General features: G+C 26.3%; 5 protein-coding genes and 1 long non-coding RNA gene across 15 annotated transcripts; 3 read left to right on the top strand and 3 right to left on the bottom strand.

Annotated features, from left to right (window-relative positions):
• Positions 1 to 12,170: 12,170 nt before the first annotated feature.
• LOC132928924 (extracellular serine/threonine protein CG31145) lies at positions 12,171 to 80,603 on the bottom strand. 2 transcript variants are annotated; one of them, XM_060993873.1, is made up of 9 exons: positions 79,915 to 80,603; positions 41,564 to 42,736; positions 40,172 to 40,264; positions 27,249 to 27,373; positions 27,093 to 27,171; positions 24,694 to 24,786; positions 22,925 to 23,232; positions 20,387 to 20,660; positions 12,171 to 14,892 (listed from the first exon to the last, which is right to left on the bottom strand). In XM_060993873.1, exons 2-9 carry the CDS (start codon positions 42,076 to 42,078, stop codon positions 14,607 to 14,609), a joined length of 1,773 nt encoding a protein of 590 aa, XP_060849856.1. In that variant the 5' UTR covers positions 42,079 to 42,736; positions 79,915 to 80,603; the 3' UTR covers positions 12,171 to 14,606. The 2 variants fall into 2 exon arrangements, with proteins under 2 accessions (XP_060849856.1, XP_060849857.1); XM_060993874.1 differs by lacking the exon at positions 40,172 to 40,264 and having other exon boundaries at positions 79,915 to 80,601.
• Positions 80,604 to 92,105: 11,502 nt separating this feature from the next.
• LOC132928195 (peptidyl-tRNA hydrolase 2, mitochondrial-like) lies at positions 92,106 to 94,214 on the top strand. Its single transcript, XM_060992680.1, has 2 exons — positions 92,106 to 92,327; positions 93,467 to 94,214. The coding sequence occupies exon 2, from the start codon at positions 93,690 to 93,692 to the stop codon at positions 94,170 to 94,172; it is 483 nt and encodes a 160-aa protein (XP_060848663.1). The 5' UTR covers positions 92,106 to 92,327; positions 93,467 to 93,689; the 3' UTR covers positions 94,173 to 94,214.
• Positions 94,215 to 95,265: 1,051 nt separating this feature from the next.
• LOC132928192 (hydroxyacylglutathione hydrolase, mitochondrial) lies at positions 95,266 to 98,680 on the top strand. 7 transcript variants are annotated; one of them, XM_060992672.1, is made up of 8 exons: positions 96,364 to 96,379; positions 96,509 to 96,564; positions 96,635 to 96,721; positions 96,778 to 97,015; positions 97,490 to 97,716; positions 98,044 to 98,147; positions 98,205 to 98,349; positions 98,410 to 98,680. In XM_060992672.1, exons 3-8 carry the CDS (start codon positions 96,661 to 96,663, stop codon positions 98,532 to 98,534), a joined length of 900 nt encoding a protein of 299 aa, XP_060848655.1. In that variant the 5' UTR covers positions 96,364 to 96,379; positions 96,509 to 96,564; positions 96,635 to 96,660; the 3' UTR covers positions 98,535 to 98,680. The 7 variants fall into 7 exon arrangements, with proteins under 7 accessions (XP_060848657.1, XP_060848660.1, XP_060848659.1 ...); XM_060992676.1 differs by lacking the exon at positions 96,635 to 96,721 and having other exon boundaries at positions 96,361 to 96,379; XM_060992673.1 differs by lacking the exon at positions 96,364 to 96,379 and having other exon boundaries at positions 96,390 to 96,564; positions 96,790 to 97,015.
• On the bottom strand, positions 98,528 to 101,371 carry LOC132928194 (uncharacterized). Of its 2 annotated transcripts, XM_060992679.1 has the most exons (6): positions 101,239 to 101,371; positions 100,890 to 101,095; positions 100,648 to 100,718; positions 100,464 to 100,569; positions 100,159 to 100,395; positions 98,528 to 98,778 (listed from the first exon to the last, which is right to left on the bottom strand). In XM_060992679.1, exons 2-6 carry the CDS (start codon positions 101,049 to 101,051, stop codon positions 98,662 to 98,664), a joined length of 693 nt encoding a protein of 230 aa, XP_060848662.1. In that variant the 5' UTR covers positions 101,052 to 101,095; positions 101,239 to 101,371; the 3' UTR covers positions 98,528 to 98,661. The 2 variants fall into 2 exon arrangements, with proteins under 2 accessions (XP_060848662.1, XP_060848661.1); XM_060992678.1 differs by having other exon boundaries at positions 100,890 to 101,263.
• A 167-nt stretch (positions 101,372 to 101,538) lies between these two features.
• On the top strand, positions 101,539 to 121,401 carry LOC132928191 (uncharacterized). Of its 2 annotated transcripts, none has more exons than XM_060992669.1 (8): positions 101,539 to 102,057; positions 117,142 to 118,884; positions 119,027 to 119,271; positions 119,345 to 119,462; positions 119,527 to 119,754; positions 119,839 to 120,121; positions 120,208 to 120,394; positions 121,176 to 121,401. In XM_060992669.1, exons 2-8 carry the CDS (start codon positions 117,361 to 117,363, stop codon positions 121,243 to 121,245), a joined length of 2,655 nt encoding a protein of 884 aa, XP_060848652.1. In that variant the 5' UTR covers positions 101,539 to 102,057; positions 117,142 to 117,360; the 3' UTR covers positions 121,246 to 121,401. The 2 variants fall into 2 exon arrangements, with proteins under 2 accessions (XP_060848652.1, XP_060848653.1); XM_060992670.1 differs by lacking the exon at positions 101,539 to 102,057 and adding an exon at positions 113,598 to 113,770.
• A 6,487-nt stretch (positions 121,402 to 127,888) lies between these two features.
• On the bottom strand, positions 127,889 to 131,317 carry LOC132929652 (uncharacterized). The gene is made up of 4 exons (XR_009662130.1): positions 131,063 to 131,317; positions 130,501 to 130,672; positions 129,402 to 130,425; positions 127,889 to 129,325 (listed from the first exon to the last, which is right to left on the bottom strand). It is a non-coding gene; the product is annotated as an uncharacterized LOC132929652 (long non-coding RNA).
• Between the last annotated feature and the right edge of the window lie 511 nt (positions 131,318 to 131,828).

Genomic DNA, 131,828 nt, shown 5'->3' with positions numbered 1-131,828 from the left:
TTTAGTGTATGCTGATAATGTTGCATCTATAAGGTCTTTGACTTTTTTAGTTTTTTGAAAACATAAGAAAAATATATTATTTTAACATAAAACATAAATACATTTAATAAGCAGGAATTTAAGCTACTTATGAAAGAATCGGTTTTTAAATCTGGTTTTAAATTACAATTGTATTATATATTTCATCTGTTTTAAATTAGTATAATAATATTATATAATATCGATTGTAAAAATATTTTCTAGTAAATATTTTAATAATAGTATTATCACTGAAAAAGCATTTAGTACATTGACTTTTGGAATGAGCTTCAATAACGGTCAAGAAGAAGTGAGATATTTTATGAATTGTACGTTAATTAAAACACTGACTTTAAAACAATTTTGTTGACAATCAGCTAACTAAAACAATTAAACTCAGGCCAACTAAAATCTATTCAATATTCAATTTTACAGGCTAACAAAATGTAAATGTTAACAAAACTGATTTAATTTACTAAAACTAAATTGCAGCATACGTGCTTTTAATTACCTTGAGTAAAGGAAACCCTGCCAATTATTAATCCATTATACTGTGAAATAATGATTAAATACAATACCAAATAAAATCATAAACAATTATACGCAAATTCCCAATTACTTATATAGAGTAGTTTGTTGTTTAGTACCCAAATATAATATAGCAATCGTATAATACTAATTGCTCATAATTAGTGCTAAATGTATATTTAATTACACATTCTAGTGACATATTAATCGTATTGATTTACTAGGTAGGCTACGTAGTCTAGAATAACAATTACTATATGTATACTTCATAAATTAGTTAATATTCAAATTAATGTGCTAACAACTAAAGTAAATACTTACATAAAATAAGTTTAAAGTAAGGAAATAATCGCGAATACTCGATTTTTCATTATATTTAGGTAGTTATTATTATTTTTTGGCAAAACATGTGTAAGGTATAAACTATTAACAACAAAGATATTATTTCGATATGTGTAATAAAGACCTCTACATTAGTTTCAACTCAAAAAGCCCATTTAAAATGTAACTTATGCCAAATAATATTTTATATCAGTTGAATTTCTGTATAGAATCATATTCGAACTTTCCATGCTATTACTTCAATTATAATATATACTTATGACATCTCGAGGGTGGCGAATAACGAATAATTAAAATGAGTTAGACACTTGTAAAAACATTTCTGTACGCTTGTTTATAATTTTTCAGAAACTTCATCTTTAATTTTTATTTTAACATTATTTAAAGGCTTATTTTTTGTCTATTAAAAATATTTAAATATAGATTTTCATAATTCTAACTGCAAAAAACTATTTTGGACGCCAACATTTTATAAAACTAGAAAATGTAGTTGACGTACAACAATACCAATCAATATCATTTCAAAATTTTTATTTTTATAGAATTAAAATTTAAAACCGTTCACTTTCTATGCAATTTTAACTTCTACCTACAAATTGCAACTACTTCAACAACTGATATGCTTAATAAAAAATAAGATGACATAGTTATAATCGTATGAAAGAGCAAGCTAATCATTATAAACTATAATAATTGAATTTTGGTTACGTTTTTCATTAGGTTGATGAGATAACATTACGTTATATAATAAAGAATTATATATCACAAAAACTGGTAACTAAATGACAAAAATCTTTAAGTCTATTCTCATCATTACACTAATTGATTTAATTACAATTATTAATCAATCCATATATATGGTATGTAAAAATATTTAAATATAAAATATGTCTTGGAATACATTTTTATACTCAATAGTCAATTTATCTGTAAGACTAGAGACCAAATTGTACTCGGTTTGACTAAACAGTAATAAGGTTGTTCATGTATAAACTTATTTAAAATAAAAAAATCTGCTTGGAAACATTAAAAAGTATATATATTTGTATTATATAAAATATGAACATAAACGATCGCTAACAAGCTCTAAATTTATTCCAAAACCATGTATTTTTATAATTTAATATATGATCATCGACTTGAAAACTTCAGACAAATGGTATTATTATAATTGCATAATAATTATTAATTACCTATATTTATGGCTGAATTTATGTAATAAACAAGTGCAGGTATGCATTTCAATAATTGTGTATAGTTTTAATTTTAATTTTAAATAAGTTAATACTATAGGAATAATAAACTCAGTAACTAATAAAATTGTATTTATAATTTAGATGATAGATGTGTAATTTAAATAATGAATCATAAACTAATCATATCTTATTATTATACGATGAATGTACATAGTAAATTATTGTTAGTTATTAATTTACCCGAATAAGTTCATAAATGTTCTTATAAAGTATACGTGTTCAGTGTTTATAATATAAATTTAATAATAACACATAATTTTAATTAGTGTACCTAGTATTGTCTCTAGGACACAAAAATTAAAACAGCTTGGGTTTAAAAATATGATGTTTATGAAATGACATTGCAATAAATAAAATATGATTACACGTTGCAGTAATAATAAGTTTTTAGTTAAGACATAATTAAAGAATACATGTTTTACATTTATTTGTAAACTTTTTGAAAACTATGATCTTAATTTTATTAAATAGGATACCTACTTAAGAGTATAATATTTTAATTTTTTAGCCCAAATAAATTATTATTATTTCTACGAGGCCTATATAAATATAATTAATAGGAATTAAAGTTTTCATTAACACGCTAACAATTTTAACATATAAATATAAATCTATATTTACGAATATATATATTATGACTCTGATAAGTGTAAAAAAAAATTAAGATAGTTACAATGAATAAAGTTTACTTACAGTTACATAACTATATTATTTGATATTAATTTTATAAATTTAAACTTTTTAACATCAAATTAAATATTTTTAATAATAAAAACTTCCCAACAAAATAAACGTTACATTTTCTATTATATTAATGTTTATCTATATTATATACAGTCTTTATTTCTTAACTTTTGTACATTTATATTTTCCAAAATAATATAATAACCTCTTAATTGTTAAAACTAATTGTTATATAAATATAATGAGTATTTAATTATAAAATAAATTATTTTGTTCCAATTAATTTCTTACGTAAACTAATGGTTGAAATGACGGTAAAATTATTTATTACATTCTTTTTTTAATCAATATTTTAATAAGGTAAAATTGTTGTTATGCTTTAAACTAGAATAAATTTATAAATATATCTTACAAATTATTATGTATAATAAATATGTAGCTTTTAAATAAATTTAAAATATTAATCTCAATGTTCCAAGTTATCCAAGTTTATTAGGTTATAAGTCGTTTATTAAATTGTGTAGGTATATCGTATATGTAGTGTCAAAGATATATGTGATAGCTCTAATAAAATTAAAATCAATCAATATATTTTGTTTAGTTAACTATTATTTTAATATAAAACTTATACTTAGCTTTTTGTAACGGCTTGTTAGAGGTCAAAAAATAAAATATTGTGAAGAAAAGTTAATGCGGTACATAGTACTATATATAGAGATGCAAACTTTTTTCATTTTAGTATATTCTACTATTATAGTGCTACGTGTTTTCAATCTCAATAAAGAATTTAGGTTTTAATAAAGTACAAACTTTTTATTAGTATTAAACATTAATAGTTATAATTAAATCAAATAACCGATTACTTACAACACAGTTTAACACTTTTATTATGCGTTTAATAATTTTATTAATGAAAATACCTAATTGATACAAAAAAAAATATTTATATATAGTATAATTTATTGTGTTCTTTATTTTTATATATTTAATTTTATATAAAACTATTTTTTTAAATTTATTAAGTTATTTAAAATTACGTACTATCAACTGTTTTCACAATAATTATGTATATGGTTTAACGAACTGAAATAAGTAGTAGTCTGTGGTAATAACTCATTCACTAGAATATTTATAAGTTATATAGCTATAACTATGATATAAATTCTGGGAAAACCTTTCAGTTTCATCACGCTTGATCCTTTACTGTGCAATTTCAAAAACATGACTTCGGTGACGGTTCATTAGGAATTGATCTACTGTATGGTTTTGTTGAGTTGTTTTTCAATTAAACACTAAATTTAATTAACTATATTGATTTAAATTGCTAATCAGTAATAACTCTGATTACTAGTTATTATCAGTGTTGGGTAGTAACGTAACGAAAGTAACGCGTTACTGTAACGCCGTTACTTTGTTTGTAACGCGTTACGTAATTTAATTACAATTATTTTCAAATAACGAAAATGTAATGAAATTTACTTTTGATGAGTAATTTACATAGTATAACGCGTTACAGTTTTAAATTATTTAGTACCTATTGCGAATTTCAAAAAAAAAAAAAAACTTAAAAATAATGCGGGTATTATTTATACAAGTGGCTAATGATTATACGTTCCTAATGTAATATGTACATCTTCTTCAAATTATACCATATTTTCTGTAGGAAGTGTATTTCTAGTTCCTTTGCTTTTTAAATGATAATTGCTATGCAATTAAAAAAAAAAAAATTGTAACGAGAAAGTAACGTAGTTACTTTTATATTTGAAAATTAAAGTAATTTCATTACAATTTTATTTAAGTAACGAGTAATGTAACTTCATTACTTGTATCTCTATGTAACGAGTAAAGGAACTTCATTACTTTTTAAAAGTAACTTACCCAACACTGGTTATTATAATATTATTAATATTCTGATTGTCTGTCAGAGATTATATAAACTTGTCATGATTACATGAATGTTTTAGACAGATAAATTGATACAACGAATAATAATAAATAAACTATAAAAGTGTGATTTCTAGTTTAATAGCGCTTTATATTTACTAAACCTACTTTAATTTCAATATTATATTATTTAGTTATTAAATAATATAACTAAAACCAAAATAAAAAAAAAATTATGTAAATCTACTAATATAACCATTATTAAGGATTTCATTCATAAAAATATTGTTTAATTAATCGTTAGTTACTCTATAATACGTCCATAATAATAATTAATATTATAATGTTTATATTATATTATATACATATGCACGGACAAAATTACATTTTACAGTTTTAACAATACATTTTTAAAAAATAATGTAAGACATTATTTTCGTTTTTTCAACTGTGATAATATTTCAAGTCCTTCAAGTTATTTGTTTTTATTTAATTAAAATATTTAATTATTTATATTTTAAATCGTAAAAATAAATTATTATTTTAAAAATATATTATGGTTATTGAGAAACCAGATAATTTAATAATAACATTTTAATATCTAATAATAGAAATAATCTTTGAGGGACTCTTTGAAATGTTTGTATAACATTGGTATACATTTTTAAAATAAGTCAAATACGATTATGTATTTATTATTTTTATTTTTAATTTCCACAGTCAGATGAGAGGACAACGAGTAGTGACTCTATAAAATTCTACAGCAATAAAAATACATGCCTAATATACTTTCCTTTGTTGTCACCGAAACCCAAACAGTCCTTTTGAATTAAATGTACAATTAACTGGCCATATTGTCTATATCTTAGAGTCTTAGACCTTATTATTATCCTAGCTCAGTTATTGCTCTGGGATCGTGGTAGTTATAAATATTGAAAATTATTTATAGTCATTAATTCATTATATTAATTAACTGTATTTTTTTATTATTATATACATATATAATTAACAAACAAATTAAAAGTAGTTTTAATTTTATTTCTGGCTAATATCAAGAAGAAGATTTTGAAAATTAAACAAAAAACAAATATCGGTCCTTGATATACAATATTATGAAGTAGTGGAAAATTAAACAAATGTATACTAAAAGAAAATTTATTAATCCTTCCTAAAACCACACAATAAATGCATTATCTGGAAATATAACCAGTCAGTTTTTATAAGTCTAACATCGAACAAATAAACTAACCTTTATTATTTATCTCTCTTAATGAAATTACCAAATGTTAAATATTATAAATGCATAGGTATTTTCTAGAAAAACATAAATAATTAGTACCTTGAGGTAAGAAATCTATAATGTTTTTACTAATTTTGTTTCTTGATCCAGTTTTTATTTTAAGTGCATACTATTTATTCTTAATAAATTACTTATATGACAGGGTTAGTATGTACTACATATTATGTTACATATGTCGTAATTAATGTTTTTAATAATCAAGAAAAAGTTTAACTTTTATCTTTATATAAAATTTCTTATACTATTTTGTTTAAAATATTTTTTATAAATAACATTATTTTATTACCTACTAAATAAAATCTAAAACTTTAAATATCTGCATTAACACAAATATTTATATTATATAACTTTACTAATCCAGGTTATATAAATATAATCAACAAATAGGTATACCTGTTTAGGCTTTTTTTATAAACTAAAATAAAATTTGCTTAATTGTATCTAAAAATGGTTACCTAACACATATGAACTAAATTCAGGATTTTTAAAAGTTATAACATCAAAGTTCAAAATAGAATTTCACAGTATTCTAACTGTACCAACTCAAAATAATAAAACTAATAGTGTAAAAATTAATAACATAGTGCGAATATAATATGATCAAAACTGGATTGAGTTGTATAGCGTAGCATATAAATTGAAATCAACTAAACCATTAATATAAATTATAAGTTAAGTCCAATACAATAGTCTTATAATGTCACAAGCCATCCCCTGTGGACTGTGATACTGAAAAATAATTATGAAACACATCGCTGAAAAAACTATTTATTACTATTCTTGTCAAGTTTTCATTTTAAGATATGGTCGTAGATAGAAAGAAGGTAAGTACAGTATATTAGATAAACTATATTAGATATACTAACTCCAGGATTATCAACTTATTTTTCTTCGTCAAATTTTGACATTTAAAGGAAGCACAATCATTTCAAAAATTACAGTTGAAAATAACAATCGATTATAATTTTATTAAATTAATATAATTATAATAATAATTTCAAAATATTATTCAAAAACAAAATAAATTATCTTATCTTAATTATCTTAAAAAAATTTTGTATTCTTAAAATTTTTGAATTTTGATTATAATATTTTATTTTAATTTTTAAAATATATACAAATTTTTCCATAACACAATAGTACCAAATACTAAATGAGCAAACGGCATTATCTCTCTACACATATGAACGAAAAAATGTCATAATTTTAATATTAATTGAATTATTGAGGTAGGTAACAAAATAGTTTTTAATATATATATCCACTTAAATTAATAAGTATATCCTATTAAATTTTGAAACAAAAAAAACAAATCGTTAAAAAATATAAATATTGTAGTTCAGTTTAGGATTTGTATACATAAAAATAAAATATATTAAATTAAAATCATTATTACAATAATTTTAAGTACATGAAATAACTTTTGTTTTCTTTATTTTGACATTAACAACGTGTAATAATATTAATTAAGCAAATTATGGTTAGCCATGATAAATTGATGGGCTAATTACACTATAACCAGCAATTTACTAGAGTTGAGCAAAATTGTTATCTAAATTAAACAAATCATGGTTAACCATGAATTTATGCACTACGACTACCAATTTACCAGAATCGGGTAAAATTGTATTTATATAACTATTCGAAAAAAAAAAATATTCAAATAATTTCAAACATGATTATCCAAATAAAAATGTATTACGTTGACATTATTCTTTCCGTTTGAGCTCAATGTAAATTGTAGGTATGAAAATATAATTCTTTATTTCGTAACAATTGTAACATTAATATTTTTAAAGAAGTTTTATCATATAATATGGTCATAATTTAATTTTGTATTTACATAAACCCCTTTTTAAATTATTTTAATCAGTTACATAAATATTAAAAATTATTGTACGTATATGTTTTAGTTCATCCAAACCTTTTACCAAAATTAATATTTTATTTCTCACAAAATAAACTTCACATCATGTGTAGTTTAACTTTTGGTGATAATTATACATTTAGACGCTTAACTAATGTGTACTTATTCAAATAAACATATATTAATATTTATTGCATTTACAAAATAATTTATCGATCATAGTATTCCGTCATCCCGTGTTTCAATGATTCAAGACATTATTCTCAATAATGTTTACGACAAAGCAATTCGATGATATTAAGACAATATGTTTTCCACTTGAAAACCATTATTTGGACAGTAAAAATATACTACAAAAGTTTCACATAGTAAATTCACCTTTATCTATTGGATAGTGAATGAAGGTGGTAATTTAGAGAGGTCCGTTGCCAAAATCGACTATGGTATATAACCATTAACCGCGTTGTCTTAACAGTTATTTCTTTAATATTAATGTGAAACCGTGGTATTCTTCCAAACCAAGATAAATATTTAGTTGTTTATAAAAAGAGTATTCTAAACATAAATATTATCATATATCATAGTATCATTTTTGCAAAAGCTGCATGCGAATTAGCACTTGCCTACATTTTTTTTTTTATAAGATTTTGTGGTATTTTTTTATTGATTTTTGATTATCTTAGTTATTAGTAAGTATTGATTTATTACCTACGTATAATACTTTTTATGTTAGAATTTTAATGAAGTGTTAAAGGAATAGTAGGTAAGTACCTATCTAATTACTAACTTTTCTTGGCTCAAATTTATATTTAATTGATTCGACATAATTCGATACAATTAAATTAAATTATATAAATTGCAATTTTTTTTTATAATATATATTTTAATATAAAAAAATAATATTAATTAATTTATATACAATATACATATAATATAAATTACTTTATAGAAAAAACTTTTTGTGAATTTTTTTTTAAAATTTATTATTATTATTTATTACAATAAGAAAAATTATAAGTTATTTATTATAACCAAGTAGCCGACTATTGTCACAGACCACAATAATTACCAGAAATGTATATTATGCATTAATATTACATTTTAATAATTAATAATAAGTTTAACTACATCGTCATATATTTATTTTACATAATAATTACTTATTTTTGTTATAATTAAGCTAAATGAAATTGTTTATGTTTTAATACTTAATGTAACCATCACTGTAGGGATAGGTGTAAACGTATAATAGATTTTGATGAGACAAGGGGTGATAGGTAAAAATTATCATAATTTAGGCCCTAAATGCCTAAATTTTATGGTATCAGGTTCTAAAAACGTTTCTGAGAATAAAATATAATCTACATAATAATCAACAATATAAATATATATTGTTTTAAGAAATAATTATATTAATATTTGGTGAACATTTTAAAAGATTTTGCAATAACTGGTTTTCTTAAAAAAATTTCAAATGTTGATGTTTTTTTTAGTTTTTCCCAATTATTTTATAAACTAATAAGAATTTTCACTTTTTCAAATTTGCTCTCACTCTCAAAATTTAAGATTGACAGATCTGAATCGATCACTGCAAACCCAATATATTCATTGCTGTTTGGAATCTTTAAAAAGTAATTCATATTTTTATCTCATATGCGCCCCCCCAAAAAAATAATAATCTAATCAACTTTTTAAACGTATAAAACCTGTACCTTATTTATAATATTATTTTATCTCTATCTACTGGAAATTTACTCAACTATGTTAAAACAGTACAATAATAATAATAATAATAATTTACTAGATATATAAAAATATATGATTCTTATTTAAAGTAAAAAAATATACATATCATATTTGCGTATTTTAAATTTAAATAATTGTAATGTAAGAACTTTACATTAAATTATTAATAATATGAATAATATTAACGCTTCTATAATAACTATTAAGTTGTGATTAAATGATTTTTCTTTCTATAGCTATTATTCTTAGTATACTAAAGTCTAAAGATACTAATTTTAGTTGCTTTTCGTTAGTCCAGTAAATTTCTGGTAGAGGGCATTGGATATACCAGATTTAAGTAGAAAAACAAAATATGAAATTCGAACTAAATGTCAGCATTATTAAATTATAAGTATTGCCATTGAGTATATATAATATATACTATATATACTCAATGGTATTGTGTATAATACTATAATATGCTTTACATGTTATATAAAATATTAAGTAATAAAAAGTAAAAAAAGCTGAACGCACAGCTGATTAATGTACTGTTTAAGTATTGCTGTTTAGATAGTTCAGTTGGTATTTGTTCACCGTGATAATATTATGTATAATAATACATAATAATATGACAATTTGGTTTACATAATATAATGATTTTCTATGAGTTGTGAGATGATTAAGCAGGTAAATTTGGAAATTCAGTCATTAATATTGGTACAACATTTTATTTAAAAAAAATATGTAGGTAATTAAGTATTTAAAATATTAAAATACATATGTATATAAAATTATAACTATTAAAACATTTGATGGTATCTTTCATTTTAAATATTAATATCATATTTTCATAATATGATAAATAATAAATATTAATAATAGTAATTTTTTTTTATATATTATATAATATTACTAACACAAACAGAAAATTGCTATATTTTTTTATAATCACATAACGTCAATAAACTATTATTTACTTCAATTTAAATAGGTTTAATATTTTCATTATTATATTTTAATGAAACTATCTGATATCTTAACTTGATTCTAACAACATTTTTTAAATGCATCGATAAATTAAAATCTAGATATTGTGGTATCATAATATCATATAGAATGATTTCTAGTTTTTTTTATTGTTATGATAAAAATATAATATAATTTATCATATTTTTATGTGGAACATATCTTAATTTTATGGAAAATTTTTTAATAATTAAATTGTTGATTGATATGAATTATTTTGTAACTTACAAATAGAAATATTATTTATTAGTTATTACGGTCTTCTAAGAACTGACAGTAAAATAATTATTAATAAATATTAGTAACATTATGTCTTGACTATTATTGTTTTTCTTTGTAATTAATACTGCAGCTTTTTAATAAAAAAAAATTTAGAAAAATCCGTTTTTAATACAACATCAACGACCAAGATTATATAAGCTTTAAAAAACATAGGTAAAATATACGATATTATTTATCATTATTATATAGCATTACAAAACTAAATATACAACATATTATAAAAATTATTATTTTTACTTAATTAATTTTTGTAGTTTAATAATTATTACTGCATTATATCTATAATTTAGACTAACTACTATATATTTTGTTACTCTATTAATTTTCTTATTAAATTTCAGTAGCTTTGTTCTTTAAATCCTGTTATTTTTTTTTTTTTTTTTTGAACGTAAATATTATTTTAAATCTAGTTTTTATCATTAGGTTATCGTTTTTAATAAAAATTGTTAAATTTTTTATTGGACTAAATAGTGAAAACACGCATTCTAACAATAGGTAGATTACAGAACACTGTGTTTTAAATATTCGGCTAAAGATATTTCAAATGGAACTTGTATATATTTTGTCATTATATATTTTTTAATCAACTTGTGTTTTGTACAAAATGTTGTTGTTAATAGACAATTTTGATGTTAAAACCTTAAAAATATGTGACACGTCAAACACTCGCACATCTGTTGTTTTTGAAACAAAATAAAGTTATGTGTGACTAGTGTAGGTATATGATAATGTGTCTATCCACATGTTTATTTAGCTCATCATATTATGCAATTTACAATATTATATACATTTTATCTTACACATATTTTACTATATCAGTATCAACTTTTTTATAAATATAGTATATGTTCAAAAATAAACCAATTTTGTCCATTGTATATGTACATAGGTACTTAAAATGTTCGATAACATATTTCAGTACCTACATTTGTAATATTTACGAAATGTATATTCATTTATTATTATGGAAGCAAACAGTGGTTCATATTTTTTTCAAGCTACGTGTTGTACCTATAGACATCCAGTATACAAATCGTTATTACTTACAACAGAAAAATAATATTTCAGCTACAAAAAAACAACACTAAATAACAATAGTATAAAAATACTAGTTTTATGTAACAATTGTAACCAAATTCAAATGTGTAAATGTTATAATTTATCACACATCTGTAAAATATTTGGATATTTTTTATACAGGAGTTTCAGATTTTTTTTATTCTGATTAATATTATATTGAAAATGATGTGTAACATATAAATTAATACAACTTTACTTTAAATAAATATACAAACAAATAATTTTAACATGTATAATACATGCTTTATATCACACTAACATCGAACAGTGGTAAAGTAGTAAATACATAATCGACTATACAATATTGGTACATATACCTTTTATTATCTCAAAATAAACAATACACGTATAACATACTATACTTATGAGTTAATGACGTACTGAACATAAATCATTTTTTTTAACTAAAAAGAAAAAAAAATAACATATAGTATCATTTAATATTCTATTAATCTATTATTTATTTTTAATTAAGTGGGCTGAGCATTAAAAAATTGGTAACATCATAAAAATATAAATATATGCGTTTAATAAAGTTTAACATTAAAAACAGTACATATATCTATTATAATTTATCACGTTATTGGGACATTTTATCAAATTTTACTGTAATTGTGTGAATATAATTGTATTTGGAATAATATTTACTTGATATAACTTTGAAAAAAAAAATATTAAATATTATACTCTTTTAGTACCTACCTACGTATTCTATTCTATTTATTTACATATAAATAATTTTAAATTTGAAAAATAATATTTTTAAAACTTGTAAACACTGGAATGTCTAAGATAGTATGACAAAAATATTCTTAAGGTTCTACAATAATCTTTGATTTGTATTCAAGCCAATGTTAAACATGTCTTATTTTTTTCTGTATTTATTATTATTAAATTATTTGGAATGGAATATTTATGTGATCATGGTTACTATAATTGTGTTGTATAAAAATAAATTTACATAATATATTTAATCAAATAAACAGTGAAAAAGAGGTATCTGTCAAAAAAATGAATACGTTTCATTTCAATATTTTTTAAATGTAATAATTTGAACCTAAGTTACCATTTCATGTGCTTCAAACTTCATAAAGGATAACTCCTATCATAGATATGTGGGAAATTTTAGCATTATTTATGAATATCACATTATTTGAGTAAAATATTATATATTACACATTTGACAGACGTGGCGAAGATTATTCAATAAGTATATTATTTATAAATTATTTTTCATAATACAACAATTAAAAATATAATATAAATAGGAATCGTTGCCAGCTTCATGAACTGTAATATTATACATAAAAAAGATTCTTATCATTAGGTACCTAATGCTGTTTCAACAGTGACGCTAACAGTGACAATATGGTATACTTCTACAAAGATATCAACACGACGTTATATAGTGTTCTACGTCTCACAATCCGCAGTTCACAATATATATTTATACATTTATAGTTAATAATTTAATACATTTATACGATAGTTACCATGAATACAAGACGTCGTAACATTGTCCAAACCGAAAAATACTATCGTTTCAGATTACTTGTATGTGTGTAATGTCATAGGATTAAAATCGTAGAATATATTATGATTATTTTGATGCGCTTACAACACGTCTTTTAAAATGCAAAAACTTAAAATATATTATAAATAACTCTTTTTATTTTTACTTTATTGATATCATTGTAGGTAAGTAACTATAGTTGAGCACAATATTATGCGATACAATAACATAAATAAAACAATGGGAATCAAAGAATTATAATATTACAGCGATAATCGAGTGTTGTCCACGACATTGCCAATTAATAAGAATCTTAAAGGCAGATAAAAAATAATAATAATAATATTTACAATAACAAAATAGTATTTACACTACAAACATAACATATTAGGCGATCGACGCGTTTAGATAAACCACGCCATATTAGGTATTAATGTGTCCGAATTGCACCTATTGCGTCTAAAATCCGAATTGCATGCCATCTTTTTTAAATTATGTATATATTATTTCTTTTTAATTGATCATGCAATATCGATCGAAGCATTACTTTGACAACTTTGTCATTACCGTTAAATTTATCTACATATTAAATTATATACATTACATTTTTACTAAGTTATCATAATTGTATTTATTTTGTTTAGTTCTTAATTAAAAAAATTAAATAAAATAAATAATATCAAACATTTTATTTCCCACTAAATTCAGTAACTATTATAAATAGTTATAATCTGTAATATATGTTTACGTATTTTAATTAAACCCTAAAAAAATTCTTGTAATAGTTAATAGAAAAATATGTGAACTTGTGACTTAAAAAAATATCAATTTTGATTTTTTTTTCATTTAACCTACAAATTGACTTCCAAAATTTTAAATTTTAAATCGATAAGTAACAGTATCTATATGATGCCGATGGACCGCGTGGCATCCAACTCGGACAGATCCTCGAGATGGCAAGTAAACCGGACAGACTTGGCCCATAAAACATATAATATTATAAAATAAATTATAATCAAGTTCGACGCGCGTCGGGTCGATCTGTCCGGTAGCGAACACAAACGGAGCCGGTTCAGAACCGAAAAAAAACAACAATCATCAGTCTTGCGTTAGATCCCTGGAACGGGCCGTGTATTTGACTTCCTGTCCCAGATCGCCCGTGTCAACGTCAAACGTGGCATTTGCAGCGGTCCGGACATGCGTTTCTTCGGCCGCGTCCTCGCCGCTCATCGTGCTCACCGACAGACATTCGCGGACTTTCTGCAAAATGAGTCCCACACGCCGGTCGATGGCCGTCAAATGCGGTTCCCAAAGTACGGGAGACAGCGGGTCGTCAGCCATGGATTCCCTCATGTGTTCGCTGAGTTTTTTGACGTTGTGAAACCTGAAAACAACCACAATACCACGACCATTATAAAGTTATGCGGAGACTGTCAATTAGTTTTTAGATTTCGTTAATATGAATTTACAATAATTATTCATCAAATATCGTTATTATGACGGATGTTGCTTAAACGAGTGTATGTAAGCACGGAAAAGCAAATTCAACTGTAGATAGGTGTAGTAAAAAAAAATTGGCAGTTTATTTCGTGAATATTTATTAACTTCAGATCGCGGCTTAGTTATATTGTTGAATTGTTCGAAACATTTGTTGGAACGTTGTTTACGAGGAATTTTTTTTTCAATGCTCTGTCAGAATATTATGCTAGATAAGAACTGTAAAAGGTTTTATAAAATAAACAAAGTTCCAACAAATTTTGGGACTAAATCAACGATAACCAACAAATTTGTTGGATGACTTCCAACGTGGACTGTTGACTTTTCCCTGCCAAACTCGTGGACAGTGGGCGTAACAATATGGGATTCAGCGAACTTATAATTGGGGATAGATTACCACTGGCAGCTGTACTAGTGATCGGTAAATATAATATTGAAACAGATAGAATTGCGTACATATTGCGTTTTATTTAAACGGTGTATATACTTTTATAATGTCATAGAGACCATTTTTGTTGAAGGATTAGTTTGACTAAAAATACCCTTTTTTTCTGGTGGACTTGCCACGACTAAGAAGTACCTAATATGATGTTCATCGAAACGTGGTCAGGGTACGCATTTCAAAATTCGATCATCCGATTATTTTATATTACATCTGATATTTATAATTCATACGACTTAATGATATTATTGCGTAATCGTTAAGGGTCAAATTCACTGGTTTTATTTTTTATTTGTTGTGACAGTTATTATTTTCATTCTATAGTGTTTTCTAACATTAAAGTGACACAAAGAATACAAATATCATTTAGTCTCCAGTGAGTATTTATGTGTAATACACAAATAGCTGTTACATAATATTCAGAGACGTGGGGTCTTTAGTCTGTCAAAATTCACTCAGATCCCCGAAGACAAAATAATCAAAAGACACTGTGGTTACTAAAATCAAAAAATGTATTTAATTTAGTCTTAGCAAAAAATCCTGAAACTTTTACAAAATTATCGACACCCGTTGCCCGTAAGTATACCTATTATTATTTATGAAGTATAAATGTAAACAATATCTAAGTATAAAATGTATATTAATTATGATGTGTATTATGATTTATACAGGACGGAATCTTTCTTTTTATAACATATTTATGCGTTCATTTTCTAATTATACCTTAATCAATAAGATACATAAATATTTAGGTATGCACAATTTTTTTTTACACTTTTGCATCTCCATTTTATTTTTTTCTGAATTGAAGCTAAACGAAGTATGAAAAATATTATGAATATGATAATAAAAGAACGAAGTATGAACTACGAAGATAAAAGATTATTATTGCAATATAAAAATTCCTTATATTTATAACACATTATTTATTGGAACATTTGGAACTTAAATGAGTCTATAGTAAAGTATTAAGAAAAATCCACAAAACAAAAATACATTGTTATTTATGCGCCTATATAAAAAAAAAATATATGCACCTAGTTTAAACACTATAACATATTCCCTTTATTTTCAGTGCTCCACTTCACAAACCCAATTTCATCTAAAACAGCTATTGGTTTCTCGCAGTTCGATTACCAGGAAAATGACCAGACGTTTAAACTTTTCACATATAAAAGTTTTTTTTCAAATTGACTTTTCAAACGATTATATTATCCGACGCACATGTGTATTTGTCTCAGATTGTTTAGGTATTACATTTCAGTTACAATCAGAACTACTATTTTATGTGAAGGAATCTATAGGTAAGCATAGACCAAATTTCCCTTTACTTTTATTACATTGTTCTCAATAATTTTAATATATAATTTTAGATGGTTTGAATTATTTACTTCCTCGCCATCAACAAACAAAAATTGACCTCCCGACTGTTTTTATTAACTTTTTTTAATTCAATACATTTTTACTTAAACAATTCAATTTTTTTTTTTTTTAATTTTGTACTTTTAAGTTTATTAGTATGTATGTAATATGCATATATGATGACTATTTAACTAATAGTTTCTTTTAATTTAAAAACAGTGAAGGTTTATACATTTCAGCAATATACCAATACGCTGTTGATTACCACCGTACACCGCAACTTTACACACCCTATATTAACTTTAAATGCACACCTAATTAGTTGAAATTGCAACAATACTTATAGTTATAAATAAAAGCGTATTTTTTCAATATTGGATATTTTAAACATCAAAGTATTAAGAAAATTATATTGTTTGAGAATATATAAACAAAAATATGGGTTTTAAAAAAAGATACCTAATAAAGTAAGAAATCATTATGACAAAATAATTAAAAACGTTAATTTTAAAACCCAATAAGCCGTGACAATAGAGTAAATTTTCTATTATTTTAATAATATCAATATTTTTAACTACTTTTTTTTTTTTTATAAAGTAATACACACCCAATTATTAAATAAAACAATTAATATAATTATTTACTGTTAAAAAATAGGTACTATCGTCCAATAGGCCGATAGGCCAATAAGCATAAACGCACACGAAGAATAAGATAAAAACCAGAATCGTATTATACTGAATCCTGAATTACGAAAGTACGTACTGAATTATTAGGTATTGACTTTAATTATTCACATCGGCTATTAACGATTTTAAGTCATAATTACATTACACGGTAGTACGGTACTCATAGTCAACATAATATAGAAACTCGGTAAGTACTCAATTTAAACCAATTTTGTTTATTTTTTAATTAGATTATTACAAAAATACCCTCAACAAAACATTAGAATAACATACGCATTGAACCAGTCGGCGTTCAAAAGTCGAACCGTGGCAACCGAGACAATAACACATAATCATAATATTATTATAAGCATATTATATGCATTATATGCTCAGTAAAATGCACACATATTTATGATATCGCGTACACCGGTAGCCGCTATATACCTAGCACCATATATTGCACGTGTATATATATATATATTATTGTTGTTGACTACGTGTTCGGGGAATCATAATATTATTACATAGGTACATCGGAACTGCCGTATTTTATCGCAGTCCGGTAATAAATGCGTTTCCTTTGAAGAACAGTTAGTCGCGGCTAAAAGCCGTATCGGAACGCGGCACAAAAGTACACGGTTTCCAAGAATTACACCGAAACGCGAGTGCATTATTACTTTCATTCGTGTTACGGCGGCGGCGCAGTCGAAATGCACAGATGCAGTGGGCAAAACCGCGGTACAGTGCGGTTTTATAATAATGTTTATATACATATATACATACGACCTATGCCCGTGTTATACGGACCGAGAGACGGTTTGCCAATTGCGTACGACTGGGAATTATTTGTGACTATATATAATGGTTCGTCACGATGATAACAGATAATAATTATGCTAAGTGCCTGTGACTACGCGTATGTGCCGATGCGGTGCGCTGGTGTATAATATTGTGGTCGGCTCGCACGAGGGCTTTTCAAAACGTCGTCTGGCTTTTTGTCCTCTCGTTGAATATTTTATTGGGTCCACCTTGTGTGTTTGCGAATGCTCGTAATGGCTTTTCCCAACCTCTTAACGGCTGCCGTTTATTTAAGATTATCTCTATCGTACATACTCTCTATCTATATATATATATATATAATATAAATACAGGTATATACGCGAGGCATGGACCAATCTCCTTACCACTTTCCGCCGTCCGCCAATCGCTGGACAGCATTGGCACACCGCCGTTTATTCTCCCGAGCCCTTTTATCCGTCGACGTGCAGTTAAGTCCGAATATCCGCGTTCACGACGACTCCTCCACCCATACACCCTACACACCCAGCTGTACACACCCATCGGACACCACTCGATGGCAGTGGCGGTGGGCCGCCGGACGTACGTGGCAGAAAACAAACACACTTTGGTGGTATTATATATATTTATTATTACCTATACATATATATATATATATAAACACACTATACAGACGGCGCTTTATTCACTACCCGATCCCTTCATCCCAACTTACGTCCTAAAGAGCGTTCGGTCGTAAAGCCGTTTTAAATTTCTTGACATTTTACGTTTTTGTCAAAACGTCAATTAAGTCGACGGTTTTTTCTTGTACTGGAGAGAATATATATTATCATTAGTCTATATAATATTATAATCTTGAATACGATAATAAAATGTTAAAGTAATTTAATATAGACGATCGTTATTGATTAATCCTCGGAGGAGAAGATATAAGCAGTTTTAAGATCAATACACTCGCTGTTTAATACCTATACTAACAGACTGACTCAGATATATTTTTATAATCGGAGGATTGGCTAAATATATTTGATGTTAGGACCAGGACTTCCACTGGCTAACTTAATATCACTAATATCCTTTATCCATCAAATAAAGTTGGATAAATTAAAATAACGTATAGTCTATGTAAATGTATTATTGCGATTACTATTATTACTATTATTTATAGTTTAATTTTTATTGTAATTTACTCCCCCGTCTCCTAAAAAGAGAAAAAATGTCTCACACTAATGTAAGAATATGTGTATATTTATAAAAAGTGTAACTCCATGCTGAGGGTTATTTATCTAAATAAATAAATTCAAATTTAATATTGAATTTGAATATTCAGAGAAAAGTATATAGTTAATATCAGCTAAAAATGAACACTTCACAAGTTAATTTAAAATCTACAACACATGTCAGTTATCTAATTTAAAAATAAATTGAATATTTTATGATTTTATTTAGGGAGTGTAACGTGAATTTAGTTATATGAATAATTTAGTGATTAAAAGACTACAAAAAGAAGCGCTTAAAGTTAACTTATAGTTTTTCACCTATAAATTTTAATTATTAATTACGTTGAAACCCGGTTTTAAACCAGCTTTTCTATTTCTTATAACCACTGGTCTGTATTAAATCATTTTAAGTAAGTACGAATACATGTCTGAAAAATCCATTTATATCGTCCATGAAGATAACAGGAAAAAATAAAGAATTTGCCCTGTTAATTGGAAAAATCGTTTTTTTTTACACTGACAATATCTGAGAATATCCACAGTCATGTATTTTGTAATACTGTATTTGCCAATTTTGCCATGTTAAATCTTTTCAAAAATATGTGCAACGTTTTTCTTAGTTTTTTTATAACATTTTTTCACACGACTAAGAACTAAGAAGAGGAAAAAATAGAACTTATTACCAAAGTTCTACCAGTGTTGTATAACTTAAACGTATTGTTTCAGTTATAAACATACATTAATTGGATTAACACCATATTACATACCCCCTAATACCAGTAATACCTAATAATAATTTTCCCATCGGAACCATAGCGTTCGCACATTTATATTTAATGAGTTAGATGACATAGTAGTATATAGACATATAGTACAAACAATCAATACCTGAGCAAAGTCTCTAACGTAGATTTTCGTATATGACAGCACTGTATGATTGGAGCCAATATACTCATCTCATCGTGGAACGCCTTGCCAAATGCCCGACCATGGTCGAGGTGAATAGGAAACGAATCGTTGCCGAACAGGGTAAACGTTTCGTAATGATGACGGTCCATGTTGCCCATGAGAAAGTCAAATACGGATAAGTCCATAATGTCCAACATCCGGCGACCACTATTGTACGCCGGTACGTTTCTGACTAATTCACAATAATTTGGATCTATATGGAATATGAAAAAAAAATAACGATTACGATAACACGTATGCATTATTAAGTATTAAAACGTTAACAACAAAATATAAGGAAAACACTTTGGGGGAATTGTAACGCAAATATTTTTTTTATTTATTTGCGTCACTTTGAGTATTATATTCACATTTCACAGCGGTATTTTACCCCGTTTACTATTTTAACATAATATTTGCATTACAAACTTGTTTCGCTCTATAAAAGACAACATCTATATAAAAAAAAAAATAAAAATCTTGTTGATCGCAATAATAGGACCTGATCTATTTATTTATGTTAATTTTTTGTCAACGTTAATTTAAATTTAAAAATAGATTAAAAAATATGTGGCTAAATAGAATTTCTTCCAGTAAATTATAGTAAATTCAGCTACTATACATTTTTATTTTAAAAACAATAATCTGAATTTTGCATCGTTAGAGACAATTACAAAGTTCCGTACATTTATATTTTTTTAATTACTTTTATAATCAATAATAAAATTCACTGTATAGAATTCCATTTAAAATTAACGCTAAACTACTCTGTAAGTCAGCGTTATGAAATAATAATAATTATATGTAAACACAATTTTATTATTAATATTTATATTTAAAAAAATATTCCGATGATAAGCCGCTAAAGACATTTTCGTTGAACCTCAAGATGTAATTAAAATTTTAAATGAAAAATGATTGTCACAAAATTAAATAATTATGTATTAAAATGTGTTTTTCTAACCTAATTTGATTATATTTTATAATTATACTAAAAAAATGTTTGTTTTGTAACACATGATTTTGTATTACATAAATAATACTGACAAACTGTTTAAGAAAAAAATGTCTTTTATGAGTTGTAGGTCATTGTTATAAATATAACCGAAAAATTATCCACCGTCTAAAGATTTATGTCGATAAATCTCTAGCAAATGATCATTCCATTGCAAGATTTGTGTTTCCACCAATCTACGACTAAAATCACGGCTACCACAAGGACGTTTGAATTGAAGTTCAAATAGATGAATTTTCAGACTAACTAAAATGTAATTATGTATTTATAAACTTCTTTATAAACTAAGTATAAGTTAATATTTTAAAAATACTCAATGCGTTGAAACAATTATTTTATTAATAAAAAAAAAAAAAAGATTTATGTTGCTCGAAATAACAATTATAATTCATAAGTATTTTATGTGTTTTTATTTATTTACTTTTAATTGTTTACTAAACAGGAGTTTAAAATTACTAACTGGATCTATAATCGAGAAAAACGCACAAGGAGGCCTAGAGTATTAAATACTAAATACAGATATAAAGTTATTGTATTACTGCATTATATGATATTATTTCATAATGAAGTTCATAGGTACAATTAACAGCATTTTTTTCATACTTTATTGAACTTACTATAATAAGTAGTTATTATTATTTAAATGATAAATAATAAATGCCTAATATTAGAATCATTTGCATGTACTTGTATGATACTATGATAGCTATGTTGATGTAATCAACTAAATAAACATATTTATTGTTATAATAATTCCTTAAATTTAATTAATCAAAACCATTAATAATAAAAAAATATTTTAATTGACTTTTTAGTTTCGATCAACTTTCAAATACGACAATCAAAAAGTTTCAATAATACTTCAGGTTATAATAATAATTATAATAATAGGTAATAAAATATATTTACCACAAAAAAAAAACAAACAGAAAAAAAAACAAAAACAAACAAAATTCACAAGTTTTAATTGAAAACATGTTCAGGTGTATTGTAGTCTGTATTATATTTATCAAAAAGTACTATGCTATAAATAAATATATTAAATAAAGCTATACCAACGTCCGACATATATGGTATAATAAAAGGTCAACCATATTTTATTAATAGAAAAAGTTCACGTTTACAAGATTTTAAAAATATAATTGTTAGTATGAAAATATTAAAAACGTACACTTTTGACGTATTTATGTGCAAGACGAACTTAATTGATGTCGTGAAACATGAATTAAATTTTGTTTACTCTTAATTTTATTTTATCTAAACATAAAATATAGGTATACAATATTTGGCCTTGCAGTTCTATTCGATATTTTATAAGATAATTTTAAGGTACCTATTTACCCGGAACTATTGTGTTTATCATCAATAATATTAAACGAAAATAGATTATGTTTTAAAATTCCAATGTCTGACATTAACGTAACACAAAATTATTTATAGGTAATATCGTTTTCGGTACCGACCTGTTTCCCATTTGGCCTTTCTCCGCTTGTGGTAGCTGCGCCTCCACGGATGCCTCCACGTCTTTCTCTCCAAAACTTCTTGGGATGGCAAGTAAGCGGCGAACGAGCCCTCCAACATGTCCGGATTTCCACAAATGGCATGCGACGTGTCACAGTAGTAGGAACACTGTCCGTGAAAGCACACATTTTTGTCCGGTGACACGAAGAATGTTTTCAACAAATCGGACGCAGTTACCTGGGCCATCAGTTCAGATGTGATGTTCACCAATCTGCCACTGACCGGCATTGCTCTCCGAAACCCCAATATCCTATGAACCATATTATAATATTATTATACAAACACGTTTAGACGTTCTTATTGAACTCGTTTAAAAATGCTGATGCTTAGAAAAATGTACGATATATAACAGTTCAATAGTTTACGGTAAAAGGAGGGACACTTTTTTCGATCAATCTTTAGTTGGCTTTTAATGAAATAATAAATTTGACAGTTAAAAAAAAATTCAAGAAATTGGTCGATGCGGAGTGTCAAGGTGGAACTTTTCATAGCAAAAGATGTATTTAACGTCGGTTTTAATCACTTTCACTCTTCTCCTCCTCCTCTAAGCTACGGATCAAGATTCAATATTATGATACGTCACTGGTCTACTCGTATACTGGTACTCGTATACTAAGATTCGATGCATTTAATATGAGTTGACGTTTTCTGTATAAATCAAGTACCTACTTTATTTTGATTTTTTTAATTATTATTTTTGAATGTTGCGGTGTGTAATTAGCAACCAAAATTCGTTTATTCATTACAAAAATTCTGTCAAGATTAAATTTAAATTGTTCTTCATCATAATTGTAGAAACCCCAAGATATTCGTGTTATAGTATTGGTTAATTTATCAACAGGCCACAGGTATGCATAAATTATACTATACAACTTTTCTATTAACAATAAAATGCATTTTTAATGCAACTATATTCTTAAATGTTTTAAAACATGCTCTTAAATTTCTAAAAAAAAAAATCCACGCGAGATTATGTTCCGCGATCTGGAGTAAATACAAAGTGAGATAATAAAAAATACCTAATGGTTCGTGGAATTTCATTGTTTTTAAAAACATTGGATTTAAATTACTAGATAAAATAAAAATGTAATACCTATATACAAATAATATCTACGTATAATTTTTAATTATATATGATGTTTATATTGTTAATTATATAGTATATGTCAATGTATATGAAGTTATGTGTGTGTTTAATATGCATATATAATTACTAGCATTGTTATAAAATAATAATAATAATTATAGTTTTTACAATTTATTAGATGCATGACAATACCAAAAATAACTAAAACTTTATTTTTTTTCGACCTACTGCTGGAGTTAACAAAAAGAAAATTCTAAGTACATATTATATTAGTCATCAAATTTTATCAATTACCCCAATTTTCGATACTCCGTTTTTGATAATTATCTGAAATTGGTAACAACCACAACATCACTTTTGATAGATCTCACTAAAATTATTATTCTTTTTTTCGAATAGCAAAAAATATAAATCTACCAATATACGTATATATTGTATTATATATATAATACATATAGTTTATATCATTTTTTGGATCGAACCGCATTGTTTCACAGTGTACAACACCGTGATGTAATGCACTGGATCGCACGGACGAAGGAATTGCTTCATTCACAATAACGTTTACGACCGACTATCATTCGGAACTAATGCGTATGATTTTAGTTTTAGCGATGGACTTACCTGTCGAGATGAAACGCAGCAATTTCGGCATTGTGCCTTTCGTAGTCGGTGAAGTAAAAATGATTCGGCAGAGTCTGTTGTTCTCTGGTGAACCTGCGATTGTATAAAAACAAAATATTTTCAAATGTATCAATACATGATACTATAAGTATTGTATTAATATAGTGGTAAATATGTGTAATGTATAATATTCTATAGCTATTTGAAATCCACATGGATTATATTTATTACCTATAAAATATCTAAATAGCTTTGTGTTATTGACTGTTTCAAGATATATTATGATATTTTGTATTACGAATCTATGACTTTTCATTGAATACAAATAATTATATAGTATTATATGAATACTATATCAATTCACCATAACCTGAATTTGTTTAGCAATCGCCACAAAAGGATAATGTTTGTTTAACAACGAATATGACGTGAAGTTGAACTCAGTGGACTAAATTGGCTAAAGAAATTTAAAATGCATATAATAATAATATTATATTCAAAATTACGGCAAGGATAAATGTGTTTTTTGGCTGTGTCTCGATATGCTCACCTTGGTACCAGTCAATATATTGTATTGTTATTCGGTAAAATTATAAAATATTGTAGTAAAAAAAAAGATAGTAGAGCTACAGAGTATATAGAATACGTCAATGTCAATAAGACATTTTAAAAATTGAAGATGTTAAATCTATAGTAAAATTAATTTATATATTTTATTTTACTGAAGTAAAAGCGTACGAGGATAAAATAAAAAGAATACAGTACATTGAATTTAAAATATTGGAATTTTTACGTAAAATACTGATTGAATATTATTTAAATTAATTTAATTTCTCTTTTACATAAACTCAATATGCATAGGTCTCTAATGTTAAAGTTTTAATCAACGTTATACCTATTATAATTATATATGACTATTTTTTTTTTTAATAATAATACAACGTTGTACAAATTTAGTTACTAATATTTCAAGTAGTATTAAGTAATAAATAAATAAACTTGAGAGAAAATTAATAAAAAAAAATACCACTATAATGTAATCAAAACAATATATTACATTATATGTTATATATCAATTCAAGAAAGTGCGTATTAAAATTTAATATGGTTCTTCAATCAATATATTTTTAATGTATTAAAAATTACCATACTATAAGCATATATTATAGATAAATTTATTAAATTATATAAAATTAAAAAAGGTTTAAATTTAGTTAAGTATTTTATTATTATGAAATATTACGCAATACAATATTACTAAGAAAGTGATGAATGATACACAAATGACTATCTACATATTATATTATATAAATAATTTTTGTCAGTTCTCACAAAAAAATCTACTTTTTATATACCTATTTAAAACTGAATAATGAGTTAGTTTATTTTTTATAATCATAATTATTATCGTATCTGATATTAAAAATTACGAAATCGATATAACGCCCATAGTATAATTTATACATAAATAGGTACATAAAAATTCTCAGCAACCAACATCTATTTACAAACACTAAACGTTGTACATTATTCAGTATTCTATCGTTCATATTTCCTTCAACAGTTCAACTTTTTTTATGTTATACGTGCTTTCTGTTTTTTATTTGTACACAATTATCGACAAATTGTGAATTTTTATTTCTCTACAATTTATAATACAATAATATGATTCGATTACTGAGTCATCATGAAATGCTGTTTCGTTGCAATAATTTCAAATAACTTTAGTAGTAATTGAGATAAATATTGAATAAAAAGATGATTTACTTTGCTATTTTTACATCTAAATGTATTTATAACTATATAATTTAAATTGAATTTCGATGAAAAAGGTTGGTACTAAGTAATTAGAAAAAATTACATTATTTACTAGCGGTTTTTTTTATTATTATTTTTATAAAGATTGCTAAACTATTGTCCATTTTATTAAAATAATACTACCAATAAAAAAAAGAATATATAAGATACAGTAAATATAGGTAGCAATACAGTATTATAGTTAGTATAGTGGATAAAAGGAATTTATTAAACGCCGACCGTTGAAGATTCACTGAAAAGGGTCTTCACTGAAAAAGTGTCAACATCGCAATAAACAAGTTATAAATTAGCAGTAGTAAATTACCAATTATTTCAACATTAAAAAATACCTGACGGAACTAATAAGCGATAGAACATGCTTTTAAAACATCAACATGACTGAGTCAGTTTCAAATAATAAGTACGAAGCGCCCATTTACATACATTAAATACTAATGGTTCAATTAACGGCTGCTTTATTTTATTTTAATTTTATATTATACTTCAATTATATAATTTAAAGGTAATTTATATGTGTAAATAAATTAGTAATACGAAAGACCACTCTCAAAAATATTTTTAAAAATACTTAAATAATTTACCTCATCGGTTTCATAAGAGCTTTGTCTCCGTTTAAATACTCAATAACAAGCTTGAGTTGTGTACCTCCTTCTTTTTGGGCTAAAATATGTAATTGATATTAGAAAACTAAATAATATGTGATATTAATAATAAACAAGTTAACTCGAATTACTTACCTACGCTTAAAATAGGCGAAACAGACATGTTTTTTAAAATTAATGGCACATACGTGTCGTTCTTAGGATACATTTCTCTTTTTGATATTCTTGAATGGAATATAGTTAATGCCGTCGTGTTTGGACTGAAAAAATATGATATTTAAGTTATTAAAACCATTTTATTCTAATAAAGTACAAATATGAATATTTAATTTATAAATAATATTACATTAAAATATGTAAGTGTTTAATATTATTTACACAATTAAACTTTTCGTGACTCCTTTATTAAAAAGTACATTTCAAAAGGTATGCAAGTCTCCCTATAACGGTTTCGAATGTAAAATTAAATTTAAAAGTAATTAATGGAAACTCTTGGTGGAGATTTCTTCGCGGTTGATTAAAGTGAAAAACGACCCAATTATGCGCCATGTTTTCAGTAATATAGTAATAATAATAATGAAATAAAACCATCGGGTTTTATCGCGTGAGAATAAAAATCGAAGATATATGAGTTCTTTTCCTCCTACTTATGGAAGGTCTTAATGAGAATTTTCCCATTTTACTTTTTAATAGAAAATATTATTTCACTGGTCTTAAAGACATTGCGTAACCTCTGAATTCTTGATAAATCAAGAAGATATTTTAACAAACCAATATTTTTTCACAAATAACAATATATATATTATATATATATATATATATATATATTTATTTGTAGCTTAGTGTTTATTGTTTAAACAATAACATAAAATATTTTACTACAATAAATACTTAATAAAGTTTAATAACTAATGTTATAACTAATTAATAGTGTATAATTTAGGCATACCTATATTAATTTAAAGTCAAGTCTCTATATTACAACAATAAAACACAATTACGAACTTAAATGCTTTCGATGTCATTCAAATAATCATTCATCTCCAACAAACATAGTGAATAAGTTCTCATTTATTTATAATTTTAATTTAAAAACCATTTTCATTATGGTTGGTTTTTTTAAATTTATTTTTTATTATAGCATTTTTTTATCAATGCATTCGAGAATATTTCAATTTTGAAATAAATATTTGTAATATTTTTCAATCTTTATGTCCAAATACATAGTGTTATAAAAAATATAGATATATAATATCGTTTATAGTCTATCATTTAATAAAATATGGATTGTAAAAAATATTTTGATAAATCAAACCAACAACTTTTAAAAATACCTAAGTATAGTCATTGGCTTGTTAATTATTATTATTTATTTCATAGGTATATATTTTGACAATATAAATTCTTTTTTTTGTGTAGTTAAGTGAAACTTGTTGTACAGAATATGTACACAGAAAAATCTACTTCAAGTATTGATATTGATTGATTACAATTAAGTTATGATTTGTATAATGGTCTACTAAAAAACTTTTTTAAAACCAAAATATAAGTTTCATAAATAAACTGTATGAATAAATATTTATTAAGTTTTTGGCTGATTATTTTTGTCTTCTGATATATGTATAAAAGATAAATTAAAAAATATTAAGTGAGCATTCTTATTGAGTATATCAAATCTATAAAACAACATAGGTATTTAAATTTAGTATTAAATTTTGAGCGTTGACCGAAATACAAAAAAAAAATAATAATATTAGAATCAACATTTTTAAATCATTTTATAATTTTGCTACAAACTATAATTTTAAGTAAAATAGTGAACTAACTGAACTATACTTATAGTATTAAAGGTTAATATATTATAAAAAAAAGTTAAAATATCAAAGTATGTTATTTTATAAAACAAACTACTTATATTTTGTATTTTGAATTTATATTAACATTCGAATATAAGATGTTTTAAATTTTAATTGGTTGATATTAATACATTATAAATTATAATAATCATCATTATCGTCACGTGCACTATACGGTTTGAATTTAATAGTAGAATTAAATTTTATTTAAACTCGAAAATTACATTGTATTAAATGTTTATAGTATTATAAAAATGTAATAAACATATTTAAAATTTATTTTATAAAGATAATAATTTAAAAGTGTTTGAATTTAAATTTAAAAAAAATTATTTTATTTTTACGATTTTATCATATGACTTTGAAACCTAATAGTCATTGTTATATTATTTAATTTATAAATAGTATATTATATATTGTAAAACACGATAGCTTTTTATAACCAATATTATATTATAAATTGTCTTGAACTTTATTATTAAATTATTATATTATAATAGGTATATATTAGATCATTGTGCAATAGTCAAATTACAATAATTTTTATAAATTTTAGTTTAATTATATATTTATTAATAATAATGTTGAAATATTTGAGATATACTCGTGTAATAACAGAAAAATACTTAGAGTATTTAATTTTATATTACAATTTTCAACAATGACTTTAACGTTTAATTGTAAAATTGATAGTAATAAGAACATTTACAAGATACAAGTTACAGAGTTTACCACGCAAACTATTGGTCTACTACTCCACTCATTCAAACTTTAAATACTTATAACAGTAATGGTACCTAATAAACAACTTGTCCAAAATTTTATTTTTATATATTAAAATAATATTTTACTTCAGGATATAAAATGAAAAATGTAATATGTTGTCATTTACGAGAGTAAATATTAAAAAAAAATATTTTCCCAAAATATTATCCTATCGTATAATATTATAATATAATATACTCTGTTGATTTTAATCAACACCTCAACGCTTTTGTTTATACTATTTTTGAACAAAGTATTAACAATAAATTTTTCGTTTATGAGCTTCATAGGACAAATTAGTAAATTAGTTAAACTTGCCAAGTCCTAATTAACAATTATCGAAAAATGTCTTGAGTAAATAAAATATTTTAACATTACGAAGAATAGATTAAGAAATATGATACATTTAATAATATCGTGATACTTTCGTACAAAACATGCTGTAAAATAAGGCGTTGATACAAATTACAAACGACTGCTGTAAAATAAATCTTATGGTTTCATATACAGTGCAAATGTAAACTATATTTAAAACGTATAATTATTAATCATCTAATTATTTCCCGGAATCAAAATAATATACGTATTACGAACGTCGATCGTATTTGATTTTGACATTCTACATGAATGCATAAATTAAATACCAGGGTGGTTGGCCAACGAGAAGAGCTCTGTCGTGAGCCGCATCGATAAGTAGTTGTAACGCGAGCGAGAACCGACAAAATAATGGTTTAACATAAGTTCCGTTTCCGTGCAGTCATGGTTGGATGCGTTTACCTCTGTTTAATACCGTACGTCTATAATATTGTATACTGTTTTTCGAAATCACCGATAAAATAATATGCTCTTCTTCGTCTTGTTGTATTCGGAACGCCAATCAAATATTTTACTTAAATAATTTTCGTATTCTACTCAATGATAAAATATATATGATCACTATTTACCATTCCAGGGTGAAACTACGGAAAGTAGGTCCAACATATGACCTATAGTAACGATCCTAAATTTAAGATGCCTTTACACCTATTAACTTTACATGCTTCTTTTATTTCTTTTAGAAGTGCGAGAAAATTGCAGAAAAAAACCATAACGTCTATAGCCACAAACACAAATGTTTTTAGCGTTATAATATCATAACAATTCAATTTTTCGGTTGTCACTTATCAGAAACGTTATACACCGATTATAGTATATCTTACCGTAGTAAAAAAATGTGAAAAATTGATAGAATATTACTGTCTATAATAATATAGATTCTCATATAGTTCTCATCTTATAAAATTAGGAGTAAACTACGAGGCAAGTGTAAATATTTAATGCTTTAAAATAACTGTACACAATTTTACGATAAAATTGGTATAATACGACGTATATCATCGTCATAACATAAGAAACTGTCATACTACGCCCACCACACTACACGCGGCGAGTGATATATATATTCCATAACGATTGCTGTGTAACTTAAACATGATTTTGTTTAGGCACACGATTGCGTTTCTTTTCTTTAAATATTTCGTTTTTGTTGCGCGTCGTGATATTAAATTTAGGGAAATCCACGGAGATTAGTTATGTGCTATTATAATATATTATAAGAGAGTGCAGCAGTTGGTGCAATAAACGACATTTCCCGACATCTTCACCTTTTAGCCGTATGTTTTAAGCATGGGTATAGTTCCAAAAACACCGATACAGCCGATAAATCTTCAATCGCAGTAGAGGAGCAATGTCAAAGAGATAACGCCCTTTTCTACCCCCTCCCCGTCACCACAGACGATATAGATATCGTGGATGGCGGTGATATAAATTACGTAAACGTCGTTTTGTATTCAACAGGGACGGTGCCGGTCATTAATATTCCATATATGTGTGCGGTTTTTTTTCTTCGCTTTATATAACGTACCTACATTATTTTTTTTTTGTTTTTCGTTGTTGTTGTTGTTTTACCACGATTTTACGTAGATAATATATTATTATTATGTATATAAACGTGCGTAGGTGCGCGCAATGATATTGAAACGACTCGGTGGCACAGCAATAAAATAAAACAAAAAAACAATCCGTCTCTGCAGAGGTCTCGCGACGATTCATTGCACAGCGCCAAGAAATTGACCAGAATCCAAAAACACCGACTAATAAACACACAAGGGACCCATAAGTTTCACTGAAGGACAAACACAAGATATTTGTCATTACATGCATTGTACGGATATAGATATTTATTATTGAGCTTCGTACGTATGCATATTGCATATATTATATATATTATTATAATATGTGATTCAGTATCGTACAATACGTGCATATACGTAGCGCATGCATATTATTGATATAGATTTTATAGTAGGTGCTATATAGATATACGTCGTTATTAATATTATTTTTATTTAGATGTCCAATACCTGTAGATACTTTTTGTTAGTGTACAATTTGTCCAATCTACTCTATACATATGCATCACTCACGTAACGTATGTATGCATAACTAAAACAGCAGCTACAGTGCAGTGCCAAGTACAAAATAAATATGTTATTCATTCTGATATTTAGGTATGCGTACGGTTAGAGTAACTGCGGTCATTGTTGGAAATTTATGGAAATTTATCGATAAAAGAACAATATTTTATAACTGCTCGAAAATAATCACGCGAAGTCTAGACACAATACCTTTAATATTTGGACCAAAGTACGTGATATTTACAATTCAATGTACGATTTCAAACATTAAAATATAATTTACTTTTGCCTTTTTGTACCTATAGGTAGATTGTTTATAAACAAGAAACGCTCATGTTATTGATTTGTTCTTTACAGTACTTTCGTATTTATTTTAAATATTTTGAGAAATACTAATATTGTAGGCACTAGGCAGGTACTTGTAACTTAAAAATTAAAATAATACATAATATCTAATTGTTAAAATATATTATATGCCTATTGCATTGTTTTAACTTTTAGATAAACAAACTTGAGAATAACAATTAAAAGGTACCATGTCGTATATGTTAAAATAAACGTAACCAGATAACGTAATAAAATTAATTCATTTTATTATAGCATAATGACACATGCAATTGTGTATATTTAATAACCATTAAATATTGATATAAAAAGTATGGATAGGAGGTTAAGTACAATTAAAAACTTTTTAATATTTCGAAACACAATAAACTTGTTACCGTTACAGCTACAAGTTACAACATTTAAATGTAATTTCACAGATTCTAAACGAATTTTGCAGTTTTAATATTTTAAGTTTTAACATAAAAAATTACGGTCTGACGTTGGCCACGTTTTTGATTAAAGTGATAATACATTTTATTCCATAAAATAATTTCATTAACACGTAATATTTTTCAATAAAAATCGGTGAAATCGTCTTTTTCCTTATTTATCCGCGACGCATTTAACTCAAATTTTGACTTTTGACAATGTCGAGTGTTTTCATAGATTTGACCGGTTTAAGAAGAAAAAGTGTGTAATAGAAAATAGCATGTCCGACGACTGCATAAGGCTCGTCACGTATGTGTGTTTGTTATTGGTTGGAAAAATGTTATGACAAAATATATTTATATATAAGATCTCAGTGTTTGTTCGTTTACCAGTAAGTTGGAGTGAGGATGGTACCCATTCGTAATATTTTTTATCGTGATGAAATAACAATGGGAAACATGTTTTTTCAAAAAATTGTCGTACACGTTTGAAATTATCATTTTATTTCCTTTTCGACGTATATATAATTCCGTAGAAACAAACGTACGTGTGTTTGGTATTCTTCACGAGTACACTATGGTCTATGATGTCTACCGTCCATGGTGTAAATCTATTCCAATTTCAGGTACATAATTGCGAATTTGCAACCAACGGTTATAGTTTAGACTTTGAAGTAAGGTAGACGAGTACATAAAATCGAGTGTTTAATTATTTAATTTGTTATTGCACAAAATGCATACGGTAACCGGTGGGCACCTAAGTATATATTATATTAACACGACGTACACACTCCAGTTGTACTAAACATCATATTTAATATTAAAATATACCTACGCCCTACACACCTACTCAACCAATGCAATACATAATTTCGTGTACTTTGTACGTACCTATACTGCGTACAATATATATATATATAATTACTGTGTAGGTACCAAATGCTATAATCAAACCATTAATGAATGTATCCGTTATGCAATTATATCATATTTATATATGTATATTAATGTATTAATAAACACTTTTACATAAAATGGATAAAAAAAATTCGTTATTGATGTATAATATCATTTAGTTCTTCGCGTGCATATGGCAACAATACATTTAACACTACAGATATTTCAAATGATATTGCCGTGGGCGGACGATGTTTTCGTATGTTATATGATTAAAATCGTAAAAATAGAACTATGCTTACTTACTATGTTAAATATTATCTTATAATTTATAGACTTTGAACATACTACTATTATTTTTATATTCATTATTAATATGATGTTTAATTGTCAACTAATTTAAATTAGTAACTTTGTGTTATCGATATTTTATGTAATCTTATATTATAATTATAAACCTATTTATTGTTGTATAATATGTATTTGATGTATGTATAACTACTACGGTTATAATTATTTTCAAGTATCTTTTAACCAATGATTGGACGAAATTATAGATAAAAAAGAGTGACTAAGGGTCAAAAATACAGATATTTCTGGGTAACAAAATAAAGTTTGATCAGTTATGTTAGTAATCTACAGAACTCTAGAATTTTATGTATTATATGAATTATATGTACTAGAATATTTATATCAATACTATAAATTATAATACACGTTATTCTGTAGTAATGTAATAGGTATCTATCACATTTCAGTATTTCATACAGAATTCATTGACTAAATTTAAGTTACGCTAAACACGTACTATAATTTCAAAATATATTTATTCGTATATACCTACGCATCGTATTCTTTATAATATTAAAAACAATTTAATTTTTAAAAATAAATTTGAAAAACATTAATTATTTTATAAGTACCTAAGCTGTACAAAATGAACGCAGTGGTTAAATATTACCTATTTATTTATTTTTTAATTAAATATTGTATTTATAAGTTATAATAATTTAAGATCTATTGATCCTTGTTTATAGATAACTTACAATAAATTATTATAATTGTGTGTGTTACATTTAATGGATTAATTTCTATGTAATATGCATATTGCATATTGCGATGGTTAGATTAAGTTTATACTACTAATAACTATGTTATACTATATATTTATTGATTATATTCTATGTTAGATCGACAAACTTTTATAAATTTGAAAATATACAAACATTATTACTTGTGTATTGTGTACAATTAGGTAGGTATAAAAATTAAAAAAATATAATATCAACTACCTTCATTATATAAAATTTAATATATTTTTATTGTTAAACTTGTATTGAATTTAATAATTATAACATTTGATGAGTATTCAGATATTAATTTAAAGTTATATACGTACTATTATACTAAACATAGTAATGTTTGTTCTGATCTATAATCGACTGTTCATTAGAATATTTTTAATAGTGTAGGTACCTCCTACGCACCTAATCTTGTATACAAATATTGAATTATGCATTTAAAAAAAATATTTTTAATTCCCACTTGAGATGAAGACGATCACCATGAAACTATTATACATTATTTCCACTATTCGTGTTGCGCCTGCACACAGTCCTGCAACACTCGTAGGTACTTATAAGATACAACAGTTAAACAGGATGATCGTAACATCTAAACTATACCAACTAACAAACTATACTCTATAACACAAGGTTATGTTATATTATAAAATATAGTGTAACTACAGTGAAAGATATAGGATAATTTTGAATTCCATGTGTTTCAAGATTGTGTTATTTTATTACGTATATTATATTTTTAAATAAAAATTTTTCTCACTATTGGAGAATAAGTGTGGTTTAATTTTCAGAATTTATATTATAAAATACACAATATAAATTATAATCAATTTAGGAAAAGGGGTGATATTAATATACATAATATATAATATATATTATAAACAAGGTGATTCTGAACACTTGAAGTGAATTCAAACAATCATTATTTCAAAATTTATAAAACGTGTTTAAAAATATAATCAAAATAAAACAACAACTTTTAAAAAAAAATTACAATATATTTTTAAGTATTTTTTCTATTTTATATGACAACACACGCTTTTAATATCATATTATTATACAGAATATTTTGTTAGAGTATTTTCTATATAAAAATAAAAACTTGGTTGAGTATTCTATGAATTAAAATAAAAGTACCTATTTAAAGTTTAAATTATCGAAGATCGCATTTTTCGGAGTACCATTCCACATAGACACCCTACACCAGAATTTATAATATACCTATATAATGTCTTATAAATTACTCGTCTGAATTTGTACGTATCAAAATACTCCAAAAAATATTCTGCTTCGGAATATGAAATTTAAAATAATATACGTAAAGTAAAAAATTTAAAAATATATATAACAATAACAAATATTAAAAACTATTTTTAATTTTTGTTATATTACGACTGAAAGTTATGTAAGAAAAATAATATTTCCATAAACCTTTAAAGATTTTGAAATAACGAGAATTCAGCGATAAACGAATCAATAATCACTCTATTAATATATATATATATTGTAGGTACGTATATATATTACATGTTTAAGTCATCAGATTTGCATGCATCAATGTGTATTATTTATAGGTACTTATATTTTTTTTCAATGTTCTATATTTAAAATGTCTAAAGCTGATAGCTGATGGTTGTAATAGAAATCAAAATATATTTATTTAAATGTGTAAGGAATCAAATCTTATGAGAATTTTTTTGGTACTGTCTGTTGTAAATTATCAAAGCAAGTACAGTGATATTTTTGATTTTCCGTAAAGATTATTCACCAATAGCATTTGAATAATTAGCGCATTTACAATTATTTTATGATAATCAAATAAAAGGTCATATTGTCTCCAACCCGAACTTAGCCAATTCATGTACACTTTAGTACAACTGAGCCTATACCAATGAATATTAATTAAAATTTATAGTGTATATACACCTACTTGCTAATTAAAAATTATTAGAGATAAACTTACATTTAATACTTTAAACATTAAAATGTTTTGAAACAATTTTAAAAAAAATCACTCAAACAGAATTATTTATCATCGAATATCAGAATAAATATTAAATTTTAAACTCGATCACTTATTTTAGTCACGATTTCGATTTCAGCTAATTTATGTTAATACACTATGTATTTAGTATTAGTATACCTAAGTGTTTTTACCGAAGAACCCAAATAATGCGTACAAAATACAAATTATTATTTCAACTAAAAACTTGAAAGTTTTTCAAAATCAACAGTTTTTAAATTAATAATTGAAAGTTTATTCAGTCGTGGTATTTGCATAATAACCGTACTTCAAATGCTGTTCCAAAATATGTTTTAATGTACCTACATTTATTTTAAAAAGTTTTAATATAAGACTTAGATTTATTTACTCTTTGTTTAGGATGTTATTTGGTTTAAAAACGTGGTTATAACACGAATGCGTAATTATAAGGTAATTGCGAGAACTAATATGATCAGAATGATATCCGATTGACTATTTATTGTAAGATAAGAATGTATTAATCTAATAGTATTTAATAAAATAGTTCGTATAATATATATTATAATAATCGAGTTGTTCTAGAACGAATTTTAAACATGCATTTGCATCGTGACTCATGGTTTTGTTTAACCAAATTATCAAACAGTTGAGCATAGACTTCGCGCCTATAAGTATACGCTATGTTCATGTAAAAGCCAGACCAAATTAAAAAGAGGGACCAAGGATCATGAGATAACAACTCTTTAAGCCTTATAGTATTGTATAAGGTATCACGTATTAAAAGTGCAAGTCATATTAATAATGCAATTTTATGTATAACTGCATATTTATGATATTTAATTACCTTTTCTAAATATTTTGAAATACTTTTAAATAAACATACATTATATATTTAAAATATTTATTTTTGATTTTATATTTAAAAAAAAAAGAAATTATATATTTAAAATATTTATTTTTGATTTTATATTTAAAAAAAAAAGAACATTAAAATGCTTGAATTTTAATCGACAATAAATTTTATGGAAATTTATATATTATTGACTTAGTCTACATTTCATTTAAAAAATATTTAATCGTCATAAAAAAGTATTTATATACACCACTAACAGAAAAACTTACTTATACAAATTTTGATTCTGAAGAGCCACATAGAAATGTATTAAAAATATATTTTCAACAAGTGTGTATGATATAATAATATAATATGTATATATTGCAATGTGGTTTTGGCTATTACGATTGTGATATGCAAAGCAGTGTACCATGTACCTACCCCATCGGTGGAAATTCGATAAACTGTTATTAGGATATTGGGAACTTACATTTTAAAATATACAAATATTAAAAAAAATGTTTTCGATTCACTTGATAAATCATCGTTCCAGCTCATAACAAATAACATTGTAAAAATATATTTTTTTATTATTATTATTATTTATTTAATAGGTATGCATCAAATCCGTATTGTTATGTGGCTATTGATAGTAAGTGTATATTGTCAAACCAGCTTATAAAAAATTAGATATTTTTTCTTTAAACCTATATCATTTATGCTATTAAAATATTCTTAGTATATTTTTTAGAACATTTTTATAAATTTTTAATAAGCCAAGTATAAACACTATTTTTCATTGTTTTTAGGGGAGCTTGGACGATCCTAATGGACTAACCGCCTTCTCTAAATTTTCACCAATGTTGCATGTACACGAGTGATTCGGTAAGTCATAATTTAATTAATTACTGTACATATTATTTTTGGTGATGTATATATTATATATATATAAGCATATTGTGCAATTTACATTGATAATAATAAAATATACAACTTAATATTATATCGATGGATATTAATTCCGAATGTATACACGGAACTTACTGTGTGCCAATATAATAACTCTATATAGTGCATTAAACGAAATGAAAATCTGAGAAATATTTTCCACCACAATTTATTTTTCCGCACACGAATACACTATAATTTACACGTAATATTATTTATAAATTATAATGCATGTTTCGCGGAACCATCGATATAATACTACCTACGTAATATTCGTGTTATAATGGCATAGTGCAATACAACAATATGTCAATATATACTTATAAGCTTGTTACTGTATTATACTACTATATACAGTTCTAACACGTGATGGACATTTAGATGGAGTGTGGCGATTCGCATGTATTGTCTCTGTCTTACAAATGACAAACGTATGTGACATATCAAACTTGTGTTTAGCAGTTTCGATTTTATGTAATAGCCTTTAGCAATATAGTGAATTCATTTATTTATCCTATTATATTTTTACCTTTATTTTGATTGTTAAGCGAGTTACGAGAATTTTTAAATTACCTATAATATTTTACGTATGCAAAATTGCTAAAAAATTAAAATATCGTAAAAAACTCTATATATGAAAACACAGTTTATTTTCTTATTTTCGAGTTTAATAATAATTAATAATTTGTCAATTCACTCTATTATAGGTTACTACAAAAATTGAAAAATTTAAACTTAAAAAAAAATTTAATATGTTGTACATTTGTAAGACTAGGCAACATATATTGTTAGTGTGGCGCATCTTCTTAATAATAGTTATTAAATCATAGGAAGGTACCTTCATGAGTCATGACGAATAGTTTACCGATATAAATAATGATGTGATCTAATTAAACAATGCATTTAACAAACTAAATAAAAATAAATAAAATATTTTTTGGTTAATTCATCGTGTTTGTTTATTATTTCAATAACTCTACGCGTGGTTTATCAACTAGAATAAACTACGTATCATTCGACGATGTAGAAAAATATTATGATAAAAAACTAGAAACATTTAATTTTAAAATTATGTATTTTTAATGCATCAATAAGTTAACAGAGCTATTTGATTTAGTTTTAACTAGCGAGGAAAATGGAAATGAAAGAAATATTCTGTTTCCAAACTTCCGCAGCTGGTTATTCAAATATTTATCGGATTCACAACGACCAAAAAGTTACGGTGCATTTACGTCTATGTACAATACTTAGAGATTACCAATATTATATATTTATATACACATGAGATGTAAACATTTTCAAAGTTTCATTAGAAAAATATTATCATCGTTTGATAATATCACAATTTAATTAAAAACTTAGAAATGTAAAAATGCATTGTAAACATGTTGATAATATGTTGTAATAATAGACAATGATATGAACACAAACGAAATTAAGCACAAAAGAGCCGTGAGAAATTATTATGATTATTATTTACTGTTTTCTATAAGTCATATTTGGAAGTGGATCGTTTCTCCAGAACCGATACGGACCATGTGTGTGTTTGGTAACTTTTTCGGACTCTAATCGGCTGTCAAAAATACATATCATAGAATAAAAATGTGTTCCATATTATTATGAATAAACCGATATAATTGTTAATCAGTTAAAAGAATTAAACTGTACGCACACGCATAGATAATATAATTGGGGTATAATACATCATACATGTAGCGTATGTTATACTCTCAACAACAGCTAGCGCGTTTATTATGACCTTTTCTTGAACTGACCTCTGATAAGCACATTGTCAGTCGGATTCTTTCAGAGTAATCATATTTTATAACATTGACGAATATTAAAATATGTATAATTAATAATGACGATTCGTCAAACAAAAGTATAAGCTATAGATGATGAGAATCTGAAATAGAAACAAAATATAAATCGCGTATGGCACAAAACGGAGCGTCGGCGTACGCTTGTTATCGGTTTATGTATATATTAATATATATCTAACATTAGAAAACTGATGATTAAAAAAAACAATATAATATTATACAGTGTGTGCCCGTCAATGTAACATTTTTCCAACTAGTCTATTCGAAATCGGTCTTTTTTTTTTGTAAGTTTAAACTGTCGTGTACGGCCACACATGCTTTTGCTGACAAACAAAAACGACAATAAATAGCTGTTTAGCATAATTTTTTCAGAAAATTTGTACACGAATAATCCGTTCTTTCACATTTTGTATGAAAACGAGGACAAACACAAATGTTTAAATATCGATAAAAAAAAAAAAAACAATATGAAGAATACATTTGACGGAGTCTATTTGTAATGACGTAATTAACCAATATAATTGTCCGCCTATATGAAAACAAATAAATCGAATCGAAAAAAAAACTATACCAACTCACGGAAAATCGACTAAAATATTATCATAGCTTAGTATAATAATATACCATATGTCAGTTGGTAGGTATAGTATTCGATTATTATGCAGTGGGGACGGGACGCACGTCGAGAAGACGTGTCGAAATAAATAAATATTACATCACGACTAAGGTTAGGCACAGTACGAAAAAAACCGATTTTTAGGGTGTAAGAACGGCGGTGACGAGTAGAAAAAAAGAAAAAAGTATGAATTCGTGTGTCGATATTAAGCAAAATATTGTTGATTGATCGCGTTATATCGTAACAAAGTGTTTGGCATTGATCTTTGTAAAAATCGTGGAAATAATCGACACGTCTGATGTCTGTAAAACTATTATTTCGGGAGGATTGAGCCCTCAAAAATGTCTCCTGTTAAACGCGTGGCTGGGTGGATTTGGTGGGTTTACTACTTAGCCGGTAAACCAAATAAAAATATTCGTGTGCGAGCACTTACCGCAAACCGTCTTCCAAGTACTCGACGACGTATTCGTTGCTGATGGTGCCGTCTTCGTCGGTGTCGTCGACGATCACGTCCCGGACAGCCGTCCAGTCGAGTACGTAGCCGCGGTGCCTCTGCAATTCGGACGACCGGGACAGGCGCTCGGTGAGATCGGCGAACCGGTCGTCGGCGTACAGGTCGGGCACGGCGGGCCTCGGACGTCCGTCGGCCGCCTGCGGATACGGTTGCGGCGCGCCCGATCGGGCCGGTTGCGGCTGCTGCGGCCGGACGGACGGCATCAGCGTGGACGCGACGAACGACGCGGCCGCGTTCCAGGCGGACTGCGCGTCGTCGGCGTCCCGGGACCGGTCGGACCGGCCGTGAAAGTGCGAAGCGGCGGCAGCGTCGCCACCGCCGTCGGCCACGGACAGCCGGCGGGCGTTCTCGTTCTGCATGTCGACCACGAACAGCACGGTGACCAGGACCAGCGACAGGCAGAATCCGACCACCACGCGGTCACGGAGTTTCATGGCGGCAGTGCGTTGTCGTCGCGTGTCCGTCGGCGTCGGCGGCTACGGTTGCGGCTGCGGTCGGCGTGACGAGAACACGACGCGGCGGTTAAGTTGCAGCAAACGGCGTTGACGAGCGGCGACGGCGTCGGCGCCGGACGCATCGGATCTGCCGCTGCGCGTCGCTGACAAACCGGCACCGGCGGCGGAGTGCCCTACGCCGCGCCCTCCCGCCACCCGACGGTGTTTGTACAATTGTTTTGCGCCGAAATTTTTTACCACAGATGTTGCGACTTTAATTTTTGTTGTCGTCCGCGGGTCGCGCGTACTTGTGTTTCGACTACGCGTGAACAGTTCCGTTTACGACTGTCGTATCGCGTTTGAGGTCCCGCGACGGCTTTCGGCTCTGTTCTGCCGCTGCTGTCGGGTGCACCGCAGCCGGCGTTATCGTCACGACCTTTGACCGCCGACGTGGCCGCGTCATCGCCGCGCCACCGCGTGTCCCGCGGCCGTGTCGTATTCTAATCGCAGCGCGCGCGCCCCCTCCCCCACCCGCGCCGGACTCAACTACTGCCGCGTCACGGCCGCCGTCGTCACGAGCCTCGCGCGCATCTCGGCCGCCGCCGCCGTTCCTGGCTGTAATTCGGGTCCCCGCGATATGGCTGCTGTCCTGCACGTCCTGAAACACACGATATTTAAACGTATTAGTGGCGATATCTCAATAATAGTCCTCTAACTCTCTCGGCAGTATACAACATTCGTCCGCGGACAACGCCGGGATATCGGGACTTTTCTCGGTCGACCGCGACGGAGGACGGCAGACCGTTAATACAAATGATAATAAGAGGGCAGGCTTAAAGCTGTAGTGTGCAAGAGATATTGAATAATTTGACGTTGTTAATAATAAAAGTTACTCATTAGATAGAAAATCATAAAAAAAAAACAATATAAGTTTTTTAAATTGTACGTTATATTCTGTTTTTATAAAGTGCAAAATTTGAGTTAAAATTACTAATTTTAAAACACGTGTCTTATAATTTCTAAGATTAAATAAATTCAAAATAATTTCCACGAAACGAATTTAGTTCGAAGTTCGACACTGTATGCATATCAAATTTATAAATCATAACATTAATATAATAATATTCGTATTTTATTTTGACACGAGTATTTTCCGCTCGAGCGCAGTTTAAACGTCACGAGAAACCGCATGACTATCTAAGGTATCACTATTTTAATATAAACTTGTACAACTACGGTATAGTTATACGCGTAATTAGAACCATAATATTAATAATAATATAAATAATTTCCAAATAAAGGTATACGCTATACAGTCACATGATCTCAATAACTTTGTTATACTTAAATCGGTAGATACCTACTAATAATAACTAACTTTGTAACAATTAGTGATCGTTAAAAGACGAAAATTGTCAGTGTACTCAACAGTGTCAATTATTCAATATAATATAATAATATTTTGCCTTTATTATTAGTAATCAACTGATTTAGTTTGTAAAAGCGTGTGATATAAATACTATTTGATTAGTTGGTCGTGATTTAATGTGATCTGGTGGTTTTTTTATTAATGAGGTCGCTTGTTTATTGCCGTTACACGCGTGTTGTCGATATAGTACACCTGCGCGACAACGACTCGATGATCTATAATATTTTAAAACTGTAAAGCACTCACTCCAATAATAGTGACTAATGTTACTATAATCGTCGTCACACGTAACTCATTTCCTGTACACACAACTTTAAGCTCAATCGACAAAACCAACATAAAATTATTCTATAAACATCCAACCGTTTCCGTAAAACCAAAATAACTAGCTATAAGTCGTTCCCACGGGTATATAATATTGTGTTATTACACGCAAGCCCGTGGTTCGAGTTGCCGAGCAACAGGTCGCGCCGCGTGCCATCCTGACAGTTATTTGCCCTGCGGAATCGTCCGCAAATATTTAACGAAATACAGGCAAACGGATGACTTTTGTGATCATAGCTTTTTTTCGTTTACTGTGTATAATTTCATAGCGATTATAAAACTTTAAATATAATAACATGATTAACATGCATAGTCGATTTGCGTAAATCTCGGAGGGTATTAGGGATGCTTAGCACCCTGAATCCTATGATTATCATTAAAAATTTAGACGCGTACCACTAAGGATCAAGATCAACTATTGAACTTGACAATTAACCACCTTAAAAAGAAATAATATGTAATAATGACCATGTTTTAAATAAATATGCTGAAAACCAGTGTACCTACATCGTAATTAAATGTCTAGTGACAATAATATTATTACTTATTAGTTATTACTTATTATTGTTATTTATTTATAAATAAAAATAACTTGTTTTGTAAAAATGTTACAATTTATTTAATTCTACAATTGATTTAATTTATTGATAGAAATATTAAATGCAACGGAAATTGCAGTGGCGAGGTAAAAAGGTACGTTAGGAGTTATATCCAACATCATTATATATATTTTTTTTTAATATTATTTTTATATTATAGATAGTTGTTATTACGTACTAGTTATTAGTTAATATCTCTTTCTTCCGCAAAAAAATTACATGGAGTGGCAAGAAATATGCATTTCCATCCTATATAATAATCTTAGTAAAATTAAAATTATCGAAAAATGTATTTTTCAAATTTAATGTTCACTATACATATATACTTATGTTCACATGCAAACATAGTTTTGAAATTTTCACCCGGCTTTTTATTCATTCGCTTATTTGAAAGTTGAAACCCTAATCCAAGCAGTATAGTATAAGTTTGTCAAATAATTCTGGGTTCGTTCGGTACCACCTCGTTAAAAGTCTTTCTGAAGTTTTTTTTTGACTGTCGATACGTTATGTTCATAAATCGTTTTCCGTAATTCATTAGTCAACAATTTTTTTTCATTCTAACACGTGTTATAAATTTATAATCACAATTTACAATACGTTTCGCGAAAAATGACGACTTTTCAAAATCAAAATAGTTTGATGTTATAGTCTGTACTCTGATTCATTGATATTTATTATATTACCTATCACAAATAACAATTTTACGTAATATATACAGAACTATTCAATTATATCTATAGTAGCTATTATAAACTGTAGGACGTCAAAATTAATACCATATAATAGACAATATTAATAGTTTACTACCTTAATACATATTTATAATAGAAGTCAAAATATCATCATATTTTCCGAGTTAACACTAAAAATAAATTATCGATTGTATATTAATTTCATTATTAAATAGCAAGTATAGGTAATATGTATTGTTTTGATTGTTGCTGTTGCATAGTGATATTATTACGTTCAAAACAAATTAGTAAATACGTTGAATTCGTAGAAACATTTAATAATAAAGAATCTAAAAAATAATTATTTTATCGTAAAAATAATAATTTGTGATTATAATACTATGATGAAATCGTATAATATGTCGAACATTTAAAATAACATAGATAAAATAGCCAACAGATAAAATTCACGCATTATCGCTCCGCACTGTAGAACATATAAAAAGTATTAAATAATAATGACCTCAAGTACCGCATGTTTAAAATTTAAAGTTATAAAATAATTTTCAGCAGCATCGATTCGACTTCTTTTCACGGAATAGTAATTTTATCGTGACATTATATTGATAACTAGTACACTTCAGTGCCTAAAATATAATAATAATAATTACATAATGAATGGTGCACACAATCAATATTTTTGAATTTTAATATAACCGATTTTCATTTTAATAAAAGGTAGGATCGCTGACGTGTTATTTACTAGAAAATATATTCTTAAATTGAAATTGCAACCCATGATTCCCGATTATAAATTGTTAAAGTTTCGTAGTTATACTCTTTGATGTTATATATACGTATTACATAATAAATTCGTGTTCATTCAAAACGATGTGCAAACAAAATGCATACACAGTTCAAACACATTAACTGGCGTAAGTATACCAGCTATATCTATACTTCCATGTACGAGAGATACTTTTTGCATTTTCAAACGGAAAATGTAATCAAATAGTCAAGTTTTTAAACTTTTTGTACATTTTATGCATGCAAACGGTTATTTTCCATCGTATAAAGCATTGACAAAAACTGTTACCTACCCTCGTTACGTAATTAAAAAAAATATCTTTACTAATTTGTTCGATGGAGAATATTATGTAAAATGTTGTAAACCTACACGAGTTCCACCTGATTTTAGTGTTTTGTGATCGAAACTTTTATTAATAATAAATAGCTAGTTAACAAAACCACATATCCGAATAAATGGTCAAATCTTATCGCCAAGCGATACAGCAGAATAACACTGTGAATCTTCGGAAGAATCACTGGAAGTGTGCTCGTGTTTTTTCTCGGTCTGTCAATCATTATATTTTGTCATTGACATGATTCGTGTAGTTTTATTCCACTACTAACTTCTAGAAGAAGGGAAAGCTCGATCAAACATACGTGCTAAATACCACCGACTCTGTGGCACTAACCTCAAGATCCTGGAAACAGATATAGTACCACTGGATAGACTCCTAAATTCCACTCAAAGGCAGACCCAACATGTATTTACGGTCGGGGCACTTAATAGACCCATTTTCCATTGTAAGTTGTGACATGAGATTCTTATATATTACTATATTAGATAGATAAACCCCCCCCCCCCCATCAAAAAAAAAAACAAAAAATGATTAAAATTTATGTTTTTTAATATTATTTTTTTCCGACGGGGGTGGCATTTGCCCCCAATACACCCCTCCATAGATCCACCTTTGATTCCACTTGCCCCGAGGAGTAAACTTATAATTTTGCACCATCGGTCCCCGGATCAATAACCTGAGGTATAATTGCTTATGGTCAATTTTTGTACGCCCCCCTCCCCCCACCTACACCCGTTTCGGAAAGCGACTACGATACTTGTATATAGTAAAATCTAAGTATATAAATTTCTGATTTTGTTTATGATAATGTACTAGTTCTACACTACTACTCAACATCATATTATTTAATTAGGCTCCAATATATTGAAGATAATTTAAACGTAAAATATATTATTATACAAGGTATATATTAATAAGTCAATTACATTTTATATATTTTTAATAGTTACCATTCGATTGTCATAATATTTTGCTTTATTAATTTACACTACGATATTTTATTTTTCACTTAACCTGTCGTGGCTTTGTGTATCTAATTCAACTTAAAACGATAAAAACCGAATTTACTAATATTATAAATATTAATATTGCACCCATATAATAAATAATAATATACGTGAGTGTATTATAATTTATAAATACGATTACGAACCACCTGTTACTTATTATAAAAATAATATTATGAACCGTTCCACATATAAATTTTTCGTATTTACCCATAAATAATACTATATTTTGTACAATTATTTATAAAAATATCTGTATACATATATGATATAAATACTTATGTACCTATATTGTATAATACATACTATTATGTTGAATTCGATATTTTTATTTTATTTTATTATGCAATAATATGGAATCCTATATTTTCTTCTTGTGGTACTTTTAGTCTTCATAATTATTTTTATATCGTATTATTATTAAATAATATATTTTAAAATAATATTGACAATCGTGAAATGAATGATTAAATTCCATTTTACTAAAAGATAGCTTATTGATTTATCAAGAATCATTATTATAAATAAAGCACATACAGTTTTTATTTTTACAGATATCCGAATTGCAAATGTCTATTTTGACATATGTTTAAATGACATTTATATTTTTCATATATCCAAATATAACACAATTGGTAAAAAAGTTTTATAACTCAAAAGTGTTGTGTTTATTAAAATGTTATTACATAATATTGTATTTAACTAATTTTTTTTTTATTTTAGACATTATATTTTGTTACTATCTACTATGGAAACTATGTAGGAATTTTCCAATTTCAAAGGATCTTCAAATGAGTAATTTATGATTTTCAATAGGATATGGTATTCATGATAAAAGTGTAAAAATAAAATTATTAATTATTACTGTCATCATCATAATATTAGGACAAGGTACACCTGTTATTTATAGAGATCTACTTAAATAAGTTTATACAACATATTGCTACCTGCCTATAAATCTTGTGGCGTGGGTGACAAACATTCAGGTGACATTCATGTACAGGTGTATACACAAAATGTAATATTTAGGACGTTTATAATGGGTGGCACATAATATATCTCTATTATTGTCAGTTTTGACATATAAGTTATTGTTGTATTTACCGATCTACACAGAAACTCAAATAATTACGCTTTTTTTCATTGGCACATTTAACTAAATTAAGTACCTACCTAACCTACACGAATTTAACCTGTTCGCATCAATGTCCTAAAACGTGTAATAATCGCATAAAATGTAATAATTACCCATGTACAAAGGAATTAGTGAAAACGTGATATCAAAAGTTGGATATATATTATAGAAAACATTTATTTTGAAACAACTTTTAGAATTTAGTCTGAACCAAACTTCGAGTAATCTCTAATTACACTTATGATGTAGGAAGTATAAAGTCTATTTTTTTTTCAATACATAATATTATCATTATTGGTTATAATATATTGACAGTATTATGTTTTAATATATTAGCTGAAAAACATAGCTTCACCCGTGTACAATTTCGAAAATAATAATTGTACCTCCTATTTAATTTTATTTTATTTATACGTTCAATAATTATTTTCTTAGTTTTCTTAATTAATTCGAAATAGTTAAGTTCAATATTAGTTATCATTTTTTATTATATTCGAAAATACAATAATATAATATTATTTTATATTAATTATATAAAATAGTTTTAATTTTATGTTTTGAGCGGAACGATAAATGTATTGATTTTATGCAGTGATATATTTTTTGTTTTTTGTTTTTTTTTTTTGTTTAAAAATATAATAAGTTGTGGATAAGATGCTTCAATTTAAAGTTTTGAGAGTGATTTTGGTCGTTTTGGATAGAAAATTGGATCTAGCTTGTATTTTAGAGAGATTTAAATTTTAAAACTTATAATCAGGAAAATCAAATAAAAATTTAAGAAAAAACCGGAATTTTTACGCTAAGTCCGATTTTGACTTGATTGATATCTTTATTTTGATTAAATTAAAAAACTAAAAATTCGAGTTATATAAATTGTTATAATATATGGTATGATTGTATATTATTATAATAATTAAATTCTACATTACCCAGAAAAAATTATATCATTCTACCGTAATACTAAAAGTAAAATAAATGGCTTTAAAAGCTGTATCAGAAAAAAAACATATCATGAAATACGTATTATACTTATGAGTTATGATATATAGGCTAACATATCGTTTCCGCTCAGGATCGTTCTTCGTATACAATGAGTCAGTGATACACCATTGAATTTTAATTTAACACACCCATTATAGTGACCCACCTATCACGTCATAATGTACAGCAGAGCGGTACCCACTCGCCTACCTTTTTTTTTATTTTATATGTTTTTTAGAGTATTGGATACAATTGTTGTTTTATAATTTAGTTTGTATATGCCATATTTTACCTGAAAATCGACGACTCGCTTGCGCACAACGAAATCAATTGTTTACCTGAAAACGGATCACTCGTTTGCGCACAACGACACATACACATACACATGTATAAATCGTCACAGACTTCAGTACTTTCAAATTATCAAATATTTGATAGCATAGCAATATAATCTTATAATCGATTGTGTAAATGATATCATTTTGGATATTTCGTCTTAGTATCTGATACAGTTAGTTTCATGTTTTCAGATTATATTTAAAAAAATTATTTTGACTCTAACAGCAAGTTTCTACTAATCTTATGGGCTTGTGATCAAATAGTAATCTCAAGATGACGAATAGCGCAGAAAGTTTCCATAAACATTATAATAGCCAATTTTATATACCACATCCACAAATACATCAATACATTGGATATTCTCATGCAAATTCAAAGTAAAAGACAGTCCTAAGCCTGTTAAAGTAAGAAAGAAAATGTATGCGCAAACGAGTTCTAATACTAAGGATTTTCGTCACGGGTAGCCAAAATATATGTGTGCAATCGAGTTGTAAAAAAGGTAAATGTGCGCAAACAAGTTGTAGCCTTTTTACCTTCAACCTACTAATATTTTTTATGCATTTTAAGAACTATTTTCTATTTATCTTAAAGACGAATAATTTTCAGCGTTATACTTTAGTAAATGTTATTTAAATTGACAGCAGATAATACCCACACCTCTGGACTGAGCTATCTCCCGACTATAACTAATTCGTGACTACTATAAGGTAGGTCCAGAATCATACCACTGTGTTACTGTCACTTGTTTACGCGAAAGACTTATTTTACAATCCACACCTATAAATGTATAACTATATAGATAAAGTACTTAAAGAACACCAAACAGAAGTGTAATTAAATCTAAAATCAAGTGGACAAAAAACGACGAATTGTAACTCTAAAGCTTTTTCCAATAGTAAAGCATGAAACATGTACACAGAAAAATATTCCAGAGTGTACTACTTAAAAACTGTATGCTTTGAGCTTTATTACAAGGTACTCATTATAATATTACTGTACATTGTAAAACCTCAATGACTATTATTTTAATAAAATATACTTTAATTTTAATAAAATGTATTTGTATTTATGTGATGTTGATTTTTGAGTTGCCTTTTGGGTCATATTTTCGCTTGTGGATTACAGTTATTATACAGTATTTATCGAAAAATTTTACTTACAATGTCATGTTTTAGATAGGAACAACAAATAGGTAACGTTATAATAAACACGCATTTACCTTATATTGCTATCAATGTTCTCATACTACAAGTATAATATAAATTATTATAAAGTAGTTAGTTAATGTGCGCACTGGATTGGGAAATCATATTATTTGTTATGTGTATGTTTTGTAGGTGTTATCACGTTTCACAATTTCATAAAAATATATACACATATAATATTTATGTATTTTACAGTTATTGTTAGCAACTGGCATCACACACATTTTTACTAAATGACGGACGGCTTTGCTTTAAATATTTATAACCATACAATTTTTTTCCTGTTATTTATTTTCTGACTATGCAGTATGCTCACAATATTTACAATAATACTTATATTCTATCATACGATATTTCATCAATTTGTTACGTTAAATCACGGATAAAATATTTTTATTATTGACCACTTAAGAATTACCAAAATTAGATCCATTCACAATAAAAACTACCTAAACTAAAACTCTTAATCCCATACACAAAATCCTTTTTAAATTGAATTCACTGAATAAATAAACCTATAGCCTTAAAGTAAACAATTTTTTTTTCAAAAACCGTTTTTGTGAAATATTTATTTTATCGTTCAAATTATAGATCTCAACTAGCCTATAATCTTTCAGGAAATGGAATACTACCTCAATAATATAAGAAAACCTTAAATTGCGTATTTACATTTATCTAACGTTAACAGCGTTATCCAGAACTAAATACAATTATCATCGACGTATGATGTGAAATCTAGGCCAAGAATAACTCTTATCTGAGAAAACTTAACACAGTTTTTTTTTTTTTTGTTTATCATTCATCGATTATATATCGAACAAAGGAATTTGTGTTCTCTTGATCATTAGGAAAAATATGGTGTACAAAACATTTCTATTCAACTATATTATTTAGCTATTATTATTTACTTATTGTGCTTAATAAATAGTTTGAGATATGTACACTGTAAAAGTAAAATATAAAAATTAAAGTTTTTATTAATAATAACAACTCAAATCTATAACTACTCAACAATGAACAAACGTTATTTTTTAATATTACACTTAGTTCTTTTTCGTATATTTTCAGTAGTAAAGCTATAGATAGTCAAATGTTTATAAAAATATTTTAGGCAATAATTATAAGTAATTTTTAAACTCAGTTTGATAATTAAATGAATATAATGTAAGCTATCGTTAACAAAAATATATTTGTTTAAACCAGTCGTGGCCAAACTTTTTTTACCTAGGGCCATAAAAAAATTTTTTTTTTACCGCGGGCCTTTTTTTACGTAAATTAAAATTTTTTTTTTTTACGTAAATATAAAATATTATAGTTCTTTCGCGGGCCAGATATTAAATGATGGCGGGCCGTAGTTTGGCCACCACTGGTTTAAACTATTGTTTATATGTTTTGATTTTATATTTTATTGTATATGCTAATTATTTAAATTATTATGTATTCTTAATTTTTAAATTTTAATGTTTAATTATCGATTCTAATACTAATCTAAAGAACGGCAATATGCTAAAATAGTATTATCTATTTTATTTGTATGTTGTAAAACTCAAAGCAGCACATTAAAAACATTTCTGGTTTTACTATTATTACAAATAAATATAATACCTATAAGAAATAATATTTCACAGATATTTATATTTTAAATTTATAAAATTATATTTTATTAATTAATTTTAGATTAATTATTCTGATATATGAACAAGATAAAATAACTTTATTGTGATCTAAGTTGTTATTAATAGCTGTCCTTATTAAATCCAAAAGAAAATTAGAGACACTATAATGCTTTCGATTCTTATTCTATTAAAAAATAAAACTACAGAAGACGATCAAATCGTATCTATACGTATGTATTTGCATAGAATAAAATCATTTTATTTATATATTTTAGTTATATCGTAACCCTTTTAAATTGTTTGTACTATTTACGCTTAAGTTTGTCAAAATTAAAACTTTAACGAATTTGTGTGTAAAATTGATTTCCGGTGAGTTGATCTCTGTTTCGCTCTTCTCCGTCATGTTTGTTTCACGTTGGTCACTGGTTCCACTACACAGTTGTATACCGTTTAACGCTTTGGATAATTTAACCATTAATTAATTAAATGTGATTAATGGCCCGAAACACTTATCCAACGTTAACAAATTCTACGATAATTACTAATGATTTTTTTTAGCAATAGAAACTAGTATATTCAATGAAAATAAAAACGTTTCCACTACAATTTTCTTGTTTTTCAAGTGAAAAATGATATTGATTTTACTACAGATTTCGATTTCTTTGCTGAAAACAAAGCAAACGATCTTTATTAAGTATATATATACATAAAAAATACTGTTAACTAAATTAGTGTAACTAATTTTATCAGATTTGAAAAAATATCATTCATTTTATTATTTGTAATAGTATTACAGCCTGTGTGATATAAATATTATGATTTTTAATTAATCAAAAACATAAATTGAATAAAACAAATAAAATCAATTAGCAGTAATAATTCGTATGTATTCGTCATCCATAAGCAACAGATATGAGGCATCTGTTTCTACACTGGTCATTTGAGACATTACGGTTTGTGAACTGGAACATCACTTTAGAAGTGGCATACTTGCTGTTTGCTTTGTTAAGCTTAGTAATAGTGCTGATAAAAACTAAAGCAAGCATCTTCGTCTGTCAGCCACTCAGTAAATCATTCAAATAGAAGTCTTACTGTACAGTACATTGAGTTCTAGAATCAGATATTCCGCAACTAACTTCAAGTAAACACTGTTTGACAATTAATGACGCTAACTTGGTGCCAAGGTAATAGTGAGACTTTTATGTAGATGGTTGACCGAGAGGTTATCAGACTGAAGTGGCTTACTTTATCAACACTTATCTATACTGAGCTCCACAACGCAAGTTGATGAGTAAAAAAAAAAAAAAGGTAAACAGCTAGTAGGTATACCTACATAATATACGTGAATAAAATCACTATCTTTCGAAATCAAAAAAATAATAATTCAAGTTAACTATTACAGAATAAATAATTCGTAAAATTATTTTGACAAGTATTTCATACATTAAATATTAATTATTACTGATGGCTAAATAAATTAACTAAATGTAAACAGTTGTATTAAAACGTCTCAGTGCTCTTTAATATGCATTCATAAAAAAAAAAAAACATTAAAGTAATAACAGTTTTATTTTTTTTAATAAATATTAAAATAGCGGTGAAGTAGTTTAACACTTACCAGATATAATTTAAAAAAGGGGAAAAGTAGGTAACCGCCGTCCACTATATAGTAGGTATCGAGTGAACCACGTCATTGAGAATAAGTCACTATGATAAATATGTTAAATTTGAATTCAATGTTACTTTATTGCATACAAAAACTATTCAGAATGGAGACGGTCTGTTAGCATGTGTTATTAAGTATATTTTATAATATTTTTATACATTTATATTCTTATAATTTATTTTACTATTAGTTATATGGTAGATGTTTTACTGTTTTAAAAAAATTAAAATATTAATATAAATATTTTGAAAATATCATTCATGTTCCCTCTAAACTAAAATAATTATTCTGCGTTTCAATAAATTTATTTTGAAATTTAAAATATTAATATTAAATTATTATACTTACAAAAAAAATAATATATATAAATATAATTTATCCCCCGAAACTGCTATATTATATAATATATATATTAAGTTGACAGGTAACAATGTGGGTGTTATTGCAATACTAAAAACTTCTAACGAGTAGATTCAATTAAAAGTGAAAACTCAAAAATATATATATTATATTCCTATACAATATAAAATACATTAGATATCTAATATGGTGAATAAAAGGAATAATTTTAAACAACAATAAAATTATCGATTCAATTATCGGTGAAAAATAGAATACACATATACATGCATTATATGTATGATATTTCCTTTCAAGTGTTCGATATTCGAATATGAAATAAGTGTAATGCATAACTATATATTATTACATAATATTATAATATTATAATATTATATTAGTTATTAACACTTTTGAAACTCGAAGACTAAATTTATAAGTACGAAAAGAACAACTCTCAAATTAATTAAACACTCTCTTATATAACACGCACTAATAACAATTTTTTTTTTAATCATTTTTTTTTTTTTATTACAATGATAATATAGTATTGAATAAATACAATTAAGAAAAGTAACCAGAAAGCGTGTTTGACACATTTATCAACTAAATAGACATTGTGTTGTTTGTAGATCAAGTCAACGATAAACTATATGTTGTTCGAAATGATCAATATTTAGTGAAAAACGAAAGTGTAATATAAATCAGCGTGTTAACGTTACTAATATACTTGATATACTATATATATACTTATTTATAGCTAAAGTACATGTATACATATTTAAAGCATGTAATATTCATTATTAATTAAATAGTTTCTTATTCTGGAAAATACAATTAATTAGAATATATTTTTTTAAATTAATGTTTTATAATATAAATATAAATATTAAATTTGTAACCTTTTTTTAACATACCAATTGAATTTTTAAGAATAAAGTTATAAAGTTATTGAAGTATTTTCCCTTTTTTGGAAAAAAAAAAGATTTAAAAAATAATGATTGACGAGAAGGGAAGTATACAATAAGTATAATAACTCAGCGGAGATAAATTCCAACAAAAACCTTTTTTAATTTGTTAAGATTATCATTAATGTGAAAATGTTACTATACATAATATTGCAGGCCCAAGTCTATAATGGTTAATAACTATAGTTATCAGTTATCATTCATGATTACAATATATACAGTTGAGTTTGGAAACATTATATGAACCCATTAAAAATTTGATAAAGAAGATAAAAGACACTCGGTTTTAAGTTTTTGTAAAGATATGCTCGTATTTATCTAAATATACTTTAATTTATTGTACTTAAATCGTTTATACAACGTATTTGAAAACAGATCGTTAAGTATTTGGTAAATAATATTATGTTATAAAAATAAACGTTTTTCTTTGTAGAATGTATAATGAAACCACGTGTACTGTGTACCCTAAACTCAAATAGAGAGTACAAATCGTGGAAGTGTGGAACGTAATTTATGCTACGTAACGCGTGAGACATTCATAGAGAAAACGAATCTGGTGTATAATATCATCTTAAAATAGATATTTATAAACATCAGTGTCTACATTATTTTATTATTTTTAAAAGTTTATATAAATTTGTAGTTTATATAAATATTAAAATGTACCATATCGCTTGTCGCTAAAAATTATATTATCCATTCATCAAAAAATGTAATCTTTAACATACCTATTAAATATTTTGAAGGGATTCAAGATTCAAATAACATTTTTTTCCAAGTCGTCGGATATAATCAGTCTGATATTATTTTAGCTGAAGAATAATTTCCAATTCCAACACTGATGATGTTTGTGTATATTGTACCTATTATATTTATTTCATTCATAAAACAAGAATAAAACTGTTTACAAGTATTTTATAACACGTTTAAAAACTTACATTAATTACTACATTAAACACTTGCACATGACTTTTTAAGTTATAATCATTTAACAATTTATCCTGAACTAATTATTTAACCTCTATATATTATATAATTTCTATCTAAATACTACATTTAATCAGTCAGAAGTTTTGTTTTTTTTATAATCAAAAACTATAGACACTTGACATTTTCACCCAATATTTGTATTATAATTTTATACATCATCTTAAAGAAATAAATAACCAGTTAAAAAAGTCATTTTTCAGTCGATACATAAATGTAATTAGGGTAAAAATAACTAAAATATTATTGAAAAAAAAATTATAATAGTAAATAATAATAATATTTATATTGACTACTATGGAAATAATATATTATGTGATACTCCTGACAAAATATTGATCACTGATTTACATGACATTTGATATCCCGATCAAAATGTTGATAACTAATTTAGGTGTATAGAAATACTTTAAAGTTTATAATAAACTCTTAAAATCAGCTATGCATGAAGTTATTATTAAAATGTTCTAGATTTTTTTTTGAAAATTTAATGTACTAAAAACACTTATCTCAAAATCATTTTTGTATTGCAACTTTACTATGGTATTGATTCTTTAGCGACTACCTATATACTAAATAAAAGTATAGTTTTCAAATAGCTTAGCAATTTCAATAATTTACATTCCTTTTAGAATTTAGATTTTTTTTAGATTTATATCGATATACATTTTGTTTATTGATCAAAAACTTAAAAAATATATAATACAAGATTCTTAATAAATTCTATTTATTTGGCTATTTTAAAGCACCAAAAACACATAAATATAATTATTTTATACTTATATAAACGTTTGATAAAATAATATAATATTAAGTTTCGTGGTTCTAGGTAAAATATCAGTGCATTATATGGTTGTATGTTTATTAGTGACTATATCCCAACTTTATTTGGCATTTATTCAACACTCGAGCCTCAATTACTACTTGTATGCTATCACGTAAAAGAGTATATAAACCGTATTACTTAAATATTGAATATTTCTGGAAAATATTCCATTCAATGTAACGATTTTTTTTCCATGAAAAATGTAATTGCAGTAGTTTAATAAATGACATCCTACTTCTTTAATTTGAATTGTTTTTAATAATTTAAAAAAAAATCTAGTTTATTATGATGTACTTTTTACTAATTTTATTATTACCATTTGATTTGTTTATTTTAATCGATATAAACTTTGTCATGAAAATATATAGACTATTTACTATGAATTACTTTTTATTATTTATCATACTAACGAGCTAAGAGACCCAATTCATTGGCGATGAGTTGTTTCAAAACTAAAATATCTGAAAAAATCTACATGAAACTTAGGATAATATGTTTACGTTTACATTTGATTATAGATGTTAATATTGTTAATTCACTCTAATATTAAAATAACATTCTTCTGAACGCAAGATTTGTTATGCCTACCTTATATAATATGTTAGTAAGATCGTGTTATCAAATGCGGGTACGACGTCCTCTTGACTAATATTTATTAGCTAATATATAGCTTTATTTAATGATTAATACTATAATATGATGGTAATAATTGAATGATGATTCCGGCTTCAATGGAATAATTAAATATAGTTCAACGCTGGGAATTTGAAGTCAAACCAAAGTTATTAAATGAGGATTTTTTATTATTATTAACCTTATAAAAAAAATTTAATTATTTTTACATTATTTGTTTCTAGTTATGAAATTCATGTTAAATGACAAATTTGAAGTTCAACCAATAAAATTGGGATAGTATTTACGCTATTATATTTAATAATATTATCTCTATTTAAATACCTCTGTGGTTTATAACCCCTCTCCGTGTATTTTTGATTTTGAGATGGTTGGAGTGTTGTACTATTTTCAAAATAAATTTAAAAATCAGAAGGAGGAGTACCTACTAAATATTTGAAAAAAAAATTTTAAAACTTTTCAATTTGACTTGGATGGTACTAGTGAGACTATTGCTTGCCACTACATGTATTTCTTAATTATAGGAAAAATAAGATAAGTATCATGTGAATTTCAAAAGTTAAAGTTTGTAGATTTATAGGAATGATGTGCAAATTGTTAAAAAAAATAAATAAATACGAGTATTCTTCATGCTGTACATTTTATTTTTTTCTAACCTAGCATAATAACATTCACCTATTTTTAATATATTTATGGAAATACCATACAATTAAAAAAATCAAAACAGTCAAAGAAATAATTACGTAATTAACATTGTGTTTGCCAAATCAACCAATGAATACGATTTTGAATTAAAAATAATGTGTTTTTGTCATTTATTTTATAATATTTAAGTTCATTAATGTGTTTTTTTTATCGAAAATTTAATACAAATCTATTATGATTTATTATTTTTCCACAACATTTTACAATAACTATCTGAAGACTGAAAAGACATTTTAATTATCAGGTTGTTTAAAAACTCCATTTTTATTACTTATTATATATTTTCTAACAAATTAATATTTAAAATAACACATTTTTAAAAATTACAATTAGTACAGTTTAACATATTCATATACATTTTAAACACATTATTTGTAGACAGTTCGTTTTTATTTATTTATTTTATAATAATTATTTTCTCTGGTCAATTACATAAATAACTATCTAAAATTTAATGCTTAAAAAGCGAATTAAATTGTAGTTATAATATAGCGTGTGATAAAATGAATCGAAAGCCGTTTAAAAGTAAATTTGTTATTTTTTTTGATTTTAAAAGTCATTAATATTCTGTTTACAATTATATTAAGGTTTTATGATATACAATAGGTATTATATAACACATAACCAGACTAAGCCAGACACCAACCACAAACACTAGCCACTGTAGTCTATAGGTAATTGTATAGTGTAAGTACCTATTTCATTTATATAGAAATGACAACCGTCAAATCGGGATTAATAGAAAGTCATCAAATTTTTTACTGGATGGTGAAAATCATTATCATGTTGAAGTAATACAGACATGCAATTACCCGGTATGTTATCTCATCGATAGTTCTTTGCGGCAAGACCTACCTATGAAAAGTGACATACTCGTGTCATTCGTTTTGACAGCGATCAGAAAAAAAATATTTCAATAAGTACTATACCTTCTATAAATATTTCAACATTTTATTAAGATTGTCAGATTTACATAAATAGAACTAGAGCTAAAATTTAGGTCAGACATATTGTAAAAAAAAACCATTAATTTCTTCATTAATGTTTTTTCATATACGTATATCATCCAGTCATACTATATGATCAACACTAGTGACTAGTTGCTCTATCCTATTATTTTTATATTTTAAAAGTACAATTAATTATTATTTTTAAAACAAAAATGAAACTATTATGTCGAACAAATAAAAGACGTTCCCCACAATAATGAGAAACTAACAATACAAAATTGTTGTGTTTTTTAATAACTCTAAGAAATGAACCAAACAATTGCAATTATAATGTATAATATATTGTGACCCGAGTAGATATCTAAACTATTCAATATACACCTACTTATGAGTATACATTCAGATTTTCCTTTTAATAATAATTCATAATAATTCCATAATTTAAATTAACTTATTGGTTAAATTGGTTAGATATGGTTAACCATTTATGCACATCGTTTTCAAATTACACAATTGACTATATCGCTTAAGAAATTTCAATATCGTTTTAAAATGTGTTTGTAAAAATTTAATTTCTCATTAGTCATTACTCTAGAAAGGTGATCGATATATTATACACATTTTCTGGTTTAAGCTAAACAGAACTGATTAAAAACAGTTTTACTCTCTACTAAACTAATGTGTACTTACTCGCGATATTTTAACAAGGTATGTGACTCTTTACATAATATAATACCGGCCACACGCGACAACAGCTTAAATAAACTTTGACATTGCATGGAAGACGTCGGGAATTTTCAATTTGTAGAAAGTAAATGAATAATAATACATCAATTCTACGTAGTTGCAGTCAAGTAATTTGTATTTAAGATCTATACGCGTTGTATTAAGTTTGTATTTCAAGATTTGTTTAAAGAGTATTTAAAAACATCATACCTATAATATGCGATATACATATTAATATATTACTATTTTGAAATAAATGTTCTGGCAACAATGAATTATATTTTATTATACATAATATTATACGTCAAAAACGTTTAATACGTGATGCACGTATAGGTACCTCTTCTCTTTATTGGCCCGCGTGTATACATCATACATTTTGAGACGAATAATGAGATATTGTTAGTCGAAGAATATATTATAGCGACCTCCGTGCACTCGATTGACAGGATATGCTTGGATAATTGTGCAACATAATATTAATTTTTTCCCATTAAAACCGTGAAGGTTATAAACGCTGGTATGTGTACACATTTTCCAATTGACCAAACGATTTGCCAGTCATAGTGGGTTATTTGCATTTCACAAGTTTTACAGAATTTCCTTCATACTATTTTTTTTCTTTAATAATAATGAAAAATTAACCTTCTTGTGTACATATATTATATAATTAATACATATTATATTTAATCACAGGGACAAACAGTTACGGCTATATTAACACGTAAAATGTTTTTATCAACGTAATACATAGTAGGTTAATAGGTATATCAAATCGATCACTGAAGAATTTTTATTTCGCTTTAAATTAAATGTACTATATATACCTATTATGTGTAAACCGCTATATTTATTTATATCTCTTCTTCTTAAGTCCGTATTCCAAGACGAAATTTAGGTGACCCTTCAATTAATATTAGCAACAATCTCTATCCAACGCATCGGTGTTCTCCCGCGGCTCCTTTTCCCCTCAATCTTTCCTATTCCAAGCTCGATCCATTACTTCTTATAATATGACCAAAAAACTTTGTTATCCGCTGTTGACATATTTTATTGATATACTTAAATATATTCCGATAAAAATATAATTGCTTTGTGAGAAAAATTAAAAACAAATATGGAATAAATCGCCATAGACAGATAAAATAGAGAATGATTATAATTTTCTAAGAAAACAATAGGGTCCTTAATGTTTAAGCGTATAAGAAGCTAATGGTTAGTAAATGTTCTATATTAAACGTAAGGTGATTACAGTTTGTAAAACGGTTTCAATAAAATATATTTGTTCGATTAAAACGCTCTTTTTTATATATATAAATCGAATAGATATACAGCTATATAACTTATATAAGACAACAGATAAAAACAATTTTCTGAACATTTGCTACTATTTTTCTTTTTAATAGGGGTTGATACGTTTAATCGAAATTCACCGAAAATCCAGTTAAATAAAGTAAATTATTTCGATAAATTGTTGGTTGCTAACAGTTACAAAAACCTATTTGATTTTATATTATTAAAACATTATAACGATAAGTGTTAGTACTGTCTTTTTTACAATTTACTAAAAGAAAAGAAAATAGTATAATGAATGCTGTAAGTACTAAAAAATGGAATAAAAACTAAAAAGTAAAATATTTATGATTTTAGTTTTCCACTGACCATTTAAATAAATTTTAAACTTCATAAAGAGGACGTTCTCGTACTCGCATGTGTTGTCTCCATTTTACTAATGCATACCATAACAAAATATACATTCAGCAGTTTAAATTTTGTGCTTAAATATTAGAGTGAAATGACTTATTATCAAATTTAAAGGTTAAAACATTATCTGTAAAAAACTTATCGATTTTTTATAATATTTTAATTTTTAAGTAAATTATACACATTTTAAATTATTAATATTTTACATACTCATAGCTCATTTAAAAATGAAATAACTTAAAAATCCTACGAGAGAATACATATAATATTCTTGCCTTAAGTAGTTAAGTTTTATAATAGTCATTTCACTCTAATATATTAGCTTATGGCACAAAATATATGTCAGCATATTAATCAATTTTTCTTTAGTTCAACATAGCCACATAGGTATAACTAACTCCAAATAATGAATAACAACACTCTTTTACTTTTATTGCTTATTTACTAAATACTTGCTAGCTTACTGGCAATCTAACAAAAATGGGTAATGTAAAAAAGAACTCAGGAGGAAAAAAAAACCTCCACCCAAAAAAATCAGATTATTAAATTAGGTACATTTATATTTGCAAAATATTGACAAAATACAAGAGGCCAATTATTGTAAAGTGTCATTAATATCATATAAATACTTAAATGTAACATTGGAAACATTTTAGTAGGTATATAAACATAATATTATAAGGTGTACTGTGTACGAAATATTAGATAGTTTTTTAGAAATTCAATCTTGAAGTATGACATATTATATAATATATTATATTATATTATATATATTATATATAGTAGGTTTTTAGTAACTGTTTTATAGTATATTAGTTCTTTATGTGATATTTTAAACGGTATATGATAAACAAATTTTCATAGTTGCATTTACTTGTATACATCTGATTCTGATATACAACTACAATGCATTTAGCCAAAAGGTTTTTTTTAATATTTTTATTTTTGAAAACAATTTTTTAACGTTTAAAAAAAATGTGTTTCTAAACAGAGGCTTTTAAGTAAAAACAGATTTGCTTTCAACGTCGTGATAATGGTAATGTAAACATGTGATATATATGTAATAGTAACAAGCATATAAGTATAATTTTGTTCGAAAAATACTCGTGTGTCAAATGAAAATATATTATATACTATATTTCGTTCGATAGTTGTTCATAATTGCAAATCGATGTTAACATTTTTTGGTTATTACGCTCTACATGCTTTTCACACAATTATTTGTAACACCACAATAATCAACAACGATTCATTTTCTATATATTAAATGTCATTTTCAATGAACTGATTTATTAATACCACCACGAGAAAAATGATCCAATATTCATTTTGTTACATCGTAGAAGTCACGGACATATTTCGATCATTCTGTCCGTACTCACTACTCACAGAAAACGCCCAATGACATAATAAATCAAATATGACGTTTGCTCCACTATTATTTAATAAACCAAAGTAAGTTATTTCGTTTTTGAAAAGTTTAGTAAGCAGCGTTTAAGAAAATACTTTAAGTTAATCATTTTTCCAAAAATTAATTTACATTTACGTGCTTGTAATATTTAAAAATGTAATACACATTAAAAAAATTACTCAACTCGTTTTACGCTTAATTTTAAATAAATATAACGTGATGGATAGTAATACAGGATCGTTATTATTTATGTTTACTAAAAATTAGGGTACTTAAGTACAATATAAATTATAATTTTATGATAGGTACACTACTGCAATTATTATTATCGTGACTTAAAATTGTTTTTTTCCCATGGAAATCAAAGTAAAATTTTACAAATAATCCATTATAATAATTAGTTAAAATTAATTTCAACTACTTGCTCTAGTTGACAATTGATCGGCACTATACTTAAAATACTTTCCATTTCAAAACAATCTACACAAATATTTAAATGTGACATTCAATAGGTTTGTGTTACACGAGTAAAATATATAGATAGGACAGATAAACAAAATTGTACGCGTGTTTGTGGTGCATAATTTGAACGCAATCTCAACCGCAAGAAATGTATAGAACATTATGCGATTGTTTAATAATAATTGTTGTTATATTATATGAAAACTTTTTTTTTATTGGTGTTTGTATTTTTGTTTGGTGTTTGTACATTCGTCACGTAAAAAATGTACTATCGGCAAGCAAAAATCGAATTTAGTTTTTTGCAAAAAAAAAGAATTATATAACAATAAATCATAATACACGCATTATACGAGTATAGAGCATATTATATTATACTTTTATAAATAGCACGATCAAAACTGAATAAACAAATATTTTATTTTACAAATTTACTATGAAACCGTGTCACTATATTTGAACATAAAACGTCTTATAAAACAAATATCTCGCATATAATATATCGGTCTGTATTTTATCCGCGAATTACATTTATCAGTACCTATGCAGTTGTGTACTTGTGTATAGCTATAAGTTATAACTGTCATTTGAATTGAAAACATTATCGTTCCCTATTTGGTTGAGTATAAAACAGTGTTCTATGTATACGTCACGTTAAGTTTAATAACTTGGAATAATAATAATAATAATAATAATAATTAAATGTTTGAATTTATTCGACGACGCGTAGCAGTTCATTATTTAATTTCAATGGAAACACGTATACATATATATTATATTACGTATATACGAAATATAATAGAAAACAGGCGCGTTCCTGTATTTCGCGTCTACTGCAGATTTTTCCAGCTATACTGTCACAGGTTCGTCCAACGTACCGTTATATATAATATTTAATATATATAGTTGATATTTTTTTTTTTATTATTATTATTATTACTATACCACACAATATAAAATAATATACACACACAATTATTTATTGCTCGCGTGGGGGGACCGGCAAATTGCTCTTAATATTGTAATAATAAACGGGCGACTAAACGGCGTTGCGCTGTTACGCGCCGCCGAGACGTGTGTCAGCGGCGGCCTCCCGAAACGACACGCACCAACTCGGAACGGATACGATATATTATAATACCTGATAATAACAACCATAATAATAATAGTACGTCCTATAATATTATACGTTTACAGGGTGATTCAGCAAGCATACTCATTACTCGCCTCTTTTTTTCTACAATAAAGCAGTTATTTAAAATCATTTTTGGAATTTTCAAATATACTTAAATACCCTATTTTAAAAATTCTTGATTTTTTTTTTGTACTACTTAGGTAACCTGAAGATACAAACTTCTGTTTTTTTCAAATTACAACCCCTCTTTTTTACTGTAAATTTATAACGATTGGGTTATTTAACTTAGTGTACTGAGGATATTATGTCCATACCTAATTCAACATAAATGGGTTAGGAAGATATGGAGCAATAATGGTCATTTGAAAATTTTAATGATATTAATATCAATCCACCGGCATTTCTAACTTGTAAAAATAGTCCAAGTATAATAAATATAATAAATAATAGATTTTGTAAAACCACTTTTAAGAACTATTATCTTTACCGTAATTAATATTTTAATAACTGAAAAAATACTCGTTTGAATTTTGGATTAGGTATATAAAAATGTTAAAAAAATACTAATTAACTTACAGTAAAAACGGAAATTTATTTAAAAAACAGGATTTTATATTGTCACAGAATAGTCTTAGAATAATCCAGAAATTTTAAAATATGGTCTTTAAATATATTTAAAAATACTAAAAGTTATAATTTGAATAAATTCATTATCAAAGTGAAAAAATGGTGAGCATGTTTAGTCGATCACCCTGTATATCTGTGGTAGTCACAATAATATAGCGAATAATAATAATAATGATTATAATTATAGTAATAATTGGTCGCGGGAAATCGACCAAAGATCATCGGCACGCGAGACGTACTTGTTGCAACGTTGATCCGGTCGGGTAGGTATAATAATAATAACAATACAAAATAAATTGAAAGCGTTTAACACGTAAAACGATGTATTAACACGTAATTTCAAACGCCCGTTGTAATATAACATTGCTGTGTGCGTATTTTATATTATCATAATATTGTCATGGGATTTACTCGTTTGGACTTGTTCATTATGATTTATAAGGTATTCGCGATATGAAAATATTGAAAAATCCTCCTATCACATATAAACAAAAATAATTTTTTTTTAAATAATCTCCCTCTATTAATTCAGATAATTATATTAAAACATTTCTAATATTGTAACCTACTAGACTATGAATTTATGTACTTACGTTAAGTATTATTGTAATATCATATTCTGGCACCGGCTACTTAAAAGTTCAAAAATAAATTACACATACAATCGGACAAAAATTAATAAATTATGAATTCAAATGATGTACAGCCGTACAGGTTATTGTTTTATATAGTAATATAGTAATATATTATAGTTCAGTACTTATTAATTATTATACGTATTTAATTCATATTTCCACGTAGGATATTAATATAGTATTTACTAAAATATATAATAGTGGAGCAAAATTCGGATAGGTATCACCTTACTATACATAAAGTAAAACTTTATTAATAAAAAAATTATATTTTTAATTGTTTTTATGTTACCAATCTATTACCATTTTATATTAATGTATGTTAAAAAAATGTGATGGAGACACAAAATAATTTCTCGATTAGAGACTCACCACCACCACCACCACCACCACCCTCTCCCTCAAAACCGGTAAAAAAATCCTGGTTGTGCTACTGGTAGAATATTAACGACGAAAGGTACAATTCGATTTTCCGTAAATTAATATTATGATTTCTATGAAGACATCCGTAGTGATATTATAGTAACCATTATACCTATTATAACAATCAAAAAATTACTTAACTATGTATATAATGTAATTGATCAGACAATAACTTTAACGTTAGGTTATTGTTTCACTTTGGTGGTTATTTTCTAGCGTGAATAAAATATAAGTACCGTCACCTCTAACATCGCAGATATTTTATTTTTTATTTTACGTATTATGCTTCAATTGAAATGGTTATGACGGGAAAGTGGCGTAAACGGATGTACGACAATCTAATTATAATTACCTATAACTTGTATAGAAACTGAAGATTATTTTTTATCGAAAGGCTTCTTCTTCTATAATATTATATACTATTCACCTCATATCAATATTTTTTGTATAGAAGTGTAGTTAAGTTTTTTTTTTTTTACATAATTTAATTATTTCATGATATTTTTTAGAATTTTAATATTAATAAAAACCTACTAAGATCACTGAACATGATACTTACAATCATTATAAATAATAATTAAACCAAGCATAAAAAAATAATATTAAAAGAAATTTAATTCTTTTATTTTAAATGTGTTTCTCTGTAAATTTGAATAAACTATAAAATAACAATACACTTGAATGGTTAGATATAATAATATGCTAGCTATAATATGCTCAAATCGTGTATCATTACGATACGATTTATATTATTTGTCTACTATTGCATTAAATTAATCTTCTATCACTCATTAATAATTAATAAAAATAAAATTATCTAAGTACTTATTATATAATGACGTATTATAATTATAAGATAACATTCTTGTCTCTTCTTCTCTATTCATAGCATGTATATTGTATACCTACGCAAAAAATTATAAACTATACTAATATTTCATTTGAAAATCATGTTAAAAAATAATTATGTATAACAACCTATACTAATCAATAACAAAAAATAAAATTTGTTTAAAATTTAAAACAAATTTGCAAGAAAATATTTATTTGTACATAGCTAATTATACAATTCACATGTTTATATATTTTTATTTATCTTAAGAACTTTTATCTAGTCAATAACATTAACGTAACTAAATAATAATGTACCTATAACCAATGTTATATACCTTCTAATTTATAAAGTAATTTTATTATACTTTTTTAAATATCAATGTAATAATTAATGGAATATTTCTTAACTAAAGAAGAAAATATTGATACATTATATTTCTCTATACAAATACAATATTTTGTTGATACTTCAATAAATTGTATTTATGTGATAGAGAGTATTATTTTTTACTAGTTTTACATCATGCTAAAATAATAATAAATACAATTTTCTCTAGCTGTATGAAAATATAAGAAAATATAACACCATACTTAAACTAAAGAAAAAAAGAATACAATGTATACTAAAAGTTATTATTATTAATCATATTACACTTCATTTAACTAATAATGAAAAGTCTTTGTGACGAATGATCTCTGAAATTACTTATCCAATCGTCATGCAATTTTTTTTGAATGATAGAAATATAGAATACATTGCTGAGTATATCTTAAACATATTTTTAAGAACCCACATTCCTACTCTCAGGATACTGAGATGTAAATCACACCACTATATTTTCTTAATTTTTGATATTTTATTTTAAATCACATAATTGTAATCAATCAATTGTTGTTTTTATTTCCGGTGAATTTTAATCATGACTAAACATATAGAATTTCAATAAGGTTAAATATTTTTGAGTTTCAATGAGAAGAAAAAAAAATACGATAAAAATGTGGTCAATATTGGCTGTTGGGCAGATGAGCCAATTGTATTTCGACCGGTTCGCCGTGACAAATCGATTACTCTCGGTCGGTTTTCAGATGTAATCCTGCGTATAGGTAAATGGTAACAAAAAAATAAATATGCATATACAGGGTGGATTGTAACGTTCTCGGCGATATAGATCATAGGTATAGATAACGTGCGTGGAAACTGGAAAACGCCACAGAAGCTCAGACCATCCTGTAGAATATATGAAATAGGAACCGCCACGTTTCGATTCGAGTAAAAGCGTGGAATAATCGACGAGGAAAAATACCTCTATACAGTAAATTGTAGACTATATTATTTTGATCTATTATATTATATTATATGCACGTCGCATTGTTACGATACATATAAAACACATGCAGTGGTTATAGTATTATATGGTAATGTATAATAGTATTATTCTATTATAGACATATTATATATTATAATGTGCACGTTCCCGGGCAACAAGTAAACATGATTCGGTTTAACCACAGTGCACCTTATAAAATAATAATAAACGGTCTATGGATTTAACAACTTTACGGGACATTATAATATTACTTATATTGACGGTTCGTAGCAAAGCGGATGATTTTCGATTTATAATATAATGTTAAATTTATACACTATATAATGATAAGTCTGACATTGAATAATGATAATAATAAGAATTAATCAAATGGCTTTAATCAATAGTATCGCAATCGTTTAGAGTTCATACGATACTTACCTATACTATAGCTCATTATAATTTATTGTTGTACAATATTAAAAGAAACCGGGCAGGTCTATAATGTATTATTATTATTTTATGCCAATGATAACATGACCCATGTTTAATAGTCCCGAAGTGAATATATTTAATGGAATGCAAAAAAGTCATACATGCGGAGATTACGTTGAATTTTAAAAGGGAAGCTTAAATTCTTTTTAAACAAATTTTAATAAATTCATAATAAATTCTTAGGTTATCCTATAACAGCAAAAGATCAAATGTTCATTTTTTTTTTTAATACAATTTTTTCATTCCGTGTTAAGAATAAGGATTAGACCAAAGATACTTACAATTTACTCAAAAAATATATCAAAATAGAATCCAATAAACAAATAACTAAGAAATAATAAACAATATTACAACTGTACAAGCTATAAAATAATAACGCTCGACTAACGGGAATTTTCTTAGGGGATACCTAATACCAATATAACCTAACCTAGATGGTTTTAAAAAATATTTTAAGAATCCCCCGTAAGTTCCCCCTCTCCAATTATACCCAATCATCATCCATCCTGTCATCGGGTTTAGTATTCATCTCGTACTATGCTTATACTATACAGTGTAGCGACGAATATTACCTACCTGATACCGCGAATGTACATAAAATATCGGGGTGGCGTCTCGGAACATCGGAAATTAATCAACCGGTGATTCGTAAAATAGCGGAATTCAATGAGTGCACTAATATTAAAAAATTATTGCGATCTATTTTATAATATATATAGATATATTCTGCATATTCATTTACAATGTTTAATAAGTCATTTAAAATACAAAATATAGTAATACATTTATTGACATTTTTGATAAGCACTCATTAATGAAAAGCCTGTTTCCCACTCAATTTCGCATAAGTAATAATAATACTTTAAAAAATTTTATTTTTCACCCATATTTACTTAACATATTATAGGACACTTCACACATGTTGTTTAGTATTAATCACAAACTATATTTTACTTTATTCATAACTACATTCCGTAAATTATTTAATACGTAATAATTGTAGTATAAAATGTTTTATTTATAGTTTCAACGCCATTTACTTGAATGACATAAAAGTCCATTAAATATTTTAAATAAATAAATAACTAATTTTTTACTACAATTTAATCAATTATTTATGTAGACACTATTCAACGTACCTTATGTATAAAAATAAAATAATATTAAGCTACGTTTCAATCTCAAACTTTTTTTAATTACCTAACTATTAATTATTTAAAAATAAGATATAAACAGTATTCTAATTTCAATGTTTCTATTAAATTGTTTTGAATTACTTTCACTTATTTGGTATATACATTAAAAATTAATATCTACATGACATTTTATTATAATTATAATATTATCTGATATTATTAATCATTACAATATATTATTTATCATTTATTAAATAAAAAGTGGCAAATAAAAAAAGTCCATAAAATACCAATAACCAATAATTAATCTATTTGTCAAATAGAGTTTATTCAAAAATCGTAATGTGCTTACCGAAGTTCATTGGATTTATAAAAAAAAAAAGTATAACGCTAGTAAAATTGATGATTTAATATGTATTTTATATATTATATTCTTAATAATAGTAGTAAGCGAAAAAAAGTTATTATAGCCTTATAGGTTTTCTATAAAATTTAGTTATAACTTATATTTTACAAATTTTAAGTGAACAGTTTCATTAGATAAAATTTAAATATAATATAATAATAATAATAATAATAATAATTTATAATTAGGCTATAACTACTAAGAGTAGCTTTAAAATTTAGATTCAATTAAAATTAACAATATATATCAAATACGATATCGTATGTATAATTATGTACTTACCATATACAAATAATGGTATATTTTTTTTGTTTAATAACTTTAATGCAATAAATAAAAATGTAGTTGAAAATTGTTTAAATGTTAACAGATCCATTTATTACATTATTAAAACTCGCATATGTACTAATTACAATTTATTCAAAAATCTAATTTTGAAAATAACTAAACATGTACCTAATCCCATTGGGATAATGTGCTAAACAAAGTTTTTCCCAGGTATTTAATTTATTGCCCATTTTAAAGTTTTATCTCTACTGGTTTTTAAATTTCATTCAAAACCGTCATGTTAATTTTCTCATAAAAATTATATTCAAAGAGAAATATTGTGTATTACAACAAAATGACACTTGAGATATTATTTCACTAAAAAAAATTTTTCACAAAAAATCTACCATAATAATTATTTGTTTATGATAATTTATAACGGTATTAATATTATATATTTTTCTACAAGTCATGAAGTTAAACAAAGGATAATCATACAATATCTATTAAAATGAAAAAATATTTAATACAATTTCAATTAAAATTCTTAAAATAAATAATGATTCATATGATACCTATACACTATTATTATAATAATTAATAATTATCCTACATATTTTCCATCTCATCATTGTATTTTATATATAAGTCTTAGGTACAACACAATATTTAATATATTAGACACGAAAAATCATTATAAATTAAAATATTTATGAACTAAAGACTTCGTATATTTATAAATATTAGAGAATTATCAAGCATAAATCATTATTATGCAATTATTATTGTAGCACTTGTAGCTAAAAATATACCAAAAATATATATAAACACTTCATTTTTTTTTTAAGTCAATAAACTTTTTTTATTAGAAATTAATATATATGAGCCCACGTATAAGTTAAAACAAGAATTAATTAAAATATACATTGATGTTACAAACGTATACAATTCACTATCCTGCCAGGCTTTTATTTATAATAAATTGTTCATGAAACTTTGTAAAAACATAACTTCGCTGGATAAATATATACAAATCATAGGTATATTGTTAAATATATATTTATTTATTTTTGGAGAGGACAAATAGTCAATCGTTATTTTTTCATATTCAATTGATTAGTTTTATAGTATACTATTAAATTTTAAATGAGCTTTTTTTTAAACTTAATTTGCAGCTTGTTACAATTATTATAAAATAATCGTTTTTCTTAAACTTTTCATTTTATTTTTACGTTATTCGATGAATAAGTAACAGACATGGCCTATAATTGAACAATTTATCTATTATAGTTCAATTATAATAATGTATGTATATGTGTGTGTGTGTGTGTGTGTAAACAAATATATTATGTAGTATCTACCTAGATAATTCATTACGCCAACTCAAGTCAATCTGAGGTAATAATGATATTTCTAAAATTTTGATTTGTAAGTTCCCTAATTAAAACACTCGTCATTCGTAATTCAAATGTTAAAATTAACACATTCTCCTGTATTTATCTTGAAGGTTTGGTGTTCTTAATGGTTATGAAACATATTAACATATTCATATTTATTATTATCATATCGAATATTGAACACATTTAGTTTCTTCATGTCTTAAGGGTAATATGGTATCATATATTATCTAAATTAAAGTGTGCTTTATTATTATTTTTCATATCATGCCAAATAGCAACCGATATGAAAACCCTATGTAAAATAAATGAAATCTTTAGGTATCGATTTTAAACCCTCTTCCTCTCCCTGTGTTATTCAGCACATTAATACTTTCTGAATAGACTAAATGTTGACTATCTTTAGAAAATTTAAAGAATTGTTAAATAGCTAAAAAATGTAAAATATTAGCAATATTAAATGCATAGTATTCAACCATGTAATATATTTAAATATAAATGCACTGTATAGCATTTTAAATATTGATTCATGCATTTGTAAAATCATTTCTGATTATTCCATATGCCGCCTCAACTAACCAAAAATATAATAGATAATATGCTAAATACTAACATCCGGCTTAACACAAGTCATACAATTCAAGTTATCGCATTTATTAGTTTTTTTTTTTTATTCATTATCGACGATCAAAATATTATTCTTACATAATATGAATAATAGATATTGTTGCGATATGAACAACTTCACATTTATGAATGAGTTTCGTCAGAAATTTAAATACGTATTTCCTACTTATATTTTTATAAACACCCGTTCGACATTTCAGTGCAAATATATAATATATTCATATTTTTGAGTTGAATTGCATTAAATCGCTGATGACGTGCTGTAATATTATGTACTATTTAAAATAGTTTGCATTGTTATATCATGCCAATTAAATAAATCGATGGACATGAAATCGTACTGTCTCTATATTATACCGACCGCCACTTCAATATTAACATAATTACGTATGTATTTTTTTTTTTTACTCGTGGTCATCTAACCCGTATTTTCATGTTGAGGTTGCGTTAACCAATAATCATACATATATTTACGTTAGCGATCGTAAAAATTTATTGAAACTTTTTAAACGTATTCAAATATTAAAAAGAAAAAAAACTATCAAGATGTTATTTAACTGTATTTTTGTGTAGTTTATAGATATACGTGCGTGATGTTTAAATGCGTATACAAATATATTATAATAACATATAGTAATATTATGTACATTATATATACGCCTTTAATAATAATAAATAATATCTGCACAGTATCATTTTATTTTAGTTTATATAATATATATTATATAGGTAGTATTAGTTGTCTCATTATTCTTGTGGCACAATAATTTTTGTCAAACGTTTTTTATACGCCGTTTTTAATACGGTACACATTTGAAACTCTCATTTTTAATTGATGTTTTCGGAGCGAATTATTTTCCAATTTTCAACACGTTATTCTCCAAACAACTACTATACACAAGATCCGTCCTACTTTCTCCGTCGCTTCAATGACAGAAATCTGCGACGATAATAGACTGTTAACAGAAAAGGGTCCTCGCACACGTCAAACGCGTCTGAGTAGGCAATCGTACAATGCGAAGTTATAAATTTATAATAATATTTAAGTAACGTAAAATCAATTAACATTTAGACCGTTATCTGCAATATACGAGTAAAAAACCACATTTTCAACATTGCTATACATTGTGTCTGATGACTGATGCACTATGATGATTACACAACGATTTTTCTTTTTCATTTTTTTTCCTTTTTTTTTGTCAATTGTAATTTGTAGTGGACTTCACGGCCCACGAAAATATAATCGACATTGTCCTAATAGTGTTATTGTATACACTGACATGTCTGAATTCCACAACGAAAATAACAATTTTGTTGTTTGTTTCTGCTTTTTTTTTCTCTACGCTTGTAGTTCTCTCACTATACGTGGCAGAGGTGGCCTTACACCTAAATGTTATAATGTGAATTTGGATTTCTACCAAAATTGAACATAAATCATCACACGCTTACTGGACGCAGATTTTAAAGCAAAGTTAATTGTGTTGTTGTTTTATATATTTTCAAATGACAGATATCAAAGTGCGCGTGAAGTTTTACCGACGATATGTCTATTGTTGACTGTTTTAATGTATCCTCTTCTTGTACATAGTATATAACATATTTCAGTAGATTACGTATTACCTATAATGAATAGAACATCATAATAATAATCGTGGTATACAGATAATGACAACGGGTTGTGTTATTTGTTATTATTTCCATTCTCCCGTGGATGCGAATTAGAGCTGGTCAGAACATTATACAACAAAAACAATATAATGTACTTACAGAACTACATTTCCGACGATGTCATTTTGATTTTGTTATGATTTTATTTTCTAAAGACAGTATTGTTCAAATTTCTTTTATATTTATATCACTTATTTGAAAACAACTTTTCTAGATTAAGACTAAACTAAAACTACATGCATGGATATTAGTTACATAATTAAATATTTTAAATACTTTTAGTTATGTCAAATTTTAAATAATAGTATAAGTACAATACACTTAAAATCCATATATTAACTAACTAGATCATGTGTAGACGACCTCGTCTTAAATAAGAAGCTAAAGTTACTTAGTAAGATAAAATAAGACAGTACCTAAGTACTATGAAGTATATTTATGAATTATATATTTTACTCATACCTAGGACAACCTAATCTATATTTTATTTATAATTACATACTATTGTTATACTGTTCATTGGATTTTTTTTAATTTAACCTTGATTTTAATTTGCCTATTATATTATATTAGTACCTATTATAATTTATGATAAAACGTTTTCAAAGTAGTCTTATTTATTGTTTATGACTTTATGAGTATGTCCAATGTACCATGTAAAGCAAACGTTATGCACACTGCACAGTAGGTATATAATTTGTTACCATTCCATATTTTGTACGAAATTTACTTTAGAATTTTGAACTTATAGAAGAATCCTGGATCTATTAATTTTATAATGTTTGCTTCTAGGAAATATCATATAACACCTATAAATCAAATATCTCAAATTAGTGAGCAATGGTTTTAAAAAGTATCTACCTAAAATGTTTTATTCGAATTAGGTTGATAATTATTCCTTGAATTATTATCTTCTTAATATAAGATAAGTAATAAATATATTTAAAATATAATATTTTATTTTTATTTTATTTTTATGACAAATTGTTTACATATTAATTTTTAATTTATTTATTATTACCAATATATAAATTTTTAATTATTATAATATTACCCAAAGATAAGCAAATGGCAAAAATATAGTGTAGGGTACATAGTTTAATGACATTATTTATAATGATTTAAGCATTTGTGAATTTTTACCTAAATTATTTATACACACATTTTTTTCTAATATTTAAAAAGGACTGACTGTTTTATTTATCAATACGTTATAATCATTATTTAATTATGAAAAAAGCATATAAATATTTAAAAGTTATTACATAAGTAATAATACAACATTAAAAATATCTTAATTATTATAAGCTATACATCAATTTAATATTCTTATTAGATATCAATCAGCCTAGTGAAAAAATATTCCATATTAATACTTACCAAGTTACGTTAAACCAATATTTAGTTTATCTAAAATATTATATCTATTCTAAAATAATATCAATGTATCTTGTTATAATAAAATTATAAAATTTAAAAATTATTAGACAATAAATTATAAAATATACAAATAAATAATTATAATACCCATTACTTTTTAAATAAATTTCATACATTATAGTTCAATACTGTAAGGTTAGGTTAAAAAAATACATGACTGTAGAGTGTATCTCGTATGAAATCATATATTATAATCCATTTACAGTTAGTTTTTGCGTAAATGTTGAGTGTTTTTTTTCTTATTTCAATATATGCAAATAATCATTATAAACTTATATGTTAAAATATATCTAAAATGAATTATGACCAAACCATATAAATCTTTAACCATAGTTTTATTTGTAAAAAATGTCACAGAAAACTTGATTGGACAAAAACAACAAAATAACTAATAAATATTATGCACTTGAATTAATAATAAACAAAATAAGTAGGTACTTATTCAATTTACCTATTTGATTTTAAGCTCTCGAAGAGAATTTTTATTACCTACAGTATAAAATATATTTTTGATCAATTATTACTCATTGTGTTTAATTGTATTATCACCATAAAATATTGTAGTACGACAACTCATATTATTTTCAAAATAATAAGATCATTTTGTATTTAAATTAATAACCATAATAGTAAAAATTTGTTTTTTTAATTTAAACTTTACATAGAACTTAATTCAATCAAGAAACAGTTAGATCCCAGAAGGTCAGTTTTTAGATTCGTCTAATATACATTTATGTTTATACATTTATTTATAAAAATGAAAAGTCAAAGAAAAACAAATGTGAAAATTAATATCGAAGTTATATTATTATTATTTATAATAAAATATTTTTATAATATAACACAATATCAATACTACGATTTTAAATATTTGAAACCATTGCTTTAAATGTTGAATGAAATATAAATTCATGTATAAGTAGCCAAATAGGTACTTTGTACAATTTGATAAAATAAATTGTAATAAATTTATTTAAATCCAATACGAATTTTGACTAAAATAAAATGTTATCAATATCTGTGGTTAGTTATAAAATATAATATAAAATAATAGTATTAGGATTTAGGATTAACAAAGATTAGCCAAACGTGAAGTTGTGTCCATCAAATGTTGTTCAAACAAGAAACGTTAAATTAAATATATGAAATGTAAATATTTATACAGGCTTAAATAAATTTAATATAAATATTGGTATACGATATCCTAAATGTATGTAATATTTTAAACTCAACCAACAATTTATTAATAAAATTAAAAATTCATTAAAAATCTTGTACTATTCTTCGTGGTTTCAAACATTATATTATATTGTCTAAAAAAGTAAGGCAGTATTATTCTCACCAACAACACCATTATTTTAATTAGAATCATACCAAAAAAATCTATTGTCATTATGAAGAAAAAAATGAAATTAAAATATACCAGTACCGTTGACTACCAATTAAAAATGCATAACAATCTACATTTTGTATATTTAAAATATGTTGCCTGTATGTACAAAAAATGTTCAAAAGCCTTATCCATACAGTTGTAGGATAACTATATTTAAGAAATAAGTATGTACATGATACTTCAGACACTTCAGTACGTCACACAAACGGAATTTACAAAAATATTGGGTTAATTTCTATTATTTAAACAATTTTATCAAAATTAGTAAAACATGTGTGATAAATTGTACATTGAATTATTTTTATTGTTATTGATATTAAATTTGTAAAATTATTGTTGGTTAAATTATCTTACTAATATTAGATCTAATATCTACCAACCTAACAAATCATAAACATTAATTTAATTATTTATTTCTCAAGATGATGATGGGCCTACTGAACTAGTACGTGCGATGGAAAAATGAATTTACAATTTATAATAAAATATTTAAAACATACAGTAGGTACTATAGAACATTACACCGACGACCTACCTAAACATAATAAACGAAATAGGTACATTATAACTTATAATATATAAGAAATAATCGTCTACATTTCTACAATAATTGAAAATAATAATATTAATTACTCGTAATATTTCCTTATAAATATTATGATTGCTTTATTATATCGTATATCAATAAGATTATGTTATTACTTTTTCAAATGATTAGGTTTTAAAAACAAATTGAAATATTTATCTCACAGAGTAAATATAATATTATACTTAGGGTACAAATAAACGCAACTGCACAAATTCGTCATACTTTTAGTAAAACGGTACAATATAATATAATAGGTACACATTATACCTACATACATTTTTTTTTGTTTTTTTTTTTTTAACAGCGTGATAAGATAATGAAGAGAAAAAACAGACAACAGTAAGTTTACCAATCGCACCTCTGTACTGTTCCAACACCGACATTTAGCGATAAACTAAATGCATCTTAGGATTAAGATAAAAAATAACTCTTCACACAATATTAATTACAATAATACATTTTAATAAATATGTATAACGACCTGCAAAATGTTTGTATTATAGTGTAATTTACCAAATTTAGTCACCCATCCAATTTTCTTTTTATACTGTATTCATTAAAATTCTGATTTTTATTATTTTTAGTTTATTTAAAGAAATATTTTTAAATACTTAAAATGTTTATACCATACCAAAAATATCCCAAGACAATACAAACTTTATTTTCTTAAATGTAAACCACTTTTTTTTTACTAAATTTTATTAAGCATATGATTTTATTAAAAATATTGATGCATCGAAATACAAACTAGTAGTTTCTGAGTATGTAATTTAATTTTATATATTAAAAATAATAATCATTCATAACAATATTGTACATCAAATATAAAATAAATATAATAGGTATTTTAGTCATATTTATTATAGGTACTCTATATTTTTTATAAATTATAAAATTTTAATATAATATTGATATAAATAACTTTTATTTTTAAATCATCACATTCCATAATCCTATACAACTTTAGGTATCTCAATTTCTCATTAAAAAATGTTCTAAAAAAAAATTTAATTTATTCAATTATAATGTATTTTATTTAATTTTTTATATAGTATAATTCTAAAATAATGTTTTGTTTTTTTATAAATAAATAAACGTTTTTAGTTTTAAAACTGCAATTGAAAATATTTAATATTATATATTGGTATTATATTATTATTCATTATAAAAGGATTATTAAAAATGATTACAATTATATTGCATAAATAAATGTTTTAAATATTTAAAAGTACTTCAAAAAAACAAAAATCAAAATTTTAATAAATGCAATAGTTAAGGAAAAATATAGTGATCATACTTGGTAAATCACACTAGAATATAAACGCATTGTTGGTCACCGTTATACATATTTAATATTTATTATAATATATTATTGTAAATAGCAACTATTATGTGAGGCGTTCTTTTTTATCATAAATAACCATTTTTTATAATGTGAGAATATAATTATTACATAAACAATTATTATTTATTTAAATATTTTACTATTTAAACAAAATTATGTTTATATCGTTAGAAGACTTATTATAAATCTGAAAATATTTATACTCTGTATATATTATAGATTTAGATGACTTTTAAAAATATCACATTTATAGTAGTATAATATAGTGTTATAATTGTGTTAATTACCTGCAGTAGTGGCAGACGGCAGTGCGCTTATGATTATGTCAGTTCGTGTACACACGTGAACGCCGTTTGGCTAGGAATAATTTATTGTTTTTTCGTTGAAAGCTGCGGTGGCGTCGTTGACGACAGGCGTTTTTAACGCAGGATACCGAGTTGATACACCTGTTGATGTCTATATAATTGTTGTTTATTTTCGTTTTGTAATGTTATTTATTTCTGTCGCCGTCGACAAATCTATGACAATACTCGCAATGAATACATGTCGCGGATATAACAATATAATAACAATAACGATGCGTCACCGACGACGGTAGTGCAGAGCCTGTGATGATGGACAAAAAAAAAACGACGTCAGTATTTACGCGTTTAGGATAAACATAATACGCATGTATATCGCGATACTGGCAGGGCGCGATTAAAGTGGTACATTAATATATTATAATATGTATCGTTGTAATTTTATTATTGTCACGAGTGTTGCTTGGTTGGCAAAACGAAAACTGTATACAATAATTATTTATAATAATAATATTTATTGCAGTTGAACTGCATCAATCGGATACGAATAACACTGCAGAGCTGTTATGTACGCAATCGCCGCGCACTTGAGCGGACACAATCCCAATCGTTGGCGAGCGCCGCCACTATCTTGAACGGTAAGCGGTCCGCGACTGATGCCGTGCGTGTAACACGACCCGGTGGCGAACGCGTGTTCGTTTGTTTCGGTCTCCGCGTGTCTCGGCGGTGGCGGCGGTTGCGGCGTAACGTCATCCTGTTCGCGAGTAGGGAAGAGTGACTTGCGCCGCCACTCATAATAACGAAACGTTATATTTATATTATTGCTATAGTGTAGTGGTTAGGTTAGGTCCAGTAGTAACGCCGTATTTAAAAATTTGACAATCCACCAGGTCACTTATGAAATGCCAGCCACCCTCTTTTAGGGGGGTTGTCATGTTCTATTTTATTTAAACTAGAACTAGGGAAGGGATATTCTTGTGAACAAGTAGAAATTCACAGAAATCGTACAAAAACTTTAGGGGTGTATTATAGTTTACATATAATAAATAAATAATAGTGTGGTTATACTCGCACTGCTTAAAATTATAAAAACAATGAATTAGATTTCAATTAGGATAATATCTAGTAAAGAAATCAACAGATTTCAATACAATTCTTTGATATTTTTATTTTACATTAATATAAAAAAATGAACAAGCAAACAATCAACATTGTGAAAACTAAATAAAAATTAATCTAAAAATTCTTATAACTGTTAATAGTAATTAAATCGAAATTAAATACTATTCATGAAATAAATTAACCTATTTTTTATTTCTTTAATTTTTTAAACAATCCTAAATATTTAAAATCGCATTATTAAAATAATATTATGATGAAAACAGGAGATACCACAGAAAGGTTATATAAATCATCAAATGAAGCAAACGAATTTATATTAACGAATTATATTTTTTAGACTTTTCGAAATTCCGATAAAGATTTTCGGGAAACCAGAATGACGGGACACCTTAAACCCTAGTTTATATAATGGCCACACATGAAATATAATATTATTATGCACGTTGGCATCATTAATGATAATTAGCGAATAGATAAATTAAATATGGAGTTATGTGAATATTTTGTCGGCGTTCCTAGTGTAACGATTACCATGAATAATTAACAAAACATTTAATACGATGATTTGTGTTTTATATTTACATCATTCCACACAGAATCTAAAAACTAGGTATTTCAAATGGAATCATTAGTAGTTGAGTAGTACATATAACCATATAGCTACTAACTGTGAACAAAATTACTTTTTTTCTACCTACTAAAAATATTAACTGTACATACCTAATGATAAATAACTATCCTGTTCTATAGAAGAATTTTAAATAATAGCATCTCTATGTCTGCGGTATGCGCTTAAAAATAAAATCTAAAAACTAACTCAATAATTGTATTTAATAGTACATATCGCAATGAATAATCAGATTATTGATAAACAATACAGAAAAATAATAACAAAAATGTTCGTTATGGAACACTGGACCGAGAAAACAATTAAAAATCAGACAGTAATCAATTTGTTTATTATAACAATTATCAAAACTACATTGTTTTTCTACTAGAAATATTTAATAAAAGACAAAATTTTAATATATTAATTAAGTTGTTGTAGTTTAACTCAGGGACCATTGATCATCTTGAAATATTTTATTTGGATGGATGCTATATTCAAACCCAGTTTATATACCGAAGTATTATCAGTCCCTGCCAAACCGGGACCGATAGTAAATGTAGGTTGGTATCCACTGCTCATTGTTAAAAATTAAATAATAACTATAAAAGTATACATTTTACTTAAACTCCTAATAATTAGAACAGATATTTATATAGTTTTGTATTGTTTGATGAGAAAAATACCTAGTATATTATATACCAAAATGTTTTTATAGCCTAACGACTAACGAGTAACGAGTAAAAATTCAGTATCATATACAATCTTATTTTGTATAATTTTGCATTTTTAAAGCAATTTTAGACATTTTTTAATGTACAGTCGTACTAAAGTATTATATTTATAACTATAAATATCGTGAAATATAAAATAAATAATAATTTTTTAAGATTGTATAAATATGAGCATGCAGACTATCTGACTATATAATAACTTATGTAGTACATGAGTGGTAAGACAACTTATCAATTTATCATTATAGGTATTAATACTGACAATCAAAATATCTTTCCGTGGAGATTCATTAAAGACACAACACTTAATAATATGCAATATAAAATTTTATACTTGGAATCCTTTATGCATAAAATAGATGTATAGCTATTTAAATTTCTACTTTGTTATTTTATTTTAGAATAATTAGTAAATATTATAAAATCATAAGCCCTGTTTATGAAAAACTAACTTAAATTTGTCATGATTTATGATAAAATATTCTTGAAACCTCTATGGTGGACAGTGGACTTCTTTTACAACTAAAGTATATACTAATTATATATACTATAAAGTATATATAATTGTCTGTTTTCCTACTCGTAATAATATATGATTACATTAGATTAAGAAAATTTTATCTTTCGTTGTACTTACATAAGATATCGTTTGTCCCTCGCCTATAAAAATTGCCCAAGATGTACTAATACAAGTAAACAACTAACAACTAGCTATACTCTATGAAGTATAGAAATAAGTAAATATATCGTTTATAAGATAAAGAAAATAGAATAGAAACCTAATTACTGATCTCATCATCACTTGTTAAGCTGGTCTATACGCTAATAGTAAAATATGATGAAGTAATAAATAACTATTACTTATTAGTAAAATTGAGTTTTATGATAAAATATAAATTAATATAAGTTTTGAAATAAAGTATATTAACTGTTTAAATATAAAGTAGATGTATAGGTTTTATTACAATCCATATAACTACATAATGAACTTATGGCCTTTGCATTTCGCAGGCTTGAATTTCACCTAAAACTATTGTTTCACTAATGACTAATGACTTTTTTTAGAACATTATAAATACCTTGAATTTTTTTTTACATAGGTTATTGTTTTTCTACCTATAAAAGTTATATATACACTGCTGATAAATATGTATACATTAATTATTATACGTTATTATATCCAATTGTCAACATTACTTTAAAATAAAGCCCACCGCATAGGCGCATATAATATTTGAAAAAATATAAATTACAAGTTATAATATAAAATAATAACAGTTGTTAAATTTAATATTGAAAATTTCTTTCGTTAATGTAATACAAACGTGGCTTATAGATATATATTTTATTCAATCTTGAAATTCCCCGCATTCTATAAGTTTTGTTGCTGTATATGACTCAGCTAACTATGGAAGAATACTATGTAGTCGATACTTCAACTACGAGTTACGACGAGGATAAAGCGCGCGTTATCGGTCACTATACGATCGACTGTCTACAATATACACTTGGGACCGAATTGAGTTTTCGTGTCCTCAATCATCGGTTCTCATCCGAATAGCATTAATTACTCTATTGCAGTCCGATTTCTTGTAGGAAAATACTTCCACGTCGTTGTCACGTACTCACGTCTGAGGACGTAATTCTATAGTTAATTCATGACGACAATAGTTAATAATTATATCTTTACGATTGTTTTACATTATACATTCAATTAATTCACTTTAATCAAAAACAAACAGATTCTATATTTTCTATTACCTACTATTAAGTTAATAACTTAAAATATATTCTTAAATAATAAATTTGATATCCAAACCTATAATTTTTTTGTACAATATTTCATCGTAGGTGTATCATTTTAAAGTATCAAAATCTACATAGTATAAGTATGTATAGATAGGTTTAGTTTAGGCCAGAAATAAATTATTTTAATTTAATAGTTTAATTTCGTTTATTTTAAAAACCTATTTATTTTTCTTTTTCTAAATTATGGTAAATTTATTTTATGTTTCTATTATTTATTATGCATATTTACTATTACTATTGACTATTTTAAGTGTACCTATATTATACATCATAATAATCAATCTATAATATTTACGGGAACTCTCAATATTAAACTAATTTTTATTTTAAAAGATTTTAATAATTTGAATAATATATCTTAAAAAAATTATTGAATAGTATATATTGTATAAAGCCAAATAGTCATACAATATGTTGTACAAACTAACAATCGATAACGCGTGCTTTATCCTTGTCGTTGTTGAAACATTATGAACTTATATAACTTAACCAAACAACTAAAACAACCAAGTTTTTTTACATACTCGTATTTAGTAATATTGTATTGTTAATAGTATAATAGTGTTCATACAAATGTATACATTATTTTTTAAACACAAATATATATTTATAAGTTATAGTTCTCGAGTTATTTAAAAAAATAAATAAAAATATGTCAAGGCCTCAATGCTAATGTTCTTCCAGCTTTTTTTTTTTATAAAAATAAACATTTATTATTATTATTTTAAAGATACAAATAAATCAATTTATTAATCAAATACGATCATATAACTGATGTTAAATTTTATTTTAAAGTGTAAGTGTATTTATTTAGATTTATTTAAATTTTGCCACTTGTAAGGGTATTTTATAATTTATTAATTAAATAAGTATAGTGAAATGAAATTTCTAAATATCAAATACCCTCGGTCGCAAAAATTTGTCTATTGGTCAAAAGGTTTAGTTTGTAAATCTGTTCTTAAAATAATATCCGTTATTTGAAAGTTTCCGTTAATTTTCTATTAGCATAATACAGTTGGTAAAACCATTTTTTTCCAAAACAATTAGGTAAGTATAACATATTTTATATTGATATTAACTTCTAAATCAGAACTAATGTACCGTATAAATTTATAATACCGTGCGTAAAAGTTCAGAGTATAATTATTCAGTGTTGTACATCATAGAGCTTAGTATATAGTAGTATATAATCCAACAATTGTTATTTAGTTCAGGTAACAGAAATTAATTTAAATTTTATCTAGATATGATAATAGATAAAAGATGATCAAAATTATTGTTTAGATAAGTATTAGATAGATAATTTAAAACTTACATACTTGATATAAATATAATATAAATTTCATATACATAATATGACACAAAAATAGGTACACCTCCCTAAAATAAAATAAAAATCTTGTTACAAAAAATTATCTAGATAACTATTTCCAGGTAACCCTTTTACTTACAAATAGACAAATAAAAATTACTTTAAATTATGTTTATTGAGATAATGTTTAACACTGGAAATAAATAACTTTTATATAACTTTTTACATATATACACTATATTTTAAGCTTTACAATATATATATATATATATATATATGCATTAATAATATAAACAATGAAAAAAATGAAAAAAATGTTCTAATAGCTAGATGCTAGAAGGTTAGGTTAATATATTACCTATAGTACCTATTATATTAAAAACGTTTTTATTTATTACATTTAGAATTATTTTATTGAAACCAATTCTATAATATATTATTATTTATCTATAGACTGTATGATAGATTATGATAGATAGCTCAACAATTACAGATGGTAAAAACAAGAAAATTTAATAATACAACTGAAAAAAATAAAAAAAATTGAGATAATAATACAGATACTAATTACCTTAATATTAACGAGATTGTATTATAATAATATGTTAAACTCAAAATACTATTGATAATTACAATGATGGATAAGTATGATTCAACAATATTTAGATATACTTACCAAGTACCTACTACCTGCTTAATACTAAATTTAAAATCAAAATATTTGAAATAATATAAATATTTGTAACATTGAAAAATTAAAATAGTAATGAATTAAATCATTATATATTATTATTATCTATACCAATACAACATTAAATTTTAATTTATTGTGGTTAGAATCAAAAAAGGCTAAAGTAGTGAATATTTTGTTACCTAAGAAAAAAAGAAACTGTGTCATATTTCTTAAGGCAGTGGGGAATAACAAATAAATCATTCGTTCTAGTAAAATATGAAAGGATCGACCGGTTCTTATTAATGTCAATTAGGCAAGTGTGGACAATCGACGTGACCATTTAATATTTTAATAGATCATAAATTAAAAATATCAAAAAGTTATTTTCTTAGGTTAAGCGGATATAATAACAATATATTTATTCCAGAATCTTTTTGTAGAAATTACTGGATATATACGTAAATTTTATAATATACACTAGGTATTCTTTTTAGGAATTTATATTGGACTAACTCTAGATCCTTTATATAATTAGATAAGTTTTAAGACTAAATTATACATACCACAATCCAGAGTTGGCTGAACAAGAAAGCAATATAAAGTTTCTAAGCTTTAAATTTTATTTTAAACTTCGTGTATTTCTATCAATGAAATCTATCATTTATAAAAAATTATTAATTTGGTTTTTAATTTTTTATGATACAATTTAAATGATAGGTCTGAATAAAAATGTATATCCTAATGTTTAATTACTGATACTCTATTTAATTTATCACTTAATATAAAGTTAGATTTTTAGAACTATTAAATTAAATTACTTTACATTTATCAGTATAATTTCTTTTTTTAGAATTATTAGGTAATAATTTTAATTCACAGTAAAAATTTAAAAAGTGGCATTCGTCCAGAACGACCGTATTTTTCCGATTATCCGTCTTTTTTTATCGGCTATAGTTTCACTACATGATGATAATACATAATAATGGTCAACGATGGTTATAATATCAAATAATTCATAGATCAAATCATTTTCCGGTTACATCATATTTTAAAAGTCAAACTATACCCATAATAGCTAATTTAAATTCTTCAAATATTATATTTGTTTTTTATGTGGGTAGTAGTGGACTTATTGTGTAGACCTATGTATAATCTATATATACTAAGTTATTTTGTAATAATCTTTATGAAACTAATCACATATTCCAGAAAATATTTTAAGAATAAACATTAATACATTCTAAAAATAAATTATTAACTTAACGCTAATATTAGGCAAAAATACTGATATATCTGTACAGGATAATTCACTAATTATACTAACCCCTATTTTTTTCAATAAATTAATTATTCTAAATTTGAGTTTTGCAATTTTTAAATATACCTATTTAAATAATATATTTTTAAATTTTTAAGATTTTTTTTATAATATTGATTATTTTATTAAAATATGGTATTTAAATATACATATTTAAAAATACCAAAAATCAGAATTTGAATAAATTAACTATTGAAGGACAATTTGGGATGAGCATACTTGGTGAACCACTCTGTATATTATTATATGTATATTAGGAATTTGTATCTAATAATTTACAATAATACGTGTATGATTAATACTCGTATTTGAACTTTTGAATTAATTAGAATACCTATATTTATTAAAAAATATATTTTTTTTAATCATATCATTAATAAATTTTAAGATTCAATTTGTTTATGCAGGCAAATAAAAGATTTGTAATAGCTTTATGTTTTTAGTGTGTTATACATACATATAAACAAATCCTATTTTTTGACATTCTTTTCCTAATTTACAATACTTTTGTAAAACGAATATTTCTATTTATTGAAAAATAAATGAGATATTGATAAAAATTTAGTTTGTTACTTAAAACTTTTAAGTTAAAATTAATAACCACTATTTAAAGAAAGCGAACTAAAAATTTGGATATTCAATAGGTATATTAGGTATATTATATAGGTATAGGCCTTATTAGGAATCATAATATATTATTTATTGCGTTGTTAAAATTTAAGACTACATTTGGACATATTATAGCATTAATAAAATGCATTATGTATATTTTATATTATAACAAATAAGCCTTGGAGCATATTGCTTATTATAATACATGAATAAATCACATAATATGTTATATGACATTCATAAATGCATTTCTACCCTGTATACACTGCTGTAATTGTCGTTGAATATAATATCGAAATATGTCCCATTGCACTTATATCTCATATTACAGGCTACAAGATTTAATAAAAATCTAAAAATAATAACGTATATTTGCTCAGACACTTATTTGAATTATTAGGTATAATACATATTTAAACATCATAATTATCATAGAAAAAATATATGTATTATATTATGCATGCAAACAATGTAAACCTATATAATATAATATTATTTTATTTATCATAAGTACTTATGTTTTTATACATTATTAATAATTTATTATGATATTTAAATATGTATTATAATAATTTAAATAATTGCTAGAGCAAAATAATATACATTATTATTTTTAGATTTTTATTAAAACATGTAGGGTGTAGCCTGTAATATGAGATACCTGAATTATAGATACTAATATAGTATTATACTTATAGTTTATACATACAATATTATATAATTTAGTGAGGGATATAGATATTTTTCTAAATTGAAACTTTTATGGGCCTAAATTCTAAGTGAAAAAGAAAAGAAATTTGTCTAACTTCAATACTTCATGTGTACTAATTACTAGTATATATTATAATCAATGTATGAATTATAAATTGACATTTCTAATTTTTACTTAAATAGGCAATTACATATGTAGTTTTGTACGGGTATGGATCCAGAATATATTTACGGGAGAGGAGGCGAATACCATGTGCGTATCGTATTTTATTGGCTGCCGAAAACAGATATCCTAGAATTCACGTGGATGGCAGAGTCTTCGGGTGGTCTTGGAGGGTTATCGTCTTTACCCCCCACCCTTGGATCCACGGCTGGTTTCGTACTTTTACCTATGATATCTCATGTAAGAACTTACTATTTATCGTTAAAAAAAAAAATCGTTTACTGTAGACAGCAGACGTCTCTGATAGTTATTGGCCTATTGCCTATCGGTGTTAATTTGTATTATTCATAATTCATTAAAAACTGTTGTAAAACGAATTTTAAGGAGTTCTAAATAGGCAATTTAAAAAACTTTTATACTTCTTTAAAAACTAATAATTTTACAATAAAATAAAATATGTTTAAACTAATTTATTAATTTACAAGTAAGTAAATAGTTCAATGTCAGTATTGTATCAAAATTGGTTTTGTTTTCAGTCTCTAAATAAAAAAAATATAAAAACACATGTTTATCAAAATAAATTGGTATTGAAGAAAAATTGACTAAAGATAATTTAACAAAATTATAAACACATTATAATTTTTATTCAAAAATAACCTACTAAAAATATTTAAAATTCAATAGTTAAAAACGGTATGCCGACACTTGGGAGCAGAAAATCGGGCGCGGAAAATCGGGTGCAGACTTTTAGGCGCAATGACAATTGGTGCAAAACAATTGGGAGCGAATATTAATACTAATAATACTATTTAAAATTAATGTAAAATGTATAGTAATAGATTAAATTTAAGGTAAGATTTTATTGTAGTATTTATACCAGTAGTTTAAAAACTTTTATTGAACATGGCACAATGTATTCTTCAAAAAATGTTCACGGTACACTGTGACCTTTATTTTTTTTGCACCAAATTAGATTACAATTTTTTTTTAAATTAGAATTACATTATTAAATTGGAAATAGGCGATTGATAAGCGTTAGAAAATGTTTATTTATTATAAATACATTAAATTATTTACTAAATGTATTTACAAAAAAAAAATAGTGTTGTTAGTACAATTTTTTTCAAGAATGCGAATTTTATAATTTTATTAATTTATCTATTAAAAATAGCCACATACAGTAATTTAGGTTTAAAATTATACACGGTGGTTTGGATTTTTTTTAATGGTTTTAAAATATAAATAATTTTACAAAATATTTCTGTTTTCAAATACAAAACTTATTAATCTTGAATAATTGATTAACTACTTGTATTATTGATTTAATAAAAAAATAATTCAAAAAGTATGTGAAAGATTTTAAGACCCTTTAAGAAATTGTATAGCATACATTATTTTAGCATTCCCTAATTTTTCATCTGTATGGCATAAAAGTTTATATTTGTAATAATAATAACTACCTACTGTCTACTGGCTAAAGGCTTATACTTTATATATTATATTTATTTATTTAAAATAATTCAATGATTATACTTTGCGTGAATAAACCCAATTGACTTAAATTTAGGTTATGACAGATAAAATTATATAGATAATATAAAAAGTGGTGACGAGCTTGATTAAAAACATATTTTGGTTACTTATTACTTGAAATCCAAGTAGGTATAGGATATAAAAATACAACAAAATCAATAAATTCTTAAAAACAAAACTTAATTTAGATAATTAATTTTAAATTCGTGATATTATGAGCTGAAAATTTAAAAGAATAATTACAACAATTTATTTACAATCTTACCATTTTTTTAGATTCTGAGCGGAGTGATGAATGTATTGATTTTACAATGATATGTGTTTTATTTTTATTTTTGTGACTGTCATCACGTTTTGGAGTACTAATAATGCTTTGACTTTTAACTTCAGCCCCTCTTTGAAAAGGAAAATGAATCTAGTTGGTACATTGAAGAGTCAAAAGTAAATAATTTTCAATAGTTTTCTGCAAGAAAGTCAAGAAAACCCCTATAAAAGTAACGGAAAAACGGGAATGTTTACGCATAATCAGTTTTCGACAAAATCGATTTTTTTATTTTGCTGTAACTCAAAAATGAATCATTGTAAATACTTGAAATTTTCACCAAATGTTTATATTAGCGTTATCTATTTTCGAATAAATTTTCAAAATATTTTGATTTTTTTAAGCTGTTTATATACAATTGAAATTTTCAATTTTTCTAAGTTTTTTTTTTTAAATGCTTATAAAAAAATTTTAGCAAACCAAAAAATCTTTAAAATGTAATACAAGTTTTATTATAAGTTATACTTATCGTAATAAAAAAAAAATAAAAAATCGTTAGTTATAATTTTTGTTGATAAGCATTTAAAGTTCAAATGTTTACAAAATATGTCAAAATCGCGAAAATTTGCAAGGATTTTTGAAGTTGAAAATTCATAACATTTTTGTGATTAGTATCTAAGATTAAAAAAAACCCAATCCTTAACTTTTTCTTCGAATACCTAACTGAAAAAAAAATCTAGCGTTAATAAAGAAAAATTTTATGAGCGTATGAAATTCAATATTTTACAAAATCGGGTAAAATAACGATATAGTAGAATTTAAATATAGGTAATAATATAATATATCTTACTAATTATCCTAGACAGTAGACTGACAAATCATCTCCGTTCATAATCGTTTTTCGTATACAATGATACTTGTCATTGCATTCAAATTTAACATATACATTATAGACTATAGTGGCCTCTCCATCTCTACTATACAACAGACTACAGAGCAATTGCAATACCCACTTGCCCACCTTTTTATTTAACAATGAAAATTATTTTTTGATACTACCAAATGAGCTTTAGTGTATTTTTGTTAATATTCAAGTCAGTGAGTGATGGGCGGTGGCACACTGGCACGAATTAGTAGTTAGTACATATTGGTTTATCTTGTTTGCGGTAGTGGTAACAAAAAAAACATGGACCACGGACTAAGAAGTTATTCTTCTAAGACCGTGGTTTGATCATAGAATAATTTTGTGGTTTGATATCAAATTAAAATGTTATCACTTATCAGTTTCGATCTTATCATTTTGGTCAGTAGGTTTTTTATCACGATTAAAGATATTGTCTTAAATCGTGGTTTTTATTTAAAAAATTAGTGTTTAGTACTAATATTAATTTAAAATATTAATTATCAAAACACAAATTAATAATAATAATAACTAATTAGTAGATAAACAGAATGAGCCTAACTATACCGAATTGTCTAAATACTCTGAATTACCGTATCTAAAATCTATTTAAAATTTAAAATTGGAACTCGACATTTTTAGTAAGTCTATATTTGTAATTTGTATGACATGTAGAATTAGCTCACAGAGCGAGGTACTCGGGTGCTGATTTTTCGGGTTATACAGTTAATTTTTTATACATTCATTATACATTTAAATTTTTCAGTACTTATAACTTACTTCATTAATATTTTCATTTTTCATTTTAGCCTCAATACTATTGTCTTTGGTTACATTGTTACATATGATATATTATATTTATATAACAAAAATGCTTTAGGGCCAGTTGTATAAAACTATTGGTTCAATAAATAGTTATTGTCGTTGTTGGTCCATTAAATTGAGTTATTGAATTGATAAAAATTAAAATATGTTATACAAAACCATAATACCTTATTGAATCAATAAGTTATTGACCGTTCGTCACTATTGATCCATTAATTTGTAGGCCGATTTTGGTTCTATTAAATAAAATTAATGAAAGTTGATCAACATAATAATGAGATATTTTGTTTTTTATTATTTTCAAATAAAATTTCAATTTGCAAATAATTTTATATTCACAAATATAATAAATATAATATAATATAATAATATAAACAATAATTTGTGCATCAATTTTTAAAATTTATCTATCGATAAAATATTTTATCAAACCAATAAAACTTATGGTGCCAATAAATTATCGGATCAATTTAATAAATGTTGGATGTTTTTTGTGCAACCTGCCATTTATGTGTAAAAATGAATTGTAATTGATACTTCTAATATATTCCATTAAAACATAAAAACTAGATTGGTTTATATGTTATTGCAGTATCATCTAAAATATCCCAAACACAATTTCATATTTAGAATGTTTTTGACTTAGACCAGATTACTTAATTATATATGAACCTATGTAAGTTCAGAATTTACTACTTACTAGTTACTATTATTTACATCATGGTATTATGTTAAATGTGTTGTACATTTAATTTTTTGTTATATTATTTATTAGTATATACTGCATTTACTAAATATAATACTTATAATCTAGAATGAATATTAAATATTAATTTAATAAATTATCTTTTATCGTTAAGTTGGTGTTTTAAGTAAAATATTTAAAATAGATGAATGGTTCATATATTATTTAAAATAATATTTATCTTAAATAATTTATGATAATTTTTTTTAGTCAAGTCTGAGTATTGAAGAAATGCACCCAAAAGGAGAGTCCAGTCAAACGAAGGATGACATTGATTTACTAGATGAGTTACTAAACAAAACTAACTGCGCTCACCTACATTATAAAGTCCAAGACTGCATAGCCACAACAAAGGATTGGAGAAAGTGTCAAGCTGAAGTGAAAGAGTTTAAACTGTGTATTGAAAAAAATCAAAAACTTGCAAACAAAAACAATGTTTGATATTTCCAATCATGAATTTATTACTCCATTTGTTGTTGGTCTTTTGATTGGCACAGGAGTTTCATATGGATATCGCAACATTCGACCACTACTTTCTGGACCATTAAATGCACTTTCTGTACACAATAAACTTGTATTAGTTGTCAGAAATGATTTGGGAATGACTAAAGGTAAAATAGCAGCACAGTGTTCCCATGCTTCTGTTGAATGTTATAAAGCGGCAATGCAACATAAACCTCAAATGGCAAAAATATGGCAAATGACTGGACAAAGGAAGATTGTAGTTAGTATTAACAATGGTGAAAAAGGTCTTAATGAATTATCAAAGGTTGCAAAATCCCACAAAGTACTTTCTTGCATTGTTTATGACGCTGGAGCAACTCAAGTCAAAGCGGGAACACCTACTGTAATAGGTATTGGTCCAGCTAACTCTGATGTTATTGACCAGATCACTGGGCACTTAAAACTTATTTGAGTTGTAGAATTTCAATAATATAGTATTTTATTTTTAAAAGTATTGAATTTGTTTATTATTTAATTAACTGTCGCTCACATTTGACAATTGACATGTATATTTTTATGTCATTAAAAAAAGTATAATAATTTTTCTAGTAGATAAAAATATTTTAGATGACTATCTTATAAACTTTATAATTTAGTGAATGCTATCTGCATTTAAAAATTTAATCAAAACATGCCCTAAAATTAATACAATTGTATTATTTATTCAAAATGTATTACTAAAATTTCATATTTGTTTTATGCCTTGGCATTCAACAATAAACTACTTATGAATATTGCCTCCGTGTACATTTCTGTAAAATATATTGCAATCTTTATTTAAGGTCAAATTTGGACTTTTTATAGTAAATCTAAAAATTAAATTTTGCAAATTATAATTCATCAAACTGCTTATATGAATTTATAAATTAGTCTGCAATGTGCATACCTACTAAAATAAAATGTGTAAAAGTCATAAATACCCTTATTGTTACTTAAATCATAATATTATTATGTATCACAGTAACCCTTATATTGATCTTGATAGCCTCTTTTTATAATAAACCAAGAAGTATTTAATATATATAATGCTTTTAGTAGTCCTTTTAAATTAAATTTCAAGTATATGGTATAGGTACTGTATTATACCAATAATTCTTGAAATTTTTTTATTATAATAATTTATAATTGTATTGCTAAGGACATCAGTTTATAATATTATACTATTTTATTATGTATCAACACATTCAACATTCCCTTTTTACAACTGTAGCAGTATAGTCTATAGACCTACAGTTGTGCTGTTGATTTTTATAATCAATTTAATTATCTGTTAAAAACTATTTTACTATACAGTATATACAGTATAAAACAATTACTCCACCCTCTAATTCTATTCTCGTGAACACTGTAATACAAATCAAATATTCAGTCTTTGAGCTATAAACCTATGCAATATGATTAAAACTAATTTATATAAGTGCATTGATATTTTTATTTTATTTTACATTGGTGCAAAATAAACTCCATAAAACTTTTTCTTGATTTATGTAGTAAATAATTTAATAAGTTAAATGTTTTGAAATAAATTTAATATTTCACTATAGATATCTAAATATTAGATAAAGAATTTGTCGTGTTTCAAGTTGTTTTTATACCTACCTACTTCTTAATAGTAATAATAAATACGCCATTTTACTAAGATTTGTAGTTTAGATAGTCAAAATAATATATCAAGGTGCCAATAAGTTGATGGTGGCCTCATTAAATCCAGTTACTACTTCACACTTATGTATTTCAATCAAATATTAAAATTAAATATCATTATTATTATATAATGAATGTAGAAGGTAAGCAAATGTTCTCAGCTTAAATATATTAATTGACACCAGAATAAATTTAAAACTAATAAAAATAGGTATGATAGAACTTATGGAAAAATAAATATTGGTATAAAATAAAAACCTACAGGTAGGTACTTAATAACTTTATTTCTCTGAATTGAGACATTAATGAGATAGGATCTTATTTTATTAAATTATTTATAAATTCCATAATCCTTATTAATATGAAATACATTTATGCATTATGTAAATACTAAATATAACATAATAATATGTTATATTATATTGACCAACATAACATTTAACCAAGTTAATCGGTGTTTTTTATTTCTTATAGCTTTTTGAATTGCTGGCTATTTTTTAAATGGATTTTATTTTTACCCTATTATAATCAGTAAAAACTAAAATTATGAACCATAAAAATACATGAATATTTATTATAATTGACATTTTTAGATTTTAAAAAGCTTAGATTTAGAATATAGATGATAATGATATAACACGCTAACATAATTATTGCCTTTCGGCCTTTAAAATTAAGAATTTTTAATTAATCAAAAAATAGATTAGATTAGATACATACTACATACTACATAGTACATAATATTTAACATATTACTATATTCATAGTGAATAAGTATTAGGTAATCGTAATTTATTATATTGATTCATAGATAATTTTATTATTTATGTATTGATTATAAGTCGTTTATAAGTGGATTTTTATTTATATATATATCAATATTCAATACTAAACACAATGATAACACTTATCTTTTTAAATTACATAAATACATATCAGAACATTCAGAACATTCTGTATTTGAAATTTAAATAGGTATTATATAATATTATAATAATAATATTAGTTTTTAGTAAAGAAACTAGAGTTTAAAATAATCAAAACACTGTTAATCAGTTAATAACTAGCACTTGGTTAAATATATATGATTTTTTAATCTTACAGAAATATACTCTACTTATAATATAACAGGTTTACTAATTTGGAATAAAACATTATTGGTAAGCTCATTAGTTTTGTTTTCAATTCTTAATTTTATTTTATTTTTGATCATAATGCATGCTATTTCAGTTTTTCGCCATCACTAACTTTTAATAATGTTCATTAAAGTTCTATACTCATTACCAAGTGCTATAATAAAGAAATCTTCATTTCTATGTAAGCAATTTCATAATGTACAAGAAGATGAAAATTAAAGATTTTAATGTTTATAGGTACTTGTTTAGTATACAGGCCTTTAACCACAATGCATAGCAACATCATAACTAAGGAGTTTGGAAAATTTAAAGTACAAGTGCTTCCAGCATTATCCGATAATTTTATGTACTTATTAATTGATAATAGCACAAAAGAAGCAGCCATTGTTGATCCTGTAGCACCTGATGTGGTTTGGGATGCAGTTCATAAAGAAAATGTTAAATTAACCACTGTACTTACAACACACCATCATTGGTAATATAAATAATGAGCTGTTATTATTATACTTATTTAAATTTTTTATGGTATTATGCCGTTATGGTACCTAACTAAAATTAATAATTTTACATAAATGTTTACAGTATTCATAAATACTTGTTTTTTTACAAAATTTTCTAATTAATTAATAAAAAAAAGATAATAAATTATATATTATATTCTTTGGTCATTTCTGTTCTTTACAATTATTGACATTTTAATTAAAATATTTTATATATTTATTTTTGTGATATCTTTACAAATATAATTAATATTTATTTTTCACTTTAAACTTTAAAGATAATTTTTCATAGCCCTAGTTCAGTTATTTGTAAATAAAATAAAATATATTGTTTTAATTTAAGTTTAAAGTTCAATGCTCATAATCAAAGTAATAATATGATTCAATGAGTTTAATTTACAATGATTTAGAATGCCAATTAAGTACAATTTTATTTCAAATGTTATTAGGGATCATGCTGGTGGTAACAAAGAACTTATTAATAGCAATACCAATGATCAATTGACTGTTATTGGAGGTGATGACCGAATTGATGGTCTTACAGTTATGATTGATACACATGGAGTAGATCTTCAATTGGGATCATTGAATATTAAATGTTTGCGCACACCTTGTCATACCACTGGACACATTTGCTATTATGTTAATGAAGGGCAAGATGGTGTTGTTTTTACAGGTTATTTTTATTTTATGATTTATCGAAGTATCTAACCCAAACCAAGTAATTTAAAATGTATTTATTTTTACATAGTTGTTAACAACCTTGTAATCTTTTATACATTGTGTTTTTATCTCTATGTATATTCACTATTGAAATTACATGTTATAGTTTACTTTTCGATTCGGTTAAATTTTTTCAGTACCATTATTATTCCATTTTAATATATTTTAACTTTTCATTTAAAAAACTATAAGATTTAAATTGTATTTTGATAAAGCAGAAGGTAAAAGTTCAAGACTATGTTAGGTATAAATATGACTTCTTAATTTTTGATTTTTTTAGGTGATACATTATTCTTAGGAGGTTGTGGTAGATTTTTCGAAGGTAATGCTACACAAATGTATGAAGCATTAATCAAAATATTATCACAGTTACCTGACAGCACTGTAAGAAAATATACTTTATATTAATATTATTGTATGTACAACGCTATGATATTTCAGGCTGTGTTTTGTGGACATGAATATGCTATTCAAAATTTGAAGTTTGGCTTACATGTTGAACCATCCAACCAACATATATTGACTAAATTGAAAGATATCGAAACCAGACGAAAAATAAAAGAGCCAAGTGTCCCATCAACTATTGGTAAAAAACAGTTATTTAAATATGAAAAATTATCTCACTCTGTGATTTTTTTAAATTTAGGTTTAGAAAAGCTCATTAATCCATTCATGAGAGTAGAAACTGAATCGGTTCAAAAAGTTACACAAACAATTGGTGATCCAATTAAAACAATGAAAATGTTGAGAGATATGAAAAACAATTTATAAAAAATAATACTTATTTTATTACAATAATACATTTTTATACAAATTGTTTGTTAATAATACATAGGATATAGGTACAAGCATAAAAATTTGAACACAGAATTTAAATAATACATAATTAAAGAAATTTTTATTGAGAAGATGAGAAATTGGATGTTTGAACTGCATTTATAGATTTATTAAATGTGTATTCTTCCATATCTGCAGCATATTTTTCCTTAGATTTCTCGTACATATCATAATAGACCTAAAAAATAAATAATATTTAAATTAACATCGTTGTATTTATAACCAAATTCTTAAATATTGTTACTTGTAATCATTTTAAATTTAATATAAATAAATAAAAAAACACATACATGGTAAGTATTTTTTTTTTGTTAAATTTATGGAAAAATATTTTTTTAAATGGTAATAAATATAATTTATAAGTTGAAGCACTAATACTAATACAACTTAAAGTCAAAAGGTAAAATATTTAAAATAAAAATTTTTGTTGGAAACTAAATAATCATTACTCATAACTTATTTTTAAAAAAAAATTGGTATTTTACATTGATTGTAAAAATATTTTCCGCAATAATATTTAAATAATGCAATATGTTTTGCTTTCTGAGCTTTAATGTTAGCTTATAAATTATTAAAAGCTTAACTGTTTATGGTATTCTAAAAAAAAATTAAATTTTTTTGCAAAAATAAAGCATTCGAAAATTAATTTATTTTAGATTAGTTAATCTAAGCTACCTAGATATTAAAAAGTCAAATAATTGTTTTTAAAAATGTTTTTTTTTTATTTTATAATATTACAGAAGAAGCGCAATGAAACAAAAGGGCAAAATATAAGTAAATAATATGACTTATAGACTATAGCTAATAATTTTAAATTTAAATAAAAATGTGGTCCTCATTTGAAAGTTGCATAGTCATATTAAGAGAGTGCAAGAAATATTTAGTAGAGAATAAAGGAATATAGAAAGGAAAAAATTGGTTCTTATTTGGCCATTGGGCATGGTAGAAATGAAGTAATTTAGGAAAGTGGATTAGGAAAATCCTCTTTATCTGCCAGAAGTTTTCTTAAAATGTATAAATTAGCAGTATTTTTTTAATCTAAAATAAATTATGGATTTGAAGTTTTTAGGACAAGAGAATAATTATGAAGACTGTCAATTTTGAAAAATTGTAAAACATAGGAATTGAAATTAAACTCATTCCATCATTAGAAATTCTAATAATGGATGGATCCCAAATGACAGAATTGTATTTAATTATAAATCCAAGAACAAGAGTGCATTACACCAAGTCTTCTCAATACATAGTCTTAAGGTACTGTTTTTGTACACTGTTTAGCATCAACTACTGGTCTGGACATAATATGAGTTTTAACACAACCCCTTGATGCCGTGTTGTTTCACTTTTTAACGCTATACCTTTATACACAATGAAAGGGTAAATATTTTAGTCATATTTAAACATTTTGCAAAAGGACTGAAGATATTAAATGGCTTCACTAGAACTCAATTTATTCTAGACATTTATGATAGGTGCTAACGGCTAACACAAGTTATATGATAATATAGATCAATAACAAACATGTTAAATACAAAAACATAAAATTGTTTTTACATACTTTTTTATCATTATGTTCCATAGTATTCCAAGTTATTGCTAACCGTTTAGTAAGATCTTGTTTTGTAGGTTCTCCTTCACCTGACATAATGATTTGATCAAGTACAATTGGCCTCTGTTCTTGACAAAATCTGAAAAATGGATTTGCCGGTCTTTTTGGCAAATTAGGATCTTTCTTTTCAGTAGATTTTATATTCAAATTCTTTTTTCCGTTTGGTGTTTCTACAGTTCCTTGGTTCTTTATAAATATAAATAATAAATAGAAATAAAATTGTTTTATAAAATATATCTTATAAACAATATTACTTTTAAATTGACAGTTTCGGGTAAAGGTAAATCAGTTCCCAGATCTATTTTCAATTCAGCTTCTCTCCAGTTGTCTTTATGCGTGTCCAATCGATCCATAATAAACCTGATGACATACAAATTAATTTCAAATAAAAAATCATAATTTAAGATTATTCAAATTCAACTGAATAAAAATATATACTTTCGTTCCAACCGGATTCGTCTCAACTGTTTCGTGACTTGATGAATCCTATGCACGAGACGTTCATTGTCCTTAAACACAAAAATGACATACGTAAACAAACAGTAGACAAAAGATGAAGTACTGAAGCAAAATTTTATATAAAAGATTTACACCCCAGGTAATTGGGGTGGCTGGAATCAGTTTTATCTAAACTATGGACCACATCATGCTTAAGGTAAGACAACACCTAAGCATTTTACCTGCTGTAAAAATTCGCATCTTTCCAAGAGAGCCAAAAAATGCCGCTTGTACGGCTTTTGCTTGGTTGCGTGATGTTCGTTCACGTTCACATCAGCTGCCGGTACCGACAGTGCTGGTGTCGCCAAAGTGGCTGTGCCCGTCTCCTGGTCGGATTTTTCCATCGAAAACTATCGCGTCATGACAACAGTAACGATACAATATCAACCTATTACAGCAGTTTACAACAGACCAAAGTAATGCACAATAATACAATTTAATTAATACTCAACTACTCAATTGACTGTAATAATTATTAATTATTAATTAAAAAATGTTTACTAATTATTTTAATATTATTGCGATACAAACCGCCGCGGAAAACAACCCACTACCGTGTTATCACGGTACCGATGTCGGCTGATAAGTGTGATAAAGCAGCTGTGTTTTCATACGCGTCTATGACAATATATTTTCGTGCTCACAATGTCACAATAACGATTACCCGACCGTAGCACGAAATTCGGCCGTTGCCCGCAGTAAGTCGTACACCTACGTCCTACATATTATTTTTCGTGCGGTAAACGTTTTATGAAACACTGATCGGCTAGCTGCTGTTTTTTGCCCCACTGAGCCAAACAGCTGTAATCGCCGCAGTACCGCCGCGCTGTACGCTTCGTGTACTGTGTAGACTGTTTCATTTCGATTATAACTATTATAATTCCGTTTCTCCACTCGAAACAAGTCGAAATTTAACGATCTGCACAGTAGCCGATCGTACACACGCTAACACGCGCGCATATTTTTACTCATTTACTGTTATTTGTTATTCGTTAATTTAATACTTTACAGAGTCCACACTTGTTTCGCCCTGTCACACGATTTCTTTAACACGTTTTGTTTTTCGTTAATCCTTCGAGTGTAAATATATATATATATTTTTTTTATACATATATATATATTTGGCGAAATAAATAATAAAACGACATAACAATTCTGAATCCCGGACACATCAAAATAATAATACAATCGTCTTTAAGACACGGTCACGCGTAAATAGTAACTGACTGCTTTAATATAATATTGCAAATACAATAAAATAGTGGACAATATAAATATCAATAACTCGTGTCCGGATCATTACGCGTCCGAGATTCAAAAATGTTCTACGACTGTGGTTTCTAGCAAAAGGTAAGCTATATTCATTCCTCGTATTCCGTTTCGATTGGCCGCTACTAAAGAAACCCAATAATTAAATAGGAGTAGGATGTTAAAGATTGTATTTTGTGTGTTTAGATTGAGAGTTAACAACAAATTGTATGTATTATTTATTATTGGTTACTGGGTAGATTGACTATCATAAAAACACTTTTTGTTTAGTGGGTTGATTAAATTATCTAACTATTAGGTATATTACACAAATTATAATGTTCTTACCGACTTATTAATTATTGTTATAACACATATTATATTGTTTATAGTTAAAGCGCCTGCACTTCTTATAGTAGTATTATATAGTGTAATTAACTTTGGTCTCTAATATTCTGATATTACCTGCCTTCATCATAGGCACCTATTTAGTTGACATTATCTTATATTTTTTATTCTTCTGAATTATTGAACTCGATTGTATGTAGATTTTCTTTTAACATATGTATCTAAATAGATACATAGTATGTTCTATAATATAGGTATTAGGGATAGCATGTTACCACTTGTTCTGGGTTATTTGAGTAGTTTTTTGCAATTGTCTACATTTGTCTACATTTTTAATACTGAAAACCATATTTGTTCAATAGTTTTCTGGCAGTGTCTCAATCTGCTTACTTATTCTTTTATAGATATTTAATTATTAGTTATTACACACAATTATAAACTATGTAAATAAATAAAATACGTTTTTAATAGGTACCTAAATATAACTTTCTAATGAACATGTATAGATTAGATCTAAATTAGTTATCAAAGTATTAAAATATTAGGCAGTAGTAATTATAATATTATGATTTATAATTAATTTACAATGTCAGAGTTCAAAATTGCAGAGGAAGTCAACACTCTGTACACTATTTTCTCTGATATTTTGACAACATGAAATTTGAGTTTAAATTATTTGTCACTAGATTTTAATTGATTTAATATTACTTATTTGAGTGAATTGGCCTATTAGAGATTTTAGTTTTAAAATGGGTTTAAAGCAATTTATGAGTATTTTAAAATTCAAATTTTTTACAGTTATAAATTATTTTAAATTTTAAATCATAAAATCATTAAAAACCGTTAACTTATTAAGACAATACAAACATTGGGCTGAGTGCTGACATCCTCTTAAGATAAAAATACAACTTATTTTCTTATAAAAGCAATTAAAACTTAAATAAACAAGAATTTGATAATTTATTACCATAAATGCTTTCTTAATAATAATAATAAAAAAGTGCTGTTATATTATTTCTTCAACTATTACTGTAATGATAGTTTCACATTTTTGAATTCTTAAAAGTTTGCATGCTTTATTTATTAACAATATTATATGATACCTAAAAATTGCAATGTTATTTTAAATATTTATAATAGAATTTGAAAGGATTTGATTCTTTAGATTATTAGGTATACCGTATATCAAAATTGATATACTTACCTTAAAAGACAAACTCAATTCTATTATTACCTATTATCTTTTTACTATAGTCATATGCCCATATACATAGGTACCTGCCATGTAATGTATTATTTAAACAAAAATCAACCTTTTTAAAGTTAATAATATTAATAATCAATACTTTAACACCTAACCAAGATGATAAAATTAAAATTACTTGTTGATATTAAGTATAGAATTCATTCTGTAATATAATTAGGTCCAAGATATCAAATTATAATTACATATAACATAGGTACCTACCTATTACTTATAAAAATTATTGTTTACATTATCATTCAAACAAAAAGACTATCTATGAAATATTTGTATTTGTTTATATTGTATTATTAAAGATTGTTTTATAGATTGTAATTAACTTCTGATTAAATAATCAAAATAGGTATTATAATATTGTATGTAGAATATGTTCTAGTTATTATCGATAAAATATACAATTTTCTATTACAAACATACAAAAATAGTATTTTTCTGTTTCTATGTATAAATTACAATGATATTTTGTTATGCGAGTTACGCCACATTAAAACTTTTATAGATTAGAAATTTAACACTTATAATACTTCAAGGAGGTCATATTTTTGTGAGCTATTGCCGCTTTTTATTATCTTGGAAATTGTACTAAAATTATACTTAAAAAAATAATTTATCATATTTTTAAGCATTGTGAATAATATTAAAGTTTTTAATTTTTCAAATATTTGGTTATCTTAAATTTTGACGACTATTTTATATTAATAATATCATATTACATGATTGGGCAATGAAATAATGTATTTATTAATATTAAATACATCTTAATACAATCAACTCACGATATAATGAAGCTTATTACAACAAAACCATCATTCCCTTGCAAATATCTTTATACATAATAATATAAATATCAATGTAATAAAATCTCAATATAATATACTCTTTTCTTGGTCCCTTGAAATTCAAAACATCGAGTTGACTAAATTAATTTAGATATCTATATTGGACAATACTATTTAATGAATAGGTACATCATTAACTAGATATTATATTGAAAAATACTGTTAATGTTAACAAAAGGAACTTAATTTTATATTTCTGGGCTTAAGAAATGTATTTAAATTGATCCCTATTCAAGTATCTAAATTCTACAAATGATTCCATAAATAACTATATTATCATTCAAATCCTTTCATATACAATTAATTTCTCTACTCAGCCAATATAACCTGTTGACTGAAAAAAAATGATCCAGATACATTTTAATCTAACATACACAATTTTATTTAAAAAATAATAAATTTACTACTTGAATTCAGATTCTTAGGCTTGCAGACATCATAATCTAATTATACCAGCCCCTAGTATATGTATATATAACACTAGTTCACTGTTAATCATTTGACATAAGAAAAATAATTAAAAAACATCATTGCAAAAGGGAAAAACTGATACATATACTTAAATATATCTACTATATTGAAATATGGTTCCTATTGAGGTTTCTATATAATATACTCTCTTTATTCAAAAATGCAATTATTTAAACAGTCAAATTCATTTTGGCACTTAACAAATGTTAAGATTTAAAAAAAAAAGATTGTGAGATTATAATAATATATTTTTCAATATAATAGTTTTTGGACTATTGTTTTTTTTTTTCAAATCTAAACAGTAGCCAAGTGTCAAGATAAACTTTACAGGTTATAATATCCATCTGCAAATTTACTTCAATATTAATGAAGAAATTAATACTAATCGAAGACTAGCTTTTATTACCTACTGCTTACCATAGCCAAGGTTTAGTTTTAATTTATTAACAATTTTGTAATTAAGAAGTAGAAGAATAATTTTGTTGGAATGATAGCAGCTTTCTCAATAACAATCTCACTAAAGGACATTTTAATTTGCTAGAATATAATGTTGAGTATTAGATTATTATTATTATTATTATTTTAAATAGTCTTATCAAATATATATATATTAGATCTGGGTCCTTGAATGGCATATTCCATTGAACAATAAACATATTATATTTTCAATAAAATTATTGTATTGTTTGAATACATTTAAAATATATTGTTAGAAATTTAAGAATTATTTTATGTATTTTTCAGAATCGCAAAGTTTGCAAACAGAAAATAATCAATAATACATTAATACCCGTAGTTCAACGTAAGGTTACGTGCGCAAATAAAATAAAAACTAGACGAAACTTAAACTGCCATTACTCAATTGTTTTGAACTTGGAAAATTGATTAGACCATTAAAATGCACATTAAATTATTGTTGACCAGAATTAAGACACAACTTGAAAATATTCCCAAACTATACTGCATACAAATGTGTGTCTTAGCCTTACTATAGGTATTATAGTGACTGCAATCAATAATCAAAAATAATTAAATAAATTGAAACTGAATGTCGAAAATTACGTCAAGTATAGTGCTTTCTAGGCATTATATAGAAATAACTAATAAGTAATTAATACGGAAAGGTTTCCAAATTATTAATCAACTTGTAAAATCGGTTAAAATTGACAAAAGTTTGGTGATACTTAAAAATTATCTCGAATATTATTAAAATATGCTCTTAATATTGTATATATACAGTGAAATTTACCAGGAACGCCCCCAAGTCCGGTTCTGTAGTGATACAAACTTCTGTTTTTAAAATGGTAGGTAGCTCCTCCTCCTTTTATTTGTAAATTATTGAGCAGATATGTTTATATTTTTTCATTTTTTATGTATTTGAATCAAAAATTGGAATGAGCGGTTTCCAAGTTACTAAACTTTAAGTGTAAAGAATAATGGTCCGTGACTAATTGTATGTAGTCCGGCTGCCGAATCTCTTATTTAACCTATTTCGTAAATATAAGCAATGTACCGATTCTTGGTGCCCGGGCTATAGGCATGGACCATTATTCTTTATACTTAAAGTTAATTTATAGGAAAAAGGGGGGGGACTCATTTGATAAACAGCAGTTTGAATAGTCTTAAGTGATGGTACATAAAATCTCAAGTATTCGAAAATATGGTCTTCAAGTGTATTTAAAAATTTCAAAAATCAGGTTTTGAATAACTTCATTATTAAAGAAAAAGGATGTTATTAGCGTCATTGGCGAATCTTTCTGTATAAAAGATATAAACGAGACGTGTATACTTCACTGTTTATTTATTATTTGATTATTTCATGAAGTTGTATAATGTACGTATATATATACTATCATATTTATAAAATATAAAGGAATTTGCCAGAATTTGTTCGATGTAAAAATGTTTTTATCGCTACGCGATAACATATTATACTACGTACAATAATATTATAATGTTAATATTATCTTATGTGTTTTAGGTAATAAGTACTTACCTAGCTTTAGAAAGTATGTCATTGAATTTTTAGATTTTATTTATTTAACATTATGATCAAAAATTGCCCTTTTTATATAATAAGTAATTGGCGTTTTTATGTCAATTGCCAGTGTTAAGTAGATTAGATAAATTAGGCACTATATTAATATTATATACAATATTGTATCATGAATCATGATCATATTAAAAATGTTAGTGTTAAGGATAGACATTGTTTGACAGTGATTCGAATTTAACTACCCCCCCCACCAAGTCGTTAAAATTAAGGTTTGTATATAAGTTTATATGGAGTTAATTTTATTCGGATTGGTGAGTTTAGTGTAATTTTCGAGTCCGTTACATCGTGTCTGTTTAGTAATATTCATTAGGATTAGGATATTACGAGGTATATTTGCCTAAATTATAAAATATAAATATTTCAACAATTAACACAATTTGATTTACATATACTACACTACAAGATTAAAATTAATTTGAATTACGATATACTAAAATTTATCAGTTACCAGTCGAAGGGCGTATTTGAGAGAAGGGGGCATTTGCCCCCCCCCCCCCCCCATCGCTTGTATTTTTTTCTATATACTACATAAATTAATAATTTATTTAAACAATTTTCCGTTTTGATAAAGATCGTAAACCGTAATGAAATCATTATAAACATAATAAGAATTTAATGCCTATTTAACAACTGTAAACAACTGTAAGTTATTTTTAGTTTGTATAGAAGAAAAATTAATTCCCCCCCCCCCCATGGTCCCAACTCAAATACGCCCTTGTATCAGTTTCAACAAAATTACTAAAATAAAAATTTAACTAATAGACTATTTAAACATTAAACACCTCTTCAGTTTATATTACATGTAAGATGTAAATCCTTCCTCCTATTCCTGGTAACTTTTGTTGTCGAGGCATTTTCTTGGTAAAATAAAAATAATGTATATATTTTTTGAATTTTATATCATTTGTATAATATTAATGTTGTATAGGTATATAAGTATATTCCTATATACCTGTTATCATCAATTAATATTAATCACGAGGTATCCATTTAATTACCAAAATATATTCATACTTTTTCATTTTTAGAAAACATTTCCTTACTTATCAGTTATCGTTTATCAGAACTTTTAAATCATTGATGATGTTTTTGTATTTTACAATAATAATAATACGATGATATACGGAATTACAATTTTTTCTACCAATGTGTAGAATATTAAAAGTTTTTTAAAAGTTAATTTCTTATAAGATATTACGTTTTTATTAATTAAGATCTATTACCATTATTTAATTTCCTCATATTATTTAATTGTTCATAATTCATATTTCATGTAATTTTATCTATTAATTTTTCAAATTTACTTATTGTTATACTATTGTACAGATTCAATTTTGTTAATTAAAATATATGCATAGATATATGTATTAAAACGTTTCTAAAAAAAAAATATTAATACATTTTTGTATAACTCCAAATGGCAAATAATATTACATAATGTGAAGGAATGATATAACACGTATGATCGAATATTATAAGTTATAACACGTATAAGATTCTTCAAATGATAATACACGAACTAAATTCTTTCTTTATTTAATATTAAATACATTTTTTGGATTATCTATGTTCTATATATTTTTAAGTTAATGGTTGTAATTAAAAAAAAACAACGTAAATTTATGAATTAAATGTAATAAGTAATACCTTTTATGCATTGTAATTAATAGATATAAATTGAACCAACATAAATTATTGATTTATAAAACAAAAGTTTTGGTAATTAACTTGATGGTCTTAAAGGAATTTTAGTAGCTATTACATTATCTAATTATCTTTTAAATTAACGGTTATAAAATATTCAATTTAAACAAATAATAACAATTTAATAAAATGAATACTACAGTTCCTATATATGGATAAATAATAATATTTTGTTTGACAAAAATGATCTCACTTAAATATATTCAATATTGATACTAAATAATATTGATATTAAATAATAATAGATCAGATTTTTAATTTTATTACCATAAATTATATAAAGAATATCAATTCATTTATTAATATGAAAAATTATTTCTAAAGAGATTTAGTAATCTTTCAATATTCGTTTGATATTAATCTAATTTTTATGTTAGTATTCTATTACATTACTAAAATTATTGATTTTTTTTTCGGTAACAACAAAAACAACAAGTATAAAGTTACAGCATACTTTTTAAACCACGTTTCGTGTTGTTACATAAAAAGGTACCTATTCAAAATTCTTAAAGAAAGGTCAACAGTTTTAAATGTGTATAAATAATATTGTGTAACCGAAGGACGAAATTGTATTCAATTTACTTTCATAACAATGCATTGTGCTTTCTATTAGTGTTTGAATTTTCTAAATAGATTAAACAAGCCTCTATAGATAAATAAACGAATAATTGGAAAATTATCATCGCACAATTGAAATCCATTATACTATTATAGTATTTAAATCCAGGACATATTTATGGACTACTAATCAATGCATGGGTGTTGGCTGTCTAGGTATCTAATTAAAAGTATGATAGTAGTTTTAGTATTATAGGTGACAATAAAATTTAATACTACCTATAAATAAACCTACGCTTATAATATATTCTGTGATAATACCACCTATATAATTAATATTCCTATGTAATTATCTACATTGATTATTAAAAATGTGTTTTTCTATCATTATTTATCTTGAATATAATCAATTTAGTTTTTAATATTATAATAATGTTTATTATTTATATTACTATATCGTTGTTATTTAATTCGTGCCGACAGCGCGACGATTTTAAAAAAAAAATCCTTGTATTCTTTCAATTTGTTAGATTTTATTTAATATTTCAATTTGTTACAAAAATAATAGATAATACATATAATATATGTATTACGTAGGTAACATAAAATTTGTGTTAATTTTAAAACTAATTAAACATAAGTTATATCGATTAAAAAAATACACATAATATAATATATTATCATAATTTATTCATAAATGACAATTCGAAACTAATCTGAACTAACTTCTAAAGAAGTGCATTATTATAAGGGCAGATGACTATTTAGCCCTAAATAAAATGACAAAATATGCGCCCATTGCGCCCCTCTTAGAATTGAGCCCATGGCCCATGCCCTCTTCCCATGCTCCGTATTCACGGCCCTGATTCAAAAGTTAAATGCAAATGGTAGTACTCTTCTACCCTCTATTTACCATACTATTTTTTTTTGTGTTTTAAAAATATTGTAACCGTGTTTTATTTTAGTATTTACTACGAAAATTATAAGTTATAATACTGATATTTACAATAATTGTATATAATATTACTAGTAAAAATAGTTATGCGTATTAAAGTTCTTATTTCTTAGTATTTATATATTATAATATATCAAATACATTTTTATCAAACTCCAAGAAATTATAATCACGCATATACAATTCTTAATAAATCAATGTACAGGTCATCCAATTCATATTATGTAGTATGTACCTAGTAAGGATTACATAAACATCTTTATTATTGTAATTAGAATCCTTACCATTTTGATAACATATAAAATCTAGGTGACCATTACGTCTTATTTACATAATTTATAATGTTACACTGATCATAAAAGGATAAATACTAAACTAATATATACTTAATATTTATATTATGTCATAGAAAATTTAATTTACTCACTTTGATAAAATATTCAAAAGAACTTAAATAAAACATATTGTTATTATTTAAATATTAAAGTAAAAATTTCAGTTATTATAATTTTAAGTTAACTTATATAAATGTTTTGAAAATTTCAGTACTATATAGTATATGTATATAAATAAAGTATTTTGTTGCGTATTTTAATTATTTATATAAGAACATCAATATTACTGAAAAAATATTGTTGAGTGTTGCGGGGGGGGGGGGGGGGAGTTTAAAAAATTGATGTTTGATCCTAGGACTACGGTTCTTATAACATACTTCATTCATTACCTTCACTAATATTACATGTATTTAATTGTATTGTATTAGATTATCTAAACATTCTAAACCACTAATAGACTATTTGCTAAGTGAAATTAATGTCATTATATATTTATAATATACAGTAATATTTTAATAGCATTTCAGTTATCAAAAAACTGCTAGGTAATCAATTTATTTTATTTTTTTAAATCATACAATTTTTAGTTAAATCAAATTTAATTACTTTTTCTATAAAACTTAGAAAAGCTAAAAAACGCTTAATTTTGAGTCTGGTTTTTAGAACAAAATTGGGATAAAAATTAAATTTGTTTTCTTCTTTGGCCCAGGATGGCCTTATTTTTGGATATATATTATTTGAAAGGACCATCAAGTTCAAAAAAATCAATAATTTTTTTATTACTATAATAATAAATAGAATACAATTTAACTAGCAGAATGATACGACTAAAATTCGTTTGTGGCTATCCATAGTCTAGTCCTAGTCGCGCTGATTTTAACATGCGTGTGACGATAATATTTATCCGTTTCTGGCGAGGTTTTTGGTTTAACGTAAAATAACTGCTAATGAACTTATTTTTTTTCGAATGAACTAATCAAATGTACTTAAGAATACCTGAATACCTCATAATCTTTCCATTTGTATAATTATATCACATTTTGGTTTAATCTTGTAAAAAAAAAAAAAATAACAGATATGTAAATTATACTACGAATTTACTATACATTCACTATGAACGTGTGTACATTATTTTGACGATCGTGACATCATGTACTTATAGATTTTTGACACCTAAACTAGCTATTTTAATTATTTTAGATTATAATAGTAATGTAAATAAAACTATGATTGAGGATAAAATGGTGTAATCTAAACCCTTGGGGCGTTATACAATTAAAAATTAACAGAAATTACTACATTCACATTTTACGCTGTTACTATTATACTTACTTTTATATAATACGAAATAAAGAATATTATTATTATTATAGTCATAAATATATTTATAACTTTAATACAACTATAAGATTTTATTTTTATGAAAAATTAACTTCGATATAAAATTAAAAATAAGCTCATAGAAGCTCTTATAACAGCGGTGTATTATTATAATTTATAACATAATTGTTATTATTTTAATATTTTATTAATATTGAACCAAAATGTGATATAATTCAATAATTTTACGAATTGAAAGATGTTGAAGTACTCTTACATACATTTGATTAGGTTATTCGAATAAAATAAGTTCATTAGCAGTTATTTTACGTTAAACCAAAAACGGAAAAATATTACTGTGTAATATATTATAAATTATAGTATATGGTTACCGCCACGGCATACAAATATGTGACGTCACGCTCAATGTTATAAATCACCATAACTATAGTGAACGGGTAGTCGCATATGAATTTTAGTGATATCATATTTTCGTCATAGTATGTACTATAATTTAAGACAAAGAAAATTTGTTGAGTTGGATAGTTCTATAAATTATTATTAATTTATATCAAATTTATAATAATCTTAATTAAATAGTTCTTTTGACCACAAGTTACTGGTCAAAGTACAATTTGTTTGAGAATACTTCATGTCTGCATGACTTAATAGATATAACTTACGTTGTCATAAATCTATCGTTATTGTCTGCAATACTTTATACTGTTTGTTTTTAGTTGTTTGTTACACATATTATCGAGCATATTATGTTATATTATGAACTTTTATTTATTTTAGTAAAAATTATTACAGATAGTTATATATGAATAAATTATGAATTTTCATTTAGGATTCTTAAATATTTCTTATTATTTTTATATTGTTCAAGTTTCTAGATATCTAAAATAATCGTGGACCTGCCAAATTTGGAAGATATTTCTCCAAGCACTGCTTTAACTAAACTCACTATTATAATAATATATTTAAACAGCGTATCACTGTCAGATAAACACATAATAGTTTATTTCCCTACATTTTTATCTCTGTATCCTGTACTTTACTTTATTATAACTACTACGTAAATACACATAATTTATAATAAAAATATTTATATGTACATATTATCATATTTATAACTTTACTAATTCACACATACGCACCTCTCGATTTTAAGAATATTTTCGAGGTCAATAATTTGAGCTTAAAATTTTAATTATTCTAAAAACTATTTCAAATTAAATCCTTGTTATAGTTAAATTAATTGTATAATACAATTATGTAGTATAATATATTTGCCGTTGCTTGTAATTTGTGCTTATATATTCCTATCGATCTCTTATTGGTTATTAAAATAATAAATCACTATATTTCATAATTAATTAATGTATTCTCATTAATTTCAATGGACATCGAAAGATAATAATAATAGTAATAGTAGTAATAATAATAATAATAATAATAGTAAATAGGTATAACGTTAATTTGTATGATTGCAAAGGTTCTGTTCCTAGTTGCACGTTTCTATAGAAGTAGAGGTAGACAATTTTTTTTCGTTTCCTTCAAACTGAACACGAAATGTGATTGTATTGCGATAACACTGCTATCATTTTACACATTATTTTTACACTATTAATACCTTATACAGTTATACAAATGGTAATGATCTGCTATCATACTTTTAGTCCACTGTTTAACAAGAATTACTCAGCGGCTTAATTATAATTGTCTCAGTTAACCTATTGTAGATTATATTATACTCGTTTAATTTTTGAGTTGAATTACAATGCTAATGATTAAAATTGGACGAAGTATTTATATTTTAACTACTATACCTTTTTATATGTGTTACAACAATATTCATCAGTATTAACAATTGAATAATTTAAATTTTTTGTGCGTACGTTGTTTTATTTGTATGTTATAATATTTATTTGTTCGGCATGGCATTATGGATCCATTCATTAAGTATGACTATTGACTTATTTAATAAAACATTAATATTATTCGAAATTATAATAATAAAATCGTTATATTGTGAACAATTAATAATTTTTACTTTCAACATTTTATAATAATTTTTGCCACTTTTATCTTGGTAAACACTGATTTTGCTTTACACATAGGTAGTAGGTATGTTTAGGCTGTATCATGAATTCTAATAATTTTTGTGGGGTATTTAAATAATACGTCTAATTAATTCAAACAAGTCTACACGAGCAATAATTAATATCATTTTAATTTTTATTGATTAAATGTATCGTTGTTTGAATTTTAACAATTTTTAATTATGTAATAATTTATCTTTGCACAAAATTGGAACATGTTCCAAATTACAAATACACCTGGTTTGACATCATATTCATTGGTCTAAAAATAATTTATTATTTACTGACAATGTTCACAAATATATTATGCAAATTTTCATAGAAGATTGGCATATTTATTTGGTTTTCACCCATCAAATTTGGCAAAACATCAAAGTTGTACATAATTTTCGATATATTTTTTACAAAAACATTGCCAAGTTTTCAACGTAGTTGAGTAGTTGACATAAAATAAACACATTTTCGTATACAATAATAAAGGGATACGATATATTCTTTATAGATTATATGCAATTCTCTATTTTAAATGTCACGTTTAGTAATCACTTGGATCTCCTTATAGTCTCGCCTCGAACAAATTCTAGGTAACCCTCCTATATAATTCTCTTCAAAAGTAATTGGTGGAACCTATAATTCTCTCCCCTAAAATCAACCCTATAGGAATACTAATAGAGAACTTCACTCTCATATTTTCGATTTAAATAGCATTTGCTTTATGTACTATATTATGTACAAATTGCACATACTATAATGACACTGTAATACTTCCATTATATTATAGTTAAAAAAACATTTGTTATTTGAAGTCAAACGGTATTATTAAATATTGAATTACTATTCACCGCATTTGGTTTCATTTTCTCAGATTTTTTTATATCAGTTCAAGATTTTAATAAAAATATAAAAATATATATTTAGTATTACATTAAAAACATAAATAAAAATAATTTTAATCTATAAATAAATAATAAGTTGACTTTCGAAACTCATTTCAAATTGTAGGTATTCGTATATTTAATATTATTTTATACCATTGTTATTTTACAATCATTATATTATAAAAATAATTGGTAAATCTATGCTCAAAAATTAACTCGTTTTTGCACATAATTCAGTCCAAATAAATAACACAATTGTGCCCAAAAAATAATATTTAATCATGTCCAATAATAAAAAAATGTATATTAATAATACAACTTTTTACATGCTTAAGATTATTAATATACACTATGTCAAAACATTATAGTTAATCATATTTCAAGTACTAAATAAATAATATAACATACTTAACTAATTAAGTAGCTTATACGTGCATTGTAATGAAATTTAATTTTTCTTATACATTGTTATTATTTTCAAATATCGTTACCTAGTACTGACGATTTATTGTACCATTGATTTATTATTTATATTAGTATGAAAATATTCTTCTCGTCCTACACTGTATCTATTTATCTTTATATAGTAACTTCAGGGCTGAATTTAGAGTTTTAAAGGCCCCAGAGCCCATATCAAAATAATAGAAGCTCTTGTAGTTGTAGATATGATCTAACGTAGATTTAAGATTTTGAGATTATTTCGACGTGGTTTCCTATAAACTGAATTTTTTGGAAGCCCCTCCTCTAAATCTAGTCCTGGTTATCATTGGTAATACATTTTGTAGATAAGATAATAGAAAATTCCAATATCAACCATAGCTGTTTTATCTACCGGAGTCGTTTAGATGAATTTAGAAATAAATTAGAATTCCAAATCTGACACTGAATTTTATAACTCGTTTAAATGTTTAAAAAAAAAAATCAACTTGTGTAAAATAAAACGAGTCTATATATATAATAACAAAATCTACACTTAATGTTCTTTACGTAATTTTCAATAATAAGTTCTTTCATAAAACATTGAATAATATTCAAAAATATGTATTTTTTGATTTGTCGATTAAGATTGATTAACTTTTTACAGTGAATAGAAAATAAACATATATTTTTCACTTGGGTAGTTGGGTTTTAACCTAACCATACTTTGGTATTTGTATTTTATTACCGCATAGATAGTTGTCAACCTTTTTTTTTTTTTAACATCATAATGTGTTTTGTGATTCAGTCTCATCATCACTGTAAATTGTAATATAATTGTTCTCATCCCACTCGTATACTATTAAACTTCTTAATTATCTACTTAACTCCTGTAAAAACTTTATGAAACCCACAAACAGATTAAAAAAAAAGTTTCTTGTAATATATGTTATACCCCGTGTATAAAAAAAATACTTAAATTATTGTTGAATTTTAATTTAATAAAGATGTCTGTCTAATTATTTACCAAAATCATATTTTAGAAATTAATTTATTGACAATGACGTACATGATGAGACACCCTGTGTATAAATTTTATTGTTAAGTAGGCACTGCTATTCACAATGGACTAAAAATATGCGCACCTTCGTGATACGCAATAGTTAGGGAAGAATATAGCTGTAGTAGACATTTTAGATTGAGAAGTCGATCGCGTGTATACGATAAAATTAATGAAGAATGCGATAATAATTAATAATACAGTGTGTTCAACTTTAAAGGTATAACGCAAAATATTTCAAACGCCTGATCCTGAATTTGATTCAATTTTTTTTTATTGCATTAAGGATTTACTATTACTTAAAACTATTTTTGAAAACATTTCTTAACCTAACTTAACTTTCACGCATGCGCAGCTAAACAAAATTTGTTTTAATCGCACTCTCTTTTTAATAACGGATTTGAGTTAAATTAATTTTACTTATCGAAAGTGAGTTAAAGTTTCGATTTATGTATATTGTATTTATTGTATTTTTTAACAGTCTACTATTATACGTCTAACTATTATAATACAAATTTATTCATGTGATTTCGTACTTATGGCACCACGCCTAAATTTTTTTTTTAAAATCATACGAAATCACACGAAACTTAATATAATTGTAGATAGACTGTTAAAAATTACAATAAAAAAAAATCTAAACTTTAATTTGATTTTAACAAAATAAACTTTTACGACAGTGAAAACTTAATAATAATAATAATATAAAATTAGGTTTTTTTTTTAAACAAGTGTAATACCAAGCTCTTTTATGAGTCATATGATCGATTTATTTCGTGTTACCATTATCGTATAGTTGCATAACGCGCATTACTTACAAACAAATAAATCATAAACGAAATGTGTTTTTAACCGTGTTACTCGATTTTGTTGCAGGTGTCTGGAAAAGACAGTTACTTAGAAGCCTTGAAATTTCCAAAAATTAAACCGCATGGAAACCACGTTTGCATACTACAGACCCTTAAAAGATCACGACCACAATCACCGCTGCGACGGTGATCGTCGTCTGTCCGTCAAGAACGCATCGCCGAGAAGTAGCCGCATGAGGAGAATCGGGGCGAGAAAGCGCAGAAGTAAACAACGCGAGTTGACGGAATGGCGGATAACATCGTTAACGACGCGGCCGAGCATACGGGAGCCGAGCACATCGCATTGAAAACGAACGCGGTAAGCGACCGCATCCCCCCCGAAGAAGAAACCAGTGATCTCCTTAGACGCGGTGTTAAGTACGATGACGGCGGCGAGAAGTCGGTCGGTGACGACAAGCAGCGTTGCTACAAACCGCCCGTGTCGCGGGACAACGGCGACAACAGCAGCAGCAACAGTAATAGGAGTAGCAATTGCAGTAACGATAAGAGTAATAATAAAATAACCGTAGAAAATAGAAACCACGTGACGTTCTACAAGAACGACGAACCGACGGATGACGACAGCAGTAGCGGTGCAGGTGGCTGTCCCAAACATCACCACCGCGTACACGATTCGTACGCTTCGTACACGCCGACGACCACCGCCACCGATTCAGACGAGTCGTCGTCGTCCTCTTCGTCGTCAGACATACACAACCGTGCACCGGATGGTGGCTGGGGATGGGTCGTTGTGTTCGCCTCGTTCATGGTGAACATGATCGCGGACGGCGTGACGTTCTCATTCGGAGTGATATTCATCGAATTCGAAAAGTACTTTGAGGAGGGCAAGAGCAAGACGGCCTGGATCGGATCGCTGTTCATGGCCGTGCCCCTGTTGTCCGGGCCCATAGCCAGCTTCCTAACCGACCGGTACGGGTGCCAGAAAGTGACGGTCATCGGTGCTATAATCGCGTCCACCGGGTTCGTCATATCCGCGTTTGCCGACTCGCTATTCACGTTGTTCATCACGTTCGGGCTCATATCCGGGTTCGGGCTGTCGCTGTGCTACGTGGCGGCCGTCGTAATCGTCGCGTACTATTTCGACAAGAAACGATCGCTGGCCACCGGGCTATCCGTGTGCGGCAGCGGCATCGGCACGTTCATCTTCGCGCCACTCAACCACGAGTTGCTCAGCTACTACGGGTGGCGTGGTTGCACGCTCATCCTGGCCGGACTGTTCCTCAACCTGTGCGTGTTTGGCATGCTGATGCGTGACCTGCCGTGGACCAAGGAGCGAGCCCAGAACGAATGGAAGCGCAAAAAGGACGCCCGACTCCAGAAGCGTCGACTCAAGTCAACCGCCAGCTACGACAGGCATTCTCAACACACGCAATTACCCTCGTCGCCGACTTCCGGCTGTGGTACCACCGGCAAAGACGATGCGGTTGACCCGACTCATCCCGGTGGCGTCGGCGTCGTCGTGTCCTTCCTCCAAGACGAAGACCGCGGTAGCGGTGGCGGTTGTATGACGGCGCAATCGGTCGGCAGGGGTGGTGACCTACATGACTGCTGCGCGGCCGCTAAAGATCAGCGGCTGTGCAATTCCCTGGTCAACTTGCCCACGTTCGTCAACAACCACGAGAACGTTCCGCTAGAAGTCCTCGAGGCGCTCACTCAGAAAAAACAGCTCTACTCTGTGCTTGTCCAAAACTACCCGAGTCTGCTGATACCCTCCAAAAGTTTCAGCGACAGTGGACGCATCAACGAATCGGTAAATATTGCATTTGCACTTTATACTGGTTTTCTATTTTATCAGCATATTGAATACCCGGATAAGAGCTGCTATTTTGTTTTTGATCTAGTAGTTCAAAAATCACTCCCCGACAATATTTTATAATTTTTTTTTTTTCAAGGGTAATATGTCTCCGACACAAAGTTTACACGTCAATCAAATTATTGGTATACAAAAGTTAATAGATAGTCAAGAAAATAAAACGGACGCTGTCAGTGGTAAATGTAATCAAGTCGGTATAATGAAAATGAATAATGGTAATAATATTATTTTAAAAAACTGCGATTATGATTGGTGGATAAAAAAAGATAATCCACAAGTCAAACGTCTTCAGACTGCATATCTTCAAGATATTAAGATTCATAGGTAAGTTTCTTTTAATTTATAATTATTAAAACCATTCATGATTTTGTTAACAGCCAAAATAATTATGTTACAGACATTCATTAACATATAGAGGTGCCATGCTTAATATAAACAGATATAGACTAAGAGCATCTTCTTGTCCAAATATTTACCGCAACTCAATGACAACAATTGCTAAAGAAAAACATGAAGTACCCAATAATGCTATAATATATAATGTTAACATCATTAATTTTTATTAAAAATGATTAATAGTGGTCAGCTGGTCTCTGGGAATTATGGTATCTACTACTTGACATGATGGATTTTTCACATTTCAAAAACATGCCCTTCCTATTGTTTGCAATATCAAATTTCCTTTTGTATACTTGGTACGATGTACCATATGTTTACATTGCAGACTTGGCTATAAAAAAAGGACACACTGATGAAGACGCATCATACCTAATCAGCTTAATAGGAATACTAAACATGTTTGGAGAAGTAATTCAATCTTCAATCACTTATACAATATAATCCATTTAATAAAATTGTTTGTTTATTTATTTTTCTTTTTTTTTATCATAGATATTATTAGGATGGGCTGGTGATAAAGCTTGGGTTAACGCCAATATGGTATATGCAGTTTCAATGGTACTCTGTGGACTTGTTATTGCATTAGTTCCAATATTTGGAAGTTATTTAAGTTTGGGTATTTTATCTGGTTTCTTTGGCCTATTCATTTCTGCAAACTATTCGTTCACCTCAATCATATTGGTTGAAATCATCTCTTTAGAACGATTCACCAATGCATATGGCGTTCTGTTATTGGTGCAAGGAATCGCTAATTTGATCGGACCCCCTTTAGCTGGTTAGTTCTTTATAAAAAGTGTTTGATTTTTGTATACTATCATATAAAATATAAATAATTAAATATGCATGTATTTTTTGTTTTAGGTGGTCTGTATGATATAACAGAAAGTTATGACTTATCTTTTTATCTAGCCGGTTTATTTATTGCATTGTCGGGTTTATTATTATTTGTTCATCCAATAATAAAAAAAATGGCACGGTATAGAAGGAAGCAAACACTATTGAAAAATCACAAAAATAAGATAATAAGCATAGCCTCGAATTGCAAGAAGTAATATTAACATTTTAAATTTATACAAATATTTATTATGTACTATAATATAAACTAATTTTTTTTTACTATACATTTTTAAGCTGATGTCTATTTTTAAAAATATTGATGTATCAACTTAAAAATTTGAACGAATAGTATCTGAATCATTAATTTTTATGTACTAATGATAATAATATTTTGTGGGTTTTAAATTAATTACAAAATGAATAAAGGTGTAATATTCAGTCCAGTACTGAAACAATTTTAATATATAAATATTAATTGTGTATATTAATAAAAAATTAATTAATATTAATGTATATTAATTAAATATTAATACTATATTTAAAGTCATTGTAGTCACTCGCCTCTAACATTATCATGGACTATTTTCTTGGTTTATAAAACATAATTTGGATAATTTCATCATTGAAAAAAAAAAAAAAAATAGGAGTGAGCATGCTTAATCATTCCAACTGTTTAACTGTGTTGATTTATTATAAATTGAGCCTTTTAACATTCTTTTAGTTTTCGTTGCTTCTATTGTTTGTTCCCTATAAAAATATTAATGAAGATCTCTGTTTGTAGTTATAGTAAAAAAAAAAACAACAACATGATAAACTTCTATTATGGTATTTGTAGTTTTTTTTTTTTAAAAGAATCAACAGTTAGTTCACTTTAAATTAAAGGATTTCACTATATTATTATATCTAAATAATGCGTATATGCTTGATTTTTAATGCGAAAGAAATGTATTGTTTAGTTTACATGATTGTTAATTTTTATTTTATTTTAACAGATGTGCAGCAATAGAAGACAATGTGATATTTACAGCTAAAAGACGTTCAAGTTTGGCAACAAGTGTCTAAAAATTGACTATTACTTATTAACAAGTTAAAATCTCCATAATGTTACGTTTATATTCCAATTAGATTTGACATCTGATTTTTTTATATGTATGAACATTTTATTTATCATTACAGTGTCATACATACCATATTATAATTTATTATTCAATACTCCTATTTTTGTCTTAGCTAATTGTTTATTCATTTAATGATAATTTCAATCAATGTTCATTTTAAAACAGATATTTCAACTATGAAATCTAGTAAATGATTTTCAATTTGCATTTCTAAATTTCATGTATTTAAATTTTTAATTGACCATGGGTATAATAGTTATCAGCCCAAAGGGTATTTCTTACGAGTATTAAATAACTAATCTGAAAAGCACAGAATTTGTTAATTTTAGAACTATTAAATAGTATTCAATGTATAAGTGTCATTTAATAAGTATTTTACTGTTATAATATCTATAACATTTTGATATTTGTAACAGTGTCGTTGTATACTTGTCGAACAAAGTCTTGGCCACTACCTACTTTATTGCTTTATATAGACTACTAGCAAATTTATTATTAGGTATTATAATAATAATGAATTTGCTCAGTTATTAAAAAATTTTTATTATTTATTTCCAATTATGCAATTGTTTCTATTTGTAAAATTGATGCTATTTGTGATCATATTTATTAATTATAATATTCTGATACATACTTTAATACTTAAATACAAACAAATATTATATTTCTATGTATGACTATATATAAATAAAAATAACATACATGTATCTGAAATACAATTTTCACATAATATGCAATTATATAATTTTTCTCAATATTACAACTACAGTAAAAATAAAAGTAGGATATGAGTTATATTACAAATTTATTTTTTTAAAGACTGCTATTTAGATTTATAATTGTGATTTTAATGGCATTAAGCAATTTTTTTTTTAGAAGCAAAGTAAAATAAATTAATTTTTTATAATTAGTTCAATTGAATATAATGTTCACTCAAAACCGTGACTGATATAGTTCTTTTTTATTTATTATTATATAATTATTATTTGTTTACAAATTGTTAATTATTTTATTTATGTTAAAATTCTTTAACTATGTTTCTAATTGAATTACATTTTATTATTTACATATTATTTTTCAATTTTTTACCCTTTGATAATTTTCTTTTCTTGTCATATTGTTTGTATATAAAATCTTTGCTGGTAACTATATTATTCTCGAAAAGCACTTAATATATTATATAATATGTATGATTAACTATAAACACATGGCCTATGTTACCGGCGTTTACCTTCTTTAGGATTTAGGACTGGTTATGAAATTACTTAGATTTTCTTCTTTAGAAGATAGCAGCTATTTAGGTAACTATTATTAACTATTATAGTTAATTGATTAATTTCGTGATTTTTATTATAGGTACTTGTAGAACATCATACTCCATTTATTTGGTATTAAATGTACCTAACTAATAAAGTTTGTCGTTTAATAATTTACTAATCGTCATGTCTATTATTTATTATAGTTGTTTTATTTAATGCAATTGAGAAAGATACTACTACAAACGGCTGCATACCTACGAGGCTATGAACTGCATCCCAATTATCTGATATCAGTATAAAAGGTACCTACGACAGATATTATATACATATATAATATATTAATATATATTTATGTATATCTGTGGACCTGTGGTACTTACCTATGTGATTATTTAAATCAATAGTTGATAGGAGTATTATGATTTGGCTACTATCTATCCAATAATACTTTGAAACTTGTGAAATAAATGTATACGGAGATTAGTAGGTATATGTCGATTGTGTGCCGTTAACTAGATATCGTGCGCTGTTTTGTTTTCAAAAACTATTAAAAATTGATATACCTATAATGTTAAATGTGTTTCTAAAAACCTGTAGGTCATACATTAAGTTAAATCATAAAAATTAAATATTAAATGTACTAATAAGCAGCTGTGGATAATACATGTACAGGGTGATTCTTTGATCATAAAACACTCATTATTACAAAAGTATTCATGTTTTTGAAAACATTTTTTTACGTTGTTTCAAGTTGTTCCAAAAACAACATTTTTATTAAAAAATTATACTTTTAAATATTTTTTATCCTTATAAGTTTTTTACTTTTTTGAACGACAACATATAGTTTTAATTTCATATTCCAAAGCAGAATAATCTTCTGAGTATTTTGATACATAATAATTGAATTTAGGACGAGTAGTTTATGAGTTATAAGTATTTAAAGTTTAGACAAGCGGAGTAGTGGACAATCATTTTGCGGGATAACCCTATATACCACTCCACTCCGTGCAAATTTATTAATTTGCATTGTACATAATAAATTAATTGTTTAATATTTATCTTTTAATTTTTTGTACGAGGGGGGATTTTTCCGTTCGGTGTGAGGGGGGTCCACGGGGAAAGTTCTAAATTCTTCTTTTCTTTTTCTTTTACGTATCATTCGTATTATTCTTATTCCTAATCTTATTATTATTATTAATATTACTATTTTTATTATTATTATAATAATTTTTATCTTATTTTTATAATAACTTTTATTTGTGCGTTCATCGACGATGCACTTTTGGGGTTTCGACGCCCCGTTTGTTATCTGCCACACGAGACCGGTCCTGTGTAATCGCTAATGAATCAGGTATAAAAGGCCCTGCGAAACGGTCAGCATTGCCATTCACCGTCTATCCATCGTCGTAGCAAGACCCACCCCGGGCAGACTTGCGCGATTAGGAAAGGCATCTGGTATCCAAGTTTTTTGATTATGAGCATATTATGTTGCCTGCACATTATCTTACTCGTATTATCAAATAGTGATTTTTTTCATACCTATTCGCAGCACTAACATTTCCTTAGCTCAAGCTATATGCACAAACAAAGTTCGACCTTGGTCTTGTTCCGTCTCTCACCGTTCGGGCAGTAAGTATTTTATTTTTTTTTGTTCCCGTATTATGCGATAAACAGTCATTCGTATGAACTATGAATACATTTTTCGTATGTGTTCAAGTATGTTTCCTAAATAATACGTATATTTGTAAAACCCCGTTTCCCTGTGCGTTATCGACATTGTCGACATACGCAGAGCTACGGCAGGTATAAAAAGCCCTGTGAAACGACCAGCATTGCCATTCACTGTCTTTCCTCCGTCGTAGCAAGACCCACCCGGGCAGACTTGCGCGATTAAGGAAGGCATCTGATGTCTATATTTTTTGTCAGAGATTTTTTGATTTTTAGCATATTTTATGTTGCCTGCACATTATATCGCTTTTACTCAAATTATTAAATAGTGATTTTATTTATACCTATTCGTAGCTCTAACATTTCCTTAGCTCAAGCTCTGGTATGCACAAACAAAATTCGACCTTGGCTTTGTTCCGTGGCTTATATAAGTCTGGCACAGTTCGGGCGCAAGACTGCCAGTCACATTACGAAAACGTTAATTTTGTTATAGTTGTAAAATTGCAACGTACAATAATTGACTATTATACAATTGTTTTTTTGGTAATACCTTTATCCACGTTAATTGAATTAGGTTTGTTATTTATAAGCCCCTAGTTATGAATTTTTTTTTTACAGATTTCCTATAAAAACAGAGCAATTAACTCAACTCTGGCCAATTTCTGCGTTACAAAGTGAATCGTAAAATTTGTTGAAAAAACACTCATAAATTTAACATCTTCCAAGGGCGTAATTGAGGATGGAGAAGTGAGTATTCGCCCTCCCCCCTCGTCACTTGTTTTTTTTTCTATTTAATACATTAATTAATAATTTATTTAAACATTTTTCTATTTGATAAAGATTGTAAATCGTATTAGTATTGATATCATTATACTTAACATAAAAATTATTTTATACCCATTTAGGTAATCAACTGTAAATTATTTTTAGTTTGTATAGAAGAAAAATAATTTTGTCCCCCCTCCACCCATGGACTCAACTCAAATACGCCCTTGGCATCTTCTTATATATAATAAAACGTGAAATATAATCACGTTCACAATAGCCAGGATCCCAGTGGTCGCATAGAAAATATGTCTAGGTATGGACGTGTGGTCGCCGCGGCCTAACGATTGATTATATTAATTATTAATTATTATATTATTAATTTTTTTCTATAGTTAGATACGAATATACAAATATTATGGCTGTATAGGTTATATAGTTATATTTTGCACCAGAAAAACTGATGATTTTCAAATTCACTACAGCAATTGTTGTGTTTCCAGCGTTCCGTTTCAAATAAATAGAAGGGGTATGCTAAAAAAAAATAAAAGAAGTAGGTAGATTCTGTCTTCCACGTCTACCCTCCTAATTCAAGCGCTGTAGACAATATTTCAAGTGCTACATCGTATTCACTACAGGTGGATTATCCATCTCAGTTGAATTTATCACAAGGCAAAGTACCTACACTAATATCGACTATAGAATTAAGTTAGGTATCTACAATAAAACTGAGATACACCAATATAGCGCCTTAAGTATTTAAAGTTTGGATGCTCGGAGTGGTGTGGTACGGGGTTACCCCGCAAACTGTTTGTCCACTACTCCGCTAGTCAAACTTTAAATACTTATAACACATAACTCAGTCGATCGTTGACGCTCATCGTGAGCGGACGTGCGTTACCTCCGTCTGTTATCGGCTTTCGCTAATGTCGTTCTATATCCAGTTTTAAATTTGCCCCGTAATACTTCAAAATGTAACTTATCATTAGAGATAGGATTTTGTTGACTTTTGCATTTTTTTTCTTTAAGTGCTATACAAGTTTAACCAAAAACTAAATTTGTTTCGTGATATAACAATTTAGAATATGTAATTTTTATTTTGCATTTTTCGTGTTAAATGCATTTTATTGCATTTTTAAGGTCATTTTTACGAAATATTACAAATATTACGTTCATATTTTAAGCCTTTTTGATATGTGTTGTTTAGGTAATCCCAATTAGTACCTATAGGCAATTAAAATAGTTCATTTTTTGGTCATTTTTAAGTTCATTTTTTAGAGTTTTTAGGTCATATTTGCATTTTTTTTAGTGCATTTTTGTGTATTTTTTAGGTCATTAAAATCCTAGTTCTACTTATCATCATCGTCTACCAAAGACGGCGAAAAAAAAGCACATCATTTGTTTCTCCCAATAGATACGCTTTTCTCTCCGAAGATGGCGATATTCTCCTCCGCCCAACACTAGTCATCTGTATGTAAGATCAACCCAACACACCTCAGGCCATTATAGAGTCATCCCAAATGGTTAAAGTACAGTCACCTCCCTTTTATGTAAGTGAAGGCTATGTATTCTCTACGCTCAAAAAGGATCTTTTTGATATAATTGACCAGTCGAGTATTCAATTTAAATCAACTCCTAAATATCTAATTATACACGCTGACACTATAATTGCCTAGAATACAATTTTTAAATACCTAAATGATAATGAACAGATCCAATTCCACACTCACCTGCCCAAGCTAATAAAACCGTACAGTGTATTTATCAGACACCTCCACCCGTCTACGCCTATTGAAGACATACAATCCTACATTACAGATAAAAGCCATGAAGTAATTCAGGTCACCAATATCTTACACCGTATAAATAAAAGCGCATTGCCTCTTTTTCGTATCGACGTAAAACCTGCAACTAATAATAGCGACATTCTCAATCTGGACTCGCTGTTACACGGCAAAATCAAAGTTGAGCTGCCAAATAAAAAACGTGCCCCTCTTCAATGCAAATCGTAACAAGCTTACTTTCATACAAGTAACTTTTGTCGCCATACACCTCGCTGTGTCAAATGCGGAGATAAACATTTATCCTCCGAATGCTTAAAACCGTCATCCACTCCCGTGAAATGCGCATTATGCTGAGGACCCACGTACAGCCTCCTACAAGGGCTGTCCCGTGTACAAAAATATCACCAAAAACCAAAGAAACATCAAAGCCACGAAATATAATGAACTTCTCAAACATCGTAAAACTACTCTACCGACTCAACAAAAAATATTTAAAAATATAACATTTTTAAAAACATTGTTTTTGTAACAATTTGAAACTATGTAAAAAAATATTTTCAAAAACATGAATACTTTTTGAAATAATGAGTGTTTTATGATAAAAGAATCACCCCGTATAGGTACCTAATTAAATGCACTCTTAATTAGATATAATTAATACTATATAGTTATATATATATATGTAAAATATTGCTGTGAAATTCGACTTTACCCGAAAAATGAAAAATATAAAATAGGTTACTAAATATGTACTTATAGTATGGTTACCTATGGCGCTATATTGGTGTATCTCAGTTTTATCGTAGATAAATACCTAGTAGATAGATACCTACCTTCGGAGTTGCCCGAATACAGATAGTCGTATTTTACCCCAAATATAAGTATCCCAATTGCGTCCAAGCACATATTGGTTCACAAAATAGCTGATAATTAATAAAATAAAGTAAATAATTCAAATACTGAATATTTTAAATTCAAAGTCTTTTATTTAAATAATTTAAAAATTTAAAACAATTATTCGTTATTACAATATTTAATGATATACATTATAATATGTCTGGTTTATGGTTATAATAAATAATATATTAACTTTGTGATCTACATGGCTTATGGCTACATAGGAAAATTAATAATTAATTAAATAGTACATATACATACAAGTAGTCGAATAATAAAATAATAAATTGCTTACAATACAAAAAGTTATAAAATACATATGACAATAATAAACAGTAAAATAATTTTAGTGCTAAGTTATAGTTAAAGGTAGATTTTTAGAACTCATTATTTTCACAAAATCAAAATTAGATATTTCTAAGCTGTTTAATTTTTTTATTTGCGTTTCTATATTTTTTTTTATTAATTTGTTTAGTTGTTCCCCGAGGAGCACAGACTATAGATTGAATTTTAATTTTGGCAACGGTTTGACATTGTTTCAAAATATCCAAAAATTGATATATACTTGGATAATCAATTAAGTTTAGAATGGAAACTTTCACATACGTTTGTTGTCAAGTATGTACTAGAACAGTGTTTCCCGACTTCTTTTACTCCCGGAACCTTTGCAGGAGCTTGAACGTTCTGTGGAACCCCCATATCATTTTTGGAGCTATTCTATGAACTATATTAAAATCATAATTCAAATCAAAAATATTATTAATTAATTTATATTTTCCCAAATTTCTCACGGAACCCTATTTTCGTAACCCTTGGCACCGGCTGACGGAACCTTTAGGTTCCGCGGAACACCAGTTGGGAAACACTGTACTAGAACTACAAGTAGCCCATACATTCGATGGAAAATCGGAATTATCGTCAATATAAGTTATTTCTACTAAATAATCACATAATAATTGTATTTTTGCCGTTGAAGGTTGTATAGAAACTAAATCTATACAAAACATGCCTCTACCATTTCAGGTTTTAAAAATGGTAATCCAAATATATACGTTAAAAATTTGCCTATTTCGCTATCTGTCTTTATAATCTGTACTTAACCCTAAAGATTGTATTTTTCACCACCGCGATTGACCTAGATGGAACCTGCAACCTTTTATAATAACCAATGGCCAAGTTAAACAAATTGCCTTGTGTATAGATGTTTCAAAGTCTACGAATATAACTATATCGGGCTTAAGACAAAATGAAATGTATTACACTGTTCAATAAGTCAATGAAATGCATTTTGATAGCTTTTAAATTTTTTATCTGGTAATAAAAAATAAGCAATAGGATAATAATGACCATTTCTCAATGCATGGATAGTAAATAATTAACAAAAATATTTAGTACAGCATCGGAATGTCCCATCGACATAAATTTGAGAAATTGATGATAAACTTCGTAAGTTACTTTTACATGAAAATAAAATAAAATTCTTAATATTATCGTTGATAATTAAAAATTGTTCACCTTCGTTTGGTTTGATATCAATGGACCTTAAAGCGTCATGCACTTGTTGTATATTGGTTGGTTTAGCTGGAAGGATTTTTCTACGGGCTTCATGAATTCCTTTTCGAAAAATCTGTTGTGATAATATTCTCAACTCCTATTAATATAATCAAAAATAAAAATGTTGTCACTAACAATACGTATGTACGATAAATTATAAATTATGAACTCACCGCTTTCTTTTAAACCACCATGGATTAATTTTAACGGTCGCTCACAAATATTGTCAGTTGTCTTTCTTTTAATACCATTTCGTATTTGTTGACGTTTTAATATCTGATCAGTATTCGCTTCATGATTGTGATCATTAACGTCAAATTTACTTGAGCTTATTAAAATGTCTTTATTGTATCGTTAAACAAACTTTTACAACTTTTATCCGTACAACACCATTATTATATTTCATTTGCTAATAGCTTATGAAATAGAAATGTATATTTAAATATTACAAACATTTGTTTATTTTTTTCGCTTACTATTTCGTGAATTTCTATCATTTAGACTTTATAAAACGAAAAACGAAAAAAAACTAACACACAATATACAACTATGTTTAACCTAACAATCTTACAGTTTATCTCCTCCTTTTATCTTTAATTGACTGGAAATTACCACGCCGAATATTGGTGATCGTGTGAGTCTGATAGTTATATTTACGATTACAGAAAAAAATTAATAATATAATAATTAATATAATCAATCGTTAGGCCGCGGCGACCACACGTCCATACCTAAACATTTTTTCTATGCGACCACTGGGAGATCCTGGCTATTGTGAACGTGATTATATTTCACGTTTTATTATATATAAGAAGATGCCAAGGGCGTATTTGAGTTGAGTCCATGGGTGGAGGGGGGACAAAATTATTTTTTCTTCTATACAAACTAAAAATAATTTACAGTTGATTACCTAAATAGGTATAAAATACTTTTTATGTTAAGTATAATGATATCAATACTAATACGATTTACAATCTTTATCAAATGGAAAAATGTTTAAATAAATTATTAATTAATGTATTAAATAGAAAAAAAAACAAGTGACGAGGGGGGAGGGCGAATACTCCCTTCTCCATCCTCAATTACGCCCTTGGAAGATGTTAAATTTATGAGTGTTTTTTCAACAAATTTTACGATTCACTTTGTAACGCAGAAATTGGCCAGAGTTGAGTTAATTGCTCTGTTTTTATAGGAAATCTGTAAAAAAAAAATTCATAACTAGGGGCTTATAAATAACAAACCTAATTCAATTAACGTGGATAAAGGTATTACCAAAAAAACACTTGTATAATAGTCAATTATTGTACGTTGCAATTTTACAACTATAACAAAATTAACGTTTTCGTAATGTGACTGGCAGTCTTGCGCCCGAACTGTGCCAGACTTATATAAGCCACGGAACAAAGCCAAGGTCGAATTTTGTTTGTGCATACCAGAGCTTGAGCTAAGGAAATGTTAGAGCTACGAATAGGTATAAATAAAATCACTATTTAATAATTTGAGTAAAAGCGATATAATGTGCAGGCAACATAAAATATGCTCAAAAAATATAGACATCAGATGCCTTCCTTAATCGCGCAAGTCTGCCCGGGTGGGTCTTGCTACGACGGAGGAAAGACAGTGAATGGCAATGCTGGTCGTTTCACAGGGCTTTTTATACCTGCCGTAGCTCTGCGTATGTCGACAATGTCGATAACGCACAGGGAAACGGGGTTTTACAAATATACGTATTATTTAGGAAACATACTTGAACACATACGAAAAATGTATTCATAGTTCATACGAATGACTGTTTATCGCATAATACGGGAACAAAAAAAAATAAAATACTTACTGCCCGAACGGTGAGAGACGGAACAAGACCAAGGTCGAACTTTGTTTGTGCATATAGCTTGAGCTAAGGAAATGTTAGAGCTGCGAATAGGTATGAAAAAAATCACTATTTGATAATACGAGTAAGATAATGTGCAGGCAACATAATATGCTCATAATCAAAAAACTTGGATACCAGATGCCTTTCCTAATCGCGCAAGTCTGCCCGGGGTGGGTCTTGCTACGACGATGGATAGACGGTGAATGGCAATGTTGATCGTTTCGCAGGGCCTTTTATACCTGATTCATTAGCGATTACACAGGACCGGTCTCGTGTGGCAGATAACAAACGGGGCGTCGAAACCCCAAAAGTGCATCGTCGATGAACGCACAAATAAAAGTTATTATAAGAATAAGATAAAAATTATTATAATAATAATAAAAATAGTAATATTAATAATAATAATAAGATTAGGAATAAGAATAATACGAATGATACGTAAAAGAAAAAGAAAAGAAGAATTTAGAACTTTCCCCGTGGACCCCCCTCACACCGCGAACGGAAAAATCCCCCCTCGTACAAAAAATTAAAAGATAAATATTAAACAATTAATTTATTATGTAAAATGCAAATTAATAAATTTGCACGGAGTGGAGTGGTATATTGGGTTATCCCGCAAAATGTTTGTCCACTACTCCGTTTGTCTAAACTTTAAATACTTATAACTCGTAAACTACTCGTCCTAAATTCAATTATTATGTATCAAAATACTCAGAAGATTATTCTG

This window comes from Rhopalosiphum padi, chromosome 4, assembly GCF_020882245.1.
Source record: "Rhopalosiphum padi isolate XX-2018 chromosome 4, ASM2088224v1, whole genome shotgun sequence".
In the NCBI taxonomy this organism is placed as follows: Eukaryota; Metazoa; Arthropoda; class Insecta; order Hemiptera; family Aphididae; genus Rhopalosiphum; species Rhopalosiphum padi.
This window is presented reverse-complemented; position numbering and strand designations above follow the sequence as displayed.

Bases quoted from the DNA above. Each gene is read 5' to 3' on its own strand.
- LOC132928924 (XM_060993873.1), bottom strand. From the start codon at position 42,078: ATGAAACTCCGTGACCGCGTGGTGGTCGGATTCTGCCTGTCGCTGGTC. The intron at 24,787-27,092 runs GTAAATTATTTA...ATACAATCGCAG, and splicing joins GCTCTTATGAAACCGATGAG to GTTCACCAGAGAACAACAGA. The intron at 14,893-20,386 runs GTATTGATTGTT...GGTTGTTTTCAG, and splicing joins ACGTTAGAGACTTTGCTCAG to GTTTCACAACGTCAAAAAAC.
- LOC132928195 (XM_060992680.1), top strand. From the start codon at position 93,690: ATGTTTGATATTTCCAATCATGAATTTATTACTCCATTTGTTGTTGGT.
- LOC132928192 (XM_060992672.1), top strand. From the start codon at position 96,661: ATGTTCATTAAAGTTCTATACTCATTACCAAGTGCTATAATAAAGAAA. The intron at 97,717-98,043 runs GTTATTTTTATT...TGATTTTTTTAG, and splicing joins AGATGGTGTTGTTTTTACAG to GTGATACATTATTCTTAGGA. The intron at 98,148-98,204 runs GTAAGAAAATAT...ATGATATTTCAG, and splicing joins CACAGTTACCTGACAGCACT to GCTGTGTTTTGTGGACATGA.
- LOC132928194 (XM_060992679.1), bottom strand. From the start codon at position 101,051: ATGGAAAAATCCGACCAGGAGACGGGCACAGCCACTTTGGCGACACCA. The intron at 100,719-100,889 runs GTAAAATGCTTA...TTTGTGTTTAAG, and splicing joins GATGCGAATTTTTACAGCAG to GACAATGAACGTCTCGTGCA. The intron at 100,570-100,647 runs GTATATATTTTT...GTATGTCATCAG, and splicing joins CGAATCCGGTTGGAACGAAA to GTTTATTATGGATCGATTGG.
- LOC132928191 (XM_060992669.1), top strand. From the start codon at position 117,361: ATGGCGGATAACATCGTTAACGACGCGGCCGAGCATACGGGAGCCGAG. The intron at 119,272-119,344 runs GTAAGTTTCTTT...ATTATGTTACAG, and splicing joins CAAGATATTAAGATTCATAG to ACATTCATTAACATATAGAG. The intron at 119,463-119,526 runs GTACCCAATAAT...AATGATTAATAG, and splicing joins TTGCTAAAGAAAAACATGAA to TGGTCAGCTGGTCTCTGGGA.